General features: G+C 35.3%; 8 protein-coding genes across 9 annotated transcripts; 4 read left to right on the plus strand and 4 right to left on the minus strand.

Moving 5' to 3' along the window:
* The first annotated feature begins 24,676 nt into the window (after positions 1 to 24,676).
* LOC109011780 (serine/threonine-protein kinase D6PKL1-like) lies at positions 24,677 to 31,156 on the plus strand. The gene is made up of 3 exons (XM_018993102.2): positions 24,677 to 25,165; positions 26,246 to 28,162; positions 29,924 to 31,156. Exons 2-3 carry the CDS (start codon positions 26,442 to 26,444, stop codon positions 30,774 to 30,776), a joined length of 2,574 nt encoding a protein of 857 aa, XP_018848647.1. The 5' UTR covers positions 24,677 to 25,165; positions 26,246 to 26,441; the 3' UTR covers positions 30,777 to 31,156.
* Positions 31,157 to 32,218: 1,062 nt separating this feature from the next.
* Positions 32,219 to 37,587, minus strand: LOC109011779 (alkaline/neutral invertase E, chloroplastic-like). The gene is made up of 7 exons (XM_018993098.2): positions 37,460 to 37,587; positions 36,132 to 36,971; positions 35,478 to 35,643; positions 35,178 to 35,389; positions 34,249 to 34,742; positions 34,083 to 34,131; positions 32,219 to 32,808 (listed from the first exon to the last, which is right to left on the minus strand). Exons 2-7 carry the CDS (start codon positions 36,843 to 36,845, stop codon positions 32,488 to 32,490), a joined length of 1,956 nt encoding a protein of 651 aa, XP_018848643.1. The 5' UTR covers positions 36,846 to 36,971; positions 37,460 to 37,587; the 3' UTR covers positions 32,219 to 32,487.
* A 20,585-nt stretch (positions 37,588 to 58,172) lies between these two features.
* Positions 58,173 to 60,188, plus strand: LOC109011778. Its single transcript, XM_018993097.2, has 3 exons — positions 58,173 to 58,294; positions 59,570 to 59,735; positions 59,841 to 60,188. The coding sequence occupies exons 2-3, from the start codon at positions 59,571 to 59,573 to the stop codon at positions 59,886 to 59,888; spliced, it is 213 nt and encodes a 70-aa protein (XP_018848642.1). The 5' UTR covers positions 58,173 to 58,294; position 59,570; the 3' UTR covers positions 59,889 to 60,188.
* Positions 60,189 to 61,007: 819 nt separating this feature from the next.
* Positions 61,008 to 62,698, minus strand: LOC109011777. Its single transcript, XM_018993096.2, has 4 exons — positions 62,323 to 62,698; positions 61,834 to 61,944; positions 61,577 to 61,657; positions 61,008 to 61,332 (listed from the first exon to the last, which is right to left on the minus strand). The coding sequence occupies exons 1-4, from the start codon at positions 62,572 to 62,574 to the stop codon at positions 61,258 to 61,260; spliced, it is 519 nt and encodes a 172-aa protein (XP_018848641.1). The 5' UTR covers positions 62,575 to 62,698; the 3' UTR covers positions 61,008 to 61,257.
* Positions 62,699 to 67,333: 4,635 nt separating this feature from the next.
* LOC109011775 lies at positions 67,334 to 68,814 on the minus strand. Its single transcript, XM_018993095.2, has one exon. It carries the CDS (start codon positions 68,457 to 68,459, stop codon positions 67,557 to 67,559), a length of 903 nt encoding a protein of 300 aa, XP_018848640.1. The 5' UTR covers positions 68,460 to 68,814; the 3' UTR covers positions 67,334 to 67,556.
* Positions 68,815 to 83,926: 15,112 nt separating this feature from the next.
* On the minus strand, positions 83,927 to 85,794 carry LOC109011774. The gene is made up of 3 exons (XM_018993094.2): positions 85,569 to 85,794; positions 85,350 to 85,453; positions 83,927 to 84,297 (listed from the first exon to the last, which is right to left on the minus strand). Exons 1-3 carry the CDS (start codon positions 85,733 to 85,735, stop codon positions 84,266 to 84,268), a joined length of 303 nt encoding a protein of 100 aa, XP_018848639.1. The 5' UTR covers positions 85,736 to 85,794; the 3' UTR covers positions 83,927 to 84,265.
* Positions 85,795 to 99,008: 13,214 nt separating this feature from the next.
* LOC109011773 (nucleobase-ascorbate transporter 12-like) lies at positions 99,009 to 117,059 on the plus strand. Of its 2 annotated transcripts, XM_018993092.2 has the most exons (10): positions 99,009 to 99,763; positions 100,110 to 100,207; positions 100,313 to 100,483; positions 102,147 to 102,247; positions 111,276 to 111,411; positions 111,562 to 111,612; positions 111,770 to 112,057; positions 112,745 to 112,979; positions 115,330 to 115,616; positions 116,363 to 117,059. In XM_018993092.2, exons 1-10 carry the CDS (start codon positions 99,256 to 99,258, stop codon positions 116,582 to 116,584), a joined length of 2,097 nt encoding a protein of 698 aa, XP_018848637.1. In that variant the 5' UTR covers positions 99,009 to 99,255; the 3' UTR covers positions 116,585 to 117,059. The 2 variants fall into 2 exon arrangements, with proteins under 2 accessions (XP_018848637.1, XP_018848638.1); XM_018993093.2 differs by lacking the exon at positions 111,562 to 111,612.
* A 21,618-nt stretch (positions 117,060 to 138,677) lies between these two features.
* On the plus strand, positions 138,678 to 140,730 carry LOC109011772 (arogenate dehydratase/prephenate dehydratase 6, chloroplastic-like). The gene has a single exon (XM_018993091.2). It carries the CDS (start codon positions 139,046 to 139,048, stop codon positions 140,333 to 140,335), a length of 1,290 nt encoding a protein of 429 aa, XP_018848636.1. The 5' UTR covers positions 138,678 to 139,045; the 3' UTR covers positions 140,336 to 140,730.
* Positions 140,731 to 144,179: the final 3,449 nt, after the last annotated feature.

The raw sequence follows: 144,179 nt of genomic DNA on the forward strand, positions 1-144,179 counted from the left end.
ATGGCATATCCTATAATTTTATAAAGAAACCCTTAAATTTTGGTAACTTTATCGGTATTTATAATTAAAAAAATTTTCATCTCATCTCATCTCATTATATCTCATTATATTTCATTTCCTTCCCAAACATCATTTAAATAAAAATATTTTTAAACTAATCATTACAATTTTTTTAAACTAATCATTACAACTTTCCTAAACTTTCAAAAAAAAATAATTCAAGTTTTTCATATGTCAAAACAAAGATTATATTTTAACATTATATTTTAACAGTATTTTAGTTTTAAATTATTTTTATTCAGCTTTTTCTCTATACTTTCCCAAAATCTAATAAATATTTAACTCAAACTATCTCACTACTATTCACAAATAGGGGGTGGGATAAAATTTCGCCCTCCGACCTCAGTCCGAGCTTCGACGAGGCTCTGATTCCAGAGTCGGAGGTTGCGGAATCCGGAGTCAGAGTCAAAGTCGGAGCCCATGTGGGCTCTGAAGTTCGAACTCCAACTCCGACTATTTAAAAAAAAAAACAACATGAACAAAAAGATGTCATTGTTTCTTCAAGGAAGGGGGTCCAAAACGCACGACCCCCTTCTTCCCCCCTCACTTTCGCAAGTTTCAGCTTTCTCACATAGCAACTTTCAGTTTTCGCACGAGAAAGTTTACCTCCAAACGCCGTCTATCGTCACCTTCAGCCACCGTCGGTGACTCTGCCATCACCAGAATAATTGTGAGAATAATTTCTAACTTCCTCCTCCAATAGAATTGTTGTTCAGCCGTGTAATTATAAAATGTAATTTGTGACACCCTTTTGTGAAATGTGTATGATTTATTGTTCATTTCAACTTCTTTGTCTTTTCATTTCAATGATTTCGATTTTTAGGGTATTAAATTTAAGAATTGAGGGATTTAGATTTTGTAAAAATCAAGTTTTTTGTTCTTGGTGAGGTTCGCTCAAGTGGCACTCGAGTGTAGCTCAATCAAATATCACACAAATTGTTTGATCAAGCATTCGCTCGTGTGTGGCTCGAGGGAACATCACACAGATATGTGAGCTCGAGCATTCGTTCAAGTGTGACTCGAGCTGACGTTTATTTTTTTTGTGTTTTATTTATTTTTAAAACCATAAACACGACAAGACACATATGATTTTTCCTTTTCAATGTATTTCAAATTTGTAGATAATTATCATAACATTTAAAATGACGGTTGTTTGTTAATTGTTTTAGATTATGTGCTCGAATTATGGATGCTACACCATTTCATTCTCACCACGAATCTCCACAAGAGGATGACGCACTACCGTTGGCGTCACCAACTGGTACTTCAAGCCGTAGACCCCCATCTAAAGCAACTACCCCCTGTGCAAGTAGTCGAGTCTTAATAGATCTAGAAGACATAGATATGCTTAATGAGGAGGAGGAGGAGTTGATGAATGTTGAGGCTGATCCACCAACACGACCTAGTAAAAAAATATCGTGGACATGGAAACATTTCACTAAAGTTCCTAGTGATCGTGAGAACCCATAGGCTCAATGACACTACTAATGGCATCCATGGATACCTCTTCAATAAGGACGTCGATGGCCTAAAACACATCTCCCATAATGGTTGCTTTTCCTTTAACAGAAGCACTGGTGCTCGGCGGAACCTTCAAAGCCGAGGTCGTAGCATGTTCCTTGTAACCAAAAGGGCTAACATATGCCTCAACTCGCTTTGTCGCACTATCAGTAGTGCTCTGACCACACATTCCCTCTTTCATCTCTATCACCTCCACGAAGTCACTGGAAGCCGCGAATGAAGGGGACGCTGATGTACATCTCTTGAGAGAATGATCCAAGAAGGAGCCAGGGAAGGTGTCGGGGATGGTGTCAAAAAAATTAGTGTCTAGGAGCATATCCAAGTCCTGGGCCCCATGGCTAACCACGCTTGAGAGGCGGTCGACATATAATAGGGGTAAGGGTTACCGGGTCTCCCGACCACTTTCAAAAGCTGGGCTAGCAGATAAGGGCCAAGTTGGCATGCCTCTTTCAAGACTAGCAAGGTCAGCACATTCATGGGGACCACGTTGCCGATCAGCCCCCTCTATGCAAGGCCTCTTCCCCTTCAAGTCTAAAGATGAAGGGGCAACTCTCTTATCTCACGGGCTAACCCATGGCCAATAGGCATAAGGCCAAGCAACCTATGACATGTGACTGGTTCGTCATGACTAGGAAACAGTTGACATTCTTTTTGGTAAGGACGACCTTAGAGCTAATGGTGTTGGGATTCTCTTTAACCCACACGTAGAAAAGGTTGAGATGCGATATCTCATTTTGAGTAGAGGTCACATTGAAATAGCAATCATCTAGGATTGAATGCTAGGAGGCCTTAATCGAAAACTCGCTACGGGCAACCTCGCCAAAAGGGAACTCCCAACCTTCATTAGACACAAAGAAGGATTTTTTGTCTCAATTCTTGACTTGAGAATACTGGGACTCCAAGTGGATAACCCAAAAATTGGTGCAAGAGTAGAATTTGCATTGGTTTTCGTCATGCCTTCTCAAGTCATGGAGGTGGAAGAACTCATGGACGGTCAGTTTCGAATTCTCAAATCCAGCCGCTTCAAAGGCTTGCCTCACGCAGCAAGACAAAAGGATCCTCCAAGCATTAGTAAAAGCTAGGTGGGAGGAATGTCCTAATCATCCAAAATGTCACGGAGGGACAACAAAAGGGAAGCATCAACTAGTCGGGAAAACTCAACCTCACTGAGTTAGGGATGCCAAATAGCTCCCTCACAGAGTTCAGCTCCACCCATCGACGCCCCTAGAAAGCAGCAGGTTGAGAGAACTCGGGTCCACGAGGCTCGTCTAATGCTTGACGCAAACAAAAAGCATTCCAGGGTACCATTTAGTTGTGGAATGAGAAAGCTTGTAGATAGGAAGGGAGATAAATAGGAATGAATAGCTAGATATAGAGATAACTCGGAGCAAGAAAAAAAGGTGAAGGACGAAGAAGAAAAGTGATAGTTATGGGGAGATGAAATGGCAAAAAATGCAGAAGTTAAAGCTAAGAAAAAACTGCCACATGTAGAAACGAAAAGGAGCAACCCGAACAAATCTTGTGTTCTGTGCTGCAAGAAGAGAGGAGCACAATCTCTGCCAGACATGCCATCAAATTTCACACTGCACGACAAGCCAATGAGTGAAGATGTTCATAGAAGCAGATCCTACGCAATATCTTAGGTTTAAAAAGAGTGAAGTTGAAAGAAGGAAAATTCCTACTAGCACAAGTTCGACAAGAATTTACGGGATAATTTTGGGGTCTAAATACACGCTATGGGTGAGGAAATCGCTATGACTAATGAGAAAACTCAAGTGTATAGCTAGCTAGGAAAAGATAATTGGGGGCAAAAGATGTAGCCACTAGGGATCCAAGTAAGGTAAGGCGACTAAAGCCCAAGAATCATACTTGATCTGGAATTGTTGCTGATTGGATCTTTCTAAAATTGATATTCACATAGATAAGTTTGAACAGGATACTTGTGCCCGAAGGGCGCTATTAACGGCATAATCATGCTTTGAAAAGAATGTTACCATATCATGTCTCTAAAATTGAGCTCTTGGAAGGATTATATCGTATTGACCTTCTTAGTCTCTATAAGTGTTCTCACCTGATGGAAAATTGTGGAAGCATTTTGAGGGCTAGCATTGTGGAGAATATGGATGTCATTGCCGAACTCTGTCAAGAGGTAGAGTCACTTGAGCCATCGATGCTCACATAGAGTGTGGGCAAAAATGGGTGGTACAACATTTGAAGGATTTCCCTCTCACTAAGTTCTTCTCCATCATTTTCATGACGAAGACACAAAAGCCCTCGGTGCTAGCCGAGGCAGACATGAGCTTCGTGTGACAGATGAAGTCAATGTCACTAGAACTTAGTTGGAGGGAGAATCAAATGTCCGATAGGCAAAATTGGTGAGTTAGGGACTCGAATCGAATCTGGTGGATGGCAGATAAGCAAGGACTAGAGGAAAGTGAATGGGGCTTCGTGGTGGAGAAGAGTGAACTAGAAAGAGGCTGTGAGGGTTGCATCAAAGCCAAAGTAGGAGGTGCGGTTGATAATAGTCATAGTTGTGATGGAGGTGAAGCTTAGGCTCAAGCTCTGGAGGTCGTCGACTAGTTGGAGGAGCAAGAGAGTCAAAGTATATGAACAAAAACAGGAACGAGATTAGCTTTTGAAGGATGAGAAAGTTAATGGTATCAAGTCGAGAAATGATGATTGGCCCACACGTGGGCCTTCCAATGAGGTTTTGAAGCTTGTGGAATTAAATGGTGTTTGGCCATGTAGGACCTATTGGAGAAAAGATGAATTATATAATATATAGGCATAATTGAATGAAGGTATAGTACATAACATTTAACATCATAAAATATCTACAAGTAAAATGTTTACTTTAAAGTTTGGAGACTCCTTTTTCATAAAACAACTCACAAAAAGAACATACAATAATTTGATATTGCATCAAGGGATGATAAAAATGATAATAACTATAAGGTTTGTGAATATAATATTTTTTAAGTATTTAGAGAAATAAATTACAAAAAGAGATCCCTCATAATTGTTTTATTTAAAAATCAGTCTCCTAATTGTTTTAGCTAATCCTGAGTGATGAAAAATAACATTCCAATCCATTCATTCCTCCTATATTTATTAAAACGTTTGTGTCTATTAGGAGTGATAACATATAACACAACATGTGAACCTAACACGAACACAACAAGAAATTAGTAGGTTTGGGTTTAATATAAATGGGTACAGGTCAAAACAGGTTGACCCAGTAAGACACGGTTAATAAACATGTCAACTCGTTTAATCCGAAATTAACATGCATGGCCCGTTTAAATTTTATTTCAGAATTATAATTATAGACTTTTAACCCTAAAACTAAAAAACCCTAACATTACCACTCATCTCTCAATCTCATACTCTCATGCTGCCCCCACTCCCCAGTTCCCCCACCTCTCTTGGTCTCCCTTAGTCCGATGTCTCTCTCGATCTCCCTCTCTCTCAAGTCTTTGTCTAATACCTCACAGTCGTTGGTCCCTCTCTCTTAAGTCTCTCAAGTCTCACGGTCTCCCTCTTTCTCAAATCTCTCTCTCACAGCCTCGTCATCGTAGGCACATTGTCCTCATGGTCATCAGTCCCTTTATCTCAAATCTCTATCTCATCGCCTTGTCGTCATTGGCACATCGACTTCCTCACGATCGTCAATCCCCCTCTCTCAGGTCTTTATCTCACACCTCACAGTCATTTGTCCCTCTCTCTCTCTCTCAAGGCTCACGACCTCCCTCTCTCTCAAGTCTCTGTCTCATGACCTTGTTGTCACCTGCACAATATACTTATGTTTATTGTTGTTGGATTGTAGTATTGGTATTTCTTAATATTGTTTTAGTTTTTATTGTGGGAATTATAATATTGGACCTATTAGTATTCTTATAATATACTCATATTTGTTATTGTTGAGTTTGTAATGTTAGTTTTATTATAGGTTAAAATCTAAAAAATATTGATATTTTTTGTTAGTAGGTGGTCTTATTATTGTTTTTTTTTAGATATTGTTGTTAGTAATTTATGATTTTAACTTTTATGTGAAATTATATTAATCAGGTCAAATGGTAATTGCAAGTCAATTCAACCCATTTATATAAAATAGGTTGAAATGAGTTGTGTCGTGTTAATCTATTTCTAATTAATTATTAAATGTAATATGCAAGTCTTGTCATATCACCCGATATTTAAATGGAACATGCTAAGATTTGAAGGTCTGACCCTCTTAACTAAATGGGTCGTGTTCGGGTTGATCAATATAGTTGAATGTCCGACATGACACGAATAGGACCCGCGAACACAAATTGTCACCCCTAGTGTCTATGGAGCATGCTGTTTTTTTTTTTAACCCTTTTTGTTTAATGCTCATTATGCACTTTACTTTTGTTTAAATCCATAGATTCCATTAAGTCTTTTTTCTTGTTGTTCACAAAACAGTACTGCAGCAGAATATATGCATGTAGTGTTTTTTAGCATTATATATCCCTGCCATCGCGCGTTTTGATATATAGAATAAAGTAAGATGAGACTTATTATAAGTGAAAGAGTTACGCTATATACAAGCCTCTTTATTAGTACACCAATTATGCTGCTCATTAAAAGCCTACAACATCAACTTACATAGAAAGTGTTGGTAACTTAACTGTTTTTTATGAATGTATTTGACCCGACAATAAATGGTGTTATATACTCGGCTTGGAATTAGTATAACTATTGGTGAAATCCTCGCAGGGTTTATTTTTCAAAAATAAAAGAGTAATGTTACTCTAGATTTTGCATCTTCAATCAGTGTTATCTCATTTTGATTAGTTTTATATATCAACCACTTAAATAAAAATGCACTAAAAGTATGATAGATTAATCAGTTTGATTGAGATTAATAAAATTTGAATGATGACCGAATTTATCAAAATAAAGATGTAATTAAGAAAGAAAACATAGCCAAATGGAACCTAAAATGTGTAACAAACTGCTAGATGATCTGTCTAACTGTAGAGTTTTCTAAGGGTGAAACACAGCCATGCGTCGTCAATACATGATTAACTACGTACGACTACATTTGTGCATGCTTAATAGTATTGTCGTCTCATCAAAGTATGAAACAAATAATTATATGCACCAATTAATGAGTTATACGATCATGTTTGTTTCCTTCATACATCGCAACTCAACATACTCAATGCACAATACATTAACGTACAATTACATTTGTGCTACGTACGGTGGCATGTTGTTGTCTTAAAGTATATATGCAACAATCAAACATTAGCCAATGACTTGGTACCTTTGGTAATAGCATTGTTTTTTGTCCTATACCACACCATCCAATGCATATTTGCAGTTTTATATACAAATACACTAAAATTCTCCAGTAGGAATGAATATTAAGAAACTATATATTATTATGAAGGAAAAAATTCTTTTATTGGAATTTGAGGGCTTCAAGTAAGAGGAGGCTATATGAAGTGGACCCTATAATAAATATTGTTGCATTTAATGCCAAAAAAAGATTTTCTACCATACTCCCTCGGTCTCACTTTCTTTGGATTAAGATTCCTTACTTTTTTTTTTACCTAATCAAGCATGCATTATATTATAATAAAGGAAATTTGAGTACAAGAGAGTTCAAGTTAGATCCTTTTCATTGTCAATAAAAATAAAGCAACTAATAAGATTATCTAGGGGTATGCTTCTGAAGACTAAATTAGTTGCTGCTCAATGCGTTACTGAATGTGCACATCGATTTTGAGATCAATGAATTTTAGCTATTTTCCATGTCTGGTTGTGCCGAAAAATTTGTTGAATGTCCTCAATGATAGGGGAGATTTGCCAATACAGAGTTGAATCTGTATTTCAATGGTGTCAATGACAAATTGAGCATCGCCTTCAATTAATGCTTGGAGTTGTTTTTGGGATGCCATTTTTTAAGCTAGGAGCGCTGCTAATGCTTCGACTATCAAGAGATTTGTGGTATGAATTTTTTCTGTTTTGATCTCCAAGATTTCTCCATTATGATCCCTGCATACCATTGCTACTGTTGAGAATGAGTCTCTAATTGCTGCATCAAAGGAGAAGCTTTTGGGATTTTGTGGCGGTGGTTTCCATAGTTCATCTCATTTTTCCCTTTTTTTTCTCATGCATTCTTGTAATCCTAATAAATCTGGTTCAATCTATTCTTTGCCGTCTCTAAAGATAAGGAGGTGTGGTTATGAACTATTTCATTTCTTTGCCTCCAAATAAAATCTATGATGATAGCCGCAAATAGTTGGAAATAGTGATTTTCCTTCTCCTGTAGTCCCAACTCTTTTTCTGGATACAATATCATTTTGATTCAATCTGAGATTGATTGTATTGGTAGCATTTCTAAATTCAGAGCTTTGTTGCCATAATATTCGATTTACTGGATATTTTATGAATAAATGTAGAGAAGTTTCTTCTGCCTGATTGCACATTGGGCATTTTTTACTTTAACACATTCTATAATTCAGAGAGAAATAAACATAACGTATGGGGTCCATTGCATTTAATGTTGGAGTCCACATTGACCACAAGCCATATTTAATAAAGTAGAGTCCACAACATGTTTATCTCTTTCCAGATTATAGGGAAGGTAAATGATACTTGAGTCAGAAAATTATAGAGAATCTTCAACATTTTTCTCTCACGTTATCTTTTGTCTTTTTATGCAAATATTTATCTTATTGAGGGCCCTTCTAAAACGTAAATGGCAATTTTGGGGCTCAATAGTTGTAATACTTTTAAAACTCATGAGGCGAAACTAATAAGGTGACAATTAGATTTTGTGGGTGCCTAACAAGCATAACTCCTAGGGGCTGGCTTAAGTGTAAAAGTCTTGGTTTTGATGTTATGCTCCCTTCAGGTCCAAGGCTTGAATCTCATTGTATGTAAACAATCTCTATAGGTCATTGAACTGGAAGATTTTCCTTTTGAATTACCTAAAGTGCAGTTACGGAAAACTTATTTTCGAGACTCGAGAGCGTGTAGTCCCTCAAGATTAGTCGGGAAGCTGTTCCCAAGCACCCAATACCAATAAAAAAAGAAAAGAGTGCCTAATAGGCATGCAGAAGATGAATAAAAGTGAATTGGACTGTTAAGCTAAAAAGTGTGAAGAAGACCTTAGAGCATTAGTGTTGGGCTAGACAAAAGGCTTGAGAGAAAAGAATAATTAATCTAATATGAGGTACATTCCAAATGGCTCAGCCCCTTCTATAGCATTTGCCAACAAGTGAACTTGTCTGCTCCATTGGAATTCTAGCACGTTGATGAACTCATAAGTGGTCCAAACAACAGAGGCTGCAAATATGGGTGGTGGGCATTATTGCCTCTCTCTCACTTGAAATTATGGAGTTCTACAAAATTTCCATTGTCTCTATTTGTTGCTACCTTACTCAATGTATCAAAGTCAAGCACATGTTAAATTTAAAGGGATTTTTCATGAATGTTGAGTAAACTCAAGCGAGGTTCTAATTGTTTCGTTAGGCTCCCATGCGACACACGATTGATCAAAGCATATACATAAGAGTTTACTCAACATTCATTCAAATTCCCCTTGAGTGAAACTAGTACATATCATTCAATCAAGATGTGTTTAGAATGGAGTAATATGTGCTTACTCAAACTATACCCAAACCAAATTAATTATAACTTAATTGTACTAAATTTTGTCATTAGAATAGGCCAATAAACTATTTATACATTAACAAAAATCATAAAATTGTTTCGAGCAATCGGGCATATCACCACTCTTATCTCGATCAATATCAAATTGCTGAGCCCGTACTACTAGACTTTAACCAAATTGATGAGCCTGTACTGGTGGACTTTGATCATTTTTTAGCCCAATTATTACCAAAACCTTATATGAATAAAAAAATTATAAAATTAAATAGATAAAATATATAATTAAAATTAAATTCTTAAAACATAAAATTAAATGTTCTTTAATAAAGTTACTAAGTTCTAACTAATAATTCTAAGTTTTTACAAGTACTATAGATCATTATATATTAATATAAAAATATTATAAATTAAACAAGAAAATATTACAAATTTTCAAATAAATTGAATGAATAACAATGTTTTAAGAATTGAAATACATTTTTTAAAAAAATGTAAGCAAAAGTAGCAACATGAATATAGGCTTGTTGCAAGATGAGATGGTTACTCCAAGTGGCTAGTGACATCATAAAACCTGCAAAAAAAAAAAAAAACAAAAAAACAAAACGAGAATATGAATTAATAATATTATATACATATGTAAAAAACTACAAAAAATTTTTAACTAACAAGTTAACAAACTAATGGTGGTGTATCAAAGTCAAATTGTGGCCAATGTAAATTGAGATAGAGCCTCATTTTCCGAAGTTGTCCCTACAACAATTGAATTTGAAATTAAGTTTTTCAAATAAATATAATACAATCTATTATAAGCAAAAGTAAATTAATGAATTAAGAGCGATTACGACTTCCAAGCTAATCAATGTCATCCTAATCGTAGCTCTCCGCAAAGTCTACCACCTCCGAAACATGAATTGACTTCCATTTGATCCAATTCTAAGTGCAAATCAAATCCTCCACAAAACTAGAAGACAATGAACTCCAAAATAGATACAATATGCACCCCTCGATGCTAAATGTGAGAATCTTGCCAGCACGAGGGGGCAGACCACTTTTCATGGGCAAGTGGAAGATAAATAAGAGAGCATTTCCTTGAAAGAATGGAAGACAAGTCAGTGGTGGCTTAAGGTAAGTTGCTTAGTTAGAATTTTGCTCTGGCGATCTTGACGATTTTGGAATCTTACGGTTTTGGGTGTTCCGTTTTTCATGGAGTTTCCAAATTTTGAATTTGCTGCACTAGGGTTCGGCCATGGAGGCTGCCCCTCCCTCTTCGTCAGACTCTTCTACGGTTGGGGCTGTTGTGGTGCAGGGGGCAAAGTCATTTGCTCAAGCAGTTTCCTCTACAACACAATCCACGTTCAGGCTTCTGATGAGATATCTAGTGGAAATAGATGGTGAACAAGGCTTTATTTTTACAGAGGTGGAGATGTCAAAAGCTACGGATGATTTCAAGTTTGCATTGGTTCTCAAGTTTTCTCGTACTAGGCCGTCCATTGAGACTATACGTGCTCATATTGCTAAATCTTGGGGTCTGATAGAGGCCCCCCACTGTCAGTTTTATGGATGCATTGCATGCGCTTGAAGTGAACGTGATTTCTTGCATGGCTGGGCTTGTGAAGGACGTACTATAGGGGATTCCTCTTTTCGTTTATTCCATTGGACCAAGGATTTTGACCTGGCACACGAATCTCCACTTGCACCTCAGTGGATTTTTCTGTCAGGGTTGCCGCTTCATCTGTACCGTCCCGACTGTTTTCAAATCTTGGCAACAAGGTTCGGTCGCTATCTGGGAATGGATAATGCCATGCTTCATAGAACAAGAGCATCCGGGGCTAGGATGTGTGTTGAGGTGGATCTATAGGAGGAACCAGTGCAGAGCTTTCCCATAGTGTTATCGGCTTCGATGAAAATCTAGCAGAACGTAAAGTATGAGTGGCATGGTTATTATTGTTCTAAATGTTTCCGTCAGGGGCACACTTCGGTAGTCTGTAGGGCTGGTGTAAGGAAACCAGAAGGGGAGAAGGTAAATAGGAAGCCTCTATTCAAGCGGGTTTGGCCGGATAAAAAAAAAAAACAGGTGAAGAAGGACTTAAACGAAGGGGCGAATGCTCGAGATGTATCAATGTTTGCCCAGGCAGAGGCGGTGGATGGGCGATTTTAGGTGCTAACTCATTTTCGGGTGCAATAGCAGAGGATGGGTTAAAACGTAATGAGGTGATTGTGTCTGAAGCACAGGCATCTGGGGATGATCTAAAGATTGATGAGATCTGTGAGGAAATTGAATGCGAAGTGGATCCGTCCAAGGCTGTGAGTGAGAGCGTGTTGTTAAAGGACATACCGGCTGAAGTTCTTGCACCCCATGAAAAGATTCATGAGATAGTTGAAAAGACTGTGAGTGGGGCTCAGAAAGTTTGTGGATGTGCAACGTTCACTCCATATGAAATTTACATGGAGATTGTTGACGTTGGATAATCTGTGGACCAAGTTCTTCAAGGCTAAATATGTGAAAATGGGTCATATGGTTCTTGCAAAAAATACACATGCTTGTTCACGATTTTGGAAATCGGTTATGAGAGTTTTGCATGATGTTTGTGATAATATTCGTTGGTGTATTTGAGAAGGCAAGAAGTCATTTTGGTATGATCAATGGCTCGAGTCTGGGCCATTATGTTTACGTTCTACCGCTATTGTAAATCATTTGCTTCAAATTCAGGATTGTTGGGGTAACTCTGGTTGGAATTTTGAGTTGTTGGAGGAATTGGTGGGTAATGAGGTTATGGGGGAGATTATAAGCTCTGTTTCAGCAAAGAGGGAAGGGGTTGATTGTATCATTTGGAAGCCGATGTCGGATGGTGTTTTTTCTTCAGCGAGTGCATGGGAGGTGATCCGTTTAAAACAAGAGAGAATCTCAAGAATGGAGTGGATTTAAGTGCTACAAAAAAAAAAGTCGTTGTGCATGTGGAAGGCTCGCTTCCATTGTCTGTCGGTGGATTCCAGAGTGCAGAACTGTGGAGTGCACTTGGCCTCTAGATGTGATTGCTGTAATATCAGGAATGTGGAGACTCTTGAGCATGTTCTGTGCTCTTGCATATTTGCAATGCAAATTTGGGAGAGAGCGGCCCTGGCGATGGGTTTGCCATTCATGTATGCATGAACTTGGTGGGGAGGTGTTCTCCATTGGTTTTCGTTGGCCAGGAAGTCTTTTTCAAGGGGCATTTTGATTGGTCTGTTACCTACAATCATTACTTGGTATTTATGGCAACGTAGGTGCAAAATACATATGGAAGGTGTTGCTTGCTCGGTGGATGGTCTGTGGCTTTCCATAAAATTTTGGCTTAGGAATTTGTTTATGGAACAAATGAAGAAAGGGCCCGCCTCACCCAGTGATGAACGGTTGCTCACTGATCTTGATATCCCACCAGTTTGGAGCCAATGTCGAATGCCACGTCTGGTTGTGTGGCAAAAGCCAGCTAGTGGACACGTGAAGTTGAATGTGGATGGGAGTTGTAGGAGTAATCCGGGCTCTTGTGGGGGAAGAGGTGTGATCCGAGATGCTATTGGCATTGTTAAAGGTGCTTTTTCAGTTTTTTTTTTTTTGCAGGGGATGAATAATGAGGCCGAACTTCATGCTCTACATGCGGGAGTAGTTTTGTGTAAAGAGTTGGGATTTTTTAATCTGGAAATTGAGTGTGATTCTAAAATAATAGTTGACTGGATTCTTTCAAAAAATTGTACAGTTTGGTATCTTTGGGAGTTTTGGGAGGAGACGATGAAAGAGCTTCAAGGTGTTCACTTAATTATTCGCCATTAATATCGGGAAGCAAATCAGGTGCGGATTTTCTGGCACGGCAAGGTGAAGCAGGTTTGACATGTAGATATGAGGAGCATGGGTTACTCCCCCTATCATGTCAGGGGTATCCTTCGTATTGATAAACTTGGCGTCCCCAGCATTAGAGTTTAAGGTTCCCTAGGTCGTTTCTTTGGTTTGGTTTTGTGTGCTTGTTTTCTTTGTATATAGTTTGAGTTGGCTGGTCTTGTATCCATGGTTTTCCTTCACCATAAGTGAGAATTTTTTAATAAAATTGAGAAAGGGTCACTCATGAACAGGTGGCCTTGACTCTTTAAAAAAAAAAGGTCAGCGGTGGCTTACAAAGTTCAGCTAGTCCAAATAAATAATGAGCGGCACCAGATAGAAATCCTGGTAGACACAACTTGGAAAATGATGTAACATAGGATTTTTCACTCTGTTCCGGGCAAGCAAGTACCCAGGCGAGAATGAGTACCTGAAGAGGTTGGTGGTTCTAGAAAAGGTGCCAACCGTACGAAGGCAAGAAAGGCTAGACGAAGGGCAATAAACGTGCCTAAGGCGAGCAACGGTCAATGACAAGATCCATAAGAATGTAAGGGCTTTTCGGGATAACAAGAAAATGCTCTGAAGGCAGCAGTGTCGTACGGAGAGGCCCATACTCCACCTGAAAGGTCACATTTGGAGTAAGTATGTGGAGGAAAAGTTACGACTCTACAAGTTATATCATCAAAACCTAGAGGTATGATCCAACATCACATGGGAGACCCACATTTGAGGAGGTACTACAGACTGGACTAAAGACAAGCCGCAGGAACGTGCATGCCTTGTCCATCAATCTATCTTCGTCATCCTACAGAGAGATGGCTAAGAATAAATGGCTCATATTCAAGAACATCAATAGTCAGAAGGGCACCTTACGATACCGCCCTATAAAATATTAAGGTAAAAGTCAAAATCTCACTTTCTATATGGTAAGTATTCAAGTTCCTTTGAAGTCAGAGGCTTCAAAGAAAGCAAGTGGCTTCATGGAAAGTATTGTGAACTAGGTTAGCTTCTAAGAAAGTATTGTGAATGTGGGGCAAATCTTGTGGGTATGTTGTGAGGTTTAGTCATGCATATTCTGTAACGTTTCCATTTTCTTTCATGAAAATAACATACATCCTCACTATGTTTATGGATTATCTTTACGCTGTAATTTTGAGATTATGAGTTTGAATGGTTCGAATTGATGGTATTGTGGATTTTTGAGTGCTTGAGTCTTACCAAGTGTCAATCATCATGGAAGGGTTGAGAAGTCCCCTGGCCATTCCTACGACACATTGTCACGAGTTTCTTGTGAAGGAGTAAGGGTCCTCAGGGTGGAATGCTTTCGTATTGGCCTCACTTAATAGATGGGTCGAGAGATTTTCCAAACGTATCATTTGTGGTTTCTTCGAGTTGGTTGGCTGGGTAGAATGTGTCCCTGATTCAACATGTATACTTCGATGTGTGTTGGATGATTTGAAACAAAAGAATCAGCTCGCACGTTGGTCGTGTGAGTGATTCCCAGAGTCGAACGGGGAAGTGATTCCCCTAATCAATTTGGTTTTCTATGTGATGAGATGTTATGAGATGAGATTTTATATGATGAGTTTTGCGTGCTTGAGAATAGGGCTAAAAACCAAATGTATCACTGCAGTCTTGGTCCAAGATCGAAATTGCACTGACAAGGAGAAATGTGCTATTCTCAACCGAAACCGGCCAATAGGGAGAAAGAGAACCGGCCAGAATCAGAGGGTCAATACCAATCGGTTCGACAGTTTGGGGAATTGGTTTTCCATCATTAGACACCAAAAATGGACAAGTTCAGTTTTTCCATCACCAATTAACTAGACACCAACAAATCCCCAAAACAAAGTTACAAAACCATTAACTCAATGCCTAACGGAGGAGATCTACGTTCTGTGAGAGAGAGAGAGGATGAGATAGATGTTGTCGGTTGTTGGAGGGAGAGCTTGCAAGGAGTGAGAGAGGAGAGACTCACAGCAATGACGACTGTGTGAGAGAGGTGAGAGAGAGTCTGAGAACCCTAATGCTAAATGATGCGAGGGAGAAGGAGAATGAGGGGAAGCAGAAGCAAGGGCGGGGGAACACAAAGGTATTAAACCCTAAAGCCAAACGACGTTGTTTCACTTAAGTGAGTGAAACAACGTCATTTTACATATTATATATATATAATATATTATCGACCGGTTCAGCGGTTTGGGTTTGGTTCAAACCGAGACCAAATCGGCCGGCGTCGGTTTCATTAAATTTATACCGCCGGCTAATATGTTCTCTACTGGTTTCGGCCGATTCTGAACTCCGGTGGCCAATACATGTTGGTGACGGTTGATCTCGTCGATTTCTGTACAACTCTACTTAAGAAGATGGTGATTCCTTGCTTTGGCGACATGTGTGTGTGTGTTTGAGATTTGCACAAAGGGAAATTCCGCGGGGGTGATTTCTCGCAATGCTTATATATTTGTGTTTTACTCGAATGGTTATTCCTTGTCTTGACTATGAATGCATGTGTTTTGCGTAGAGGGTGATTCCTCACCATGCAAAAATATATGTATTCACAAATCTTTTACATGAAACTGTGCATTACATTTTTACATGCATTGTCTCTCATTAGAAGTCTTGTCATAGTTGTTTAACCTACCTATGGCTTCGTTTATTGGGACTATAAACTTTGATGCAAAGATAGCCCAAGGAGAGGTACCCGTTGAAGGACCAACCTCGCTTGACTGATAGTAATAGAGGCATTTCTCTTTTAGTAGTCATCTATATTATTTTGGACAAGCAACATTTAGTCATGATACTTAACATTATTGATCTTCCACCAACCTAAGATATCAAGTTACATCGTATATGGCTGTTTGTTGGCCGATAAGTGTCTATCCAAGTCCGATTGGCCCTCTGAATTCTTCTAAAACTTGAGGGTATCGCTAGACCTCTCACCCCACCTACGTTTTTTCAGCCTGTTGATTTCTGGAAGAGACAATACGATAGATGGTGGGACCGTTATATTAACACTCTTGAATGCGGCAAACTCATCATACAATCTACTAAGGGTGTCCTTAAGTTTAACCCTTGCCACAAGTTGATCCACCCATCCCTTCCAATTAGTGAAGTCAAGCGTCATGCTATCAATTTTGTACCGCGGGTGAAAAAAAAAATCCACATATGAGAAAATGTTGATCTTACTCAAATCTCCCCAATACTTCTCATACTTGAGCCTCATGCTCAATGCCATAATTAGCAAAGCAGGATCAATACTCTCGCACATTTCATCTAATTAGCAGACAATATTCATTGGATGTTACATACAAAGACCCAGAAATGGTGCATGTCACCTCATAGAAAAGTCTAAGAAATTCTACAAAAATACGCACAATCTCCCAATCATAATCGGTGGGCCATCCCGACTTCTGTCGCCCTCCTCAAAGTGGCAGACATATTGCATCTCTTCCTCATCAAAACCCTTTCTATCTTGCTTGGCCATTTCCAACATCAAGAAGGTTGAGTTCCATCTTGTAGGAAAATCAAGACACAAAATCTTCTTGCACTATATGACTGCAGAACGAACAAGCACATTGAACTTCTCAAGGCCTAGCCAGGGAAGATCTCACAAACCTCACTGCACTTCTTACTCTTGCAGTTGACTCATGAACATCTCTCAAACCGTTGGTCACAATAAGATTGAAGATATGTGCACAACATCAAACGTGTAAAAACTCACCCCCAAATATTGACAAATTGTCTCTCTAACCTTGTTCTTAAGATACTCAGGTGCAATATCGTTAGACAAGGTATTGTCAAGAGTTATTAACACAACCTGTGCCAAACCCCACTCTTTTATTGTGGACTTCATTACCTACCCAATGGTCTCACCTTTATGATTGGAAATTAAACAAAACTTGATGAGATTGAAATTGCCAATCACTATCTACGAAATTGCCAGTCAAAGACATGTATTTCAAGTTTTAGACCGATGTCCATATACCAGTGGTGATACAAACTCTTTGACCCCAATTGATTTCTTAGTAAATCTTTATGTAGACTGTATAATTTAAAAACACCCTTCACCACAATGTGGTGAGAAGAAATGTTAAACCTAGGTTCCAAGTATTTAGCAAAGGCTTGGAACCCTTCACTCTCCCTCCACAAACCGAAAAGGTAGCTCGTCTATTAAGACCATACGAGCTAAATGACTCTTACACCCCTCCAGACCATACTTGGTAAACTCTTTCAACGTACTTCCCCCACTGCTCCTATTCACTATCTTCTTAAGTCCAATCTCCAGTCTAAACTGACTCTTTTAAACTAAAGAACGTCTTATTGGCACTCTTCTTGTACTGTTCTTTTAAATGGCTTTTTCAACTGGGATGCACCACGTCATTTATAGTGACATCCATAAACCTCACTACGATGATTAAACTTTGTGTGTGGGTCATGGGGTCACCACCCTCTAACTTGATAAAGAAGTCCATATTGGCGAGGCAAACTCTCTGACCCTTCAATTGGTTTCTTAATAAATATTTTTGTACTCATATAATTTAAGAACATCTTTCACTACCGTGTCGCAAGAAATAATGTTAAACCTAGATTCCAATTACTTAGCAAAGACTTTGAACCCTTCAGCCTCCACAAACCAAAATGTTAGCTCATCTATTATAACCATACGAGCTAAATGACTCTTTCACCCTTCCAGACCATACTTGGTAAACTACTTCAATGTACTTCCCTCACTACTCTTATCCGGCATCATCTTAAGTTCAATCTCCAATCTAGACTTACTCATTTCAACTAAAGAACGCCTTATTGGACTCTTCTTGCACTGTTCTTTTAAATGACTTTTCAACTGAGATATACTATGTCATTTTTAGTGACATCCATAAACCTTACCACAATAATTCCACTTTGCTTGTGGGTCATTGAAATCATTACCCTCTAATTTGGTTAAGTGTTCCTACACGATGGAAACGGGTTTTTCTTTGGTGGGCACATGGGTGTAGGGATAGGGGTAGGTGTAGGGGAGCTAGCACTATGCTAGTATTCAGACTTGAACTACTATCCATGGAGTAACAAACTCACAAATACCTAACACGATGTCAAAATTACACAACAATTAAAATTGTACAAATCACACAAACTGTTTTAGGGTTTCACATTGCTGTTTTAGAGTTTCAAAATTTAAACTCCAAAATAAATTAGGTTAGGGGTTTCATAATGAGACCCTAACCTAATTTGGGGTTTTAATCAGAAACCTTAACATAAATTAGGGTTTCCTATTGAAACCCATCATACAAAGTAAGAATTAATTTAGGAGTTCAATCCAACTCCCTATTTTTCAATTTGAAACCCTAACGTAAATTAGGGTTTCGAATTGAATCCCTAATCAATCTCAATCAATTTAAACAAACACAAATACCAATCAATCCCATCTTCCATAGCATTCGAAATAAAATCTCATCCTCTATAGTCCATTGCGAAAAATAAATAAATAAAAAAGGAAAAAGGGGTTTCAAGCGATACTTGCAGAGATGGAGAGATGGGGTTTCCAGCCTCAATTATGGCAATGACAAGTGAGAGAGTTGAGAGAGAGAGGCTAAGAGTAGAGTGAGAGACTGAGAGAGTGCTGAGAAGTAGTGAGGAATCAAGACCTAGGGGGAAGGAAGGGCTTTATTAACCCAGTTTCCAAACGACTCCGTTTTAGGGATATCCAGAACAACGTCATTTCATTATAAATCTAATATATATTTACATACATAAATCACAGGCTGGACGAGAGAAATCCCAAACCCCATCACCCCTAAATAGTTATAAAATAGTTGAATTTCCTATAATATTTTGGCAACATAATGGCTCCACTCACAAGTATATGTGGTGGATTAAGAGTTTTTCACAAGGGGTATGATTAGAACACAAATGATGTCTTTAATAGGATATTCTTGGTAGCATGTTTCATCCAATTAAGCTCACAAAAATGGGAAAAGTAACTCTACCTTATTCCAGTTAATGTTTTTTAGCTTTATTCAAGAGATATAATGTGGCTGAAAAGAAAAATAATTTTCCCAAGAAGCAAGTCTTACCTTAGAGTCTATTGTAAAAGGTTTTATCTATAAAAATTAAAGCCCTATGTAAGATGAGTAAATTTGTCGACCAATTTTTTCTTTTAATATATTTTCATTTTGTATAAAAAAAAGTGGCGTTCTTGATCCCTTGAAAAGCAATTCCTTATTCTATTTTTTCCTGTTCGACTTGAAAAATAAGTCCCAAATCTTCTAATACCACAAGGCCCATACCAATTGTTTAGAGTGAAGATCTTAATTATGCACAATCAAGGTCAAATTCATGGGAAGAAAGGGAGAGAATTTTTATAATGAGAAAAGTGCAGACATCGCTGAAAATTGCATCAACAAAACATATACACCATATATAGTGCTTGAGATAGACATGAGAAAGTAGAGAAAAGAAATCCTCAAGTCTATTTCTTAATGCATCTAATACATTATTGAGTTAGGTCTCATAATGATGAAAAAGTATTGGTATTTTAGTTTTTTTATAATTAGAATGAATTGTTGGGGCAAAGAGGGCGGCAAAAGAAGAAAATAGTGACAAAAAAAAGTTTGTTTCAAATCACGTTACAAAATCGTTTTCCTTAAAATAATATTTGCTCCTAGTAGTAATGGTATGCACACAGTTACAAGCGAATTTGCCTCCAAGATACAATGAAACTCATAACAATTTTTTTTGTCTCATTGTGCTATGCACAAATGAAATTAGACCTGAATACCATCATATTTTACCATTCTACCAAGAGATTAGAAATATATTTCTGCAGTTAAACAGATACTAATAACAATTTTGAAGAAATGAAATACTTTTAGGAGAGATAATTTTGAAATTGACTTATGAGATTATAGATTTGTAGGCCAATAGATCTATTTATAGATAATCAAAAGATGTCAACTAACTTTTCGTTTTGACTAAAATCGATTTCATATATTTATATATATTGCATTTTTTGTCAAATGATACAATTGTTGGACTTGGTTCAACCGTGTGCCTCTGCCAAACTGGTAGGCACTAATTCAAATCCCATCAGGCGAACCCTTTGGTAGGCACTAATTCAAGGTTGTAGGTCTCGCATGTAAAGAGGTGTTGAGTTGAAAAAAATCATAGGTCCCACGTGTAAATAGGCTTTAAGTTGAGATGAATTTAGTAATTTAAGAGTTAAATGTTTAGATGTTAGATTTGGGTTCGTTTGGTTTCTCAACTCCTCTCAACTCATCATTACAACTTTTTCAAATTTCAACACAAAATATAATAAAGAATTTAACTTTTTCAAATCTCAAAATAATAATAATATTAAAAAATAATATTCTAACAATATTTTATCAACTTAACTCAACTCAGTTCAACATCCAAACGCAGCCTTAACTTAAAATTAGACTAAACTGAATTGATCTCAATTGAGTCTAACTTCCAAACAAGGCTCTAGTGTTTGTGTGCCGGAGACAGCCCACCAAACAAGGATACCAATGCCACTAGGTTAGATCCATTTCCTTATAACTCTATCTCTTTTCAAAATAAATCTCAAAATAATAATAATAATAAATATAATATATAATTATTTTAAAAATATTTTCAATAATGTCATTTTAGGTATGTTGTAAAGAGGTGAATAGAAATACTTTAAGCCTTAGTTTCCATTAAATATGTAATTTTTTAATAACTTGATATTTATCTATACTCGAAATGGGAGCAAATTTGACTTGAAAAAAGAATAAGTTAGTCAAATAAAATAAAACGTGCTTAGCATGACACATTTCACTCCTTTTAAATGTTAGTGCAAAGTTTGATATTTACACAATAGAAGTGTTGTAACTACAAATAAATTTTATAAAAATAAACTTATAAATTGATGTGATTTCTTATAATACATTAAATTTACTTTACAATAAAAATAATTTTATAATCTGACCTATCATATTAATGCACGTTAATTTATAAATTTATTTTTATAAAATTTTTTATGACTAAAATATTTTTCTTTACATAAACTAAGATTCAATGTTAGTGGATGATAGATCTAACTTAATTTCAACCAAAAAAATGAGATAAAAGAAAGGTAAAAAGGAAAAGAGAGGAGCAAATGTGTTGGAAGGTTGGCATATATGATCATGTATATATTTATATACAGATATATATATATATATATATATATATTTGATAAATTTTAGAGATTTTTTGGATTAATTTTAGGATAGTGGAAGCCACATGCTTAAAAAGAAGGATTAGACGTGTAATGTGTTGGTCTGTATAGCCTGATAAGTACAGACAAAGCATTTTCTATGTTAAGTACTGGTAATGATTATGATTATGCTCCTTTTTCTTTCTTCATTCCACCTTTTTTGTCAAAAAGCTTAACTTCCATTTTGAATTCAGTCTCACCTCAGGACTTTCCATAAAAATAAAATAAAATAATAAATAATAATATTTGAAAACAGATATTAATTGTGTTCATGAGAATAGCACGCAGAACTCATCTTTTTATCAAGTGGGGAAGGCTATTTTTTGAATATTCACACTATTTGATCCTTACTGCTTACTCATATTTACTACTTTATAAAGTAAGATCATTTTTTTTTTTTTTTTTGGCAAAACTATATACGAAGGACGCTATATTTTGAATACAGCGGGCAGTGTTTTACTTAACTTTGGAATAGAATATAGATACAACATAATATAATAGGATTAAGGTTGAGTTTAATAGGGTTTGGATCCAACCGTGGCAATCGATATGAACTCGAATTAATTTGATTAATACTTATGTCATTTTTTAGGTTAATTTGCATAATTTAGGATTGTTTTGATTGATCCATTTATTTGATACATCATTTCCATAATACACTTTTCTTACAATATCCATTGTACAAATTAGGACTGGGCAACGGAGGTCGTCCATGTGTCCTACCCGACCCAGGTGGGTAGAAAAGTTAAAAAAAAAAAGGGATAGGTTGTGGGTAGGATACTTGCCTGCTTGACCTATATATAAAAAGAATCCTTATTCATCAAATCCACCTATGTTTTTGCCTTTTCCTCATTCTCTTTCCTCCTCAGCTCTCCTCGCATTCCGATTCTTTCTTCTTTTTCCTCTCTTTATCATCTTCTTTTTCTTCTTCTCCAAACCTCCCCTCTTCTTTTCTCTTTCTTCTCCTTGATCCTCTTCTTCTTCTTCTTCTCCGAGACTCTCATCACTTCTTCTTCTCCGACATTGTGGGTCTCATAAAGTAAAACAAATCTTTCCATTGGTCGCAACACGTCATTCTCTTGTTGCAAACTAAACATGCACATCGTCGTTCTTTGGTTCCAAAACAAAGATCAACGTCATGGGTCTCAGAAAGTAAAACAAGTCTTTCTATTGGTTACAACACTATCATTCTCTTGTTGCGAACGAAACATGCACATTGTCTATCTCTGGTTGTGAAATAGAGAACGACGCCATGGGTCTCTGGTTGAGGCATCATTCTCTGGTTGCGAACAAGAGACCAATGGAGTCGTCGTTTTTTGGGCTTGAATCGTTCCTGTTTCATTTTTTGTTTGGTTTTTGTTCAATTTTGGTTGGTTATTTACGAACGGGGGAGTAGTTGGCTCTCGCCCTCCATCTATCCCCCTATATGACGGGGATAGAATTCCTTTTGTAAGGAGGGCATGGGAGTAGGATAACATTCGGCAACTTCACCCAAGCAAGGTTGGGAGGCAAAGAGGGTTGCTGCCGGGTCGTATAGGACGAGAAGCAGGCCTAGTACAAACCTAACAAAAGCTTTTAGTAACACAAACAAATAGTTAATGATATTCTTATCCCTAAATATAAATGAAATGAAAAATACCTACAATAATAGTAGAGTGACTTCAAAAAAACTTAACAAAGCGTTGGAAAGTGAAAATCCACAATCATGAAGAATCTTTAAATTGCAAGTAACCATAAAATAAAATCTCCGACAAATTCTAAACAACCAAAACCAAAATCCTAAGATCAAAAATTAAGAAAATCAAAGAACTATTATTTTGAAGTTTTGTTATCAACTACTACAAAATATATGCCTTTCAGGATGTCTTTCCTTTTCCAATTTCAATACTCATGTAAAGAGGTGATCAAGCAAATGAGAAAATGTTTCGTGAAAAAATGGTAACTATACAATTAAATTATATCCAATAAAAAATATCTAAGCTTAATCATGAGATTTTAAGTGTGTTATATAAGGTTTAGAATAAAGTTATTTATAATATATATATAAAAAAATTGACTCTAAGTAATATGACTTATTTGAATCAAATTAAAATATATAATTATTTGAGTCGTATTAGAATTTACTCATTTTTATCATCTGTATCCGACTAATTTTATTTAAAAAAAAATATTCTAATCATAAAATAATTATATAAAAATAAATTTATTATAAAATAAATTATATAAATTATATAAAATTACATCAATTTATAATATAAAATTACTTTTATATAATCTACCGTGACTCCCTTTATCCTAATGATTCATAAAAAAAATATCATCCCTATTTTTGTTTGCCAAAGTAGACCATTGATGGTGAAGGGGGACACTCACAGGCCCCACTCAAACTCCATATAGCAATAATTTTTATAAAATAAAAAAAAGAAATAAAAAAGCGTTGGGATTAGGTCATAGGTTTTTACTTTGGGAGGTGCATAGGGTGGAATCTTTCAATTCCCCTTCAATGTATAACCAGTTAATTAATTTCATAATTTCTTTTTAAATCAATTTTAGAAAAGTCAAAAGCCTTTACAATGCACTTCTTAAATGGAATTTCTTCTCTCTCTTTTTTTTTTCACATGAATTTGGTCTTATCTGCCAAAGCAACAACCCATTTACAATTTTTATATAATTACTTAATAAAATATCATTTTTTTTAAATTTATTTTCACTCTTGCTTTCATTTCATGTGTTTAATTTTAAAAAAAGATTATTTTGTTAAAGACTTGTGAATGATTGTAGATGAGTTGATGCACTACTTATACTTGAGTTAGTGTCATGTGAAATGTTTTTCATGCGATTTTGTAAAGGGAGGAGAAAATATAACTCCTTACTGAGAGTTTGTGCACTCTCGAGATTAGTTAGAATGTTATTTTTAAATATTCGATATTAATAAAAAAAGAAAGAGGAGAAAATATACAAATTCCCTTATCAATTTTAAAAATTATCTCTTGAATTGTCAAAAAATTTATACTATACTTCCTCCATCAAATTTTTGACATAAATACTCTTAATAACAAAGTTAAAAATTAAAGTAATATTAATTCTGAAGATGATATTACTACAACTTTTTTATAATTATTTTATAATAAAAAATAATTAATATAATCATATTAATTTATTAAAAATAAATATAAATTTTATAAAAATACCTTTCATTTTATACTGAATTATAAAAATAATTGTGTTTAGAAAATTTTAAAATATTGGATTATATATATATATATAAAATATCCTAGGATGGAATAATAATATAATAAATAAAACTGTAATCTGGGACTTCAAAATTGCTGATAATGATGAGTGGGAAGGCTTATGGTATTCGACGTCTCCAAATTGATTACCGAGTCAATGACGGAAAGAAGGAAAGGGAGCGAAAACTGTGCCTTTCTTCTTTCTTTCCGCCACTCGAGAGAGAGAAAGAGAGAGAGAAGGAAAGAGACAGGGGAAAGAAGCAGTAGAGAGGGGCTGGCGAGAAGCTGTAGTTGCAGCAGTCGCAGTTGTGGTAGCAGTGAGTGCGAGTCTGTCTGATATTTCTCGTGATTTTCCTTTCTTTCAACCTTTTCTTTTCCCCTCTCTCTCTCTCTCTCCCCCCTCATTCACTCCCTTCAACCTCTAGCCAAACTAATCTTGTCTCTTCGTGCCCAATTCTGCACCCTTTACCCCAAACCACCAAAAGTAAGCCCAGAAAGCGTCTCCGACGCCGAGTCTCTTTCCGTTCGAAAAAAAGGGGCGTCTTTTCTACTTTCTGTGTGTGGCTGGTTATCGATCAGTCTGTGTTTCTCGGGACCACTCTGATCTTGTTCCAGGTTTGCATTTCTTTTTCTTTCCTTTTTTTCTGTAACATGAAAAGTCTCTGTTTAGCTGCTTTTCTTGTTGTTGCAGTTTCTTTTGTTTTGATATCTGGTACATAAAGGGAGTGAATTTTGAGTTGGCAGTTACATGTTGTATTTCTTTTGTTTTCAGTTCTTATTTTCTTGATCTCTTTTTATTTTTTTCATTTTTAACGTTAATTTTTCAGATTAACTTTACTGTTTTACTTTATCGGCTGGTGGAAACGTTAATTACCTCAAGATTTTTTTTCCAAATATTGTTCGTAATTAATGTCTTTTAGTGTAAGAATATATATATAAATATATATATTTTTTAATCTCAACCAATGTAAAGAAAAAAAGGATTAATTAGATCCATCATCATTTGGCTGTTCCTGACTTATGGTGGTTGGGGGGTGATTGTGGGAATGAGTCAGGAAGAAAGGAGCTAGGTTTGATCACTTGATTGGCTTGCTAGCTAGGCATGCACATTCTTTTCTTTGGGTTGAGAACCTTGAAGGTTTTGTTGGAGAATCTTGGCTATACTTTTATTCATTTATTATTCTTATTATCCGATTAAGAAGTAGAAATGAATGCCTTCAAAACTAAGGTCCTATGATATCAAACCTAATACATTAAAACTACTCAGAGTTTGTGATCTTGCATAGAACTTAGAAAGGAGGAAAACAACCTTATGGTTTTGCTGTTGATCCTTGGATCAAATGGCATTTCCTCCACCCACTTGACCAATGGTTGGAGGATAGGATTGCAGGTTCAATAATAACCATGAGTTGAATTTGCCGATAAAAAAAATTGTTACGAGTCTATGATAGGTCATGGACACAGGTGAACTAATTTGCATGTTCTTTGGGGGAACCAAATAGGTGGACATGGTTGCTGCAAGTTGTGCTGAGGCGTGTTGTTTTTTTTAATTGGGTCAGGTGATGTACTAGCTGTAAATGAAGATAAAAAATCAAGTAATTTTTCGTTCATTGTTGATGGAAAATTACGTAATTTATTGCATTAAGATATAATTTTAAGTCATGTACTTGGTCTAAAATTTGGTAATCATTACAGATTTAAATGTTTCAACTTTGAATTTCTGAAGAAACGTTAAGGAGCAATTTGAATTGCAAATCACTATGATTGAAGGAAGCTTCAGAAAATTTGCGGCGTGTTTTCTACTCTCTATGCTCACCCATATTCGAAATTCTTCTCTAGAATTGGGTTAGAATTACTTTCAAGGCTGTGTCTACCTTTTGTGGAATTTTGGATGAATAAGGAAACAATGGATACCCTACCCAGTACTAGTGAAATCGTTGAATCAACGGAAGACTCTGATTCTCAATTGAAAGTGCACGAGCAAAATGAAAAGCTCCACAGGTCAGACTCAGGAAATAATTATTCTATAGAGGATGATATTAATCGCCTTTTCCAGGCAATTGACATCAGAGCTAAAGCTAGAAGATTGGGTCAGTCACCAGAAATTGGTAGAGACCCTTTGCGAAAGAGTGCTCAGAAAAGGCCGATGAGAATTAGTTCATTCCATTCGTCGGGAATTGGGATCTCAGAGCCTGTGAGTTTGAAGCAAGCCCTGAGAGGACTATGCATCTCACAGGCCTCAGAGATGGCTGCTATGAAGCGATTATCTAAGCCAGGCAGGTTATCAGGGGTCTCGGAAGCAGGGGCTATCAAAAGATTGTATAGGGCAGTGGTGGTTGAGGCAGATGGATCTGGTGTTCCAATAAAAGGAGGTAAGGGGAATTTGATGGAAGTCTCTCTTGTACCAGAAGAAAGCACATCAAAACTTTCTGCTTTGACGCCTGAGTGCGCACAAGTGTTCGAAGAAGAGTTATCAAAAGCAAGGGTTCATCCTTTTACTCCTTCGTCAGATAAAATAATGACAGAGGCAATGATGACCAAATTATCATCACCTGGTCAGATTGTTCAAAAATTGAGAGCTGCTGATTTGTCAATTACTCATGCTAGCCAGAACATTCAGGGGATGGATGCAGCTGCTCCCACCTCAATAGAAGTACCTAGCAAAACTCCAACGCTAGATGGGGCGCATAAAGGTAAGTTGCATTCTCTGGCCTCCATACCTAGCTTCAGCAGTGCTACTAGGATAAACAAATGGACTAGTAATGGTCCACATTTAATGAAGCCAATCTCTGGAAACAAGAACTTTGTTAACAAGAAAGTAGAACAGGATTCAAATTTTGCCTCAAGCAGCTGCAATCCATCTAGTGAAAAGGTTGAGGATGATTTGGTTCCTAGTATAAGTAATTTGGACCACCAGAGACAAACTTGTTCTATGAATCATGATATGAAACGAAATGAGAAAGCTTCTCCAGCATCCAGCAGTATGAATATATGCATTGAAGTCAATTCAGGTACTTTGGATGCAGGCTCAAGTAGACCTGGCTTCGGTTTGAATTGTACTAACAGAAATAAATCTCCAGTGACAAAAGCTGATGAGAGATCAAGGTCTAGAGAAAAGGGGGAGTTCTCCCAAAGCTCAAAAAGTAGTATTGGTGAGTATAGCAGTAGCACAACCTATAGTGAGGACAGCAATGCATGTGGGTCTAGTCGTAGTGGCAAAAGGCCTCACATGTCAAAAGACTTGAGATGGGAAGCCATCCACAGTGTTGAGAAACAGCAAGGAAGCTTGGGTTTGAGGCACTTTAAATTGCTCAGGAAGCTTGGTTGTGGGGATATTGGAACTGTTTATCTCGCTGAGCTAACTGGTACAAACTGCCTATTTGCATTGAAAGTGATGGATAATGAATTCCTGGTTAGCAGGAAAAAAATGCCGAGGGCTCAAACTGAGAGAGAGATACTACAAATGCTGGATCATCCTTTTCTTCCGACACTGTATGCCCATTTTGCAACCGATAAGCTGTCATGCTTGGTTATGGAGTATTGTCCAGGTGGAGACTTACATGTGCTGCGACAGAAGCAACCAAGTAGAAGTTTCTCTGAACTAGCTGCCAGGTACTGTTTCTTGTTGAGGTTCAGTTCTGAAGATTTGATCATGCATTTTTTTCTCCATAATGTTATGAAATGTGACAATGACATGTGAATATATAATAAGGTCCTGTGATATGTCTTATTCAATAGTTTAATTATGAGTGGTATCAATAAAAAAAAAATAGTTTAATTATGAGTGGTGGTCATATTCTCCCAGATACTTCTGATGCATAAATATTATTTGATTAAGATTCTCTCCAAGTTATGGCCTAAAGTAGATGGTCTAATTCAGAGAGAGATAGACATAGCTTGTGGCCCTTACAATATTTAATGTTTCCCATGTCCCCTTTGGGCATTGTGGGGCCAAGGTGGACCCATATACTTTGCTTATCTATCTCTGAATTAGACCATGTGATATGGGCAGAGAGTTGGAGAGGATCTCTATCTTGTATATTATATGCAACGTACATATATATTAGAACAGAGCTCCCCCTAGTTTGAATTACCTAAAAAAAATCATACAACTTTAGTTTTTAACTTTTTATTATGATAATATTGTGGTAGATCCACGGTTGGATTAAATTTCTTTCTATCTTGCTTACATAATGTCAAGGTGATCTGAAATTGAAAACTATCTTACCATTAGAGTGGGTATTATCATAAGGTAAACGTTACTATGATTTGTGGCCTTGTAGCTGCCACTTTCCTTTGGTTGATATGCCTTTGGAAATTAGTGAAGGTATGCTCCTCTAGATACATTGGATGGATGGGCTCAAAGAACATGGACCCAAATAATGGGGAGGATTGGGTAAACAAGGTCTTAAGCTCTCACTTTATAGTCAGAACTACATATCAGGAAAAAAAAAACTTTGGAGTTGGAACTATTTTTTCAACTGATGGATGGATGAAAATAGATCTGAGCACTGGTATTGAATGGTGAAACCTTTGGCACTAGTATAATACTTGACAGGAGAGTGGGTGGCTCACAGAATTGGTTTTCAGTTGATGCTGACCTTGAATTTCTGGGTACGCACAGCCTGTGCTTAACAGGTAAAAGGAAAAATATAAAATCAGGATGCAGTGTGAAGCGGGCTTTTGAAAAATCGAAACATATATATTTTTTGTTTTTTTTAAATTAATCATGGCTGCTGCCACCAAATTCCGGAGGCTGGTGCCAGACTCCAACAGCCGACTGCCAAACTCCGGCCACTAGCCACTGGATTCCAGCTGATGGCTGGAGTAAAGTTGTCTTAAGATTAATTAGTATTTGGGTTTGTCAGAGTTTAGGGTTCACATTTAGGATTTTAGACTTTTCCTTTTAAAAAAATTTAATTTGGTGTGGTTTAATTCATTGTAGAATTATGATGTAATGATGTGTGCTTGGAAGGTATAAAAGCCACTTTTACACCACATCCTGACCAAAGATACACCCTAGGTAAAAATCAGATTCATGTCAATTTACATATGATTCCTGGTACCCGTAAGTAATGAATAGAGATTATATGCATGTCTTATAATTGGGGTGGGTAATGAGTTGTCTGGCAAAGTGGCATGGATCTATAATGTGCCAATTGAATCATACTTATTTATATTTAGGTTGTCAACTTCTATTAGCTAAAACTACGCTGGACTTTCCATGATAATCATAGATTATATGAGGTAGAGAACTTAATTTCCTTGTACTAACAGAAAATGAAGGAATTGCTTTATATCTCAGTCATCCACAATGAAAATGTTCCTCATCCTCTGTCTTCTCTGGAGTAATTCATGCCATCGCATTTGCAGGTTTTATGTTGCTGAAGTCCTTCTTGCACTGGAGTATTTACACATGCTAGGAGTTGTGTATAGGGACTTGAAACCCGAAAATATTCTGGTCAGAGAAGATGGTCACATTATGCTCTCAGATTTTGACTTGTCACTCAGATGTGCTGTCAATCCAATGGTGGTTAAATCATCTTCTCCTGTCATGGAGCCCGCAAAAAAGATGTCAAGTCCATGCACTGAATCCAGCTGCATCGACCCATTTTGCCTCCAACCATCCTGGCAAGTCCCATGCTTCACTCCTAGACTTATATCTGCTGCTGCAAAAGCTCGGAAGATAAAAGCTGATCTAGCTGCCCAGGTCAGTCCGCTGCCTCAACTTGTTGTGGAGCCAACGAGTGCCCGATCGAACTCCTTTGTAGGAACCCATGAGTACCTTGCTCCCGAGATCATCAAAGCTGAGGGTCATGGGAGTGCGGTGGATTGGTGGACGTTTGGAATTTTTCTGTTCGAGATGTTATATGGCAAGACACCCTTCAAGGGTTCAGGAAACGAGGAAACATTGTCTAATGTAGTGTCACGGAGCCTCAAGTTTCCCAATAGCCCTGTTGTTAGCTTTCATGCAAGAGATCTGATCAGAGGCCTATTAATCAAGGACCCTGAAAACAGGTTGGGATCTGTGAAAGGAGCTGCAGAGATCAAGCAGCACGCCTTCTTCGAAGGCCTTAATTGGGCTCTGATACGTTGTGCGGTACCACCAGAGCTGCCGAAGTCATCCGATATGGAATTTGTTGCATCGGCTGCGCGGAAAAAGGAAAGCTCCAAGTGTAATGGGCTCGAGGCTGCTGGAGAGAATGTGGAGTTTGAGCTATTCTAGTTAGAACATGGCTTTTTAGCCTTTTCATACCGGTTTCAACTGATAACATAGCTTATAATGTAAATAATCCATAGAAGTGAGAGCAAATCATAGGTTTTTATACTTCCATACTGAGTCAGTAGCTAAGAGTCCGAACGGGAATGTAGGTGAGCATTTTTATTATTTGTGTGCTCACTCTAGCCTTGTTCATGAGCTTTTCTTTTGACAGAATTAACCTTGTTCATAAATGCGCTACTTACATTTGAATCCCAGGTTTTATATGCCGGTTAAAGCAGTTGTGAAGGCTTAGAAATATTTCATTCATGCACCAGTGCTTTGATCAACCAAGCTAGAGCAGTGTAAACAACTCTGATTGCTTAATATGCAGCCTTTACATCTTTTAACCGCATAGCATTCTCTTCCATTCATTTTCCCTCTCCTTATTGCATTCCTGATGTTCAGTATTCAATGATATTAGCTCCTTTAACCTCCTTTAACATTAATATTCATATCGTCCATTATAGGGCAAAATATCACCACTGATCAAGCCATGGAAACCAGCCTTAGAAATGGGAAAGGAGGATGTAACTGACAAGAATAGGGTTGACAATTTGTGTCAATTCATTTGAGTTCGTGTCGGGTTATCATTCTTTCAAATATTGTTTCTCATTACAGTTTGGAAGATACATGTACCCAATTGCCGACATAGTAAGATTTGATCTGTAAGATATATTAGAGGCAACAATTAGCAAACTGCCGACATAGTAAGATTTGATTTGTAAGATATATTATTAGCATAGAGAATATGCACTTTTATCTCAACAAATTAAGCATTAATAGTCCAATGAAGTGGTTGAAATGATCAGCAACCACTTCCGCAGTTCACTAGAAATGCGTCTAGAAAACGGATGTCCCATTAAATAACCATCAAGAGGTTCTCCACGCACCCAAAAATTCTTGTCAGGATGCATCGTAGGGGGGGTCCAAGGGACTGCTAAAGAAATAAGGTTCACACAAAATCTTCCAGATACAGACTTCTATGAGCAAAAGTTGAGAGAGTGATGCGAGGCAAATTCATTGAATAATTCATTTATTTTATTTGGGTTGCTTCTCTCTATTTCTGCTTCCTTCCCTACTCTTCCAAGTTTCTTCTCAGTCCTGCTTGCCCAACACATAGGGCTTTCACAAAATATTTAAAAACCATCTGATTTTGACATACCACTCAAAGAAGAAGAAGAAGAAAGAAGACAATGGGCTGAGGATGTGCGAAGGGCGGAGTAAATCACTCCAGGTCAATGGGCAACATTAGAGGTGAGCAACCAATTCACGCTCGTTGTACATCAGTTCTCTTTGTTGCCAAAATATGTTAAAAAGGCAATTTCACAGCTCAAGAAGATCCCACTTTCAGATGAACACTCCAGAAAAGGGGTAATTTTTAAGAGAGAGATGCCTGCATTAGAAACTAGTATAGAACATGTCTTTCTAAATCACCAAATACTATCTGTCAGCATGCAAATTATCACAATAAATCAATGTCTTCAAACCAAAACAGCAGGACTACATCATTTTACAGGTTGTTTATTGAGCTTAACACTATACAAAACCTTTCTTTTCCAGAAAGAAACTATTCAACCGTAACTGTATTGGATGAAAATACCAAAAAGTGTTTTGTTTGCCCAATTATAAATAGCTCACTCATCTGAATCCTCCCTCTTGACTTCAAAATTTGAACTCATATTATGAAGCCCTGTCTCTTTAGACCCCGTTTCCTCTTTGGGTTGGCACTGATCATGTAAGAAAAAGCATTGGCAAGCTCTGGATCCTCCTCGTTTACAAGATTCTTTGCTGCATTTGGGTTGGCAAGGAGGAGCTTTGCCACAAGATATCCTGCAATTGACCAGGTTTGATATAGCCGTGCCTGTTTTCCAATAAATCTTGCTCGCTTGGTGTCGTAATATTCAGGCCACTTATCTCCAGAAATGTGTCTCTCAGCAACATTCACAGCCTTCAAGGCGATTTCTGGTCTATTCATCTTTATACATGCTACAGTGAGCTGAGAAACCATAACCCACGCTATGTTAATTACATAAGAGTATACTTTGAGTCAATGTCCTAATCGATTGCAACATACTATACATGTTTTAGTGGTGAAATGCACAGCTATTTCTCCTAACCTACTAGATCAACCGAAACATCCAGTGCCCACAAAAAATACATATGCACACCTAGCTAGAAGCAGCAGTAGATACAAGGAAATCATGAACAATACATGAAAGCAACATGCTGACCCATATGATACAGGCTTCTTATCTTGCCCAAGTAAGGAATATGAAGTTGCATAAAATACCAAACTAGGGTAATGACACGCATCCCATGTGTTTTACTGTGATTCCTAAATATCCCTTGTTTGGTGTTTTAAATTACTTCAAGCTAGCCTGACAAACTACCACCTGCATGGCCCAAAGGAACCATGGACTAACCAAATCCTTTAAAGCAGAGGGTGCTGCTTCACACTTTCAAATTATGCCAAGAGATTGGCATAGGTCAAGCATTACAGACCTATATCCACTTTGATAAAAGTCGCTGGAAAGAACTTGCCAAATATCAATAACAATTATCTAGAGGCATGTACTATGACAACATCGATCATCAAGCCTCTGGGCTGTTGCCTTCTGTCCCTGCTTTTTGAAAACCTTAACATGCCACATCACAATCATTAAGACAATATACACATACAAATTAGACACCTTAGATGCACGAGGCATTACAGTTGTAAGTTTCGATGGGAACAAGGCTGTTGCTATTTAGTTCTATAGAGATGTTTAAGGAAAATATTTGCCTTCAACTAAAAAACAAAGTCTGCAGGTAAAGACCAAGAACAAGTATGGGACAAATAAGTGTTTGTTGACACAGTGGCCTATTGTATTTGGGACAAAGAGTTTTAGGATTTGACCATTTTGAAGTCTTCTTAGATACATGAAGATAAGAAGAGAAGTGTATCTTGACATTATATCCATTTGAACTCAGACTTGCTTATCATAAAAAATACATACACACAAGAATATAAATAATGCAGTGTGACGAGAGGAGGGGGTTTACAAAATTTCTATAGATATCAAGGGTATTCATGTTCATCACAGTGGTACACAGTTCCTAGGAATTTAGCACATTACGTGGTGGCAATACGTTATTAGTGCGTCAACAAGCTTAATATTTAAAAACAGGTATTATTTGGAAAAACATTAACTTAATATTGCACTCTGAAATCAATCTAAATGAAATAGTTTCAACAAAACCTAAAGTACAAAAAAAATAAAGCAAACTTACCTGCCAGAGCAAAGTTGGCCAAGAACCTCCATTGTGATAAGACCAAGGACTGCAACAAGCAACAATGTTTTTTTGTTTTAAAAAAAAGTGGCAACAAGGAACAAACCTAAGGAAAGAAGGTAAAACAGGAACAGGAACTTAATAAAAATCAAAGTAAGGGCATCACGTGTTCTTGGGATCACTGCCGGTGATTATTCTCCATTCCACATCTTCCAGAGCAGGATAACATATTTTGAATGGCATCTCTGCAACTAATACTTCCCATTTTGCTTCTATAAGGTCCAATATGGCATGTGACTGATCCAACGTTGCAAGACTGCTTACGATAGACCATAAATTTCCAAGAGAAAAGAAACGAAAGTCCATGTGAGCAGGCTGCAGATTTCCAATCAAATAGCCTCCTTTACTGGGCATAAATTGCACCAACCAGGATGGAATCTGATCTGGGTATATGTTGAACTTGTTAACAGCATCATAGGAGTATTCCTCTGTCTGATAACGGTAGATCACATTGAGTTTTCTCATATCTATCCAGTAATATGCCCTTATGTGGAATGATAAAGCAACTAGACGATTATTTATTGCCCGTCTTAGGTCGGCTGATCCATCATCAGGGGCAAGCATCTCACGTGCAGAAAGTAATGCTGAATAAAAGAGTGCCTGCAAAAACAAGCAATATCATGCACAAAGTGATATCCATTCAAGCTTTCTCCGAGACAGGAAGAATGCTCATCAACATGAACCAGAAGCTTCGGCTTCTGCAAACAAAAGAACATAATAGCCCTAAATAGTCTAAACTCAAACTTCAGTTCTTCTTAGTTCTTATTGGTTACAATTTTCTTTAATTGTAATAGTGGCATTTTAACTTGAATTTAGCCTTACAAAATAACGAGCAGCCAAAATGCCTTGTTGTTAACATCAGCACTACATGTCAGCTTACAACTTCTAAAGTAACCAGAAAGTTATCTTATAACGTTCACAAGCAACCCGCTATAAATGTATTTTTCTCAATATAGGTATTAAATACCAAAAGGAAAAAAAAAATCCTTGACTGACTGATATGAAAGGTGTATTAATGTGATCAAAAAAGAAAACCTGAATCTCCAAAGGATGGCCATGAATTCCCATGCGACGATCTATCATGCAAGAACCATCAGTCACTAATAATGTAGGAAACATATCAAAACCATCAGCAAGACACAACTTCAAAATCATTTTGATCCCAGTTTGCACATCAATTCTCTCTTGCACGGATAAATCTCCAGAAATTTTTCCATACGCTCGTAACAGTATAATCCACCACAGTCCTGGGAGTAAGATTACATTAACATTAAATAAATATTCACAAAACCACACATTTTGAAAGAAGAAATCATTAGTCACAATAACTTTAACCAGAATCAACTGGTGCAACTCGACCAATCGCTGCTTCACCAAAGTCAGGATCTAATATTTCTTCAGTTGCAGATTCATCACGGTCTAGTGGAACAGTGCGCACCTTGAAGCTGGCTGGCATTAGCCCTTGACCAGGACTATAGCAATCCATGGTTTTCTCCCAGCTCTGTAAAGAGGAGTATTCATCACTCATCTATATTAGGAATTAAAATAATAGAACTCAGAGACAACATCTGGCTCAAGTAAGATTCTAGCTTCAATTGGGGATTACAAAGAGACCTATTAAACGTGAAATTTAAAAATAGTTCACAACTCCCAGATATTTCATAATGCAGTCCCCAAAAAACCGAGACAGTTGGTACATAGCCCTTAAGGCTATTCCCCACATTAAATGTTAAGCTGAAGCACATTCACAATAGTCCAATATGATAACCAATCAACTCTTCCCTATATATTTATATGGAAATAAAATATGGAGAAAGATTTCTTGGTCAAAAGTAACAAAGAAGGAGTGTTAGTAAAACAATTCCCAGGCCTGAATCTAAATATGGGTTAACATTTAAAAACAAAAACTTCATAGCATGAAAGATAGTCTTTCCTTCCGTAAGCATGAGGTGGTTTATTGAATAATTAATCAAAAGAAAATCATATTACCTGCAACTGAAGGGTGTATAGAATGAAATTTCGTACAATCTCATACTCTCCCTTTAAAAGGAAAGCTATCCCGGAAGGTATGAAATCCCGAATAAAGACCTGATCATAGTTCAGAATACTAGTGTTGCCAGGATCCTTAGCAGCAATGGTTCCAATAGGTTTGTTACAATAATAAACAATGGAATCTCTCAATAAGTTCCATGCTTCATCTTCTAGAGTTTCCCCATACTTGTGGTCTTTCACTGTTCCAGCTACAGTTGACATGCCATCTGAAAAAGGACCTCCCTTTTCATGTTTGAATTGTTTACCCACCTCAGATTCTTCAATATCCATTGCACTGCTTATCCCATTGACAGGAACTGATCTTGGTCTAATTGCTTCACCCATGGACCGGGTCTCATTTTGATCCTCTGTCATCCCCCCACAAAAAATTTCAGCCTGTCGGCACTTGCAACCCATAGATTCCAACCTACTAGCATCTTTCTTCCAACGAAAAACATCAAACAGCCGTCGACTTCCATAGGTCCTGCAATTATGTAACATTCTCGAGTAGCCGTTGACTTGCACGTACACTTTACTCCATTTCCTTGTATTACTAACGTTGAGTTTAAGAGCATGCACTGGGCTTGAATTGTTGGTACATGGATCAGAATGATGGAGGCGAGGTAATAAAGACCCGGATAGAGCTTGAATAATAGATTCGGAAGTAGCCATCGGCAAAGAGTATACTAACTTTCAACTCTACACATCTGAGAATCAGCTCTCGAATTAATTATAGAAACTATACTACCTTTTAACTCCACGCATCTTGGAATTACCTCTCGAATTAGTCAAAGAAACCTGTTCAAATCATGTTAGGCCAAAATCATCAGGATCGTGAACGGAACGCATAAACTTAGATATAAACGAATATATCCCGCGAAAACTTTACAACTTATCCAAGTTATGCACAAATTCACAATATTTCCCACAGAGGAACATTGCGTGATAAATTCCAATCCAATGTTATGGTAAGGACAAATCATGGTTAAGTAACAGCAAGATTCTTATTAGTTAATAACGACGGGCTCAACCCGAGGTTGCCATCATCTTTCTAAGAGTTCTATCTGTATTAAGTTTTGGAGGAAACTAGAGTCATGGCAACGCTTCTACGGGAGCTAAAGCATGTGTGCATATTCTTGTATGGCTGACGAGAAAATGTAAAGGAAAAGAACCAAACTTTGCTTACAACGTCACTTGCTAACCAAAACGATAATCGGTACAGTTTTCTCACCAACCAAACACAGAAGGTGACAATTAAAGCTCCAATTTTGAGTTAGTTAGCTTACCTATTTTTTCTCATTCATTGATTTATCGATTAGATTACTGGGTGGCTATGCTAACCCCTTGCCTCGGCCTGATCGTGTTTTTGCTGGGAGAGGGAATTTTGCCAAAGGGGATTTCTCTTCTATTACTGTTTGAGAGATGGGAAAAAGAAATGGACGAGACCAGCTAGGGCTAACCGTTTTCTTTCAGATGCGTCCCTGTGTGACGTGTCGAGTAATTATTCGATCCAACATGTACTATAATATTATTTTTTTTCCCAACCTATAATATTATTATTCATATTCAATAATAACATCAAAATTATTAAATAATTAACTATTTATTATTTAAAATATAAGTTAAAACTCAAAAAAGAAAAATGTTGTTAAAAAATTATTCTCTATAATTCTTAACTTCTTGAAATCTTACAGAAAGTTCAAAACACCCCTCTCTCTATCTAAAAAAATTCTTGAAAAATCCCTTAGCCTAAAAAGTTTCAAAATAACTTCATAATTCTAATTATGAAATAAGAAATGGTATTTACAATCTAGAGTGTATAAGTTTTATATGCTCTTTAAAAAAAATGAATAAATTTGAAACCCACATAAAAATATTATTTTTTAATGATAGACTCTACTTTTTAAAGAGAGTACAGGAGACTTGCATATTTAGAATTGTTTCTAATATTACTTTTTTAACTTATAGGTAAAAAAATTGTTTTTTTTTAATCACCAACAAATTAAGTATGATTAGAAAATAATAATTTAAAATTTATGATCTGTTGCAATCATAATGTGTCTTAAGTATCTTCAGGCTGATGAACATGTTGATTTTTCTTAGAGATTAATACACTCGGCACCTATAAAATATTACACTTTGCACCCTTTATAATGATGTGAGCATCAAGATTGTACCAGGTCACCTTTTTTTTTAATTAGGCATTGTTTGGATTGAGAGAATATCTCATTTCATTATTACAATTTTTTTAAATTCTCACACAAAAAATAATAAACAATTCAACATTTTCAAATCTCAAAATAAAAATAATATTAAAAAAATAATATTCTAACAATATTTTATTCAACTTTCATTTTTTCTCATCTCATCTCAACTTAACTCAATTCAACTTACTATCCAAACCTCCCCCTGAATGGGTATAACTGAATTAGTGTCATTTTTTGTAGTTTGTTATAAAAATTGTAAAACCCTTGATAACTTGAGGATCCAAAATTTGTTTTTTATGTGTTCTTTTTTGTATTGCTATATTTGAAAATATACATTAAATAAAAACAAAAATTATTGTAATAGAATTTTGTTCCCGAATAGGGCTGTAAATGAACCATTTTGTTCGATAACCTGCTCGGTACTTGCTCGGTTAAACTCGAATCGAACTCAACTCGTGAAAAAAAAACTCGCTCGTGAAAGCAAATACCTGCTCGATTAGCAAATAGCACATACACGACAAAATTCCACTCAACTCGGCTAAGACTCGTTAAGACCCGCTCGTTTATGCTTGAGTCGACTCGTTAGCTCGACTCAATTAAAACTCATTTATATATTAATAAATATATACATACACCTATGTATTATTCATATATGTGTGTGTGTATTAGCTAATAATATAAGCAGAACACTTTCATAATTAAATATATAATATGTAACCTAATTACTTATATCTATATATTGAATATACTTCATAGTTATATTTTATAATTTGTACAATAATTAGTTGATAAGATTTAATAATTTCATATACTAGTACGTGAGAACGATATATGAAATAGATATATGTTATCATATTATGTGTATGTATTAATAAATTATGTAGGCATATAATATATTGTTATTATGGAGATATATCAACCAGTTAGATATTAATTATTTATAAATTTTTAAAATCTTATAATTCAATAGAGATTCTACTTGTTAGTTGTACAAATTCAATATTAGATTTTTTTTATTTTTTTCTATATCTAATTTACTAATTATTAAATCTTATTAAAAAATAAATAAATAAACAATTCGAGCCGAGCTCGAGCTCTTTTTGGGATGAACTTGAGCTCGAGTTAGAGTTGAGAATTTAGCTCACTGAGTTGAACTCGAACAAACAATAAATAAAAATATCGAGCCCGAATATTTTGAGTCGAGCTGAAGACCGACTCAGCTCGATTACAGCCCTACTCCCAAAAGACATTATATAAATTCCAGGCTCGCCACTAAACACAACACAACAAAAGTAAAATGAAAATGTTCTATATAGTATAACTTAGAGCCTATATACACATTCATTTGCTCTCATGATAAATATAGCAAGAAAAGATAATATAATGTTTCTATGCGTAGAAAATGAAATAAAATAGAAAGGGATCGAGATGAGGAGAGGAGAAGAACGGATAGATAGACGATGCGGCTGCATTTTTACTATTTTCAATTGTTATATATTCGTATTTATAGGTGAATGAGATCATAGAAAAAATAAATCAACAATACTAATTGATACTAATTAATTTACTCAATAAATTAAATATGATAAAGAATAAATCATATTATCATACATATGCTAAAATATTATTGTTGATGCCATGTTTCGTACACTAGGCAAATAGGGCTTTCTGTTGCTTTGTCCCTGCAAGGTTTGATGAAAGGGGTTTGGTGGGTATGAGATACCTCTAATGCCTAAGTCAGAATTCTTGTTCACAGTGGGAGTGTAATATGAAATTGGGAGAGAGAGAGAGAGATCCCTCTACCTGCATTCTTGGCGCTTATTTATAGTTAGCTGGGGTGGTCCCCATGGCTGCTAGTGGGTTGTGTTGAGTTGTACCATGTGCCGTTTTGGTCACAAAGTCCTTTTTGACATGCCTGTCATCACCCTATTTTGCTACACACAATCTGACTCTTCTCGTTCCTGAACATCCATGTTGGCAGGTGAGGGATGGTGTATCCACTACCCCGATGGAGGGGGTGGGGGTAGTGGTGCTCATTTAATGCGGCGTGCCAGTCCTTGCTTGACGTCTCCTCTATGCATTTAATGCCGCGTGCCCCCTGTCTGACCGTGGAGGTTGCAAGCCATGCTGGGGTGCGACCCTCATTCCTGCTGGGTGGGCCCTCCCTTGGGCTAAACCCAACCTCTCTTTTTCCTTCCATCCTCATTGGGATATTTTCCTAGGCCGACTGAGCCTTGAGTGAGGTGAACCCCACGCGGCCCAGGAGCAGGAATTTGTTCCCTCCTCAATTATAAATATATTCTATCATAAGTATGGTAATATTCTAACACTATGGTATCCAATAGGACCCTAAAAATCTAAAGGATATTAATTAATTTAGCATGGTGTACTCTACTTATCCCCTACCCCACTTCCTTGTGAGTGTTTTGGAGAATATGGATTAATTTGATTTCCAAAATGTTTCAAGATTTTTTTTTAACTTCAATACATATATTTTTAGAATCACTTGCTCCATAAAAAAACAAAACAAAACAATTTTTAGAAAAAATAAAAAAAACAAATCTCTTGCAAAAAAATTATCTAGACAACTTTTCTATTATGTCTATCTATTTTTACAAACTCCAATACAAAACAAATTTAAAATAAATTATGTTCAAGCAACTCCTCATTTTATCTACCAATTTTTCAAGAAAAAAAACGCATCTCAAAAGAAAATTACTTCGTCTAAAGAGGAATCTTATAAAAATAATTTTATACACTGATGTGTACATCAGTTTTTCTATGAATTGAAGTTTTTTAGTTAACTGTTTATTAATCCAAGATTTTATTAAGTTAGCATGTAACTTATCTTTTGTAAAAGAGAAATATTTTGAATAATATAATAAGAAATAAATGATAATTATTAATATATGTTTTGTTAAGAAAAGAAGCTATACGAATTAATTAAAGCATGAATGGTCCTCTCCTTATTGGGTGAGGTTTGTCTCTAGAATAGAGTGAGTCTCTTAGGCTAGCGTGGCTGGTTTGAAGAGGTGATTATGGAGGAAGAGTTAGCAAAGCAGTGGGAGGGGTTATGTCTCACTGAGAGGGAAAAATAGGGAATGGTTCCACTATCTACTTCAATGGCTAGAGCAGTGCAACATGATCAGTTTCGTCTGTTGGCCATGATTGTGGCTGATAAATCTATTAACAAAGAAGCATTCAAGAGTACAATGACAAAGGTTTGGAGGTGTGAGAGTTGGATCCAATTATCTGAAGTTGGAGTCAACAAGGAGAATGACACGCATCGAGTGATCAATGGCAGGCCATGGTCATTTGATCGATGGCTTTTGTGTCTTCAAATTTTTTATGGTAGCATGTTGATCAATGAGGTGCCTTTCAATAAAAAGGAGTTATGGATTCAAGTTTACAATATGTCATTTGTTTGTATGACACAAGAAGTGGGATATCATATTGGAGGAAGTGTAGGATGGGTGCTCAAAGTCCATGTAGATGCTAGAGGGATTGGTTGGGGGAAATTTTTGAGAATAAGGGTGGAAGTTGACATCACAAAAGCTCTCTTACGAGATATGTTCATAACTGTTGAAGGTAAAAAGTCTTGGGTGCAATTTAAATATAAAAGATTGCCTACTTTTTGTTTCAAGTGTGGAGTAATCAAACACTCCCATAAAGCTTGTTCTAATGTCTCGAGTGATAGTGGACAACAACAATATGGTGTATGGCTAAAAGCCCCTGCACTTGAGGAAAGTGAATTTCATCAGAATAGGTATGGTGATGGGGATAGTCAGTCTGCTAAATTTGAATACCAGTCATGGAGGAAGGGTGGGGAGGACAGGGATGAAGCCCAAAAAGGCAACATTGAATCTCGAGAGTGGATTCAGGATCCTGCTATGGAAACTGCAGAAATTAAGGCCAGTGATTCTAAGATGGAAGGTCTACAATTTTTAAGGAATCTAGATAATTCAAAATCAATGCCTGAAAAATAAAGGGAGTCAGAGCTACAAAAAGAAGTTACTACAATTATCAAAGTAGGAGGGGGGGGGGGACGTGTCAAATGCTAGTGGCTGAGGAAACTGGCTCAGTAAGGAAAGATTCTGCTGATGAGCAAAAAATGTATAGTCAAAACAAGTATTACAGCTCAGCATAGGATATTGAGGCTCCTAATGATCTGATGGCTCAGGTTAATTCCCTTGATCAATTCATTACTGACCAAGTTCAGGTTTTGGAGTAGTCCAAGAAGAGGGCCAGCTGGAAAAGAAGGGCCAAGGATAAATGTTTTGAAGTTTTAAATTTGGGCCCAAGGGAGAGTAATACAGGCCTTTTAGCCAAAAATAAAGGAGTCGCAAGTTAGTCAAATGAAGGAACTATCAAGTATACGGTTAAAAGATAAAAAACTGAGGGAAATGAAATTGTGGACTCAAGCATTATAGATATGGTGGTGGTTGTTTCACAGCCCCACCAATAGCAATGAGTTGCCTCAGTTGGAACTGTGGAGGGCTTAGGAACCATAGGATAGTTCATGACTTGCATCCAATGGTGCAAAATAAGCTCTCATCTTTTGTTTTCTTGATGGAAATAAAGTGTAAAAGGAATAAGGTGGAATTAATAAAAAGGAGATTGAAGTTTGAAAACAACTTTGTCATTGATTGTAAAGGGCTTAGTGGAGGGATTGCCTTCCTTTGGAAGGATGATGTTGAGGCTGAGTTTAGTTTCTATGCCCAAATCATATTTCTCTATTGGTTAAGGGGGAAAATGTTGGGGTGAATTGGATTTTAATTGGGTTTTATGACAATCCTATCACTGCAAAGATAAATGAGAGTTGGCAACTGCTCCAAGCAATCAAATCTAAGGACTCCAAAGAGTGGTTATGTGTAGGGGATTTCAATGAGATACTCGATTATGGAGAGAAATGTGGAGGGGCCTTGAGATCTAACAACCAGATAGAGGCCTTTAGAGAGATTGTGGATAAGTGTGGTCTTAGTGATATGTGATTCATTTGCAACAAATATACTTGGTCTAATGGTAGATATGGTGAGGCCTTCACTAAAGAGAGGCTTGATAGATCATTTAGCAACAATATATGGGTTGAGGCCTTCCCTAGATCGAGTGTAGACATTCTTCCAGCACTGAGCTTAGACCATAGTCCTTTGCACATCACTATGGAACAAAATCTTTTTGAATTGAAATGCTAAGCCATTCAGGTTCAAGGCTAGTTGATCTTTTAGGGAGGAGTGCTACAAGATAGTGGAGGAAGCTTGGAGTCAACCTAGGATGGTTGAGAATAAACTGAGTTTTACTAACGAAGACCTTAATAAGTGCAAGATGAAATTGATGTAGTGGAGTAAGATGAACATTGGCAATTCAAAAAAAGAGATTAATGCTAAGTTGGCTCAATTATCAGAATTACAAAGGTCAATAAGGGACATCTGAATGAGAACATTAAGCAGGTGCAAAAAAATGTGGATAGATTGTTTGAAGAAGATCATATCAGATGGAAGCAAAGAGCCAAGCAAAGGTGGTTGAATGAGGGGGACATAAATACAAATTTTTTTCACTAGGGTGCATCTCAAAGGAAGAAGACAAATTTGATAAAGAAGCTGGTTGATGACAATGAACAAGAAGTACATTCTAAAGAGGGCATTTGTAACCTGTTCCAAGAATACTTTAAAGAATTATTTACCTCTTTTGAACCCAGAAACATTGCAGACTCCTTGGATCATTGGAGACTCAAGTAATTGCTATTCATAATGAAATGCTGATCAGACCATACAAGCAGGAGGTTGAAGATGCACTTTTTCAAATGAATGGCCTCAGCTCTCCAGACCTAGATGGATTCCTTGCAGCTTTTTATCGAAAACATTGGGCTATAGTTGGAGCACAAGTGTGTGAAGCAGTTTTATTTGTGTTGAACTCTAATGAAAGCTTAGTAGAAATCAACAGCACCTTCATTACACTAATCCCCAAGAAAAAGGCCCCTACTAAAGTGATTGAGCTCAAACTCATTTCTCTTTATAATGTGATGTATAAGCTTATTTCAAAAGTAGTGGCAAATAGATTAAACAAAATTTTGCCACTCATAATTTCCCCCTTTCCAATCAGCTTTTGTTCCTAATAGACTAATTTCTGACAATGTCATTGTGGCATTTGAGGCTTTGCATACTATAAAATGTAAAAAGATAGGTAAAGAAGGCTACATGGCATTGAAGCTAGACATGCGCAAGGCTTATGACAGAATTGAGTGGAGTTTTCTAAGAGCAGTGCTATACAAAATGGGATTCTGTAGTCAATGGATGGAGCTGGTGATGAAGTGTATTGAAACTGTCTCTTATGCAATTATGGTGAATGGAGATCCTCAAGAAGTTTTCCGTCCAACTAGGTATAAGACAAGGTGATCATCTTTCACCCTATCTTTTTGTCTTGTGTGTTGAGACTCTGAGTAATCTGATTGGAAAGGCTGAGGAGAATGGTTTGATTCATGGTGTTCCAGTTGCAAGAGGTCAACTTAGCATCTCTCATCTTTTATTTTTGGATGATAGCCTTTTATTTTGTAAGGCTAATTCTATTGAATGGGGAAGGTTGTTCAATCTTTTGAGAGTGTATGAGACAACTTCAGGACAAAGATTAAATCTTGAGAAGACCTCTATTATTTTTAGTAGAAATACAATCAAGGTTACTCAAAATTACATCCTATCTATTGCTGGGATGAGGACTGTCATGTCATATGAAAAATATCTTGGGTTTCCATCTGTAGTGGGAAGGAATCGAAGCAAATCCTTCAAATGAATCTTGGATAATATCAGAATGAGGATTAGTAATCAAAGAGTTAAGATGTTATCTCAATCAAGGAAGGAAATATATATAAAACCTGTGGTTCAAGCTCTACCCACCTACACTATGAGTGTTTTTAAGCTACCTAACTACTTGTTGAAATCTATTAATAGTGTAAACTGGAATTTTTGGTGGGGCAATAAGAAAAAGAGCATAAAACTCACTGGGTACCATGGAAATTGATGGGGCAGGCAAAATCTGTTGGAGGCATAGGTTTTAGGGACGTCAAGTGCTTTAACAAAGCAATGCTTGCTAAGCAGTGTTGGAGGTTGATCCAAGAACCTGATTCTCTTGTAGCTAAGGTGATGAAAGCCAAATACTACCAAGGCTCCACATTTCAGAAGGCAAAACTGGGCTCTAAACAATCATATGTGTGGAGAAGCTTTCTTGCAACTAGGCATATAGTGGAAGCAGGTTCTTTTTGGAGGATTGCTACTAGGAGTAACATCCATATCTGGCAAGATAAATGGCTAGATCATTCTAATCCTAGTAAAGTGCTAAGCCTTGTCAAGGTGCTGGACAGCAAAGCCATAGTGGCAAATTTGATTGAGCCTAATTCTAAGCAATGGAAGTCTGATTTGGTGCAGGAGATTTTTTAGCAAGGGGAAGCTAATATTATTTTGAAAACTCCAATTAGTATTCTGAACAGTAGGGATTGAATTATTTGGTAAGGCTCAAAAGATGGTTGCTTCTCTGTCAGGAGTACGTACCACAAGGAGAAATCAAGGGAATGGCAGAAAAGGGACAGGCTTCAAGTAGTAACCATTTTAAAGAGGTATGGACGCAAATCTGGCAACTCAATGTGCAACTTGGAGACAAGGTTTTCTTGTGGAGGGCCTGTCCAAAGGCTCTTCCTACCCAGTCCAATTTATTCAAAAAGAAAGTAGTTGATCATCCATTATGTCCTATATGTTGTATGGAATAAGAGAATGTGATACATGCTATATGGATATGTGAGTCTACTAAGGATATCTGGAGTCAATGTTCTAAAAGATTGCAGAAATGCTACATGCCTCAATCCTCTTTGTTGTAGCTCTTTGAAGCACTAACAGGTTTTATGAACAGTCAGATTCTTCAAAAGTTTGTAGTGGTGGCAAGGAAGATTTGGTGGACAAGGAACTGCTTCATTTTTAACAATGATTTTTCACATCCTAACTCTATTGTGAAGGAGGATAGAGTCATTCTTGACATGTTAGCCAAGGAGGACCTTAAGAATAGTAACAGAGTTAGACAATTATGCACATCAGCTGAAGAATGGAAGACCCCTCCTTCCAATTGGTTCAAGTTGAACTGGGATGGATCTGTTGATAAAATTCATGGTATGATTGGAGTTGGTGTGGCTGTGAGGGACAGTGAAGGACAGATAGTTGCTACCATGAGGATAAGAAAACAATTATTTCCAGATCCTCTGCTGGCTGAGACATTTGGAGCTCTTCAAGCTATTAAGTTTGGTTTGGATCTAGGCCTCAGACAGGTTATTATTGAGGAGGACTCGTTGCCAATTATCAATGCATTACAGGGTGATAAGGAAGGTTGGAGCAGTGCTAGTATGCTTGGGTGTGAAGCAAAATAGTGGATCAAAAAATTTGTTAAGTGAGAGGTTTATCATGTTAGGAGAAATGACAACTTTATGGCTCACTTATTGGCAAAATACACTATTTCCATTTCAGATATGATTGTAATTTTGGAGGATGATCCTCCTTGTATCTCATATTTGTTATAACGGAATGATATAAGAGTTTTTCCTTCAAAAAAAGAAAAAGAAAAGAAACTATACATGATGGGCACCAAGATGAACATGATCTTAAAGATCTTTTGCAAGTTCTAAACGGGTCAATTACAAGGTTAAGAGCTAAGAAGATCAATGAGGCAATACAATAATTGGTGCAATCCACTTGGGACGAGTCTAACAAGAGCCCAACATTCAAGATGGGTTTGAAGGATGAAGATCCAGTTTTAATTCATTTGATACAAACTATGGAAGAAGGCAACAACATGACTTAAAAGCTTTGGGCACTTGAAGGCTTTCAATTTGTTTAAATCATTTAAAAGATTTATTTTATTAGTTATAGAAATTAGTCTAGAATAATCGGGTTTGAAAATATTTGGCCTACATATGTTTTATTTTGTTGAACTAGGGTTTCAAGAAGTTACTGTAGCTGCGACACTATTCATTCCGGGGTATTTTTGGAAGATGGGATTTTTTTTTGCTAGGGTTTTAATTAGGTTTTGGTTTAAATACTCTTTATAGCCTCATTTTTATTAGTTTTTATGAAATTTGATAATTTTATTCATTGTGAGTTGAGGTTATCTCATTTTGTTCTTGAATGAACTTTTAAATTTATCATAGGTAAATCACAACTTTTTTGACGTTCTTCCTTATAATTTAGGTTTTTGAGACAGGTTCTTTCAACAGGTCTAGATTTTCATATAATCTAGGTTCTTGAAACGAGTTCCTCAATGGGTTTAAATTTTTCATTGGCTTGATTTTGGCTTTCTTGTGTGAGTTTTCAAATTGATTGTGGGTTCATATCATTTGGTATTCAGAGCAAGGTTTCCAATCAGATCTGATTCTATCCTTTAATTATTGCATCTTTAAATTTAATTATAGGGCTTCATTATTCTAGGGTTGTCAAATAAAAAAGGAAACAAAAAGTAGGCTATCGAAATTCTTAGGATTTTTGGTTTGGCTAAAATTTGCATCACCTAGGGTTTCAAAACTCTAGGATTTCTTGCATCTCTAAATTTGTCAATTGCTTGGAGTGTCGTACCATTGATTATCTTCTACTTTATTGTCAATTCTTGTGTGTTTGAATTCAAGTGCTTGATTTTTACAATTGAATATTATTGTTTGTGATTGAATTAAAGAAAAGAAAAGAAAATGTAGTATATTCAAATGTTGCTATATAGTTACAATAAAGAGAAAGAAAGACATTTGTTGATTGAGTTTTATTATCAAATGGACTGAATACATTTTTCTAGTTTATCTTGTTTTATAATTACCATTTCTCTCGTATAAATTCTTTGAGTCTCATGTCATTTTATTCCTTACTTGGTTTTTGTTCTTGCTTTTTGAACCTATTACTGATAGGGATAATACAAGGTTGTATTGTCTTTATTTAGTTCAACTAGTTCTTAAAGAACTTGAGCGGGAAAACTATTGAGGTAAAAGGCAAGAGAGTGTGAGACTATTATCGGGAAAAAGTCAATTAAGAATGAAACACAAGTGGAGTGTCATTATTTGAGTATAAAAACATAAATGAGTGTGTGAGATTTTCCACTAATATTCTTTTTATGCAACACATTACGATGTCTCATAGAAGTGACTCATCACCAAAGGGGATGGTAGATAACTCATCCTTTGTGTTGCAAACCATACAACAACAGTTTGAGCGGTTGAACTTGTTGTTCGGTGAAGTGAGAGATAAGATGGATCATCAATAAGTGGTAATTAGAAATCTACAAAGCAGAAGAGATAGGAGGATGCATAAACTTAGTATTGAACATGAGTATAAGAATGAATAGTATAGTGAGTCTCTTGTTGCTAGGCGTGCTCTTAACATACAAATTAAGATGGATGATACAGAATAGCAGAGCGAGAACTAGAGCCGATCCATATTTTAGAGGATCGAAAACATTCGGTCTAGTCCACGGTCCATGGTTTTTTCGGACCGGACCGGATCGAATGAAAAATTTTAAAAAAAAATTTATATATATTTTATATATAATAATTGTACAATTAATAATATAAATTTTTAAATATATGATTAATACTTGTTAATATTCTATAAATTAACAATATTTTATATATATCTTCATCTAATCTATCACTATTAACAATATAAAATTTTAAATATGCTATTAACACTTGTTAATATTCTATGAATTAATAAATATATGATATCAATTAGTTAATTATATAGTAATTATATAAATTAATAATATAATTTTCATCTAATTTATTATCATTGACTATATAAAATATTTTATTGAGTTTGTTACATAATCCATATTAATAAGTCACTTAATTTAATTTAGTATTTTAAATAAAATTTTTATTAATTATTTAAAAAATTAAAAAAAAAGGCCAGACCGAAAGGACCAGACCAGACCGGACCGGACCGATAGCTATCGGTCCGGTCCGGTCCCTTTGGGTGTTCAATTCGGAAAAATGATGGAATTTTCAGTCCATCGCCGGACCGGACCGAACCGAACCAGACCGGACCGTTTGCAGCCCTAGCGAGAACATTTTTTATACTAGATGTCACATCAATAACAATGTATGTAGTATGATCTTTGATGGGAGGAGTTGCATTAATTTGACTAGCACGACTTTCATTAAGAAATTGAATTTACCTACCTTGAAACACCCTAAACTATACAAGTTGCAGTAGTTGAGTGATTGTGGGGAAGTTAGGGTAAATAAGCAAGTATTAGTTTCTTTTTCAATTGAAAAATACCAGGATGTGGTGCTTTGTGATGTAGTATCTATGCATGTTGGTCATATTTTGTTGGGGAAGCCGTGCAATATGTTAGGAAGGTGATCTATGATGGGTTAATGAACATGTACAGTTTGAAAAGGATGAAAAAATAATCAAACTTTCTCCTTTAACTCCAACATAAGTCCATGGGAACCAACTAAAACTGAAAAGTGAGTTTGCTAAAAAAAAAAAGAGTGAAAATGAGAGTGATAAAAAAAAAAAAAAGTGAAAAAGAGATTGAGCTAAAAAGCAAGAGTGAAAGTGAGATTGAGCTGAAAAGTTGGAGGGAATGTGAGATTGAGAAAAAAAAATAGTGAGGCCGAAAATGAGAGAGAGAGAAAAAAAAGATAAGGCTGAGACTGAAACTTCAAGAAAAAGAGATAATGAGTTGAAAAATAATTGTGAGGCCGAGGGTTCAAAAAAATAGGACAATTAAAAAAAAAGAGTGAAAAAGAAAAATAGAGTGAGAGGAAAAAAGAGAATGAGGTCGAAATATCAAGAGAAAGAGAGAGTGAAAAAAAATAAAGAGGTGGATGATAGTAAAAAAAAAAGAGTAGAGCCACGAGAGGAAAAAGAAAAAAGAGATTGCAGAGAAACAGAAAAACAAAAGAGAGTTTTTATATTAAAGCAAGCTTTTATACTAACGAATTTGACGACTCTTTACCAAGTATTGTTATTTCTTTGTTGCAAGGATATGGGGTCATGATTCCTAGCGGTGTGTTTAGTGGATTGCCACCTATTAGAGAGATAGAGCATTACATTGATGCACTTGAAGGGACAATGTAAGTTGAATAGAATGCATGTCAAGTGGGTGCAATTCATTGAGACATTTCCTCATGTAATCAAGTACACACAAGGTAAAGAAAATTTTGTGGTTGATGCTTTAGCAAGAAGGTATGTCATTGTCATCATTTTAGATGCAAAGTTATTGAGACTTGAATATAATAAGAAATTGTATGTTAATAATGATGGCTTGGCAATGTGTATGGAGTACATGAGAAAGCATCGTCTGGTCAGTTCTATAGACTATATTGGTATTTGTTTAAAGAGAATAGACTTTGTGAGCCTACTAGTCTTATGCATGAGTTGGTTGTGCATGAATTTGGTTTGATGGATCATTTTAGTGTAAAGAAGATTGTAGACGTATTACATGAACATTTGTGAGAGTATCATTTGCCATTCATTGACTTGTTACATAAACGTTTGTGGGAATATCATTTGTCTTTCATTGAGCTTGCATATAATTGGAGTGATCATTTTTATGTCAAGAAGATTTTAGACGTGTTGTATGAACATTTGTGGAAGTATCATTTGTCATTCATTGACTTGTTGCATGAACGTTTACGGGAGTATCATTTGCCTTTCATTGAATTTGCATATAATTAGAGTGGTCATTTTGGTATAAGGAAGAGTTTAGATGTGTTTCATGAACATTTGCAAGAGTATTGTTTGTCATTCATTGAGTTTACATATAATTAGAGTGTTCATGCTACTACTAAATTTTCACATTTTGAAATTGTTTATAAACTTAATCTATTTACTTCTTTAGATTTAATGTCTTTACCTATTGATGATAGGAGTAGCTTGGATGGACTTTTCCAAATTCTTAAACAAATTAATGATAGTGCATATCAAGTGGATCTTCCAGGTAAGTATCATGTTTCTGTTATTTTCAATGTTACTAACATTTTTCCCTATGATGCAGATGGAGATTCGAGGTCGAATCCTTTTGAAGAGAGGGAGAATGATGGGCACCAAGATGAACCTAATCTTAAAGATCCTTTACAAATTCCAGATGAACCAATTACAAGGTCAAGAGCCAAGAAGATCAAGGAGACAATGCAAGGATTGGTGCAATCTACTTGGGACGAGTCTAGCAAGAGCTCAATATTCAAGATGGGTTTGAAGGATGAAGATCTAGTTTTGATTCATTTGATACAAGTTATAGAAGAGGGCAACAACATAACTTAAAAGCTTTAGGCACTTGAAGGCTTTCAATTTTTTTAAATCATTTAAATGATTTATTTTATTAGTTATAGAAGTTAGTCTAGAATAATCAAGTTTGAGAATGTTTGGCCCACATATGTGTTATTTTGTTGAACTAGGATTTCAAGAAGTTACTGTAGCCGTGACACTATTCATTTAGGGGTATTTTTGGAATATGAGACTTTATTTTAGCTAGGGTTTTAATTATGTTTTGGTTTAAATACTCTTTGTAACCTCATTTTTATTAGTTTTTATGAAATTTGATGAATTTATTCATTATGAGTTGAGTTTATCTCCTCTTGTTCTTGAATGAACTTTTGAATTTATCAAAGGAAAAATCACAACTTTTGTGGCGTTCTTCCTTATAATTTTGGTTCTTGAGACAGGTTTTTCAACGGGTCTAGATTTTCATATAATCTATGTTCTTGAAACAAGTTCCTTAACGGGTCTAAATTTTTCATTGGCTTGATTTTGGCTTTCTTATGTGAGTTTTCAAATTGATTATGCGTTCAAGGGATTACATTCTCATGAGTTTGTATCAATACACAAACATATATATAAACAAAATGATCAGAAGTGATAATGGTTTCTGGCCATATACATTCTTAATACCAGTTAGGGGTGATAAACGGTCCGGTCGGACCGAACAGATCGGACCGAGACTGAAACCGGTCGGTCTCGGTCCACATTTTAGAGGACCGAAAAGTTTCGGTCCAGTCCAGAGTTTTTCCGAACCGGGCCGAATGAAAAATAAAAAAAAATATTTTTTATTTTTTATATAATAATTGTACAATTAATAATATAAAATTTTAAATATGTTATTAACACTTGTTAATATTCTATGAATTAACTAATATATAATATCAATTAGTTAATTATATAGTAATTATATAAATTAATAATATAATTTTCATCTAATTTATTATCATTGACCGTATAAAATATTTTTTTATTGAGTTTGTTACATAATACACATTAATAAGTCACTTAATTTAATTTTGTATTTTAAATAATTTTTTTATTAATTATTTAAAAAAAAAAAGTAGGTCGGACCAAAGCTATCAGTCCTGTCTGGTCCCTTTGGATGTTCGGTTCGGTCCGGTCCAACAAAATGATGGACCGAAAATATTCGGTCCATCGCCGGACCGGAGCATTTGCACCCCTAATTCCAGTAAATACATAAAAGAGTAATATTTCTTTTGAAAAATAGTAGAGTCTACTATTAAAAAATTAATTTTTTTTATGTAAATTTCATATTTATCTATTTTCTTCAATGAGAATACGCGGGATTTGCATACTCTAAGACTATAAATACCATTTTTCAAATGCGTAAATAGTACATCCAACAAGCCTCATTTCTCTTTCACATTTTTTTTCTCTTAATTCTATTAATGAAATTCAACCCTTTTGGTATGAGATTATTAGTTGACAAATCGATATGAGAATAGACTGGTATGGACCTAGTGATATTCGAGGATTTAGGACTTAGTTTTGGAATAGGTTGAAAATAACGTGAGCAAGACAGCCAGTCCGAGAGAGTCGGCCTCCAATAAAGAGTAATTCTTATAATGATAATTTGGTTGCCTTTATTCAAAAGATGGTAGGGCTCTTAAAAAGAGAGATCCTCACGATCCAAGAACAAATACAAGGCATCTGAACTTAGTTTGAGTTTATATGTTTGCTAGGCCATGGGCCATTTTAAGTTCATTAGTATTTCCTTCTATGTTGTTAGTTCTTTTATTAACTTGGGGTAACAGATATTGGGTCTTGCCCGTAACACTTGGATCACTTGCATGTAGTTCTTTATGTCTAGCTAGGCTCAGCCCGTGGGCATCACTATGTAATGAGCATTTTCCATACTCAGATAATCTATCAAAATGCACTAGCTTCCCTTTCTATTGTTCATCTTCTTCGTCTTGCTGGAGGTGCTCCTTTCGAAGCGAGCGATTCTCAGTAAAATTTTAATCTAGCATTTTTTGTGTTTTACAAATTGATTTCAGAGAGACTTCGGACTCTGTGCTATCAAAATTTAAGGAAGAAATTTTTGCATCATTATCAAAATCAAAGAGCTGGTGCAATAAAATTAGCAAGGCTATCAAGTTCTCCAGCAGCATTTGAATGATTTTCAAGAATGAAATGCACAACACCTAGAGGCATGCATCCGTAGAGCTGCATGGCTGGTCGGACTCTGATCTCATGACATTTGAAAACAACTGCAAAAAAGGCATGGATGAAACCAACAAGTGAATACAAACATCCAATAAGTCGAGAGAACAAAAAAAAAGACACCAACAAAAGAAGAACGCACCCATGAAGAAAAGCAACAAACTGCGGGAAAAACACTCATGATTTAGGGTTTATATTTTAGAATTAAGCCTATTATTAAATTTTTATCATAAAATTTTAAAAAATAATCTTATTTTGACTTCTTGCCATAGGCCACATTATTCCCTGTTGTTCCCTGTTATTCTTTTTTTTTTTAATGAAACATACTCATTTCATTAATAAATCGAAGTTACAAATGTGACTTATAAATACAAGAAGTTCCAATACACAGAAAATCCAATTATAAGCTAACTAACGCAACAGTTCTGGGGCTTCCCCACACACAAATATATTTGCGGTGGACATTGTCTTAACTTCTAATCTAACTCTCTCGTAACAGAGAAAGCGCTCTGTAAAAATAGAACTTAAAGGTCCTCTCTATCCTCCCAGGGAAGAAGAGTACGGGACACTGCTATGGACATCAAATCCAATAGCCTATTCCTATTTTATTAGAACTAAACTAACAAACAACTACAAATAACCACATTAACAACTACAAGACCACAAGCTCTGGTGAGACCCCAGACGTCACGCCCACCGCAAGCATCGTCATCTCGAGCTCTGGTGGAACGAGCACCCAGCGTACATACAGACCACAATAGCTCGGCCGTATAACCACCGGCCGTAGCATCGCCCAACACTCTCGAAAGCCTTGCTCCAGATTACGTCCGATCTAAAGGCCCAAACCTCACTCGGGTCAACAAAAGCAACACCAATATCAGAAACAAGACAACTACAAAACACTGAAAAGGACAATAACAAAGAAATGAAACAAAAAACAGTAGAAAAAATACAAAACGGATGAACAGTACACAATGGTCGGCATTGTTTCGTGCAGAACTGTTCACGCTGGGAGGAAAGCCGACGGTCAGACTTGGAAGATCCGGAGTCAGAGGTTCCACAGCAACCGAGCGTGGTGTCGGGAGAGGGCTCCTCGGTGGCGCATGAAGGCCACGCGCCAACGCTATCTGAAATTTCGTCCCGCGCGTGAGGGCTACGCGCCACTGCGATGGACGCCGGATTTGGAGGTCTTGAAGATCGGCGGCTGGGCGTCATACCGGCGGGGCGCATGTAGAGAAGTGGTGGCCGAAAAGACTCGAACGGCAATCCTCCCTTATTCGGCCTAAAAACACAAAATGAAATAAAAACACTACACAGAAGTTAAATAGACAGAGAAAAGGAAGAGGGCATGGAGGAGGGGGCGAGGAGCCGAAGCTCCCACCCCGTTTCAACAGTTCTGGGGGTTTGGATGAGCTAGGGGGGTTTTTCGTTCGGAAGGGAGAGCTCCCACCCCCTGTTATTCAAGTGCAAATTATGGAACAACAGGGAATAATGATAGAGCTGAAGTTCAATGCTTTTGACAGTAGTTTTAGGGCATCTACGGACACTTGGAATATTTCAAAATTTTGTAAAAAATAATGAAATGATTTGAGTGAAAAAATTTTATTAGGTTTTGAGAAATGAGAAAGAAAAAGTTGAATGAAAATATTATAAAGTTAAAAAATTAATTAAATATTATTTTTAATATTATTTTTGTTTTGAAGTTTGTAAAAATTGTATTGATTTTTGTATTTCAATCATAATAGGTAATGATTGGATGAAAAAATAGCAGATTTGAAATTAAAAAGTGTTTTGTATTGATATTTGAAAATGAAATTATAAGAAAATTTGAGAATTCTTATAGTGTCCAAACATGTTAGACTTTATGACTTAAATAAAATATATTTTGTGTATTTCAATTAAATATACTTATATTTAATATATATATATATATATATATATAATACCTTGAGCATTAATGGAGAATGTCAACTCTTTGAAGTATATGAAAAAGGAAATGTAAGTCCCACATTGATCAAATAAAGTGTAGACAAGTAGTTTATATTGAATCCTTCTCATTATAGTATTGTTTTAAAGTGAAAGAGAAGAAAGAGCTACATACGGCGGCAAAGCCACCCGCGTCACGTGACAAGTATGCGTGCGAGTAAGGGCAATGGGTTTTGGGTGCTATGAGGCGCACTTAGCACGTACACATCCTTAGGCCATATAATTGATTTGTTAAAAAGCAAGAATTTTCCTTCTAAAAAAAACTCTATATCTTGTAATTCTTAAAAAATGGTGTTTTGAATTGTTCTATAAAGATACTACTTTAGAACAACGAATTAGAAGGCTTCATTGTATCATATAATCAATTTTGTTAATACTCTATATCACGTTAAAAATGAACAAAATATGTTCTAAAGAAGTCGTTGTTGCGATCGAGTCTTGGAGTCTAAATTTTTATTTTCTGCCTTCTTAATTCCCTTATTTTCTTATAAAACATGCCCTTAGTTTTTCTTCATGTTTGTTTTCCTTTGTTGGATAACTTGATGTAAGAATGGTTTTCCTTACCCAAAAATAGGCAATTCTTCATTATAAAAAAAAAAAAAAAATGTATAAAACCTTGGTTGTCTAATCTGTTTTCCACACATTAGCTAGTGAAAGCTAGAGTAGGTTTTTATCTGCAATGAGTTTGACCCTGATCTGGCATCAATGTTGGTGCTCATGGCTCTTTATTTATTTCAAGTCTGAGGCACCATACAGATCAGTACTGGTGCTCCTTGTCTGCAAAACGAGGCCAATGCAGTATGGACCCATGAGGCAGGCTTATTCCACTTTCTGGTGGTGGTGCACTAGAATATTGGAGTTGTCACTTTTGCAGTCAATCATGTGTTTGTAGAAAGTTCCAAGCCAATTGAGGAGTTTGCTAGCTGCTTCGACAGAAGGAAATGATCATAGTTTCAAGGACCAAATCTGTTTGGAATGATAGCAGATTTCACAGCAGATTACGGTCTCTGGTTCATTGATTGAGTCCTCCATTGTAGGGTTGAGCCATTAACACACCATATATGAGGCAATGAAGCCTATTCAGGTGTCAATATTTTGGGGATCAGCTAATGCTTTATCTCAAGTTCAGTTCCTTTTTCCCATCAATGGCCTTACACAACTTTGTTTGATTCTGACGTTCCCAGCAATCACTTCAGAACACATTTTTTTAACCCTAACTGCTCCTTTTTATACATGCTTTCAGATTTTCTATTTCCCATCTAAAATGAATTTCCTAGAGACCACCGTACAGAAGTCACCATAGAGAATTCATTCCCACAGTACTATTAAGATCGAGCAAAAATCTAAAAATTTAACTCCACTTCAATTTCGCACCGTCAGCGTCGAAGCTCCGATAAAACAGAGTTTAGAGTTTTCTTATTTTAAAGTCAGAGTTGGATTTGTTGTCTGACCAACTCTGACTTTAATAAAGAATTTATTATTTTTATATTGATTTATATATACTAGTATAAAAAGTCTAGAATTTACATAATTAAATTCAAGAATACTATTAATAGATGAATAATCAATTATATGTTTACACGACGCATCATAGTATCACTGTCATACATATTACATATGTTAAGGTAGATGAACTTGACTAACTAATAGTGAGTCATATATCATGTATAATGTAGATATTGTAAGACTATTAATTTATTATCTAAATTCTAATATAGCATATGGGACTAGAAAAAAGATGGTGTGTAATTGTATATATAGAACAAATGTTAGTAGTTATAACTTATAAACTACGCATAACTTAATACATGTAAATTAGTAATTGTTAATTATCAATTTTTAATACTAAAGATTAAATTTAGTGTTTAAAATAACTACAAAAAATATATTTTTTAAATAAAGATTTAGCATTTAAACAAAAATTAAATTTAAGATTTCAATTTAGGATTCAGAGAAAACATGATTTAGAAAATAGGTAATGCCTAGGCTGCTGCCCAGTAATGACCGCTGGGCATGCCGCCTAAGCAAAACTCAGGCTTTTTATATTTTTAATTTTTTCTTTTTGTATTTTTTTAATATATTTAAATATTTTTAAAAATAAAAAAATATATTAATATATTAATAGTTATTTCTTTAATCAATAAGTAAAAAAATTAAAAAAAAAACTAAATACATAAACGGTTGAAATAAGGAGACAAAATGAAATGAAAATAAGCCCAAAACCGAAGTCAGCCGAGCTCAAAAATACCCCCCAGCCCATTTTAACTGAAACAGTGCCAGTGCTCAGCCCATCATTAAGACGGCGTCGTTTTCTTTCCACTCAAACAGCGGTTTTGTTTAATTCGATACCTGTTAATTCATTCAATCCCGAACTCATTGTTCGTCGTCTACAATCTTCTTTCTCCTCTCGCCACTAGGGTTCGCTTCCGAACAGTGAAGTCCTCGCGCACCCAGATCCCAATCTCAGGTAAGCTCACCATTTTCATCTTCTAATTCCTTATACAAGATACGGGTAACACTCTTTATCAATTTTTGATCTAGGGTTAGTTGTAGATGTAATCTTTTCCCCCTTTATTTTAAAGTTTTTTCTGTATGATCTTGTTCTCTGGTTATTGATATTCTAATGGGTTTTTAATATTCTCCATATTTATTGGGCTGATCTGATCTAGCTATGTTATGTCATTTCTTGTCTTCAAGATTTTAGTAGTCGTTTTGCTGAACCTGGTGTGTGGGTTTTTAGCTTTTGTGGCTACTCTCATGCCCTTTCTGGCTGGTTGTGACCCGTTTATGTTCTAGATTAGAGCTAGCTTGTTTATGTGTAGATAACATTAATTGAGTAGATTTAGCTGTAATTGCTGGAGTACATTCTTGAGGGCCTTCTTTTGGGGTGCTTCAGCTTTTAGTAGGCGGGAGCTACACTCTGATCGTTTGTTAGGAGGGTTTTCCCTGCTTTGTGAGCGGCTTCAGTTGTTTTAGTTGGCTTTTGCTCCATAGCTGTTGCAAATTCTGATATTGAAAAAGCTTCAGTCCTGGGTTTTGCATTTGAGGGTGTAGGAAGATATAGAAGAGAGTGACGGATTACTGTGAGAATATCTGGATATTATTCGATTATAAATGGGTTTTTAATCAAGTTGCTATTTATTTCTTTCAGCTGTGGGATTAAATTTCTAGGGTAGCACTTTCTTTCCCTTTTCCAATGTCGTGAGTTTGCTTCATTTTCACTGACGGATTGCTATAAGACTAAATTCTGTACTCTAGCAATTGAAAAGTGGTTACCCAATTTTCTTTGCCTTGTAAAGCAAAACCATAAACACAGTTCCATAGGGTTACCTTTTTCATATATCACCATGGGAGCTGGAACAATGAAGTGTAACAAGGCCAAGTGTAAAAGTTATTGCTATTCATTTTGCACAGTAACAAATTCGAGTGCCGCCTCACACGCAAGATATCTGCATACCCTATATCCTTCTCTGGGTATGTTTTGAACGAATGGCATGTGTCTAACAAAAAGAAAATTGGGTAACCGCTTTTCTTTTGGTTTGTGGTTGAGGGTTATTTTTGTATTTTATGCTGGTTTCTCCATAACATTAAAAAAAAATTCTGCTTTATACAGGGATCGATCTGCTTTTATTTTTTTTCTTGTTGATTTTTGCCTCGTTACATGGAATGGGCATGGCTTAAACCCCCATGCATTATTTAAGTTACGTGATTTCAGCTACAATTTTTTGAACTCGTACTGCAGCATGGCAGAAATCACAGAACCACCATTTCGACCAAGGGAGAAGCTTCTTGAGAAGCAAAAATATTTCCAAAGCATCCACAAGCACACATACCTGAAAGGACGATATGATAAGATAACCTCTGTTGCCATTCCTGGTGCTTTGGCGGCCACTGCACTTTTCCTTATTGTGAGTTCCAACATGCTAGTCTTATGAAGAAGTTCATAAAGAAAATTAGAATTTATCATATATGCATTTCTTGCTCTAATTTGCAACACTCGTGCATTTTACCAGGGACGAGGGATCTATAATATGTCTCACGGGATTGGGAAGAAGGAATGAAGTGGCAATCTCTTTTCAATGGAGATGGCCCCAGTGTTTCACCACTCAAATTTAATAAGTTTTAGACACCTGGATTGCATAGTGATTTTGTATCTTGTTTGCTCACTGTAATAATTGCCTAGTTGCAGGCTTGTTCCCAACGGAAATTGGAACTTTAATCTGCTCTTTACCTTTTTGTTTTGTTTTGATACTGCATTATCGAATCTCAGCTTCAACTTGTTTGGTACCAGTTGCTCTCTGACTTTATATGTGGTTCTCTTGATTTAACGGATATAATATTTGTTCCTTCTGTTAGGGTGCGTTTGGATGTTAAATTGAGTTGAGTTGAGTTGAGATGATAAAATATTGTTAGAATATTATTATTTATTATTATTATTATTTTGGAATTTGAAAAAGTTGAATTGTTTATTATATTTTGTATTGAGATTTGAAAAAATTATAATGATGAGTTAAGATGAATTGAGATGACTTTGATTTCCAAACGGTCTCTACATCTAGCTAATGTCGTTTGGTAATTCGCCAAAAAAATCACAAAAAAAGCTAATATCTTCTAGTTATTTTGTTTTTATTTGTCTTTTTCTTACACATAATCAGTCTGATTATTTGGGTTTGGTTAAATGTTTCTTAATAAGCTACAAGCTGTAATCATACAAACGGTACATGTTTCTTCTCAGCACCAAAAAGTAAAGCTGTGCTTCATTAGTTTCTACTATTCTTAGCAAGATGGGTGTATTCAAATACATACACCTCTTCATCTTGACTCTTGAGGGAGATTATGGCTCGTTCGGATAGTGAGGTGAGCCGAGGTGAATAAAATATTATTATAATATTATTTTTTAATATTAATATCATTTTAAAATTTTAAAAAATTAAATTGTTCATTATATTTTATGTAAGAATTTGAAAAAATTATAATGATTAGATGAAATGAGGTAAGATGATTTTTATATCCAAACGACTCCCTTCAACCACTTTGTACATGCTGCAAATATTTGTATATGAGTTAGATTTTAGCTGTATCTCTTAAAAGAGAATGATAATTTTTTTTTTATATAAGAAAATTGCATTAAACAGAATGATATGTAATTTGGGTTTCTTAAATGCAGTATGCAACTTTAGTGAGAGGGGCGCATGTCGCACATTTCTATTTAAGAACATTGGAAATACTTGATGGTTTCGTTGTTCTGTGACAGACAGAGACACTCTTGGTTGGCATTTCTTCCTAAATCAGAAAACCGTACAAAGACAAACAGTGAAATACAGACAGACAAAAGCAATCACAAATACCAACGTCACGAAAAGCTATTATCTATCTAATTACAACAGTACAAGAACACAGCTCTAGTTTTCTCTTAACAACACATCTATCTTATTTCAGGGTGTCGACATTTTTGCTAAGCTCCTCCAGCTTCTTCAATCTCAGTTTCTCACTTTCACCCACCAGCTGAAGAGGAAAAGAATATGAGAACAAAAAATGTCAGCAATCAAAACATGGGACATATTTAATTTGGGATTTTAATTGGTTCAAAATGCAGATAGATATATGTCGAGTTTTACTATACATCAACCACTATTTACTCCTACACCTCACATTTTACAACTTTTTCTTTATTTTCATAAGGCATGGAGTGTGTGCAGTGAATAGTAGTTGATGAGAATAATTTTTCATATCTAAAACTAGTATTCACCTCCATTAATTTGGTAACCAGTTGAGATTTTTCCCTGTTTTTCTCATTGAAAGCCTCAAGGGCCTCCTTGTATTCTCGCTCCTGTAACAAACAGATAACAAGTTTTAGGGGAACTTTGAAAAGTAAAACAATTTATTTGCTTTCACTTGATTATAATGACCATCTCAACTCCCAGATGATTGATATATTCAACATTTATAAATAGCTTCTTTGAAATAAAAATATTTTTAGAAAACCATAAATAAATTCAATTCCACCTTCTTTTGGCAGCTCTGCCCCAGTGGCTTTAAATCTTTGTTAATTACATCTATCCTCTTGCGAACAAGTGCGACTTCCCTCCTCATTGGATCTGTGAGAGCCTCAAGTTCCTAATAGAATAGATGATTTTAGTGGTTGAAGGAATCCAGCATACATCATCAATACCAAGTCATTCAGAGATAAAAACAGATCATCAGAATAAACCATTTGAAACCACCCACTTCTTCATAGAATATTATTGCAACTCTCAACTCAGCAATGAACTGATCATCAGATCCTAACTTCTACCTTTTTCTAATTAATATATGCAAATCAGAAGGAATACATATTATGTATGAATGGTGAGTTGTTTCTTCAAGTTACATATATTCACATTTGTTTCATCTGCATTGACAGCCCTATCTATGTAAAGGCTATATGATTTATAGTAAATGATGCACCATTTTTTCGTTTTCACAGACATAGATATGATAGTGTGGCATACTTACTTCCCGAATCTCGGCCAGGCGCTTAGTTGCTTCTTCGGCGCGGCCCAACTGAGCGTGAACCTTGTCCCTCACCTCCATCTTCTTCTTCTGAATTTCTTCTTCCTTTGCGCGGAACATAGCCAGCACTGATCTTGACATGTCCTCTTCCTTGTCCTCCTTTGGAGGGCTCCCATGGCTACTGATGATTCCCGAAGTCTTCGCACGCTGCATCTGCGACTGTTGCTGCTCCAACATCTGTTTAGGAGTTGCCATGGCTGTCTCCTCAACACCCTTTCTTCTCTAATGTGTAACGCTCTCTTATTTCTGTCTTCTTTTGCTCTTTTTGACTAGCAATGATGGTTCCTTTCTCCTGTATTAGGTGGTCATCATCACGGCTGGCTTTAAAGGTATGAATTTGAAACCAACTGGCTTTTACTTTACAAAACAAAAAACAAATATATATTACAAAAAGCTATAACAACAAAGCATTTGTCTTTATAATTATGAAGTTACAGTAGATTTCCCCTTTTTAGTTTAACACCATCAAAACTTTTGCTGTAGAAGTTAACCTTGTAGTATGGAGTAGAAATTCTCAATGCTACAGTGTAAATTTCCCCTTGCCTACAGCTGCTTTCCATATAATATATTGGATGTAAACTTGATAAAGGATCAAGATGGGCCGCTTTTGGTAAGATGGCTATTTTCTCAAGGTTGGTATGTTGGCAAATTCAACTAACATCTGCTGTTGATGCTCACTTGGGCACCACATTTTCATAGTTTATATGTTTTATACATACTTTCCACCCCCTTAGTGTTCATATGAAGAAATCAAGGAATACAAAAACTGGGGGAGAATAACATTTCTTTTTCATGGTAAAGTTGTAAATATTTTTGCTTCTAGCTGTTTTGGGGGTAAAATAAAAATAAAAATAAAAATTTCTGAATATTTTCAAAGAATATTGGTAATGGCTTTGTTTTAATTGAGGAGGGGAAGGTGGGGTGCTTGGTGTGAAAGTTTAGTTTGTGTAGTGGACTGTAAGGGCTCACCTACACAAAAAGCACGAATGAGGGAAACGTAGGAGCCAAGACATGGGAGGAGTGACTGGCTAGCTTTGCTGCCTTTATCATGTATGATTATCCTTACAGCTTGGTCTTCCCAGAGAATTTCCTCTTCATCTACTTTTTTTCCCTAATAATATATACGTCTTGGGTTTTTTTTTTTTTTTTCTTTTCTTAAATATTCAGTTGATCATTCTTCCTAATCTGCCCACAAACATGAATTATGATATGTGAGGTGATCTATTTTTCCAAGCATCAGAGATGAAAGGGAGAAAAGAAGTAGAGTGCACAATGATAGTGTGATTTCACACGAATGTTGATAAAATGAAGAGCAAGGCAAAGAGTAATAATACACGTATAATTTGTTTATTTACAACTTTTTATACAACTACAAGAGGTAAAGCTATAACTTGTCTAATGTCAGCAAGCCTTTTACTTCAGCCTGCTTTCTTGGGCCAATAACTCATAAATGTCACGTCGGGCTCAAGAACCGTAGTGGAAGGAAGAATCGCTCAAACCAAACTTACAGCCCAGTAGAACATATTGAATCCAATAAATGAAGTAGCGACCTCACGGCTGAGTAGGGAAACCCAAAGAAAGCTCGGATGCCAAATCAAGAGGCAAAAGAAAACAAGTTCTAAACGCTGTGACTAGATGCAGATCATCAAGCTGCAAACTCTTATGCCAAATCAAGAGTATAAGAAAAACTTTGGTAAACCACGTGTTGGGTTTGTGAAATCTGGTTTTATTGGTATGTCGGCCCGATATAATGACCCGATCCGACAAGGATGCAATATGGTTTTTTTCTTTTTTTTTTTTGGCAGATTTTCAAGTATGTGTTACATTCGCGTGATAGGTAGCTTGAGCAAAACACAAGCGATTCGCTCGACACGTAGCTTGAGCTAGCATTGGATAGAAATCTCCCTAGAGGCGCGCTCGACACTCTGCTTGAGTGAATAAGGTGGAAAATGATAAGTAAGATTTCCGTTGTGTAACACTATAAATATATACTTAATAAACAATTTAGTACGTCCAGAGTGTTCTGAACAATGAGATTTCGCTTCAAAGTGTATTTTGTGATTCTTCAGTATAATAAAATCCTCTATAGTTCCGTGGTCGTAGACACATTGCCAAACCACATTAATTTTGTATCGTGTGATTGATTTGTTTGTATTTACTTTTGCTTGTTTGGCATCGTTGTTGCATTTTCCAACACCATGCATTTAAATGGATCTGATCATCTAGAGTATATATATATGTGTATATATATATATATATATATATATATATAGAAGATGAAATTAAATGATAGCATGCTCTGTTTACAGTTTTCTGAATGTACTTGGTGCTCATCTACTTATCTATGCATCTATTCATTCCCCTTGCTATCTGCCACAAACTTTCACAACCACTTGCTGCATACTTGAAAGCCTTGGGATTATCTTACGACTCTCATATTTTTATTTACGTTGTAGTTCCGTGTGTGGAGTGTTTACCACATGATTCTTCGTTTGCAAGTAGAAGGATTTGTCGTCTAATGTGAGAAGGAAACGTGTGCTTTAGAAAGTAAAGGTGTCATCCAACAGGTTTGTCATTAGGACCACTCTGACCATGCATGCACTGTATGGCCTGGCAGTTGGCACAGTTTGATTAGATCTTAAGAAATAAATATTGGTTGAGACTCGGCTTAATTTTGGATCATCATCCTTTTCAGGCGTTTTTCAATCATTAATGCTCCCTATCCTTACTTGCACACTTAACAAAAAGCTGCTATACCTGCCATTTTCATTGAAGAAATCTCATCCTCTCCAGTCTCCTCTGTTTCGTTGGAAGCCATGAAAGAACAGGAGAGAGAAAATAACAGTAGACTCATAATAATCAAAGGAAAATGATAAAAAGATTACTACTTTTTATAACTATTTTCAAAACAGAGTGATTATCATTATTTTATAAAATTATTTTTTATTAAAAATAAAATTTTAAAATAATATCGTTGCTCATAATCAGACCCAAGCCCAAAGGATTGTCCGGTCCAATCTACCACTGCCATCAGATGGTAATGAACCTTACACAAAGAAAAACAAAAAGAGTTAAAAAATGAAGGCACAGGAGGAAATAGTGCATCCCAAGAATTCCTTTTGTCTAACTAAATTTGGGATTTTGTTCCAACCTCAGAGTCAGTCTGACCTGATTTTAATTCCAAAAGGCAGGACTGTGTAGGAAGAGGAACTGTGTTCATCAGCTTATGAGGCTGTATGTACAAATGCCCAATGCAATAATTATCTATGATGTTGCCTACTGCAATTATATATGAATTGTCTCTTCTATATATATATATATATGAACTGTCTCTTCTATATATATATATATATATATATAGATATGGATGACTCACCCACCACTGGCTGATAGTAATGATTTATGGGTGCTTGCTTTAAAGTCCATTTTCAGATGTGCAGATCATTCTCAAAACAAAGCAATGAGTTTGTTCCATTTATTATGGACTATAAATAATGGCATGCCTCCTGGAACAATGAACTGCCATAAACTGTTGGAGAGGGTCCAAATGCCTGAACCCTCATAAATAGTATTGGTTTTAACATTTAATACTTCAAGTTCTATAGATTGGGTTTTGATCTTTCCATATTGCATGTAAAGAGTATTTAGATAGAAATTTTCTCACCATTGGAGACAGATTTTGAGCAGTAATGCTACTGTGCTGTAAACATAAAGACAAGGGTAAAGGGGCCAAGAAGCAAGGTTCCATTATAGTGGAGGATCAGATGTGGGGTGATACATGTGTTGGGGACAGTAGAGGCAACATCATTGTCTTGCCTCGTGAGCTGGTAATGATTTTAAGACAATGGGGGGACCTTCAAACAACGTACAGCAATGAGCAATGCAGGTTAATTCTATGGAGTATTGACACAAGATCAGTTGACTGCTGAATGTCACACACAGCAGAAGAAATATTAGCGGAAATCTTCATGCTTTATTCTTTTGATTTTCAGAGGAGCTTGACTGATCACCTTAAACCCATGAATCTTCTATTCATTTCTAAAGTGGAGCTTGAAGACGACCTAATCATCAAGTTTATCTCTTTTTTCTTTTCTTTTCTTTTTTTTTTTAATTAAATTAACCCTTTATTTTCCTGTTAGAATCTCTTACTCCTTAAGTGGGACCTGATCATACCTTAAAATCACAAATCAAATCTTCATAGTGACTTTGTGAAAATAATTTATTTCTAATGTTCCCTCCCATTGATTTGCTTTGAACTTATCTTATAATATTAAATAATAGTGAATAGTAATAAAAAGTAGATAAAAAATTCTGATAAAATATTGAATAGTAGTAGAGTAATCTAACTACCCAAACACAACCTAAAACTTAAAACCCATAACTAGTAGAGTGCCCACATGGGTTAAGGATGATGGGAGGAATTATTATTTCATCAATTAATTAACTTTCCTAAAATAAAAAATGATTACCTGCCATTTATATATATATATATATATATATTGGCTTGTCAAGTTAATTATATATCTGCTTGAAACTTAAATTGCTTTGAAGCAAGAAAATAACCTTACAAGATACTCTATTTAAGGCTAAAAGGCAACAAATAATGAGACCCTTATTATCTTTTCTGAATCAAAATCTTATGCTCATTCTCAATATTCTCATTTTTATTTTTCCTTTTAAGGCTAAAAGCAACCTCTCCATTGGCATCTAGCTTTCAAAGTCACTATTTGCCCTTTAAGCAAATCTTCTTTAATATCCTTCAAAATCTTCAAAAGCTAGTCTGCCCATCTCCTTTTTTTTTTTTTTTTTTTTAATTATTATTTTTTATTTATTAGGAAAAAAATAACCCCAATCCACAAACTTTCTAGCAATCCACAAACTTTCTTTTTAATTATCATTTTAGTAAGTTTTGAATACAATCCATGGGTCTATGCAGAGAGGGAGAGAAACAGACTGACATCAAAACAAGCCAGCCAAGAACTCCTCTATCTAAGAAAATTCACATATCTGCAATTACATGTTATTCTGTTCCTCATATGATCAAAAGAATATCTATTCCTAATAGAAAGGCCAAAGAAAAATAAAATGGAAACATAATCAAAGAGCAAAGAATGAACAAAAACAAAAACAAAAGCAAATTAAAACAGAAAAAAACAAGAACAGATATATATATCTTTTTATTGGCTCTTACAGGCATAGATCAACAAGGAGAATTCAACCCTTTCTTGGTCTTTCTGCACCAACTTCTCCTCCAACCACAGCCGGCTATCCATCCCACTTCTCGTCCTGAACATGAACACTGCATATCCAGATGCAGGATTAAAGAACCAGTCATGCACGTCCCACATCAAATCAACCAGCAAATTGTCAACAAAAATCGACTGATTGCCTCTGAAATTCCATCGCAGCCTCTTCACTCGAATCACCGTCTTATTGTCGATACATACAGATAAAACCGGCGACCTTAGTCCTTCACTTTCTGATCCGCCGCACCTGATCAAAATATCGTGCGCAATGCCGGTATCACTGAACTGAGCCTTGGTTGAATATAGGGTATTGCCGGAGCAATGCTCCCGCCGGGAAATGAGAGAGACTTTGGCAACAGAAGTAGCTTTAAATTTCTTCGCAGCAGCTTCTTCCGCCATGTCACCTAGTATTAGACCCATTTCCGAGTCAGCCATTACCAGCACGTAGAAGCTATCAACAGGTTCAGGTCCTGTGTCGTACTTGGCATTAGAGAGATCCCAGAAGACCTCAAAACTTGAATTATCGGATTCCATCAATCTGCTCCCTTTCTTCTTCCTGAAGAACCGTGAATTCGTGTTGAGTCTGAAGGTTGGTGTCGATGAGTCATCTCCAAAGCTTATGCTTAGACCTTGAGCAGAATGGTTCCTGCACCAAGTGACTGTGATCAAGACTTGCTTTTGGGTGGAGAGGATGATCTTGTAAACACAGGCGACCGAGTTTTGGACAGAAGGTGTTAGGCTCGGATTGATACAAGCTGTGTTTGAGTAGCTAGAACATGAAGGATGAGACACACTTACTGCGCTTTCGCTGAAACAAGAAACCATGTCTCTCATTGTAAAGAGAAAGTAAAAAAAAAAAAAAAACAATTCCGTGGGTGAGAAAGAAAGCTAGAGACAGACAGATCTGGATAATTTGGAGAAATGGATCTTTCTCTTCTCTCTGCAGTTTCTTGAGTTTTTTCTACAGTCTGAACTCAGATGGAGATCAACTGGAAGGAAGCAGCTAGGAAGTAAGGAAGGTAAGGCATGGATCCGAAATCCAGGATCCTGACAAGCGCATATATAATAGGTATGATACTTCTTTCACGCCTTGTAACTCTGCAGCTTATGATGACGGATGAGATCAGAATAAAGAAGAGGAGGATTGAAGCACAAATCTTCAAGATTTCCTTCTTTCGTTTTTTTCTTTAATCACTTGTGCCAGTTCATATTTTATATATATATAAATATATATATATATATATATATATATATTTAAAAGTCAAAAGAAAACCTAAAAGAGGAATAAAAGGAAGTTGGACCTGGTCTGATTTCCAGCAGTACTGTTTGTGACATGATCATGTTTGCTTCTCATTTTCCTTTGCTTTCTGTTTATTTATAAAAGTATAACGGATGTAATTAATTTGGAAGAATTTATGAATACTTTTATAATTTTCGTTAATTTTTCATTACTCTTCCAAACAGTGAAACGTAATTTTTTTTTAAAGAAATATATATAAAAAGAAAATATTTTAGATTATTAATTTTTTAAGTAAATGCTTTGTTCCATTTTTCATTATAAATTTAGTTTAAATTTAAAAAAAAATTGTATAAAATTCTAAATTGCTAATATATCAAAGAAAATTGAAAACACTGATGTTTCATTTTAATAGTATAGAACAAAAAAAAATTAAAAAATATTTTTTTTCTTTTCATATGGGATGAAGAAAAAAAAATTATATAACTTGAATATTTAAATTCCATTCTTTTCATTAAATTAAATTTTCTAGATATAAGTGGTGATTCAATATTAAATTTTATAATTTTATCTTATTTTAATTAAAAATGAAAGGGGCATTGAGATTATAATGAAAGTGAGGTTGGCCCCACAACTTTAATTTGTACTGTAGACCCACCAACTCTGAGTCCCCCCAACACAGCTATGATTAAAAAGCTAGGCATAATGTGCGGTACATGCTTTTCCTTTTTTGTCCTTTCTTAGTCCCCCAATTTTATTTTATTTTTTATTTTTTATTTTTTTTAAACTAGTCCCCCGATTTATACTCTATAATAAAAAAAATAGAAATAAAAATAAATATTGCAATTTAATATAGTAGAAAAGGAATGTGACTATTTTAATATGTACTGGTCTAGTTGTTACATAATTTAATGCTAAAATTTATGTGGTGGAGTTGGTGGAAGAAGGAACATTAAAATCAACATGTTTCTGAACCCTTGTTCATAAGTTTTAGGTTCAACAGTCTTCCCTCCCTTTGAGCTTAGAGTCTTTTGGATTTCGTTCTCATATTTCTTATCTTTAGAATATGCGATGAGATTTACATGAAATCTGTATAAAAAAATATAGATACAGCCTTAGATCGTGCAATGTTAAACATTATCAATAAATGGTATCAAGAATACTATTAAATATGGCGAAATCTATGTATTGTATCTATATATATAACCAAATTATAAAAAAAAAAAAAAAAAAAAAGTATTATGGATTAAAAGAACGTAGAGAATCATAATTTGCATAATTTAATATGGACGAGAAGAAAAAAGAGAAAAAAAAAAAAGACAATGCCTTGTTATTAACACATGTAAATGAAGATATAGACCATGTTAGCATTAAATGCTTATGAGACATGTACATTTAATGAGAAATGAAATGGATGAAACAAGATTTCATTGAGATTAGATAGGAGATGGGGAATGTCACAAGAAATAATTCAACAATTCATGCTTAGGAGTGAGTGATGCTTCTTGGTTATGGACCCCAGATGCTCTGGTTGATCTAGGGCATGTTCCCCCTCATTGTCCTTTGTTGATATCACATTATTTATTAATAATTGATTTTTTTTTTTTGAGTTGATATTGAATTATAAATAATATCATTTCAATTATATAATAAGATAAAAATAAGAGGAGAGTGTTGCATATAATATTTTCGAAACCCATATTAATTCATATCTTACTTGTATTAAAATTAAATTTATTTACTTCTGCTAACAAATTTCTCATTCAGACTTTAGCGCCGTTTACTTATGCTATAAGAAAAATAATTATTTATAACGAATTATCTGTAACGAGAATGAACTCATTTCGATAAAAAAAAATATGTTTATTTTCATAGCAACTTTGTCATCTATTTATTTACATTGTAAGCACAGTTAAAAAGCAAATGCATGCTTTATTCTTTAATCAATGTATAACCCAAAATAACTCTTTTTTTTAGTACAACAAAAAATTAAAAACAAGCTTTACATGATCCCTATGTGATCTAGCATTTCTAGCACTCCAACTCCAAGATGTTCATATAAAAAGACTTTGGTAGTCGATGGAGTTGACATCATCTCATCATTAAGCAATGATCAGAAATTAATCAATCACAGATTTTTCCTTGTTGGCAGTTGATCGTTCAGTGCACAACTTTACTCTTCGTTTGGTCGTTGAGAAGACAGATTGGATTCCAAGCTTTTCCTTTATGATAACATAAAAAAAAAAAAAAAATAAAGCTATGGATATATGCACAAAAGTGGATCGGCCCCTTCACTTACCTAAAACACATGAGACGTGCGAGCAACAGCACAAAAGAAAATGGGAATCCCAAAAGGAAATTTAATTCTTCTCTTTTTCTTTTGGTGCTTTACTCAATTCCCAGATTTTCTCACCCACCAAACACAAGCATCTTTCAGAACCTATTGTTGTTTTAATCATTTTCATGTAGGTTTGGTTTTGGGATTTTGAATGTAACCGGCACCCAGTTCACTCTTATATAAGGTATTCATCTGCTATAAATGAGAGTTATCAATAAAATTAAGGTACGATCATCTTATTCTTTCAAAAAGAAAGAGTAAGTACGTGTGAGATGGGAATAATTAAGTAGGCAATGGATGTGTATAGCCTACCAAGAATCGAATGTATATATATTTGTTTAAAACTGGAACTTCCAACTTGGGATGATAAAAAAATGCAAAGTAAACGCTCATGGCCAACTGTTCTATTAAAAAAAAAAACAGAAGCTGCCATAATTCTTAAAAAATGAACTAGTTGAAGAGAATTAAGGACATTCAGGTAGATCATCGAAAACACTAGAATGGAAAACGTATCGAAAGTGCGTCATGTTTGTTTAGATCTTAACCAATTAAGTGCTGATTTCATATACAGAGAGAGAGATTGCTGAGCTGATCATCTAATGAGTCTCAGTCACAAATATAGCATTGAATATATAATATGTTACCTAATTTCGGATCATATATATATATATATATATATATATATATATATATATAGTTCACTTGCATGGTGGACATCAGCAAAATCGACTCTTTTGACCATCCCTTCATTGATTCTGCCAAAGAATAAGGGCTCAGAATTTTAATCTGTTATGTACCGTGTTGATTATGTTGAACTCGATCGTTTTTGTTTGGGATGCCTCATCCCCTTTTGCATTCGTGAGTTTTAATTCAATGCATCGATGATTACAAGGAATAATCTCCTATCATAGTTCCTATGCTAGCTGATTAGGAAGAATGAATTAACAAGTGTGAGTACGTACTTTCAACTCAAACTTAGCAGTACTGCTCAATTGGCTGCACATGATTAGTTTGTTTTCGTATATAAGATGAGATAAAAGTTAAAAATTAAATAAAATATTATTAGAATATATTTTTTTTAATATTATTTTTATTTTGAGATTTGAAAAAGTTGAATTACTTATATTATTTTATGTAAAAACTTGAAAAAGTTGTAATGATTAGATTAGATGAGATGAGATGAGTTGAAAAGTTTTATAAAAACAAACTTAGAAGTACTCGTCAACAAAGCTAAAAAAATTTCCAATACCATCCAAAGGTAAGTTATAAGAGAAATGTTTTAACCACAAAGAGATCTCATAAAAATAATTTAATGTAAAATCATCACTTGTTCTAAAAATTTAAATTGGTGGGAAGAAATAAATTTAATTATTTGTATTAGATTTTTAACATGACTCTGTAGAGTCAGAGTTCAAAATCAAGATATATGTTTTGATACCATATGAAATTATCATTTATCCTTAAAATTTAAACTGATAGAAAGATGTAGATTGAATTATTTGTATTATATTCTTAATACTTGATATGATACGATACGTTAGATTCTAAAACTATTTTTATTGTAAAGTATAAATCTAACGTATTATATAAAACTATATCAGTTTATGAATTTACTCTTATAAGATCTTTTTATATAGCACTTTCTCAATGGCCTTTCTGCTTTCAATTTTGAAGTATCAACAACAAATATTACCTTGTACAATCACAAAGAGGCACATGAAACAAAAAGGCACAGAGAACGAAGGGTAGATAACCGTTAGGAAAGATATATGACAACCCAGCTAATAAGCTATTATAGTAATACCTTGGTGGAGGACTTTAAATAGTGTCAAATCAATGGAAGTGGAAGTTGAACTACCAAATGATCAATATAATAAATTTTTCCAAATTCAAACTTACTTTATGTTAAACTGTCATGCAAGTTCGATAGTGCAACCGATCATATATGGGAAGAAATCTACACTAAAGTACTTCAAATTTATTTGGGTGGTATTTCTCCTTTGCTTTCAAGGATAAACATGAATGAGAAGTATTAACTACTAAAATTATGTGTGAAGGAAAGTACTAAAATTTTCATTTCCTCTTTCTAAAGTGTCTTCGTTAAAGACCCAATAATCACTTACTTTCTAAGGGAAATAATATAGGACCCAACCAGAGACTTCTTTGGATGGCATGATAGATAAAGCCTAGGAGTGTTCCCACAAACTAAGACCATCACTCACTTCCTAAGGGAATTAGCCCTCAATGGGAGCATGCATGGCACCCCGGCAAAGAAGTGCTCGCCATGGCAAAATAAACAAAGCTCTCGATCATCCCGAGTGGACCGAAAAACCTCATAAAGCATTTTAGCTCATCCGGGATAGATCATATACATGCTCCAAGCTTCTTCATGTAGCATAGAGAGTCCTCAAGATAAACTTTGTGCCACCAACAAAACTACTTACAACACAAAAAACTCCAAGGCTAAAGCCTCATGAGGCATCACTCACACCTTTCATTCGTGACAAAGGAGGAGTATATAACTCCAAAGTCACACAAAAAAAAGGGAAAGAAAATTCAAAGTGTGAGAAGTTGTGACCAGTCTAGCCTGGCCAAACCTAACGAGATTTGCACTCTAGGTGTTTTTGGAAAAATCTCACACATTGTGAAGAGTCAGATTGACAGTCATGTAGAGAGCACTGAGGTTGTCACAAAAGAGAAGTGGTGAAACCGGAATATGAACACCAAGATCGCATAGAATGAATGAAATCTATGTAAGTCCAGCAGTTGTATGAGCCGTGGTGCAGTATTCAGCTTCAAAACTTGAGCGAGGCACAATGTGTTGTTTCTTGGCAGACCATGAGACACAGTTGCTTCCTAGGAAAATGAAATATCCAGTTGTGGAGCGTCGTGTTCGAGGACAACCTGCCCAATCTGCATAAAAAAAGGCATAAAGATCAAGTGTAGATTGGGAACTGAAATGGATACCCGGTTCAAGGGCGCCATGTAAGTAGCGAAGAATGTGTTTTATCATTTTATAGTGAGAAAGTGTTGGTGCATGCATAAATTGTGAGACAAAATTGACACTATAGGCTAGGTCGGGCCGTGTAAGTGTGAGATATTGGAGAGTACCAACAATGCTACAGTAGTGCAAATGATCAGGAAAATGAACATCACTAGTGAGTCCTTTCATTTGAGCCATCATAGGTGTACTCATGGGTTTACAGTCATGCATTTGTACACATTCGAGAATGTCAAGAGCATACTTAGTTTGGGAGAGAATGAGCCCATCAGAAGTATGGTGAACCTGTATGCCTAAGAAATAATGCAATGGATCAAGATCTTTCATAGCAAATTGGGTACCAACGATACACGTAAAGTCATGTAAGAGAACAGGGTTAGAACTTGTTAAGAGAATATCATTAACGTATAATAATAAGACAAGCATACCACGAGAGAAATGATATATAAAAAGTGAGGGATCCGTCATACTACACGTAAACCCATAAAAAATGAGAAAAGTACTAAATTTATCGAACCATGCACGATGAGCTTATTTTAAATCATATAAAGCTTTATTCAACTTGCAAACATATGAAGAAAAAGTAGGATCGTTAAAACCTGGAGATTGTTTCATGAAGACAGACTCCTTGAGGTCCCCATGAAGGAACAAATTTTTGATGTCAAATTGGCGAATGTCCCGATGATTAATGAGCGCTAAGTTGATGATGATCCGAATGGTACTAGGTTTGATAACTAGAGCGAAAATCTCGTTGTAATCGACAACATTGATGTGATGAAAACTAAGGGTGTAACCGGTCTGGTCCGATCCGATTTTCGACAAAATTTAGAACCGAATCAGTATACACCAGTTTTGCATTTTCCAAAACCGATTATGCATCAGTTACCCTCCTAAACCGATACCTCCAGTTTTACTGGTATTCGGTATGGTTTTTCAGTTTAAATAATTTTGTAAATTTGTCATAAAAAATCTATTTATTAAAAAAAAGCTTTAAAAATTCCATTTTATTAAAAATCTATTACTATTTACAAAAATCTACTTTATAAAAAAAATCTGCTATGTAAAAAAAATTCTGATATAAAAAATCTGCTTTATAAAAAAATCTTCTATGTAAAAAATTCTACTATAAAAAAACTGCTATAAAACAAAATGTTATACAAAAAATCTGCAATAATAAGAAAATTATTTATGATGTTAATTGCTAATTGTTACTAACTTAGAGTATGTTAATGTACTAATACTATATGTTATACATTGTGGAATATATATTATATATTATATATTATATAATAATAATTAATACATTGATATTAAATTATTACTAATACTATATACTATACTAATAGTGATATTAATACTATATAATAATATATGGTCATAGTGATAATTATATAGTATCTTATATATAATTATAATATATATTATTATATATAATTATAATTTATATTATTATATACATTATATAATATTAAAAAAAATAATTTAAATATATATTATAGTGAACCAGTTTGATCTAGTCCTAAAAATCATAGAACCAAAACCGGAGCAGGCCCGACCGGTCTTTACATTTTAGAAACCAGTTCCACCGGTTCGGGCTGGACCAGTCCGGTTTTTCGGTTAAAATTTACACCCCTAAATTGAAAATCTTTTGAGACAAGTCGAGCTTTCAGGCCGTCAAGAATGTCGTGCACCTTGAGTTTGGTCTTAAAGACCCATTTGCATCCAATAACTTGCATATTTGGGGTCCGACAAGCAAGGGTCCAAGTGTGGTTGGCATGAAAGGTTTGTAATTCTTCATACATTGCCTTAGAACACCTGGCATGATTTAGTGCAGAGCGAACAATTTTTGGCTCTTTGGGTAGGTCAAGAAGAGTGTGGAGATTGGCGTATTTAGGATTAAGTTTGTGAATCCCAACTTTTGCGCGAGTTACCATAGGATGAGAGGTAAGGGCAAATAGGAGGAGAGGTATGTGATGGAGTAAGCAAAGGGGTGGGAGGGGGTTCATTGTGAGGTAAAGGTATAGTGAGGTTAGGGTGGAAGAAGGTCTCATTGTCTGGAGCCAATGAGGGAATGGGAATGGAACCAATAGTTGTGGATATTAAGGGGACTAGTAGAGGCAGTACCTACAAAGAAGTTGCACTAGGTATATCCACATCGTTAGTAATAGGTGAGCGTCATTCAATGAAAGTTGATAAAACTTGACTTCAGAATAGAGTAGATGGAGGTTACCAGGTTGTTTGAAAGGAAAACTAGTTTCATAAAAAAACAACGTGCCAAGAATTAAATGTCTTGCATGAGGGTGGATGATAGCACCTATACCCTTGGTGTTTATCATTGTAGCCTAGGAAAATGCATGGTAGTGTTTTAGGGTCAAATTTATTATGATTGGTGTGCCAAGTGTAGGGATAACATTTTGAGCCAAAAACTCTTAGGCAGGTATAATCAGAATAGTTGTCATAAAGTAAATAAAATGGGGATTGAAGTTTGATGGATGTGGAAGGTAGCCAATTAATTAAGAAAACGGTAGTGGAAAAAGCTTCAACCCAAAAACATTTTGGTACGCCACTATGAAAGAGCATAATCATACCTAGCTCATGGATGGTGCGATGACACCGGTGGACTTGTTCGAGTGTATGCAGACAAGAGTATTGATGAAGAATAACTTGCCATTGAAGATGCAAATTAAATTCATTGCTGGTGAATTCACCGCCACCATCAAATTGAAAGACTTTGATTTTCTTATTTAACTGACGATCAACAAATTTTTCAAAATTAAGAATGCATTAAAAAAAAATAGATTTTGTTCTCAAGGGAATAAACCACGTATATTTGAAAAATGCATCAACAATACAATCATAAAACTGAAATTTGCCAATAGATTAAATGGGTGCAGGACCCCATAAATCACAATAAAGTTTATCAAAAATACCAAGAGTTGAGCTATTAGAAGGTAAAAATGGGAGTTTGCTCATTTTCTTAAATGTGTAAAACATGAAGTGTAGAGGCTTGCGGATGCCCCAACCATTGATGCCACACTTTTTCATTGACCGATCGAAAATGGGTGGAGAAGTGTGCTTCGGTGGGTGGGGTCAAAATTTAGAGATTACCCTTTCAATGTCCGGTCAGCAGCGTGCAGTTGGTCACCCATTCCTTAATATAGAAACCAACACCATAAAATTCACAAGCATAAGGATAATCAGACGTTAATTGACTAATGGACAAAAGATTTTTCGCTAAATCCAGAACAAGTAAGATGTCTTTAAGCATAATACAAGAAGTACCAACACCAATAAAAGTGTCACCTATATGTGTAATTTCATGAAGACAACCATCACCAATAATTACTGAATCATTGCCAAGGTAGCAACGAAGGTTATTAAGCATACATGAGTTATTTGTCACATGAGCAGAGGCATCGGTGTCAGCTGTCCATCCGGCATCGTGAGATAGATTATGGAGAGCCATGGTGGCTAAGGCCTGCGAGATATCATCAAGTTGGAGATTGTGAATCTGTGATTGAACCGATGCCAACATTTTAAAGCGATGTGTCCTTTTTTATGCAAATTTGACACGTCTTGGGATAAAATGGGTCACGAGCAGCCGTCTGGTTTTGATTTGGAGGACCTCCAGTAGGAACTTTAGGAGTAACGTTGGGCCGTGGGGCGTGGCTAGCTTGTGAGAAGCCACGTCCCTTAGATGAAAAAGCCTTATGGTGCATACGGTTTTGTTGGCCCTTGGAAAAAGCATGAAAGCCCTTCTGTCCATAGAACACCACAGGCTAGGGAGAGATTGACTCGTGCAACTGAGAGCACATCTCGAAGCCTTGGAGCAGAGGCACCAATTCTCCATACGTCGGCATGAGGGGTTTCAGCATGGTTGTGGTGAAATTTTCATACTTCAAACCGAGGTTGTTGAGAAAAGAAAAAACTCGCATCTTATCACTCATCGACCGGCCAAAAGCAACAAGGTTGTCGCACACTACCTTGAAATTTTGAAGGTGTTCCGCCAAGGATGTTGATGCATCTTTCCCATGTAGGAGAGCTGTTGAGTCAGCTGGAACTCCCTCTCTTGAAGACCTCTTGAAGGGCTTGCCATACCTGGTGTGTCATGTCTAGGCCGACGACTAAGTTGAGGGATTCTTCTAAAAGGGTGCCGATAATCCAACCACGGAGGAGACGATCACATTTGCTCCATTGGAGGTATGTTTCACTCTGCTCTGTAGTGGTATTGTTAGTAAGATCATCAGTATGTGTTTGGGGGGGGGGGGGGTCAATAAGGTCTTAATGGCATTCAGCCAAGGCCACGATTTGCTCCCTCCACAAGAGGTAATTCCCCTGTGTCAATCGCAGTGTTACAAAGTTGCTCACAGAAAGTGAGATGGAAGCCATGGGTGGAGTGAGACTTTCTTGCTCTTACTAGGCTTTTGATACCATAACAAAATTTGCACTCTAGGTGTTTGTGGAAAAATCTTACACACTATGAGAGACCATTGATAGTCTTTCAATATATACATGTGGTGGGAAAAATTACGGAGAAATGTAATGTTACAAAAAAGAGATTTTCTCATACAAATATACAATGAGAGTAAAAGAATTTCCTAATTTGTTGCACTAGTAGCCATTGGGCAGTGGCCATTTGTTCTGGTGGTTTAGTTTCCATATAGGAATTTTGTTAGCTGTTAGAGAGGTTTCCTTGTGTAGCTTCAATAAAACCTACTCCATAAAAGAATAATCAGTTGCAATTGCAAATTTGCGATATTAATAATAATCGTCGAGTACAATAAATAAATGATCTACCTAGTCAAATGCTTTATTATATATACAAAAAATAAATAGAAAAATGAAAGAGTGTTGGATCTTGTTTCTTGGAAATTAGCATGCAATTGATTTTCTTTGTTTACAGAAAACTCAAATGAATTGATGAAAACGACACTTGAAATTCCAGTGTCATGTGTGAATGAGCGTGCTTACTCCGATACATATCTTTTCTCGGTGAGGATATTACGTAGACAATCTACAATTTTTAAATTTTTAATCTTTCGGTTCTGTCATCCCCATGGAGTAAAGATTATATAGTTTAATCTTTCGGTTCTGTCATCCATGTGATTTACAAATTTATAAATTTACAAATTTATACAATTTATAAATTTTTAATCTTTCAGTTCTGTCGTATTTTTCTATTTTGATTTAGAAGTGCAGCAAATGAATTCAGTTCCACTTTCCACAATTAATTATTAAATAGACAAACACAAACCAAATTATAAATATTTAGCCTATCTAGAGTTATTACAAAAAAAAATTACAAACTAACGTGATTTGATATAATATGTTAGATTGTAGATTTTGTTATAAAACAAATATAACGTATCATTTTAAGCAACATTAACATCTATGCAAAACTCGACAAGTAATGGTTTCTCACTCTGCATATTACCAGCACCCCACCTCAAGGTGGAGGAGCTTAGTAAATACATTTCATGTTTATATTTTTCAAAAAATTTTGTAGTATTTTCGCTTTGTCTTCTAAGGGAAGTTGATGAGCATGTTTGTATATAGAGAAATACTTCATCTTTTATAAGATCTTACATAAACAACTTACAAATTAGCATACATTGATATGATATGTCACATTATAAAATAATTTTTATTATAAAGTAGACCTAACGTAATACATTAAACTATATAACTTTGTAAATCTGTTGTTATAAGATCATTGTGTAGATCAAACACTTCTCTACACAAATATACTCTAGGATGGGTTTAAACGTGCAACAATCCACCACAAGATTTCTCTATAAAATCGTCACAAAGGTGGTGATTACCTCTTAGCTTGTCAAGAATATGGGACTGAACCCTACTTGTTAGACAGACAAATCCAAAACTTCTCTCCTCTGAGAGGGCTTAATGGGGTTGAGACGTATAGTACATAATCTAATCTTGAATCCAAAAATAAAAGAGTAAGGGTATAATATCTTACATTTTTCGGGAAAAATCAAAACATAAGCAAAATCAAAATCAAAGTTCGAATTAAAGAGAACATCAACAATAAATACATGTACAAGCCATTAATCAAATCTAAAATTTCGAGAAATACAAATATAAAATCAACTCACATCATCTGAGGTTTATAAGAATCAATCAAAATAAAACAATTCAATAGACCAAAATTTAAATGAGAATTTTAAGGGACCCAAATAGAGAAAACCATTCCATACAATAGGCTAAGTACAATTATTTTTGCATATAGTTTATAAAAGTATAGAAAAATTATTCTCATCAGCCACTATTTACTACCTCACAACCTATTAAAAAAAAAAAGCTTTAGATTTAAAATGTGAGAGTGAATAGTAGTTGATAAGTAGAATTCTTCAAAAGTATATAGGTTGTAAATTAAATGGATAGGGTTTTTGAGCAAATCACCATCTACAACAAATAAAAGCCAAACCTAGTTTTTCCCCTAATCATTTTCTTGCCGTGTAATAATTGAATCAACAATGGTTGTCGGATTCTCCTCCTTTGTAACTTTTAATAGGATCAAATATCAAGATCATATCATCTTTTGCTGACAGAAAAAGGTCTTTCCGTAAACAAAGAATCTCCTTTCACTTTCATTCAAAAGATATGGCTACGTTAATATCAGAAGAAACCGCCAATGAAAACCAATAAACCAAAGGAAATTTATATAGGTTCTCTGTCTCTCTTGTTTTTCATTCTTTGTTTTAATGCAATAGTATTTTCCCTTTCCCCTTGTGTAGTGGACCTTTTCCACATCCCGTAAGTGTAGAAAAAGAATAAAGAAGGAAACTATTTTTGACTTTTTGTCATTATTTTTATTAAAAGATGAATTTATATATTTTATTGTTTTACACCTATTAATTTGTATGGTATTGTTTCTTAACAAACAAGTCTTTAGAACATCCATGAGGTGAAGGATTTGAAACTCCATCGCCACATAAATACAAAAAAAAGTGCTACAACCGTAAAAGTAAACCTACAAACTGACATGATTTCATATAATACATTAGATTTATTTTACAAGAAAAATAACTTTATAATCTAACGTACCATATCAAGTCAAGTCAATTTATAAATTTATAATCTAACATACCACTTAAAGCATTTCTCAACACAAAATGCATCTATATCTTTTGCAAACCAAAAAACAAAGACTCAAGACAAAAAAAAAAAAAAAAAAAAGCCCTAGCTAGCAATTTCTTTCCTACCGTTTATGTAACTAGAGGCATTCATCTTACTAAGTTGCTTTTATCACATCGAAGGTAGGAACTCAATGGTTCTTGAGTTACTCCATGAGGTTTGACATATATTAAATCATGGATTTGATTCGAATATTGATTCGCCTTAGATTATTAGTATTAGTCGCCTAAGGATCAATTGAATTCTTTAATGATGTTAGGGTTTAGACTATAGCTCAAACCCGACTTAAGGGAGCGCATGCATCTTCTCACCTTGTCGAGTTTGCAATGGAGCACATGCAACTTCTCATAATTTAAACCCCTCTGTCTAGTTTGTAACGAGTAAAATGCTATTGTGGTCACGTCCAGGTAAGTAGACCACCTCCAATTGCCCCCACCTACCCTTTTCCCTGGTTTAAAAAACGTTTCTATCATAGAGGTAACATCCCCATATGAGAAGTGCATATCTTCGACAATATTCATTGGGTTTTCAAAGGCTTAAAATCAAGAGAAACCATAATAATTTGTAGAAATGCCAACTTTCTTGTGCATATCCTCACTGACAAACTGTAGCTAGCAACATTATCGGATGTATTTGTTCAGATAAATATAAATGATTAAATCTATCTACATATTTCCATCATCGTAAGCTTTTGGAACAATAGTGATTTCACGTGATATCAGAGCTGGGATCTTGAGTTCAAACCCTAACTTATCTACAATCTACCACATTTAATTAAAATCCAAACATGAGGGAGAGTGTTAAGATAAATAGAAATGATTAAATATATTACATCTTCCTATCAATTTAAACTTTTGGGACAAGTGGTGGTTTCATAGTATCTTTATATCAACCTGTTGAAGTGGAGACTGGTTTTGGAGCTGAAAATCGAGAAACAGAGAGTTTGCTCAACGTGCGCTCGAGCGAAACTTAACCAATGAGTTTGCTCGAGGTACACTCGATAGTGGGCTCGAGCGAAACTCAACCCTTGAGTTCAGTCTTGCGCGACAATGAGCTCGAGCAAGACACAAACTCTAGTGTTTGTTCGAATTTCGCTTGACACACCACTCGAGCCAATGTTGATTGGCTGGTTGTTCGCTCATTGCGCGCTCGACACGCCGCTCGAGCGAAGAACGTAATTTTTGCCAGATTATGATTTTCAGCGCTATTTACTATAAATATGTTATATTAGACTTGTTTTATATGACTTTTAACATATTTTAAAAGAGAACAATTGTCAAGTGAATGCATATTGTGTGAGAGAGGAAAAAGTCCTAGAGAGTGTGAGTTGAAATCAGGCCTTGTTTGAATTCAAAACTCACATCAACTCATTTCATTTAATCATTATAATTTTTTCAAATTCTCACACAAAATATAATAAACAATTCAACTTTTTCAAATCCCAAAACAACTTTCTCAAATTCCCACACAAAATATAATAAACAATTCAACTTTTATTCTACTATTCACAAATCATCTCAACTCATCTCTAAATCCAAACCACTCAGTAATTATAACCTCATCTGGTTAATAAGATTTCCGCAGCTCTGTGAACATAGGCAAGTTACCGAACCACGTATAGTATGTGTCGTGTTTCATCATGCTTGCTTTTACTTTAGTTTGTCATCGTTGGTATGTATCTTTTGCACAACACAACCATCCTCTTCCATCTATTCGTCCAACATCTCTCATTCAAACTCCATGATATTTGTAATTTACTTTTATTTCATGGGCAATCTTGCCCATGAAAAAAAGAAAAAAACTAGCATTTTGTACCTTTGCGCAAACCCAAACGATCTCAACCACGATCTCATTGATGCTCCAATCATGGTGAAGGTGCTCTCCTCATTCCCAATACTGTTAGGCTTCATTTCGTTTTAACTTGCGAAGGAGCAAACTGAAGATAATGTCATTGCCAATTTGTTATTTATCCTAATTCTTTTGTATAGAGCATACAACCCGAATTATGAATATTATTTGTAACAAGCAAAAGAAAAGTTTGTAAACACTTTCCTGATAACTAGCCAGCCATTTCAAAAAAGCAATGTCTCAAGCACAAAACCAGAACAACAACCCAGTAAGTCTGATTGAACAATGAATCCGCATACAGTTTGGTGGACACTTAGGTTCAAAAGCAAATTGATACAACAAATAAGTCTTCAAAGAATCATCACTAGAACCCGTCAGAAAAACACAATCATTCTCAAGAGGACATCTAAAATTATCTATTCAACTTGTTTTTCAGTTTTCCTTGTATAGACAGTCATACAGGAACCCCCAATCCGTCTTGACCTGTAACTAGATATTAAGATTCAAGTCTTCCCCAGTTTATATATATATATATATATAAGTATCTTCTACCAGGTTATTTGTCATGATCAAGCAAGTGAGTAACGTTAATAAAACCGAATTTCACATTGAATCAAGTACATTTATATTTCTAGACAAAGTTCAAACAATATTTTTGTGTTAAGAGAAAATATCCTTATTTCAAGGAAAGCAATGTGGATCCAACATCAGCCAATTGTGTAACTATAAACAGCATATTTAGCATATTCCACCTACATCAGTTTTCAAATTAGTTTTTGAAAACCAAAAGAGGACTTGTTTTTATTCCCTTCCAAAAAGTACACCGCAAGATAGACAATTTCTAATGGTTCTATATATTTCAATCATTACCATCATAGACATAGTGCTATAAAAAACTAGGATAATTTCAGGAAATAGTTCGACAGTTGCTATTTACTATAAGAGAGTTAAAAGCATCTTCAGCAATCAAGCCTGGAAGACCTGAGCTCCAACTTCTGAAAGGAAATAATCAGCCAATGATAAATTTTGAACAAACCCTTGATCTTGCCGTCCATTCAGTACTAGATGGGACTGAGATAGCTCACAAATCTACCTGTCATCAGGAGAGGGCAAAAACGACTTACAACTTTGCTTCTAATAGTAGCAATCAACAACCTTTCAATAATCCTAAAAATACAAGAATTTTCAACCTATACAACAAGCTTGATGCTGCATATATAGTTTCCATTTGAATGGGCAGAGAGACTAAGGTGAAATAAAAATCTATTTTTCCTTTTTTAACCTTCAAAGCTTTTTTACGCTGTGAAGTTCCTAGTTTCTACCCTTTTATCTTTGCTCCTGTTCAAAAAATGCTGCATAGCAAAACTTCAAATAAGGAAATTCGCCCTCTGTCTCTCCCTACAAAACATCAATCCTTATAACATAACAATGATGGGTGAAAGAAGGAAAACCATGGATCTAACATTGTTCAAGACAATAAACTTCAATTCAATTGAAGCTCACACAGTAATTCAGATTACTTATGCCTTGCTTTTAATTTATAAAACCGAAAAAACATTTGAAAAGATGCTGCGTTCTCTTTTCTTTCCTTGGAATCCAACGCAACCTTAGAAATGGTTTGCATACAGCTATACTAAGAAGATCCCATAAATTTAGATGGCATGTTCATTGTTTAAATTTATACGGCATACGGTGTCACTCACTGCCATGTTATTTCCTAGTGAAGCAAATTAGATTGTCATGTATGCCTATAATGTGCTAGCTCAAGAAAATTGTCATTTTTGCTGTCCATCTCCTCAAGATGCATCTTACTGAACTCTACAGGTTTAGTTGGGAAAGATGAATTCGTTTATTTTGGTTAATCCCTAACTTCTTTACCAGAAGCAACTCAAATCTTCAATCATGAATGGTTATCAGCATTCAAGGTAAGATCGGGTTGCACAAAAATACCCGCCACCAGAAATTGTACAGAACTCTGCCTGCCCACTCAAAAAAGTCGGACAGCAGCCACATGCTTATTAGTACGAGTTAAAAATGAAATCATATGAGAACCGTGCGTACGTGCGTGATAAGGTTTTCCTAAAATTACCAGCCGAAAAATAAAACGAAAAATTTCTAAGAAGCTCCACACACAGAGGGAGATACCTTCGGTGGAGTTGCTGGCTTCGCTAGGGAGTTTGGACACAAGGCAAGCCGAAGCGATTGCAGAGTGGATGGGCAGCAGAGAGCTCAGTTCTCGTCGGACCAATCTTTTCAAGCCAGTCCATATTAAAATGGAAATTAGCTATGAGCATCAGATTAGAGAATTACAGAGAGAGAGAGAGTAATGATAAGAATAAGAAGATGCAGAAGAGAGAGTAGTACCTTGGAGAAGGATGATGAGGGGAAAATGGAGTCCGACGAGGCACGAAATTGGACGGACTCGGTGGTATCGAAAATCTTCTTGTCGCTGAAGAACAACAAGAAATTTTGGATGCTCTGCACATGGCACGCACTAGAGTAGATCTTCCAACAGCCATGGAAGCTGCCATTTTTGTTGCTTCTCTCACTCGCCAGCGAACCGAAAACCTCCGCAAAACCCACCCGAGCAGATAATGCACGCCTAAACGAAACTGATGGTCTTATTGGATTGGACACAAACTTTGCGGGCCCAAATAATCAGGCCCACTACGTTTTCTAAGAAAAATATTATTTATGCTCTTTTAAATTATAATCGCTCTATCATTTTTCTCTCAATATTTTTTTATGTAATATTAAATAATTAATTAATAATTAAAATATTATTTTTATAAAATTTTCATAAATTAAAAACTCAAATAAAATATTCCAAATTTATTTTTTGTCGTGCAAACAAATATTTAAAAAATGAGATGTATACTGATTTATTAAAGAGTAATGTTAAAAACAAGCCTCAAATAGATAAGTTCAGCATAAGTGCTTTTTAAAAAAATGGATTCCACTAAAAAATAATGTTTTTTTACATTTTCTCAAGGTGGGATCCACTTTTGACAAAAGCTTATACGGAATTTGTCTATTTAGAGCTTGTAAAAAGCATTTCTCTTTACCAAAATAGAAGAAATTGTATTTATTATCTAAAATGTAGAGAAAATTTTTTAAAATAGAATGTGAAGGCTCTAACGTGGTATACTAGACACTAGTTGAGTCATGCATACATGGAACAATGTGTCTATAGATAATTATTTACTCATTCTTTATTGAATGATATGGACGGATTTAATAATCATGTAATTTTTCCTCAAAAACAATAATCATGTAATTTCTATTTTATTTATTGATTCACTCATTCTAAAATTTGTTATAAAAAAATATATATTTTTATACTTTATTTGCCAATGTTTTCACTTGCTTAATTAATTAAATGTTTTAACTATAACTTAATAAGCCCCGAGAAATTAAATAAAATGAATTTAGGAATTTTAAATTTTTTTTTTAAATCATCTAGTAGTCCACAAAAGTGAAAGGGACAATAATTTAACAGATAATTATGTTTTTTATGATAAGTAAATAAAATACAATTATTTTACATATAATTATGTTTACATCATTTTTTCGATGTTTTAATTATTTACTTATCATAAAAAGATTATTTAAGCACCAAAAATACATGATTAACCAATAAGTTAATAACTACTAACTTGTTCTAGTATATAAAATTATCATGTGTCTTTTGACTTTTGAGCATATAAGTTAGGCATAGTTAACAATCAGCTCCGTTTGGGTACTAGAGTGAGAATATTCTACTACTATTTTTTATTTTATCAATAATTTTTATTTACTTTTCACTAATTTTTACTATTATTTACTACTATTTAATATTTTATCAATACTTTTTTCGAATATATAATGTTACAAGATTTATAATTTTGCAATGCACATTTGAAAGAGGATGGTAATTTGGAAGTTTAAAATATACATAGCTCATCTCAGCTCATCTCACTACTATTCATTACTATTCAGCAACTTTAACTCACAAATTTCATTACTATTCACAACTCATCTCATTACTATTCACAATCTATCTCAACTCATCTCAAGTCATCTTCGAATCCAAACGTCTCCTTAACCTAGTTTGAACATACCGATGGAAAAGAAAAATGATAGACATACAATCTTTTAGAAAAGATCTAATTGTAAGCGATTCTGCGCATTAATACGTGCACACATTCAATATGATTTGTCAAAAAGTAAATTTTATTGAAAATAATGCTAATTTAAATTTAGAATATGAATGTAACAATATTAATACACAGATTAATACGCAAACTTACTTGTAAATAGCAAAACTCAACCTTTTATATAACTATATTTTAAATGATTGATATTTTTGTAAAATAATTTAAAAAAGTAACATCACTTTATATAAATACATTCATTTTAAAACATGATTATATAAAAAGTTGTAAAAATAATTATACATGGAAAATGATTTAAAAAATCCCTATCACGTGGAGTATATTCCTTTGAATCTAATTGAGGATAGAGCCCTATTAGATATGGCAACGTTGCTTTTAGACCAAAGTTCCACACACATCGCTTTCATCTTCAAAAACGGCTAGCTGTTGTTTTGGTAAAATATTGTACATACAATAAAAGGTTGCTTTCCCGAGTTGGTGTCTCTCTATCTTTGCATGCACAACTATATCCAGCTTGCAAAAATGACTTCATTTCAGTGAGAAATGAGAGAGACAACTTTTACACTACAAAATTCTACAACTTGCCTACAAAATATTACACTCAAAATAATAACAAACACTCTAATTAATTAATTAATACAAATCAAAATATTCTTAAATAATAATTGTAGATAATTTAATCCATCCTTGCTTGTGGAGTAACCACCCCGATCATGCCATCAAGCCAACTTGGACTTCACTAGGCTCGGTTTGGATGCCCAGACTATCTCATCAGAACTGTACTTCATCTTTCATATGCCTATCCAAAAGGTAGAATATAAGATTTTATCTCATCTCTGATTTTTCAACTATCGCTAAAGTAATGCTAATTACCACATTTTTAATATATATAATTATCTATTAGAATTTTTTTATTTTATTGTAATATATAATTAGAAAAATATATTTCAAAGTTTATAAAATATAGTATAATAAATAGGTCATAATTAGAATAATTTTGTTTAACAAATATATGCGTTCATATTTGAGAATATTGATATAATCACCGCAAACTACAAAAAATATATTTTGGGAAAGTTAAACCATAAATTAATAATAGATATTACTTATTTTTAATATATTCATAATATTTTTCACCCAATAATTAAGAATGCTTTTTAATAATTGGTGGGACCCATCATTTTATCAAATTCTCAAAAAGTTAAAATCTACTATCTCATCTAACTATCCAAACTCACTCATTTACAAAATATGTCATTTTATCTCACTCTCCAAATACACATTTTTTTACAAACCATCTCATCTCATCATACCTAAAAAATAAAGTTACAAAACTAAATTCACAAATTGACATGACTTGATGTGATACATTGGATTATAAAGTTACTTTATTATAAAATAAATTTAACGTATCATATGAAATCGTATCAATTTGTTTGGTTATTTTTGTGAAATCTTTTTGTGACTATAACACTTCTTTTTTTTTATACCTAGGGGTGTAAAATTTTCGGTCCAGACCAGAAAATCCGACCTAACTGAACCGAAAACCTATTTGGTCGGTTTCAATCCTCCATTTGTGCGACTGAATGGGTTTTCGTCCGGTCCCAGGGTAATGTAGGGCCACGAGCAGAAACCACAGCCTTGCTTTTGGAAGAAGAAGAAGCTATGAATGAAGGAGTGAAATCGTGAGAGAAAAAGGGGGAAGATTGCCCAAACGATAAGTAAGAACTCATAAAGTTAAGCAAGAAACGTGAAAGACGAAGAAGTTTAAAAGATGAGAGAAAACAAGACCCCAAGGAGCATTAAATAGGAGTTGAGGTGAGTTGACGGTTGGCGCACAAAAAAAGTGGAGGCGAAACAGCACCTTGACATGCGCCTTGAAAAATGAAACGGCGCACGAATTCAAGTCCCATCATGCCAGGCGTAATGAGACTTCATGGGGTAACTAGAGAGGACATCCTGATCAGTTAGCCCCACATGGGCCTAGGCCTTTGTTTAAGCCTGAAGCTTGTTCCATTACCAAAAAGCCCAATCAATACCGAAAGGACCCAGCCCACTACCAATACTGACTGGGTAACAATCCAGCAGCGGTAGAAGATAAGAACGGTTATCATTTAAATTCACTAAGAGATGAACCTTCATATCCAGATTAAAATTTGAATAATGGATAACCATTATCGCCCAAAGAATGAGGACGAATCATAAAGCTCTATATAAGGGGAGAACCCAAGTACGTGAAAGGGATCAGATTCTTGAGAATTATATTATTACTTTCAGTGACTGACTTAGACATCGGAGAAGTTCCATCGAACCCCCAAGCCGTCTACTCTTTGGTGGCCGGTGACTGTGAGGTGGTGGCGCCGTCTGTGGGATTCAAAGTCTCACAATCAACGTGCTTTTCACATACACATCACCACACAGTCTCAGGTAACTAGAGATCAGGAAGAAACTTCACAGAACATGGAGGAAAGACTTGCGGAAATGGAAGAGATAATAAATAAGCTTACTACAAAGGTTGACTCATTGCGAAAAGAGAATGAGGCTCTCAACTCACGGAATGGGCCGTCAGGAGAGGATGTGACACCTAATTAGGTTGACAGGGTGGAGATAGAAGCAAACAATGCGAGTGCTGGTAAGGGCCACCAGGAGGACGAGGAGATGAAGAAGTTGCACCATAACGTGCACAACCTGATGGATAAATACGGGGAGATGGCCAAAAAGATAGTAACGCCATCTTCAGTCAAACAATTGCTATCTAGCACAAATCTGCCATTCTCTATGGAAATTATGGCAATGCATTTACCTCCAAAATTCAAGGTCCAGTCGGTAGGTCTGTATGACTGCTCCAAAGATCCTATGGAGCATCTTGAAACTTTCAAAACTCATATGACACTTCATAGATTCTCAGAGGAAATTGCATGTAGGGCTTTCTCTTTTACTCTGAAGGGATCAATAAGAGGATAGTTTGGAGCAATACAACCAGGTTCCATAGAAAGTTTCTAGGAACTGAGCCTCCAGTTCTTAACCCAGTTCATGGCAACTAGAAAATGCAGGAGACCAGCCGCATATTTATTAACTGTCAAATAGAAAGAGGATGAAAGTTTGAAAGTGTATTTAACACGCTTTAATAAAGAGAAGATGACAACCGACGATCAAGACGAGAAGATTATGCTAGCAACATTGCTTAGAGGTATTTGGCCAATGAGCCCTTTTATGGCCGAACTAGCCAATAAAACCAATTCCACTTTACGAGAATTCATGGACAGGGCTGACAATTTTGTTATTGCTAAAGACACACTTATCGTCCTAACTGCCTAACCGTAAAGAAGGAGCGAGCAGGAACTGAAAAGAGGTTAGAGAAAAGACCGAGATGGGGTCAAAAGACGAGGAGAGACCAACAGGACTTAAGGTGTGATAGTAAATTAAGAAGACATAAAGGCAATTATGTGCATTACTCCAGTGTACACAATCGGAACAAAGCAAAAGAAGAAGTACAAAACGGCGGCAACGAGCAACAACCGAGAAGTATTGAACTTATCATAAAATGAGGGGGCATAGAATCGAGGATTGCCACAACTTGAAGCGAAAAATAGAAGATTTGAGAGGTAGTGGCGAGTTGGAACACCTGATCGCCCATAACCCTCCCCCCCCCCCCCCAACGTGCAAACAATCGAAAGACCAAGTACAAAAAATGGAGGAGTGAGAGCCCTAGGCGACGAGAACCACCAAGAAGAGAAAGGAGGTCGCATGAACCTTAGGACCGAAGACGGAGAGCAAACGAAAATCGGGAAAATCCACCCTTAGGAAAGATACATATGATTTCCAGCAGATATGCTAGAGGCGGTCCAACCTCCTCAAGAAGAAAAACATATGCAAGATGGGCGAGGTATGAGAAAGTCAATAACGTAGAGAGACATGTCAAGCAACCCTGAGTACAAGTATCTCCCACAATATCTTTTAGCGATGAAGATTTCCAAGGGGTTGTATATCCATACGACGATGCATTGGTAGTAACGATGATGGTGACCAATTTTACTACGAGGAGAATATTGATGATAATAGGAGTTCAACTGATATCCTATTCTGGGATGCCTTCAGCAAAATGGGGATTGAATCGGATCAGTTACGACCAGCACCAACCACGTTAAAAGGGTTCACCGGAGATGCAATACAAGCCTATGGGATCCATTACATTGCCAGTATCTATAGACATGGACCCCTGTGTCACCACCACTATGACTGAGTTCTTAGTGGTAAAAACTCAGTCAGCATTTAATGCAATTATTGGGCGACCTACATTGAATGCATTAAAGGCCATCCCCTCGACATATCATCTAAAAATAAAATTCCCAACAAGGGCTGGAGTAGGTGAAGTGTGCAACGAACAGATCCTAGCCAGAGAGTGTTATGTGCAGGAACTCAGGCAAGGACAAGGAGATGTGAGTATTGTAGAAGACGGAGATGAGGCAGGTGTGATCCTTCCACCATCACCCCAAGTAATGATGACCAAATTGGAGACTAGAGACGAGGATGCTTTGAAGCAAGGGGAAGCAGATGAACCACTAGAGTTGGTCACTCTTGAGTAGGGTTATTCAGAGAGTCATGTGAAGATAGGAACCAAGCTAATAAGAGAGGAAAGGCAACGACTGGCCGACTTCCTCCTAAAACATAAAGACGTGTTCGCATGGAGTCATAAGGATATGCCCAGGATAGGCGAGGAGATCATTGAGCACAAATTGAGCATTGACCCAAAGGTACGCCTAGTAAAACAAAAGAAGAGAAACTTTAACATTGAGAAATACGAAGCAATCGTGGATGAGGTGGATAAGTTATTGGCAACTGAATTAATCAGAGAAGGACAGTATCCGGAATGGCTGTCAAACATGGTATTGGTAAAGAATTCCAACGAGAAGTGGCGAATGTGCATGGATTTCATAGATCTTAATAAGGCTTGCCCGAAAGACAGTTTTCCACTCCTATGAATAGATATGATAGTAGACGCAACAGCAGGACATAAAATGTTAACTTTTATGGATGCTTATTCGGGTTACAACCAAATTAGAATGAATAACTGACCAAGAGAAGACTGCTTTCACAACAGACCGATGACTATATTGTTAAAATGTGATGCCCTTCGGCTTGAAGAATGTTGGGCCAACTTATCAATGGTTAGTAAACAAGATGTTTAAAAATCAAATTTGGAGAAATATAGAAGTGTACATTGATGATCTGCTAGTAAAAAGCATGGAGTTTGCTTGGCATATAGATGACCTTGAGGAAGCCTTCCATGTTTTGCAGCAATATCAGATGAAGCTCCATCAAACCAAATGTGTCTTCGGAGTGCAGTCAGGGAAATTCATCGAGTTTATGGTGTTAGAAAGAGGAATCGAATCAGATCTCGAAAAACTTAGAGCAATAATACAGATGAAGTCACCCAAGAATCTAAATGAGTTGCAGAAACTGGCAAGAATGATAGCAGCCCTTAACAGGTTTGTATATCAATCAACAGATAAATGTCTTCCTTTCTTTTAAGTGCTTAAGAAAGCACAAAATTAGGATGCCAAGTGCGAAGAGGCGTTTATACAGCTGAAGAAATATTTGACTAACCCGTCATTACTCAGTCACACGAAGCAAAGAAAGCCACTGTCGTTGTATCTAGCGGTGACCCCAGATGCAGTATCAACAGCATTGATACAAGAAGAAGGGAAGGAACAAAAGTCGGTATATTATGTAAGTAGGGCCCTAAGAGGAGCTGAAACCAGGTATACAAAGATTGAATTAGTTGCCTTCGCCGTGATAGTAGCAGCAAGGCGATTACGACCTTATTTCTAAGCTCATATGATAAAGTTGATTATCTCATCACCTTTGCAGAAGGTATTACAGAAGCTGGACACCTAGGGACAACTGGTCAAGTGGTCTATCGAGCTAAGCGAGTACGATATCAGTTACGTGCCTAAAAGCACTATAAAAGGGTAGATCATGGCCGACTTTGTGGCAGAGTTTTCAAATTTCTGAGAAGAAATCCCTAAATCCCCCGAGAAGAAGCCATGGCAAGTGTATGTGGATGGGTCATCCTGCTGAGCAGGGGGAGGAGTTGGTGTGTACGTGGTGACGAGTGAAGAGAAAGAGTCGTACCATGCCGTACGATTAGACTTCAAAGTTACAAAAAACAAGGCTGAATATGAAGTGGTGCTCGCTGGCTTGGCAATAGTAAAAGTGTTGGGAGGCGAGGAGATTGAAATGAAAGCCGATTCGCAGGTAGTAGTCGGGCAAATCACCGGGGAATATTTGGCAAGGGGACTCAAGTTAATGAAATATCTCCAACAAGTTCAAGAAGAATGCAAAGGTCTCAAGTATTTTCGAATCGAGAAAATACCTCGAGAAGATAATTTCAAGGTCGATCAGTTAGCACGAGCGGCCTCAACAAAACAAGAAGATGCGTTGCCATGGAAGGTTGATCTCCGAACATTAGGAAGTTCGACTGTAGGTGAGGAAAACTTGCAAATGGGAGAGAGTAAGCTAGGTTGAGCTGATGACATAAGAAAATATTTAGAGATGGGTGATCTTTCCCTCTCTCGGGAGGTGGCGAGGAAGTTAAAAAACAGGTCAACCCAGTTTACTATAATAGACGGGGTACTATATAGACAGGATTTTTCAAACCCATTATTAAGATATGTAGCAAAAGAGGAAATAGAATTTGTGATGATAGAGGTACACTGGGGGATATATGGGAATCATTTTGGAGGACGATCACTCGCCGCGAAGATTGTAAAGGCAGGATATTATTGGCCAAACACGCTCAAAGATGCAAATGAGTTTGTAAAAAAGTGTGTCCAATGCCAGATTCATGCACTAGTGTCGAGCGCACCTCCCGAGGAGTTGCGATCCATAACTTCACCATGGCCTAAACACAACAAGTCATCAAAATTCTCTAGGCGTTGGGCACCAATTGAGTAGGGGCAAGCCCTAGGACGTCTAACACGTCATGGATTGGTCACGCGAAGGGCAATCAAAGCCAATCGAAGCCCTATAGTAAACATATCAAAATAAAGGGCAACAAAAACGACTATACCTTTCACATCAATAACTTTCTAATTTGGAGTGGGTACCTTCAAACCAACATAGTCGAGAATATTGAAGTTGTTTTGAGCATTCTCCAATTCGCAAGAAGAAATAGTTGAAGACCATTGAGAACCCACGAATATAGACGTCGAAGGAGAAATGGCAACTCGAGGAGAGGAGTCGCGGGGTGGTGAAGGGCCACGAGCAGAAACCACAACCTTGCCTTTGGAAGAAGAAAAAGCCATGAATGAATGAGAGAAGTCGCGAGAGAAAAATGGGGAAGATTGACCAAACGGTAAGCAAGAACTCTGAAAGTTAAGCAAGAAACGTGGAAAAGAAAGAAGTTTAAAAGATGAGGGAAAACAAGACCCCAATGAGCATTAAATAGGAGTTAAGGTGAGTTGATGGTTGGCGTACAAAAGAAGTGGAGGCGAAACGGCACCTTGACACACCTAGAAAAATGAAACAACGCACGAATTCAAGTCCTATCGCGCCATGCGTAATGAGACTTCACGTGGTAACTGGAGAGGACCACATGAGCATGAGCCTTTGTTTAAGCCTAAAGCTTACCCCATTACCGAAAAGCCCAATCAATACCGAGCGGGCCCAGCCCACTGCCAATACCGATTAGGTAACCACCCAATGGCAGTAGAAGATAAGAACAGTTATCATTTGAATTCATTAAGGGATGAACCTTCATATCCAAATTTAAATTTGAATAATGGATAACCATTATTGCCCAAAGAAAGAGGACGGTTCATAAAACTCTATATAAGGGGAGAACCCATGTATGTGAAATGGATCGAATTCTTGAGAATTATATTGTTACTTTCAGTGATTGATTTAGGCATTGGAGGCATTCCATCAAACCCTCAAGTCGTCTACTGTTTGGTGGCAGGTGACTGTGAGGTGGTGGCGATGAAACAAGTCCAAAACAAGTGTAAAAACTATTTATTTTATCTTCAAAATGCTATATTTGGATACTAAGAATATCACAAATGATTTGTGGATTGTAATGAAATAGTAATAAATAATAATAAATAATTTATAAATAATAATAAAATAATTTAAAAATATCTAAAAATAATTATTTTTCCAAACAGTTATATATGCTTACCTACGTGATTCTCTCGATCCTCTTTGAAAAGTAAAGAAGTGGTAATTGGTGGATTTATACTCCAGTCAAATCAAACATCTTTTTCACCAAAATCCTTGTTCTTCCTCGTTTCACTCCCATGATTCAAGTGGACCCATTTAACCACGTTAGGTTATAAATTAAGTTTATTTCGATGTGCTCCGTGACATAATCTACGCGTTGCTATTGATGTCTTTATCCATGGAATTCTATCAATTTGTTTCTTTTTCTTTTTTAGCTCTTCTAGATTAATAAAAAGATTTTATAGAAGTAATTTCAATTAGATGTGATATCTTAAATTTATTTTATAATAAAAATAATTTTATAATCTTATATGCCATAATTAATCATATCAAATTGTAAATTTTATATTGTGAAATTTCTTTACAAACCAAATATTGACATCGCTATTAAAAACTATTTTATTGGTGCAGTTATTCTCAAATATTTTCAGAAATTTTTATATATTTTATTTTCAAATATCATTCAAACACAAAATGATTTTCAATTTCAATTTTTTCATCTAATCATCACTTAACTATTATCTAAAAACAAAACCCTATACAATTTTCCAAACTTCTAAAAAAATTGACACAACTTTTTCAAAATTTTAAATAAAAATAATATTTAAACAATTTTTTTAATTTTATAATATTTTTATTTAACTTTTTTTATTTTTTTTTCAAAACTTAATAATATATTTTAACTTAAACTATTTTACTATTATTTACAAAGTATTTAATTATCATTCACAAACTATTATTTTATGATAATATACAGATATTTTGAAATATTATATTCAAACGAGCCATTAGACTAACAAAACTGTTAATGAAATTTGAAAGCATTATATAACTAAAAAATCTCATATTGCCTCCTTAAATAATTCCTTTTTTATTAACCATTTAAAGTATCAAAACTGTTAAATTACACACTTACATTAACCGTTCAAATTATTGAAAAATAGAAAATATAACAATTTTGATTAATAATAATTTTAAGGACCCTGCTACAGGATCAATGGATCGGACGATAGTGTATTTTGTTTTGCTTTTTGTTTTTAATATCGATAAGTATTTTCCTAATTTTAATAGTTTAACGTACGAAATTGCCAATTGAAAAAAAACAATGATGTATGGGAGGAAGGTAGCAAGAAAGACAAGAACTGAGTTATTGAAGTATGAAAATAGCAGGTTTTTTTTTTTGAATTTGAATCGGGAAGGGGGTCGGAAGTGTTATGCCAACATACCTCTATTTTATATAATTTTCTTTCTATGAAAAAATGAATTTTATTATAAAAAAATGTAAAAAATTCATTTTTTAATGAGACTATATTTTTATAAAAAACTTGTATATTTAAAATTTGGATAATAATATTCTTACACTTTCTTTATTACTGTTTTACTATCCAATTATTTTTTTTCCTTTTACTATTTGAATTTGGATTAAAAATCTTCGAGCATGACCTTCTTGCATAATTTAGAAGAAAATAAACTCAATCAACTAACGTAATCATGTAATTTAATTAAAAATAAATTTAATTTTATAAAAATGACTCAAATAGTAAAAGAATGTCAATTTTCATAAAATTGAATTTATCTTTAATTAAATTATATGATTACGTCAATTGATTGAATTTATTTTTTCTAGATTACGTGAGTGTTTGGAAATTCATTTGGAATGGATGAGAATACATACTTTGTAATTTCATACTTGAGGTGGGCAGAGGTACGCGAATCAGGTTTTGACATGATATTTGGTGTGGTAATGTGACCTTGAAAAACACTTTCCCCTCTTTTTATAAGATTGCATTAGATAAGGATGCTTCTGTAACTGATAATATGAGCATTTCCATTGATTCTCTTCATTGGTTTGTGAATTTTTCTAGTGTTGTACAGGATCTGAAGGTGGACGCCATTGCTGACTTTTACAATGTTTTATATGCGCTGAAAGTGCAAGCAAGAATGGAGGACAAACTATTATGAACACGTACAGGGTACAAAATTTTTTTAGTCTGCTCTTACTACAAGGTATTGACGGTTCACCCCTCCAATGTTTTCTCTTGGAAGAGCATTTGGTGGAGCAATGCTCCTTTCAAAGTTGCTTTCTTTGGCTTGTTGGCATCCCATAGAAAGTTATTAACTATCGATAAGCTGAAAAAGCGCAGCCTCTACTTAACAGATTGATGCCTCATGTGTAAATACAACAGTGAATTAGCAAACCACCTGTTTCTCCATTGCGAAGTAGGAAAGCTTTGTGGGATAACATCTTCACTAGGCTTGGTATCGCATGAGTTATGCCTAGGAGAATGATGGATTTATTGTCATGTTGGAGAAGGATTCGAGGGCCACCATCACATTGCAACTGTTTGGAAGATGGTGCATCTATATTTGATGTGGTGTACATGGATCAAAAGAAATGATCGATGTTTTGAAAATAGGGAACGCTCTCCAGATGGTTTCAAGGCTTTTTTTTTTTTTTTCTATCACACATTGCTGCTTTGGGCTTCATCTATAGTATTGAACGGAACGAATTTTAATGATTTTTATGTTACTTTTCATAGAGAGTAATTTGTAACTTGTTTTTTTTCTTGTATACTTCTTGTGTACTCGAGCTTTACCAATTTACATGGATTAATAAAACTTCTTACTTAAATATATAAAAAATCATATTTTGAGATTTTTAATCAAAATTCAAAGAGCAAAAGATACAAAAAAAAACTGAATAGTAAAACAAATGTAAATGAGGTGTAAATATATAATTACCCTTAAAATTTGTACCTAGCATTACTTTTCTTCTCAAAAATCGAAAACAATAGTTTTAAATTATTAATTTAAAGACAACAATTTTACATATTTGTGTGTTTTAGGGCTTGTTTGAAAAAAAATTTAATTGCAAAATTTTCATCTCATTCAATCATTTCAAAACATCATTTAAACATAAATATTTTTAAATTTAATCGTTACAATTTTTTCAAATTAATCATTATAATTTTTCTAAATTTAAAAAAAAATAATTTGACTTTTTTAAATCTTCATACAAAAATAATATTAAAAAACTATATTATAGTAATATTTTAATTTTATAATATTTTTTATTCAATATTTTCTCTTTTCTTTTCCAAAACTCCCATAAAATATAAAAAATTCTATTCATTATCTTCACAAAGCACACATAACACTTTTTATTTTTTATTTTTTTTCTTACTAAATATATAGTATATAAATGATGAATTGAAAAATTCAATAAGTTTAAGTAGAATAAAATCAAAATTTTTTTAAAATAATAAAAAAATATGATATATTATGTAAAAATGATAAGAAGCAAAAACACATAACTTAAACTATTTCACAAAATTCTTATCTTTATCTCTGCCTTATCCTTAATATTACATCATCAGCATCGAATTAGAAAACCCATAAATAAATAAAACTCCGGCGCCATTACCTTTGCTGTCTTCCTTTCGGCTTTTACCTCGGTCTGTGTGTGTGTGTCTCTCTCTCATCCTGTGCACTCACTCTCACACATGAACTCCTCTCTCTAGCTCTTGGTTGGGGAAGATCTTGGAGCTCCCATTCTTGAACTTTGTACACTACTTGAAGGTCTGAACGGAGAGATCAGATCTGTGTGTGTGTGCGCACATAGCCTGAGCTATGCGATACTACTGATTTTTCGTTTCTTGGTTGTTGTTGGTGTGAGGATGTCGAGCTCCAACCCGAAACAGCCGCAGCGTCCGGGTCCGTTGACGCCGACTCCGGAGTCCCCCGCAATGCCGCCTTCTTCCTGGGCCAAGCGGACTGGGTTCAGGCCAAAGTTCTCCGGCGAGACCAATGCCAGCGATTCGGGCCAGGTGATAGTTCCGTCGCTCAAGCCCAGAGAGCCGGACCAGGCTCAGCCGGATCTCGAAGCGGGTCGGGGTAAGGCCGTGAACGGGGAGAGGGAGAACGAGAAGGTTATTCTTCCAACGCCACCGCAGCCGCAGACGGATAAGGATCGGACGGTGAAGAAACGGAGGGACTCTGACAGGCCGCTGAAGAGTACGGTCTCGAACGGGCAGGACCCCGGCGGGCACACGGAGCAGGGGTCAAGGAGGCCCGCGAGGAGCGAGGAAGTGGTGGATGTGTTGCCACGCAGTGTGGACGATGATGATGGGTTTGTGGGTAGGCACATGCATATGAAGTATGAACTCAGAGATGCACCTGGTCTTGGTTAGTTTCCCACTTGTTTACCAGTCTGGTATTATTTTTTTTATCATTTACAGATGAAGATGTTTTTTTTTTTCCTGTTCTCTTTGTCAAATTTTATATATTTGACTATTAACTGGAAACGGTTTATGCTTTTCTTGGGTGATGTTTCTGGGTTCTCGTTGCATAATTGTGAAACTTAGATACTTTGAGAGTTTATTAGAAAGCGATTTTAAATGTTTTGTGAATAATTCAGCACACTTTTTTTTTCGGTTTGTTGGCGATAGTTGCCTGTTGTAGTTTTTTTGTTTCTTTAAAAGATCTTATATTAAAGTTTTTCCTGCTTATGTTTGGTTCTGTAAACTTTCAGTTCCCATTGGTCTTTACGGATTCCAGCATTATATTTCGATGCTGGGTTCCTTAATTCTCATTCCGCTCGTCATTGTTCCCGCAATGGGTGGAACTTATGTGAGTAGTTACGGTTGTTTTGGAATTTTCTACTCAACTTTTTTCTCTAGTATGGATAGAAAAAAATGTTGTCTAGCTTGGTCTGACTGGATTTAGTGGGTTTAGGAGGATACTTCGAATGTGGTATCAACAGTCCTCTTTATGTCGGGAGTGACTACACTTTTACACACGACTTTTGGGTCGAGGTTACCCCTGATACAGGGTCCATCGTTTGTTTTCCTGGCTCCGGCATTGGCAATCATCAACTCCCCAGAGTTTCAAGGACTCAATGAAAATGTAAGCTCTCTTTTCATGCTCTGGTTGTAATTCAATACATGGGTTGGCGACCAGTGACAGACCTTTTGTGTTTGTCTTGGTTTAGTCCCATTAATTGCAGAACACAAAACAGAAAATTGGACCTTAGACTTACAAGTATGTGTAAGATGTACATGCACATTTATATTAATATATACACACACACATTGTGTTTACACATTTACATTATCAATTGACTGATAGATAATAAACTTCATAAACTCATCTAGTTGGATCATAAAGGATATGGAATATCTTAATTATGGCTACAGGTGTAAAGCTACTTATGTTCTTTCACTCACAGAATGTTTACTTGGCTCATTTCTTAATACTTGAGGAGAGTCTGAAAAGAAATTCAGCCACAAACAGATTGTTTTTTTTTTTTTCTATCACCTTAGTAAGTTGTTTAGATCATACTATTTTAGAATCTGATAGTGCAATTTGGATATTTTTAGATCTTTTGGTAGTTCTCAGGGGACTAATGATTGAACAGGGAAGAAGACGTAATATTTTCTATTTTGATCACTTACACAAGCTGCCCTTTTTAACAAGAAAAGGACATAGTGGCTTTAGAGATTTTTTTTTTCTCTCTCAGTGGATCATATCTACCAAATATTTCAGATTAATAGTCCATTCTACATGCTTAAATGCCCCAGGCATGGATGAAGCCAAGGCGGGGCAAGGGCCCCCCCCCAAGGCTCTAAACAAAATTTGCTTTGACACCCCTGTTTTTGCCCATTGAACTTTTGACTATACTATTTTAGTCCAAACAAACTAAAATTTAATAATTCAGCTATATTATATCCCATTTAACTTTATTTAATATAATATTTTGACAGAAAATATCATTTCTTAGAGAGATTTATTAGAAAAATGATATTTACTTTTAAACACATTTGAAAAAAGATAAATAAATTATTTTTATTTGTAGTCATCATTTATAATCTCTAAAAACTTTGTGAATATTTTAAATCATAATTTTAATTTTGATGTTTGCTTAAACTTTATGTATAAACTTTTTTCTTGTTGATTTTTGTGAAATGCCTATTTTCTTTAGATTTTGAATTTATCTTTTTTATTTCCTACTCTTTAATCACTTTTTATTTATTTATTTATTTATTATCATTTTGTGCGTGGGGTTCCTTGAAAAATCCAATCGAACTATTTCTTCCAACCTAAAATTCTTGGCCCCTCCAAAGTTATAATCTTGGCTTTGTCCTTGGCCCCATGTGCAGCCCGAAAAGGTAAAAAAAAAAAAAAAATTTGCAGAAAGTGTTAACTAATGCATTATTTTCAAACTTCAAACTTCTTTATTTAAGACTTATCAGGTGGTGTAAGCTAATCACTTACGCAGAAATTGTTAGAAATGCTATGTTACTGCCTCTATTCAACAATTTAATAAGTATGCCTTGCAATAGATCTTCTGCTCCTAGGTGCAGTGAGAGCTTTTAAGAACTAATTGGCTGTGATATATAAACTTTCAGTTGCAATAGTTTTAGTTGCGTATGAAACTTATAAAAAATTTAGCAGCCACTGAAAAAAATCCCTTATCCATTTATTTAATTCATTTTTTAATTATTCAATATGCTAGTACTTTTAATCTGTTGAATTTTCTAAAGACTTGAGAGAATCACTTAACATGCAGAAATTCAAGCATATTATGAAGGAGCTACAGGGGGCTATAATCATAGCTTCAACCTTTCAAGCAATACTTGGATATAGTGGACTAATGTCTATATTATTAAGGTATGATTCCGGCATCTTTATATCCCAGCAGATTTCAAATTCATTATTAGCCAAATGCTTCCCATTCCATTTACTGAATGAGAATTGGTAATGTTGGAAGCTTGAAGGGGGATTGGGAAAAGCTTCTTTAATTGGTGCATTGATGAGCTGATTCCTTGAAGTTGAGTTATGTGCCATTTCTTTTCCGTTTCTAATTACGTGTTTTTCTTGTATGCATCATGTATACTTGGACTAGACTTTTGCATTATTCAATAAAATTTTCGATTACCTATAAAAAAAAATTCTGATAGTTTCATAAATACCTATAAAGAATATATTCATATAAACAATTATGTCAACTATATTACATGGGGCTTAAATATGAGGGGTTGTTCCCGTTGGGGTATAAATTTATAGGTTTGCCCATTCACTTCGCTTCCCACTCTAGAAAAAGGAAAAGAATGATCGGTCTCCTATTTGCAGCCATGGTGCAATTCCTTGGTTCCCGTTCAATAAACATCAGAATAGTTTACCCTATAGTAGCTTAAGATTGGCTAACTGGTGCAAAGTTGCCCTTTGGATGGTCCCAATAGGGTGCTTGACCTAACTTTTCAATTTTGCTCTCAATAAGTTGCTCGATCTAACTTCAGGAAATTATCTAAATAAAAATAGAAGATTTTTTTTTTTAATTTTTAATTTTTTATAAGTTAAAAGAACATGCTCTACAATGTGTTTGCCTAAAACATTTGTCCATATTAATATAAAAATTAAATTCTTTGCTACTAGGCTGTAATTAGGTATATCTCCCTTGTATACTACTTGTGTACTTGGACTTTTCCTAATTATGAGAATCAATAAATTTTTCTTACTTATCAAAAAAATATATATAAAAATTAAAAAACATTCTTTTTTTTTTATAAGAAGAAGAGAACATGCTATACAATGTGTTTGCTTAAAATATATGTCCATATTAATGTTAAAATTATTCAGTGGCAAAATTTAGTCCATTTGAGTTATAGTTATGTTTGGTAGAGGCTAGGTTGAGATCGGATTAGAAAATATGGAAAAACAGAGATTTCACTAGATGTTCTGTTGAGTGGAATTTGCAATTTTAAACTCGCTAGACACTTCAATTGGCATATCCTAGACACTTGGATTGGTCAAACTGAGATTTTCATAATTTTGCTTTAAAATGAATTCCTAGACCTGTCTGTATTTAGCCCTACCTATATAGGTTTCCTTAATACTTATTTTTCATTGGAATGGGCATTTTTTTAAAAGTTTCTTTGAGCACTTTGAGAGAGAAAACCCTATGTGAGGTCGAGTGCCTTAAAGCCATATGGTTTTCTCTCCTTATACATAGACCGACAGTTTGCTGTTCTTTTGAGTATCCATGTGATTGGATTGCTTAGATTAGTGTTGGTGAGTTCATGAGTGCTGCTGGAGTTCTAGAGAAGCGAATGAGGTTGCTTATGGGATGCTATTGAAGAGACCGAAGTTCAAGAGTTGCCATGTTGCGAGTATCGAGTGGGCCACTCGTGGGAATTACAAGTTAGGTTTACAGTCAACAAAGCTTCTGTGAGTATCCAAAACTGATTCTAAACACTTTACAAGTCAGGTGCTTGAGAAGCATATATGGCTGACAAAGGCTCATTCGAGATCGGTGTTGTTTGCTTGGATGGCCTCTCCAGGGAAAATTCTCTTCATGGATAATTAAAGAAAGAGACACATGGTTGTAATGGACTAGTGCTGTATGTGCATTGAAATAATTAAATTATATATATATTTTATAATGTATATTGTATTATTTGTAATATAAACATATTATAAAAATGATTCGTGACAGAGAAATTATTAATATAAATTTTTTTAATATAAAACCCCTAGGGTTGGCTCAAGTGGTAAAGGCCTTGGGCTTGAGGGTATGCTCCCCCCAAGTCTAAGGTTCAAATCTCCTTGGGTGCAAACAATCTCTAGGGGCTATCGAACTGGAGGATTTTACCCTTGAATTACCCGAGTTGCACTTGCGGGAAACACCTTGCCGAGAGCTTGTGCACTATCGGGATTAGTTGGGATGCTGTTCCTAGACACTCGGTGCCAATAAAAAAAAAAGAAAAAAATTTAATATAAGCATTAGCATTCAAATTTTTTCTTTACTAATAAAATAATAATAAAAAAGATGAGAGTTTTTCCTTATTTAACAAAAACATTATATGATAACTTTAACTACAAAAGTAAAATTCATATTTACCGATAAAAAAAAAAGTTTAATTACAAAAGAAAATTAAAATAAACTTATGAAATAAATCTTACATAGAAAAATACATATAAAAAATAAGGAAAATCTTGAAGAGCATGAAAAATATAGAGATTACATGCTTTGAGTTTTTTAACATTTAATTTTTGACTATATATTAGAAAAATATATTTTTATAATTTTTCTAAAAAATATTTTAAATTGATAATAAGGTAGTTTTTTTAACTTTTTGGAGAAAAGGAAATATTTTGTTTTCGAAAACTTTTGGAGGGGGTGGTGGTCCACCCCCCTAAATCCACCTCTGAGTGGAGAGTCCGTTGATCATCTCTTACTTCATTGCAAGATTGCATACACATTATGGGGTGAATTCTATAGTCAGGTTGGATTGACCTTAGTGATGCCTAAGAGTTGTGGATCTTTATTACTCATGGAAGGGATTGAGTGGAAATCCGCAGATCACAGCAGTATGAAAGATGGGTTTTGCATGCCTCATTTGGTGCCTTTGGAAGGAAAGGAACTACGTAATTTTGACCGTGAATGGATGTTGGAGGAGCTCAATTTTATTTTTATTTTTTAAATCAATACTCTTCTCATGTGGACGGACTGTCCCTTTAGAATTTAATGAGTAGAATTTACATGACTTTCTTGTACCTATTTCTTCCTCTTGACAAGTGTTACACTCATATACTCCTGTGCACTTGGGTTGCGCATTTGTGCTTTTTATTTTTTTTTTGATCAGTAAAAAAGAGAGATATTATATATATGAATGAAAAAACATAATCCTTGTACACAGGACGTATACATTTGTGCTTTTTATTATTTCTAGTAAAATTCCTACTTGTCAAAAAGAAAAAAAAAAGAAGTTGCTTTGGTGACGATTACACATTTAGGCTATTTGAAAACCAACAATAAACTAGTCCAACTCAAAGGTATATTTTGAGTTTAAATGGCTCTCCTTTGTGAAGGATAGAAAATTTTGGGAGAGGAATAGGCCTTGGAAGACTATAGAAATGAAAGTAGAGATCCTATCCTCGAGGAATGTTTCGATTAGCCTTATAGCAATTGCTTTTAATTTTACGTAGTTTAAAGTATTTTACTTTGAATGAATATATTAAGAGTTAATATCTCAATGGAGTTGTTATATGATTGCTTTAGAATAGCATTGGTTAGATATAAGTCCTAGAGGTGTTATGGATTCGGTTTCTTATCTTATAAATGTAAAAGGCACACTCACTCATATCAATAAAATTTATCTCTTACTTGTATAAAAAAACAAAATGTAAAATGCACAGATAATTATGGAATGTTCATTTAGAAAATTACAGTGAGTTTTGTCAAGGAGGAAAGACTCAATAGTAAAGCGGCGGTTAAGATGGCAGTTGCTAGAGAGTTAGTGGTAGAGTCTAAGTTGATAGTGCTTGTGAAGGAGGGAGGTAATTTGTGTATTTCAGAACAGGGTTGGAAGGCGAAACATGAGGTGCTGGTAGGACTCAATACAACTAAGTGGTTTGTGAAAGTGTTGGAGGAGTGCCTGAGAGGGGGAAAGAAGGAGGTGTACTCGGTGATAAGGGAAAGCTATCAAAGCTTTGTTGATCAACGTTGTGGGAATAGCCGTGGGCGTTACTTGTCAATCGCAGAGTACGATCAGGCAGGAAGAAAAGTCTTGCTTTGTTTCCCTGAAGGTGAACTTTTTTGAACAGACCTTTAAGGAGGTGGTACTCAAGGCGGTGGGACCAAGGCACGCGTAGAGGAGGGGTGAAGGAGGTGCAAGCCATTCTAATGGGGTGGAGCGTCGAGCCCCGCATCATGTACGGGGTGCAAAGGATGGCAGGACGTATGCTGTGCAGGAAGTGTGGGAGACCAGAAGGTGTTTGATGGATTTGCAGGGATAGTTGAGGAAGTTGCAGAGGGAGATGAAGTACGTTGGCACGTCGGGTTGACAAAGGAAAGAATTGGGAAACAGGATAAAGGAAGGGGAAGTAAAGGTTGGGCTTAGGGTATTCAAATGAGTCTCATGGTCCAAGATGGTGTATGAAGGCTGGGCCTCAACCTCAGCCCAATCCGAATCCCGTTGGAGGGCTGGTTAAGGCAGCCATGGTCAGGGCCCAGCCCACGGTTGGAAGGTCTTTCTCTATCGATGGGAGGACAGATGTGCCGATAAGCTCAGAAGACATGGTTTTGGGTCAGAGGGAAGTCTCTGTTCGACCAGATCTTGATTTTGAGGAGGTTGAAGAGGGGGAGGGATCTGAGGATCTAATGCACTTGGTGGATGGTGATCTGGTGTTCCTTGATGTCTATTGACAATTGGGGTTGGATGATATTTCTTTGGACGGCGAAACTCATGGATTTTAGTGTAGTAAGATGGAGGACCCTGTCCCGTTGAATTTATGCTTCCCGGCTCAACCGAATGTTTCAGATTGGGTCTTTCATAAATTGAAAGAGATCCAAAAATTTGTGGGGATTGAGTGTGTTGGCTATGAGGATCAATTTATGGCTTTGTTCACAACAATTGAAGCGGGACATGAACAAAAAACTAAAGGTGAATCGAAGATGCATAGGGAACTCAAAAAATTGACTTGGCCGATGAATACGGAGGGCAGTTCTAGCAGGGGCAGGGGGAAAGGGAAGGGGCTGGCTGTTCCTCAATGAAGTCCAAGATAGTGTCGTGGAATGTCCGTGGACTAAATGAGATCAATAAACGTCTACGAATTAGGAACTTGCTTCGGGAGTGGAAGGCTGATATTGTATGCTTGCAAGAGACAAAATTGAAAATGATTAAAAGGAGAATTATACGGAGTTTATGGAGTGGAATTCTTGTGGATTGGGTGTTCTTGACCTCTAATGGGGCGGCGGGAGGGGTTGTGGTGATGTGGGATCGGCGGGTGGTGGAGAAGGTGGAGGATTTTATTGGGTAGTACACAGTAGCTTGCTCGTTTAAGTGGTCTCCGATAACTTTTTGTGGGCTTTTGCAGGTGTTTATGGTCCTAACCTAGATATAGATCAAAGATTGCTATGGGAAGAGCTAGCTGGGGTCCATAACTAGTGGGAACTCCCGTCGTGTATAGGGGGTGACTTTAATGTTGTAAGATTCCCAAGCGAAGTTTCTGGAAGTAGAAGATTGTGGCCAGCTATGGAGGAGTTCTTGGAGTGTATTTTTGACTTGAACTTAATGGATTTGCCACTAGCCGGGGGTACTGCTACTTGGTCTAATAACCAGTCATGGTCTCAACTGGATCGGTTCTTACTTTCACCAGAATGGGAAAGCCATTTCCTGGATGTATGGCAAAAGCGTATGCCCCATATTGGATCGGATCATTGGCCTATTTTGCTTGATTGTGGAGGAGTTCGTATGGTCGTCTCCCTTTTAAATTTGAGAATATGTGGTTAAAATTGGAAGGGTTTGTAGATAGGGTCAAACAGTGGTGGTATTCCTATTAGTTCCAAGGTATTCCTAGTTTCATTTTTGCGGGTAAATTGAAAGCACTTAAAAGAGACCTTAAAGTATGGAACTTGGAGTCTTTTGGCAATATAGGGGAAAACAAAAAAATAAAGTTGCTGGAAATTCAGGAGATTGAGAGGCTTCAAGAGGTTCAACCACTTACCCAGGAAGAACAAGATTGGAAGTATGTGCTGGTTGCATATGTGGAGAGGATGGTATTACTAGAAGAGATGTCTTGGCGCCAAAAGTCCAGGGCATTGTGGTTACGGGAAGGAGACCGAAGCACGAATTTCTTTCACATAATTGCAAACTCGCATAGGAGAAATAACAACATTGAGATGCTGAAAAGCGATGGGGTGAAGTGTAGAGATGAGCAGGTAATCCACAATCATGTTGTTGACTTCTACGAGAACCTACTAACAGAGCAAGTGGGATGGCGGCCTCCACTGAAAGGGATGATCTTTGATACCATCGGGTTGAGCGATGTGATACGGAAAGGGAGTTTGAGGAGATATAGAGGTCTATGAAGTAGTGAGGAAAATGGCTAGGGACAAGGCTCCAGGACCAAATGGTTTCTCTATGGGGTTCTTCCAAGATTGTTGGGAAGTGCTAAAGGAGGACCTCATGCAGGTGTTTAAGGAGTTTTTCTTGGCTGGAAAATTAGAAAAAAGTCTTAACACTACTTTCCTTGCATTAATACCTAAGAAAGTGGGGGCTACGGAGATCAAGGAGTTTCGGCCTATTAGTCTAGTGAATGGGGTGTATAAGATAATCTCTAAAGTACTTGTGAATAGACTGAGTGAGGTGATGGGTAAGATTGTTACGAAACCTCAAAACGCCTTTGTAAAAGGTAGATAGATCCTAGATGCGGTGCTAATAGCCAATGAATGCCTTGATAGTAGTTTGAAAGCCGAGAACACTGGGATCATGTGCAAACTCGATATGGAAAAGGTATATGACCATGTCAACTGAGATTTCCTGCTTCATTTGCTCAGGAGGTGTGGTTTTGGGGAGTGATGGAGGGCGTGGATCCATTTGTGCATAGCTATGGCAAAGTTCTCTGTGTTGGTTAATGGATATTCAGTGGGTTTTTTTCATAGCTCACTCCGTTTGAGACAAGGGGATCCGTTGTCATCCTTGTTGTTTGTCATAGTTATGGAGGCCCTAAGTAAGATGCTCAAGGCTATGGTTGCAAATGGCTTTCTAGACGGAGTCCCGATCAGAACCCCGAATAGGGGTACTATTAATATTTCTCATTTACTGTTTGCAGATGACACACTTATTATGTGTGAAGTAAAGAAAAACCAGATGCAAGTTCTGAAGGCCTTACTCTTTTGCTTTGAGGCAGTTTCTGGTTTGAAGGTGAACAGAGAGAAATCAGAATTGGTGCCAATGAGGGAAGTCTCTAACATACGCCAGTTGGCTCAAACATTGGGGTACAAGATAACCTCCTTTCTTATAACTTATCTGGGACTTCCGTTTTGGGGAGTGCATCAAGGGCACCTTTGGTCTGGGATATAGTGATCGAGAAAATAGAGCGGAGATTGGCGGGGTAGAAGATAATGTACTTGTCGAAAGGTGGAAGGATTACCTTGATAAAGAGTACACTTTCAAACCTACCTACTTATTTTTTATCTCTTTTCCCAATAGCAGCTAGGGTGGCGAACTGTATTGAGAAGCTCCAGTGTGATTTCTTGTGGGGGGGTATGGGGGAGGAGTTCAAGTTTCACTTGGTAAAGTGGGAGCAGGTTTGTCGTCCTATCTCTAGTGGAGGTTTGAGAGTTAGAAATCTAAGGGTATTCAATCGAGCGTTATTAGGCAAGTGGTTGTGGAGATTTGCTAGGGAGCTAGACAATCTATGGAAATTGGTGATTGAGAAGAAATATGGTGGTTTATTGGGGGATTGGTGTACTAGAGAAGGGGGGCATATGGAGTTGGTTTGTGGAAATACATAAGAAGAGGATGGGGGGTGTTTAGCCATTATGTTAAGCTTCAGTTGGGTGTGGGCTCGAGGATCAAATTCTGGAGAGACGCTTGGTGTGGCAATAGGGCTATACAAGATTTGTATCCTTCTCTTTTCCATATTGCAAGTGCTAAGGATGCTTCAATGGCAGAAGTTATGGAGATATCGAGGGGATAGATCCATTGGAACATTAATTTTAGTAGGGTGGCAAAGGATTGGGAAATAAGCACCTTTGAAGATTTCTATGGCCTCATATATTCTATGAGACAAAACAGGCGGCAAGAGGATGTTATGTGGTGGACTCTAGCAAGCAAAGGTTCTTTTTCCGTTTGTTCTTTTTATAAGGCCCTTACTCAAGAGTCTAATACTCAATTTCCTTGGAGAAAGATTTGGAGACACAAGGCACCTCCTAAAGCTTCTTTCTTTGTATGGACTGCTTCTTTGGGTAAAATACTCACCATTGATAACTTGAGGAAAAAGAGAATTATTATTGCAGATTGGTGTTGCACGTGTAGAGGAGGGGGAGAGTCGGTAGAGCATCTCCTCTTGCATTGTGATACAACAAGGATTCTCTGGAATGAGATATTTGCTCGACTGGATATGGCTTGGGTTATGCCAAAGACCGTGGAGGCAGCTATGGCTAGTTGGTCAAACATAAGAGGCAGACAACCAATTAAAGCAATTTGGAAGATGATCCCTCTTTGCATTATGTGGTGCTTGTGGCAAGAGCGCAATGAGCGGACTTTCGAAGACCAGGAAAGATCGGTGGAGGAGCTTAAAGTTTTATTTTTTAGAACTCTTTGTAGTTGGGCTATTGCTGTGGATTTTAATGGCATGACCCTTCATGATTTTCTTGCCTCTAATGTGCCTACCTAGTTAGGGCATCAGAGTTGTGTACTGGCTTTGCCTTTCTTTGATCAATATAATTTATTTATTTATCAAAAAAAAAAAAAAAGAGGAGGAAAGACTCCCATGGGGAAACAAGACTATGACAGGAGGAAAGACTCCCTCAGGGAAACAAGACTAATATTTTCATTCTACTTCTCTTGCCTTGATTCATTGTGAGAGTCTAGGAACAATTTCTGGGTTCATATAACTGTGGTATTATTTTCTGAATTTCCTTGTGACAAACAGGCGCTAGATATGTGTAGCTTTAGTGATTCGAAGTTGTTCAGGAAGGAACATAAATTTTCACTGCATGAGTCATTAACATGCATGTAGCATTTATATACTGTTATACTCGAGCAAATGGCATGAGTGTTGGTTTTTCACTAGTGTAGCTTCTTTCTGTTTTGTGTTAAAAAATATAACGTTCTTTTGAATCGGTGTCATGCCTTTTGTACACTACACCCAATGACTCCACCTCAGTTCATCTGCCCTCCCTTTTCAGGTTGATCAATCCAGTTGTTGTGTCCCCAACTATTGCTGCTGTTGGACTTTCTTTTTATGGCTATGGTTTCCCCCTAGTCGGTACGTGTCTTGAGGTTGGATTGGTGCAGATATTGCTGGTCATTATTTTTTCTCTTGTAAGTATGGTAAAACTACTATAGATTTATGTTAAATTTTAGTCGTTTATTGCTTTTGTTATTTCATCGTAATTTATTTTCATCTCTGCTGAAAATGTCATAATTTCTGGCATTTCTTTGTGATTGGATTTGTTTCCATATTTTCTGCAGTATCTTCGTAAGATCTCTGTTTTTGGTCATCGTATATTCTTAATATATGCGGTAAGTTAAGAATTACAAGTTTATATTTTTAATACTCTTCGTAGTTTTTTTTTTTTTTTTTTATAAGTAATTCCTCTTCTTATTTATTGATACTTCTTTATATGTAAAAACAATATTTCACATTTATCTTGTACTATAATTTGGTTCTTATTGTTAGGTTCCATTGGGCCTGGCAATCACATGGGCAGCTGCTTTCTTGCTTACTGAAGCTGGATCCTATAGTTACAAAGGTTGTGATGTAAATGTGCCTGCTTCAAATATAATCTCTGAGCACTGCAGAAAACATCTCTCAAGGATGAAATATTGTCGAGTTGATACTTCACATGCATTAAGATCGTCTCCATGGTTCAGATTTCCTTATCCATTACAATGGGGTACTCCTGTCTTCCACTGGAAAATGGCTCTTGTTATGTGTGTGGTGTCCATTATCTCATCAGTAGATTCGGTTAGTTTCCTGTCATTTATTGACTTATGTTCCCCTTGGAGATTTTTCCATTTGATCATTTCTTCGTAAGTAGCTCACAGTGAAATATCTTGTGGGGATTCATAATTTATATAGACTACTAACAGTAATTATCAAAATGAGAGATTCTAGACTTTCCATATCGTATGATATGTCTATTTACGGTAAATAGACAAGGTGTACTTAAAAAGATTTGGCTAATGGCCTACAGAAAAGGGAGCAGGGGGGGCTTTTTCTAAATGCATGAATAGATGTCTGGAGCTTGCTTGAGAAAGTAATGGCTCAATTATTGTTCGTCTGCACTTTGACAAGTTCGCTTGTATGAATTTAGTTGCTGGATAAAAAATTACGTGCAAAACTGTTCAAAAATTTCACAGGTTGGACATTACAATTGGTTCTACTTGTTCTGCAAAATTCTGGGGAGTTTTTATAGTTGTACAGATTCATTTTTATTTTTCCTATCATAAAATCACCTGGACAACCCATTGATGACTGAATCAAAAATTTCATATTAGTTTTGTACACAAATTTGTATATAATTTCAATATTTATTTTTAACCAATTTTATTGCATTTTCTTGTACAAATATACTCATTGATGTGTCTTGCAGAATTATATGGTTTGCCTGATTCTGATTGTGAATATTGTTTTTTGTTTTAAACTGATTAGGTGGGATCATACCATGCATCTTCGTTGTTGGTGGCATCAAGACCTCCAACCCCGGGTGTTCTTAGCCGAGGGATTGGTCTGGAAGGTCTTTCCAGCATCTTGGCTGGTCTTTGGGGTACAGGAACAGGGTCCACCACCCTAACTGAAAATTTACACACCATTGCTGTGACCAAAATGGGAAGCCGTAGAGCAGTTGAATTAGGTGCATGCATTTTGATAGTCTTATCCCTTGTAGGTGAGTATCTGTTTTCTGTTTGCAATTTCTATTGACAACAAAGTAGAAATGAAATTTGTATCTTCTTCCATTGCTAGTCAACGATTCAACTAATTAGATGCGTGCATCATAGCAAATAAACTGTTAGCTGTATATGCACAGGTGGTAACTGCTGTGAAGTTTTCTTTTTGGTGCATTTTTGGGTACATACCCTCTGAATTTTCTCTGCAAGTTTTTTATAATCGTTATAATATGTGCACAGTTCTTTGATATGTATTTGTCTTTCTAATGATGTATCAGTTTGTCTTCTTTCTGCTGTAATCGAATTCCAATTCAAGTTGGTTTAATGGATAACTAGTGAGACTGACATATCTTAGCTAGCTTCTAAACTTGTGTCTCTAGGTTTAGAAGTTCATGAAATTACAAGATTGACCCTAAATAACACCTAGAGGGAGGTGAATAGGTGTATCTCATAATCCTTTGACCAATTTTAATCCATGTCAAATATTGGCAATATTTATTAAATATCGAATCGGCCAACATACATCAACTCACAATGTTGAATATATGTATAAATATGAATGATAAAGCAAAACAAGCCAACCAAAAGGCAAATAGTTTTGGTGACGAAGGGAAGCCTTTTAAAGAACTATTTAGCATAAAACCACTTCGGGGTAGCCTACCCTGAACAAACAATTCCACTATTTGGAGGTTAATACAAGTAGGTTTCTTACAAACCCTTTATAATATGAATCCCTTATTTGCCATGACAAAACAACATATTTTGTCTCTACTGCAGTAGAAGCCAGAACCTCTGACAATTGTCAAACTTGGATTCTTCTCCTAGAACTTCTGATGGTTGAACTCACCTCAAATCACACTATCATTATCCTTGTATTTTACGTGATTTCCAAAAACTCCAAGAGCTGTAATTCTTGTAAAAGTCCCAAAACTCTCTCTCTTGGCAAACTTGGATGCAATATCAAAACCTGTTTGGGTAACTTTATAGGCCAGTTTCGTGCTCCTAGAAGGGTACTTGAATTGATCAAACTCTTTTTAAATTTCAAAATTGCATTCTTGAAAATCTGCAGATGGCCTGGCGTGACAGGTTCCTACTGAAACACTAAGGGTCCATTTGGCAACACAACTGTTCTCAAGTATTTTTAGATATTTCCTTCCCAAACATCACTCAAACACAAACACTTTTCAATTTCAATTTTTCAACTTATTCATCTAATCATTACCTAATCATTACAACTTTCTTAAACTCCCAAACAGAACACTAAAAACAATACTACTTTTTCAAATTTCGAAACAAAAATTATATTCAAACAATTTTTTAACTTTATAATATTTTTATTCAACTTTCTCTCTCTTTTCCAAAACCCAATAAAACATCTTTACTCAAGCTATTTCACTACTATTCACATATAAATTGAGATATTCTAAGTATCCAAACAGGCCCTAACTCTTCTTTAAAATTCCAGATAACATGGTCTTCATTTAAGTTTCGGATTTTGAGATTTTCAAACCTCCATCTTCATCCAATACTCAAATTTTTCTCATCAAATAGAGCATTTTTAGCTAAATTTGATTTCTTATCAACCCTTACCCATTATCTTTATAGATAAATCTTATCTATCAACTCAAACCAAATAACAACCTTACCCATTGTTTTGAAACCAAATAGCCAATACTAAAAATACTGAATGGGCCTGAGGCAGGTTTGCTTCCACAAATGTCTGGTTGGACAGATGTGAGAGACAGGGTTCTTTGTGCAAATTCTGATTAATGTGTTATATTATGTTCAAGGACTGATGAGTGAATGATGGGGAGCTGAAGTTTTTTTTATGACCCCAACTACAACTGAGATTGTTATGTGTTGGATGATACAAGCAACTTTAATAATTAGTATTTTTAGCTAATGACACAAACAAGTGCTAGTTTGAGGTTAATGTCAACACTAGGAAAGCAGTGGAGCTGAAATTGCATCATGTAGGGATACCACAAAGTAAAATGACTTGCGAAGATAGCACACGCTGCCACATGTGTATGAAATATCTTGCTAAATTTGCATGTCAGGTTTTCAATTCGGCTATATATACCAAATTGGTATATATCATCATCGTGCTTGTCTACCATTTTTACATTAAAAGTTTGTCTGTCTAGGGAGGGATTAAAATTGCGTATCACTGTGACACTGAGATTCCATGACCACTTGAACAATCTGGAAAAACAGGTTGTGTAGGGATACCACTTTTTGGTCTTACTGTGACAAATTGTTGGTTGTAGTTTGCAACAATACACACCATAAAGCTTCTTGTTTCTCATATTCGTCACTAATCTTTGCTCTTATGTCTGTGGTACACAGGTAAAGTTGGAGGCTTTATAGCATCAATTCCTGAAGTCATGGTTGCTGCATTATTGTGCTTCATGTGGGCAATGCTTACAGCTTTGGGCTTGTCAAATCTACGTTATAGTGAGGCTGGAAGCTCTCGGAATATTATAATTGTTGGATTATCTTTATTTTTCTCTCTTTCAATTCCGGCCTACTTTCAGCAGTATGGTGTGTCTCCAAATAGCAACTTCTCTGTCCCAAGATATTTGGAGCCTTACATTGTGGCTTCCCATGGGCCTTTCCGCAGCAAATATGGAGGGGTATGCTTCTTTGTGACCTTTTTGTAAGAAGGAAACGTCTTTTACTTGGTCAGAGTCATCTATTTCTTATGGCATGTTAAACAATAATATCTATCGAATGCTAGCAAAATTCTGTGCTTAATACATGTTCTATCTCCTTCCATCCACCAACATTACTATCATGTGTGTCTAGATGGGGGACAATCGCTATATCTCTTCCTGCCTTGTTCTACTTCTTTTCCACAGAAAATCCCAGCATGGGAAGAAAGTAAAAAATAAGCTCTTTTACTTTGGAAGCTGCCTGGATATACTTTGAATTATTAATCATCGGTTCCATCAGTTTAACTGCTCACTGTGCAATCTTTTCTGGATGGAATCTTGAGGATTCCATCTGGTGGTTGTTGCCCCTTTTTTTCCTCAAATTTATATGGGTATATATATGTAAAGAGAAACCTGCACACTTGTATACATACATTTATGCGTATACACACTATATATGTGTGTCTGTGTGTGTGTATATTAAAAGCAGAGCGAGCTGCACGGTACCATTATGCAGTTGATGGTTCCAGGTTCCAATAAGTTGAGCTACATTTTTATCTTAGCATGCCAGCCCTGCTGAAATTGCAAATGAGTGGGTCCCCAATCCGTTTCCACCACTACTAGTCTATTTACTCGTGAATCTTCTAAATGCAAACTCATTCTTGTGTTCCGGTATAAAAGAGATTACTTACATCTGGCAAACTTTTGTTTATATGGTTTTTGTGCAGTTGAACTATGTCCTGAACACAATACTGTCATTACACATGGTAGTTGCATTCCTGGTGGCTGTTATTCTGGACAACACTGTACCTGGTAGTCGGCAGGAACGCGGGGTTTATGCTTGGTCTGAACCTGATGCTGTAAGGAGGGAACCTGCAGTTGCCAAAGACTATGAGTTGCCTTTCAGGGTTGGTCGGGTTTTTAGATGGGTGAAATGGGTTGGGCTTTGAGAAAGAAGGTTTTTGAAGCTGGTGTCGGTCGCCATCAAATTGTCAAGCTTTTGTAGTTCATTATCGGAGAATGGCTGTGGCTGTGTGATTTGAAACCTGACTCCCTCAGCCTCAGGCTCCTATAGTAAAATATCAGTCTGATATCCGATTTTCCTACAGAATGAGACTTAGAGAGACTATAGGTCTTATAGAGATATTTTTGTACATTTCAGGATCCAGGGGGGGATCTCTGTGTTGTAATTTTAGATCATAAACATTGTATCTAGTTTTGAGTCATTGAGAATGTCCAGTTGGACATTTTTCTTTTCTTCGCATTGGAGCAAGCTATGAGAACTGATCTTTGTTCATATATATGGTTGTTTTTTTCACCCTATGTCTTAAGCCAGCTTCAGGACTGTTGGGTTCTTAATGGAAATGAGGTGGGTTTATTGTGAAAAAAGAAGTGAATGGAGCAAGGATGCATTTTCGTGTACAATTTACGAATATGGTATTTATAAGTTTCATTCAAAAGTAACCTCGACAGGAGGAAAAAGAGTAATGTGCTCAAGACAGCAGCATGCCAAAGCCATGTCAGTGTGAGTGGTACAAGACCTTTGTTTTCCCCTGATGGTGTTTTTATAACAGAGTTGGTGTTCTATTTAGGCAAGATCGATCTATCATTGCATAAAAAGAGAGCTTTAATGGATCAAATCCCGGATGAGACCAAAACCGCAGTTGAGGGATATCCGGGTCAAGTGGAATGCCTCCAAACGATCTGATATCATGAATGTGCTAGAGAAAAAACATTTCAATCTTCTATATATCTGAGAGGAGACTCCAATTTGTGATGAGCTTTGTGCTGTATTGCAGTTGTTACCAACATGAAGTCTCCTTACGTTCTAGTGCTAGTAACAGATTGGTTTTTCAATCTCCATATTATTATCGTCCTTGATCCAAAGCAGAGGACTTTTAGGAGGGTTGTTGTGAGGAAAGAGAGGTTGAGGGAGAAGGTGATGGGTTAGAGTATTGGAGCAGCATGCATCACCAACTTCCACTACCCTGGAGCTGTAGGATCAGAATAATCCCCTCACTCGTGGTAACAACACTGCACCAGATTTGCTGCAGCATGCACACATTCAGCACCAACAAGTGAAGATTCCTTTGTAAATAAATTACTAGAAAGTCCCTCAAATGGATGAGGTGTCATATACTTTTCTGTATTTACAAGATTAGTCAGTAAATTGTACGAATATTCTTATTCCTAGTCTATTAGATTACTTGCTATATATAGATAGCAGTACCTTGTAAAGAATATACGGCATGAATGAAAGATAGTAGCATTTTTCATCAACTTTTCACTCTTGGCAATCCTTCCTTCTCTTCTTCTTTTTGCTTTCCTTTTTTATTCTTACATGGTACCAGAACCATAAGAGTGAATTTTTTTTTTCATGGCTGAAGACTCAAACACCTTATTTACAGACTTCACCAACATCATCAACCCTTATAGATTTGACCATGGGGACAACCCCTCTATTCCTCTAGTTCCTGACCACCTCACCACAGAAAACTACACCACCTGGTCCAGAGCTATATGCAGAGCTCTTCGAGCCAAAAATAAACTTGGTTTTATCAACGACACTTTGTTAAAACCACAAGATCTCACTGACCCTCTACATGATGCATGGGAGCGTTGTAATGCCTTTGCTGTTTCTTGGCTTCAAAATTCAATTAGCTCCTCTCTGAAATCTAGCATTGCACTTGTTGATGATGCTAGACAGATTTGGGTTGAGCTCAATGATAGATTTACTTAACAAAATGGCCATCGTATTTTTCAATTGAAAAAGGCCTTGACAGGTTTGAACCAAGAAAATGACTGTGAGTATTTATTTTGGCAAACTTAAGACATTATGGGATGAACTCCACATATATGATCCTTTGCCTAATTGCACTTGTGGAAAGCTCATTGTTCTCCTTGATAGATATCAAAGGGATTGTGTCATACAATTCCTCATGGGTCTTAATGAGTCTTTTCATGCCACTCGTGACCAAATAATGTTGTTAGACCCTTTGCTTCCCATCAACAAAATTTTCTCCATGATTCAGCAACAAGAAATGCATAATCACATGCTTCCTGTTATGCCTTCCCCTGACTCTATGACACTTGCTGTTAGGCAGCTATACATCCCCTTCCAAAACACCTTTCAAACCACCCAACTCATACAAACGTGATAGACCATTTTGTACACATTGCAACATACAAGGCCATATTCTTGAAAACTGTTTCAAAGCAGGCAATGCACAACCTCCTCTTTGCACTTATTGTCACTTAACAGGTCACATGGCAGATAAATGCTATAAACTTCATGGGTATCCACATGGGCATAAATTGCATGCTAAGAATAACTCTACCAATTTTTACATTTGCTCATTTCACCTCAGTTGAACCAGTAGCATCTGTAGATGAGAAACTGACATTTACAAAGGACCAATATCATCAACTATTGTCTTTATTGCAGTCAAAGGAGGCCTCCATTGCCAACCACTCAGTTAGCACTGTCCAAACAGATTGTTCTTCTCCTTCTCTCATGAATGGTATTCATTTTTGCCTCACTTCATCTACTCAAGCACACAACAAAGCACATCAAACACCATGGATAATTGACACTGGTACAGACCGGTCTGTAGCACATCTTTTCTCTCAGCCATTACTTCCAATGTTTCTTTTGTGGTTAGACTTTCCAATAGTAACACAACACTTGTTTCTCACATAGGCATTGTCAAACTCACCAACACCTTGGTATTGCACAATGTGCTATGTGTTCTATCTTTCAATTTTAACTTGATTTCAGCAAACAATTGACTAATTCCCTCTCTTGTTGCTTCCTATTTTTCTCACAATTTTTGCTTTATTCAGGACCTTTTATCATGGACCACGATTAGCATGGGTGAGATAAAGAATGATCTATACCATTTGGTTACTGCTGCAGTTCCACCAACAGCTCTCCTTCATCATTTTTTTGTTCCTTTATCTTCAAGTTTTTCTGTTTCCACTACTTTCAACAATGTTGATTCCATTTAAGATATTTGGCATTGTAGAATGGGCCACACACCCATTTCAAAATTACATGTAATTTTGGATTCCTCTATCAAAAATCACTTATCTTCTATTTCTAGTGATAAACCTTGTCTTATATGTCAAATTGCTAAGCATCATAGACTTCCTTTTCCCATTAGCACTCATAAATGCAAAAAAATATTTGAGCTCATACACTGTGACATCTGGGGACCCAACTCAATTACAACTTATGATGGTTCCAAGTATTTCCTAACCATTGTAGATGATTTTTCTTGAAGTACTTGGATCTATTTACTAAAAACCAAGTCACATACTAGGCCTTGTATAGAAGCTTTCTGCAACTTAGTAGAAACTCAGTTTTTTACCAAAGTTCAAATTCTAAGAAGTGATAATGGACTTGAATTTCAGATGACATATTTTTTCAATAAAAAAGGAATTATACACCATAAAACTTGTGTGGAGACTCCACAGCAAAATGACATTCCAGAGATTAAGCACCAACATCTCTTAAATATTGCTCAAGCCATCAAAATACAGTCCAATCTCCCACAAAAATATTGGAGTGACTGCATTCTTATTGCAGCCTACATTATTAATATGGTTCCTAGTCCACTGCTGTCCAATAAGACACCATTCGAGCTCTTGTTCAATTCTCCTCCCACTTATTCACACATGAGAATTTTTTGTTATTTATGTTTTGCCTCAACCCTATCTCAAAACAGAAAAAAGTTTGATCTTCGAGACAGGAAATGCATTTTCCTTGGCTATCATTTTGGAGTCAAAGGATATAAACTCCTTGATCTTGACACCAATGCAATTTTTCTTTCTAGAGATGTCACCTTTTATGAGAATATCTTTCCTTTTCATCATCAAAATTTTTTCTCACCAACTTCCCAGTTGTCAGTTTTTAATGATCCTTCTTTTTCTCCTTCATATTCTTCTAATCCTATCCCTTTATCTTCTCTGACTTCTCCTCAAACAACCATCAATTCTATGCCATCACTCTCTCCATCTTCTCCATTATCACCTCCATCCCCTGCCCCTAACTTTTCCTCTCCACCTGCTCTCAGAAGATCAACAAGAACTAGAAGAGCTCCTCAATATCTTCAAGATTTTCACTGTCAGCAGATTTCTTCTATCTCACCTATTCAATCATTGGTTTCATCACCTCCTTCCTCAGGTATTTCATTCCCTTTATCTGCATCTCTCTCTTATGATAAATTATCACCTACTTTTTCATTCTTCACACACTGATCCCACCACTTATAAACAAGCTGTTAAAGACTCTGACTGGTGTAAGGCAATGGAGACTGAGATTGAGGCTCTAGAATTAAACAAAACATGGGTCCTCATTGATTTACCCCTATAAAAATTCCCATTGACTGTAAATATGTTTACAAAACTAAATACCACTCAAATGGTACTGTTGATAGAAAAAAAGCTAGGTTAGTTGTTAGAGGTTTCACTCAACAAGAAGGTATAGACTACCATGAGACATTTTCACCAGTTGTGAAAATGGTTACTGTCAAAACCCTTCTTGCCTTAGCAGTAATCAAAGGATGGCACCTTCAACAGTTTTGATGTAAACAATGCTTTCCTCCATGGTGACCTCCAAGAAGAAATCTATATGAAAAGACCCCCTGGCTATCACAAAGGCTCTCCAAATCAAGTATGCAAACTGCTCAAAAGCCTTTATGGCCTCAAACAACCTTCACGCCAATGGTATGACAAGTTTTCTCACTCCCTCATTCAATTTGGCTTCATTCAATCTAAGGTAGATTATAGCCTTTTTACTTATAGTAAGGGTGACATTTTCACAGCCCTTCTAGTCTATGTGGATGACATAGTCGTGGTTAGTAATTCCCTTCATTCTATTTTTGTTCTCAAAGATTTTCTCAATCACCATTTTTAAATCAAAGACCTTGGGCCCTTAAGATATTTTCTTGGCATTGAGGTTGCAAGATCACCATCTGGTATCCATCTTTGTCAAAGAAAATATACATTAGACATCCTTGCATATTCTGGTCATTTAGCCTCCAAACCTTTAAAAATCCCAATAGATCAAAATCACAAACTTAGCAAGTCCTCTGGTCTTCCTATACCTGATCCCACTATTTATAGGCGCCTCATAGGCAGATTGCTATACCTAACATTAACTAGACCAGATATCTGTTATCTCACTCATGTTCTTAGTCAGCTTTTAGATCATCCCACTTCCACTCACCTTGCAGCAGTCTACAAAATTCTCAGATATATTAAAAATGCCCCTGGCCAAGGCATTTTTTTATCTTCAACATCTTCAATCCACCTTAAAGGATATTGTGACTCAGACTGGGCATCTTGCCCTGACATAAGAAAATCTATCACTGGTTATTGCATCTTCTTAGGCCACTCCCTCATCTTTGGGAAATAAAAAAAACAAACTGTTGTATCTAGATCTTCTGCTGAGGCAGAATATTGTGCCATGGCCTCCATCTCCACAGAATTTACTTGGCTTAGACAACTTTTTTCTGACCTCTCTATACTTCATCCACAAGCTACTGACCTATATTGTGACAACCAAGCTGCAATTCATATAGCAGCCAATCCTGTTTTCCATGAGAGAATCAAACATATCGAAGTAGACTGCCACCTTATCAGAGACAAAATTCTTGAAGGCAGCATCAAGACTGCTCATGTTTCAACAAATTCTCAACTTGCTGATATATTCACAAAATCTTTACCCTCTTATCTTCTGTACTTACACCTTTCCAAGATAAGAATAGTAAATTTATATTTTCCATCTTCGGGGGGGGTATTGGAGCAGCATGCATCACCAACTTCCACTACCCTGGAGCTGCAGGATCAGAATAATCCCCTCACTCGTGGTAACAACACTGCACCAGATTTGTTGCAGCATGCATCACATTCAGCACCAACAAGTGAAGATTACTTTGTAAATAAATTACTAGAAAGTCCCTCAAATGGATGAGGTATCATGTACTTTTATGTATTTACAAGATTAGTCAGTAAATTGTACAAATATTCTTATTTCTAGTCTGTTAGATTACTTGCTATATATAGATAGCAGTACCTTGTAAAGAATATACAGCATGAATGAAAGATAGTAGCATTTTTCATCAACTTTTCACTCTTGACAATCCTTCCTTCTCTTCGTCTTTTTGCTTTCCTTTTTTATTCTTACGTGGAGAGGAGGAGAGAATCTCTATGGAAACAACCTAAAATCAGATATGAAGCCAGAATGACAAAAATATCATCCCATCCTCTTACCATTGACTCCAAAAAGTCCAGAGAATTTGAGTCAAAGCCCTTAATTTTGGAACTTTTTATTCCAAACCAAACGGCCAGAATGAGACAATGAAACCTGCAACAACTATCATTAATTGTCTCATCTTACCCATCAGCATCTACTTCAAAAAAGACATTGTTTTAAACAATAGTCTAAGACTAGATGAAAGTACAGATGCAGGAGGCTAGCTAGCCGTAGTATTTTTCGTTTTGTTCTTATGTGATCCTTCTTGATTCTCTGCTAACAAAGACACCTAAAAGTTACATAAAGCTGAGAGACAATGCTTAAAATATACATGCAGGAGATCCAAAGGAGATATAAAAAAAAAAAAAAAACATTTAGATCCAAAGGAGATGCACCCAATAATGCATCCATCATGCAGTGCAGCTCAAGATTAATACTGATTCGAATCTTCTCTTTTTCTGCTCCCCGGATTCATGATTCGGTGATTAAAAAACATTAATCAAGCCATGTAAATAAATAAATCAAGCCATGATTTCCTACTGATCATGATTGAGATGGATGGGTGCCAGAGCTTATCATGTAGACCTTGGCATTCATTCTGGATGGTTCATTAATCTTTTATTATCAGTTTCTATCACGAGTCCTTGTTTAATTTCTCCATGGGAATCTTCTTCCTTAAATAATATGTTTGACTTACATATTATAGGTAATTTCCTTGATGTCAAGCACAACAACCTCCTGCATTGTCTGTTGTCCATTGCCAATAAGACAACTGATGAACAAGCTTCTTAATTAATTATCTAAACATCTTTGTCCCATTCATTATTTGTAGTTGAGTTTCATAATGTTTTTTCTTCTTGTTTCAAAAACTCCTGTTATCCTGTGGTTGTTCTGATCACCCACCCATATTTAAAAAAAAAAAAAGAAAAAAAAAAACAAGAAAATAAAAGAAAAAACTCCAAAGTAAATTCACTCAATCTTGGATCATATGCTAGCCAGCTGTTGCAGCCATCATTATTCTCTTCGACATAGCCCAGAACTTTTGCTTAGAAAACTAGTTTGGATATTAAGAATATTCTCAGAATATCTCACTATTCTTCATCATTTTGTTATTATTATCTACTACTATTTAATATTTTATTATTATTTTTTCATTACTATTTACAGAATACCTGATAATACCTCACTACTAAAATGCAACCTTGATTCTCCCATGTCCATACAGTTCTCACTTATTTTCCTTTATCAAGCTTTCATTTTCAACATCTCTCTCTCTCTACTAAAATCTTGAAAGAATGCATGCACGCCCTAGCTAGTCCTCTCAGTCCTTCACGTATTACAAAAAATTATTTATTTGTGAATAATTATTTTTTATTAAAATTATTATTTCTTGTCAAAATGAATATATATATATATTCACGTCACAAATCGTCATACTCGTCGAAAATAACTCATCATAAATTATCATTTTTCTTGTAAATTTGAAACTAATTACTTCATTAGGGTAAGAATTAATTAATTTTCTGCATGCGCCGAAATTAATTAGGACTTATTATAAATTATCTTGATGATTGTATCTTAATTAACAATTAATTATCTTCTATTAATAATTTGTTTGAGATAGATAGATTATAAGCTTTTGATCACTGACTACTTGGTCATGTTGTACATTAAAACAAAAATTAATTTAAATTTTGATAAAATTTCAAACCGATGATTTTCAATAGAGTCCCTCTTCTAACCGGACGCGGTGCGCGCAAACATCGTGTTTACACCAACTAATGAGATAATGACACGTCAGTTTACCTTTTATTTATTTTCAAATAATTTCTTTCCATAATTTCCAACAACAATTAACGTTCATAATTTAATATCATTTTCTCTTAGCTATAATTAATATTACACACAAGCCTTTTTTTGAAAGAATTAATTAATTTTTCTTCTCTTTAAGTTCTTTTTAATTGCTTGATGGAAAACGTGATGATCACTTATATATAAAACTGCTAATTAGAGGATAAGCTTTTCTTAAAAAAAAAAAAAAAAAAAAAAACCTCCTCTCTTAACTTTCACGCATACACACACATATAAAATATTATATATATATATATAGCCAGAGGTGGCAGCATGACATGCATGCGTTTTGTTTGAAAGAAATTAAATAATTAAAGATGTTTTCTTCTTCCTTAAATTAATTTTCTTTCCTCTTGATCATGGAAAACGTGACTTGAGAAATTGCTAAGAGGCTAAGCTTTTTTTTTTTTTTTTTTCCTTAAGAAAGAGAGAAAAAGAAAAAGCCTCCACCAGGTCCTGCATACGTGCATGATATATAATTAGAGAAATATTTTATTTATAAAAAGATTCTATAAAAATAAATTTATAAATCGATATGATTTAAAATAATATCTTAATTAAATTTTAAAATTAAATTTTTATATAATAAATTTAACGTCTTCATATAATATAATATCATGTAAATTATGAATTTATTTTTATAACATTATATGTAATTGTAGCACTTATCACCGGAACGATTATTATTATACGAATGGATTCTGTTTTGGCTTTATACATGTTTAATTTTTTTTTTATAATTCACTCCGATCGAGAATATAAACACTACTGATCAATATCAACAATACGATTGAAAATGATAAAATTTACGTCTCGTATGTTTTAATTTTAATCTCAAACTCATATTATTTTTATAATATATCAAATGACATCAGATGAATTGTTTATTTTAATATTATTAAAATATTATTTTTATTTTAGAATTTAAAAAAATTAAATTATTTATTTTATTTTATAAAAATTTAAAAAAATTGTAATGATTAAATTCGATGTGATGTGATGAAATAAAATAAATTGAGAGAAGTTACAAAAATAAACGAGGCCTTGTAGAGATTTCCTACATTTAGCATCCTAAAAATGTACAAGCTGCCTGATCGAGTTTGCATATATACATACATATCATACATATACATATGCATTCATTACAAGAAAAATAGGTTTTTGTAGTCATTTAATTGCAGCGAAAAGATTATTTGTGATCAAAACAGACTTATTTTAGTTGTAAATAGTTATTTTGCTGGAATTAAATAGTTACAAATAAACAGTTTTCTTGTAGTGATTTATGTATGTATGACCATTAATTAAGTAATGGGATGAAGAGCAATTAGAAGATATATAGGTACGTAGGGCCGTGCATGGTTGACATGCAAGTATGATCAGTACATGATATATCTAATTGATATCATCTAACAAATTTCGTTGACCAACTGCAAGTCTTTCTCATCACATTCTAAACGTACAGATGGATATATGTTCAGTCATGCATGTGCAGCCATGCATGCAGCTAACTAGATAGCACATGCTGCCACCTTCTATTTTTTTTTTTATTAATGTTAATGATACATATATACATACATATATGTATATATGAACTCTCAAGAATAAAAATATAACAGCATTTTTAATTTTTTTATGTTCATCAAAACAATACCGAACAGATCATCATGCATTAATCTCTAAAGGGAATTTACGAGTATAGCAATGATAATATCAGATGATCATATATAACATTAATGTTGATGGAAGCTTTATTACTACTTCCATATATACATACACATCTATACACACACATATGCGCGTCTGCGGACACACACAATATAGAGAAGTTTTATATAAGTCTTTGTAAAAAAGTAAATTTCACTTTAAAAAGTTATAAAAAAAAATAATTTTTTATTAGTGTAATCTATTTTTTTATAAAAGATTTATATGAGACTTATCTATTTGAAACTTGTACTTAGCATTACTTTTGATATATATAGTCACTTTTTTAGTGGCTGTTTATTTAAGTGATGGTTCTATGAAGTCACATCAACTGATGGATTAAAAATGATAAAAATTAATAATAAATAAATAAATAAATAATAATATTACTCATTATAACATACTACACATGAAATTATAAAGTGAAATTGATGATTACGTCATAGCGTAGATCGAAGACGGGAAAAAAAATGTCTCAAGTCGCCAATATTACAAAATTCAACTACGAGGGGCGACAGAACTACCAAAAGCATGACATGACCAAGCGCGCCGGCACCTCCATGATCTAATTCATCTTCGGGAGACCGCTATTGCCAATGGCCCAAATCCAATATGGCTAGCTAGCCCCCCACCATCCATGATTTTTTATAATTTTTATATGTAAAATAATATTTATAATAGTAGAATATATAAATATTGTTACGTAATATTTTTAAAAAATATGAATAAATAAATACAAGATTTACTTTTAATATGATTGAACAATGAAGTTTATTATTAATTAATTTTTTAATAATAAATTTTATTATTTTTTAAAAATTATACGATATTTATACATTTTATAATTATATATAATATTACTGTTGTTGTATATAATTGTTTGACCAAGGAACCAAACTTTCTTCCTTGACGCGGCATGCATGGAAGAGATCAGTTCATGTGATGGAAATGGTGGGCGCACGTGTAGTGAAAGTGGGGTTTGGAAAATCAACTACAAACATGTAAAACGTGTAATTATGGTAGTTCTATTTCGTAGGTGGGAGATGAGATGAAGACCAGATGATGTAAAATTAATATTCCTTTCTTATTTGTAATGTACTAAAAGGATCAAATATCGATGATGATGCAGAGAGAGAGAGAGAGAGCGAGGGAGGGAGCTTGCTAATTGGTAGTTGGCAAGAAATTTCTGCCTTGGTTCTCACCTACTTCCAACCTCTAATATTGTCGTGTAATTTAAAAGCTAAAATCACCTACCTTCACCTATATACAATTAATCTCATGTTTTTAATAATTACTTGAAAAATATGACTTTTAACATATATATATATATATTAAGAATAATGTTAATATATCTTTTCATTTTATTTTTTTATTTTGATCGTTCATATATTTAATTATTTTTTTCTTAATAGTTAAAGAAGTCACTATTAGTGTATTGATATTTTTTTTAATTTTTAAAAATATTTAAAAATATTTGAAATAAAAAACAAAAAAAAAAAGATACATTTTGCATTGGGCGGCATACTGAGTGGGCACATAGAGGTGGCAGAACAACACTACTCATATATTAATTAAATTTATATTCTTATTTGTTAATTTGTTTTCGAATTGTTTTCCCTTAATCATTAAAATTAATTAAGGACAGGTGAAAGTACACTTCTAGATTCCAAATATCCTTCCAGATTCGTTTATGCCTACTTACATTAGAGGTTTCACCCTCTCCTCTAGTTGCACACATTCCTTTAAAAAGCCTATAATCACTTCTCACATTAAAATTTCCATTTCTCTCCATAGCCCAAATCAGTTTATCAACATGATCTTCTGGACTTATAAGTGCTTCATCTGCAACTACGGGTGAAAGTACACTTCTGACCTTCAAAACATCTCACCATCGACTGTTAGGATTATTAAGTGCCTCCACTTTGGCCCCATTCTCTCTAATCTGCCATTCTTCCATAACCTATTTGAGGCCTCTAATGCCAGGGATCCAACTGTCATTCTATATATCAATATCTCTTCCATTCCCTACTCTCCATCGACGACCTTAGTCAGTTTATCCTTTACAGACCAGCTACCCTTCCAAACATATGAAGGGTTGTATCACAACTTGGAGTCCATAAACCTTGTGAATTAAGCTATCCTCATTCTGCATAAGCCTCCACCCTTGCTTTGTTAGGAGAGCATCATTGAAAGTTCTAAGATCCTTAAACCCCATACCACTTTCACTTTTAGGAGCACACATTCTCTTTTAGCTCACATAATGAATTTTCTTTTCTTCTTGTCAGAAGTTTCTAACCCACCAAAATATTGCCATTATCTGTTCAAGTTTAGTTGATTGGGAACCATGCACTTTCAAGTAGCTCATAGCATGTGCAGGGATAGACAGGGCCACAACCTTAATGAGAATTTCTTTTCCACCTTGTCAGAGAAGCTTATCCTTCCAATTTTGCAACTTTTGCCAAACTCTATGTTTTATATTAGAGAAAGTTCTATGTTTTGCTTTCCCAATCATGAGAGATAGGCCTAAGTACTTTTCATAGTTCTGGTACTCCTGGATGCCCCAATAGTAAAGAAGCTCCTTTTTTCTCTCTGCTGGCACATTTTTAATGAAAACCATTGATGTTTTTTCTTTATTAATCTTTTGACCTGAGGCCCTGTCATATGTTTCTAGAAGCCTTTTCACAACAACATTCTTTTGGAGAGATGCTTTACAAAAACAACACACTATCATCTGCAAATAGAAGATGATTCACCACAGGGGCTCCTCGACAGACCTTAATGCCACTAATTTGCTTGCGTAGTTCAGCTTGATTTAGCAATGTGATCAGACCTTCAGTTCCAAGCAAAAACAGAAAGGGAGATAAAGGGTCTCCTTGTCTTAAACCTTGAGAAGGATAGATAGGACCCATTGGTTCACCATTGATGAGGATGAAAAATGAGACAGACTTGACACATAACATAATCAGCTTAATCCATTTATTGACAAAACCCATCTGTTGCATAATTGCTTCCACGTAGTTCCATTCTAGCCTATCATAGGCTTTGCTCATGTCCAATTTAAGAGACATAAAATCCTATTTTCCTAATCTTTTATTTCTCAAAAAATGCACCATCTCATAAGGAACTAGAATATTATCAGATATGATTCTACCTGTAATAAAAGTAATTTAGGAATTAGAAATTACATCAGGTAGAATCAACTTTAACCTATTAGACAAAACTTGAGAAATCAATTTGTAAATGAAATTACAAAGACTAATAGGTTTATATTCAGTCACTTTTTCAAGTCTCTTTGTCTTTGGAATCAGAGTAATATAAGTATGGTTGATAGAGGAAGGGAACTGACCTTCATTAAGAGCCTGCAAGATATCATTTTTTTACAGATCTCGACAATGTGCCAGTACTTTTGGAAGAAAATAGGCACCCTTCCATTAGGACCAGGAGCCTTGGTAGGATTCATCTGATGTAGAGTAGCTTCCACTTCTGCCTCTGTGAATGGCTTTGTGAGCTCCTTATTTATAGCATTTGTGATCCTTCCGTTGAGAGTTGTTAAGAACTCCATATCCCTTCTTTGAGAACTTGAAGTGAACAACTCCTCAAAGTATTGCATTATCAGCTAATCTCTCTCATCTCCTTCTTTCTAAATGCCTAACCCATTCTTCAGCCTGACTATTTGATTCTTCTTTTTCCTTTGTGTAGCTTTATTATGAAAGAATTTTGTATTTTGATTCCCTGCCTTTAACCATAGAGCCTTAGACCTTTGTCTCCATAATATTTCATCCCTTTAAAGCCAGCATTGCAACTCATCTCTTGCTTGCTGATGTTCATCCTTACTCAGGGAATAGGTATTGCCTGCTTGGATTTTTTTCAAACGATCTCTAGCTTGTTGGATCTTTTTATGCACATTTCCAAAACTCTGTTTATTTCATTTTGTGAGGCTCTCACTATACCCAGAGATTTTTTGTATAACATCTCCCATGGCACCTTGTCCAGTTTTGAGATTCCAAGATTGTTGAATAACCTTTTCACATTCATCAGCTTCAACCCACATAGCTTCAAACCTGAAGGTCTTAGAACCTTCTTCTTGAAAAATTACCTTTTGTCTGCAGAATAATGGGCAAATGATTTGAATGTGTTGTTGAGCCATGAACCATGTATGACTTCTAAAATCTGTCCAACCTTTCACATACGTTGTTCTCCATCTCTCTATTATTCTACCAAGTTAACTTTGGTCCTTCATAACCCATGTCAAGCAATACACAGTCATTCACAATTTGCCTAAACCCTTCCATCTGTCTCTCAGGATTGTCTTTACCACCACATTTCTCATTTCTGCTCAGGATCTCGTTGAAGTCAGCAGATACAAGCCATCCACTATGATCACCACTATTTATTAGTCTAAGCAACTCCCAAGTCTCATTTCTTTTCTCGGGCTGCCCATAAATTCCTGTTAATTGCCATTCCTTTCTATCTCTGCCCTCCTCAGTAACCATAGCATCAATGTGGTGTTTTGAAAAACTACGGATAGTTAAGATCACCTCATGTCTCGACATCAAACAAAGTCCTACTATGCCCCTCATTGTCTATTGCCATACAATTTTGAATTTCAAGTTGAGACTTTAGCTTCTCCATTTTTCTCCCTAACAATTTTGTCTCCTGTAAAAATAGTACATCGGGACCTTCCTTCTTGACCAAATCGCGAAAGGCTCGAATTCCTTGTGGGTTCTCAAGCCCAGGATATTCCAACTTATTATTTTCATTGCTCTCGGTGGGGCTGAATTTCAGCCTCTGCCAATATCTCAGTTTTGTTATTAGCCTCAGTAACCACCACCCTTTGTTGTTTAAGTTTTATAGCTTGTTCCTCACCACATAAATCTTCATCCTCCATCTCCTTTCTCTTTTGTGAAATGTTCAAATTTTGTTTTGGGGTAACCTTCATATTGTTTTTCCTAAGTCATTGCCCCTTTTTTCCAGTTGCCACTTTATGGTTCTCAACAAGCTGGGCAATTAATTCACTTTCTTGGGCCTCTTTCCCTTGTTGTTGGGCCTTCAAGGGCTCAACCCTTATTGCTTCGATGGGCCCATTTGATTGCCTATCCGTTATGCCCTCAATTTGGTCATTTCATGATCTATTTTCTTGAGTACTTTTCTTTCCTTTCTTAAGTTGATGTGCCATTACCTCTTTACTTTTGTTAGGCATATGATCTTCCTTCTTTAGTAGTAGCCATAAACTCCTCCATTGATCTTGCATTTATTTCCTGATAGCCAGCTTTCTTCCTCTATATAATTCTTTCCTTAACAGCTCCCATAACGTCTCCTTTATTATTGATGTTAATATCGAAATTTATGCTACCACCTTTACTCCTGATTGATCTCATCTTTGTCTCAACCAATTTTTCAGCCATATCTCTTGCTCTTTCCTCAGCATGATTGGAGGGTTGCATTTTCGGAGGGCTTTGATTGAACTCCGCCTGCTGATCAAGCTGGTGACGACCCTTGCCTGAGGAAACTCCGGTTCTCAGCCATTGACCATAGGGAAGACAGTCCTTCGTATGTAAACCTTGGTTTGTTTGCCAACTTCTGCAATCTTTATGGTTATGTCCTAACCTGCCACACACATAACAAAAGTTGGAAGCCTTTTGTAGATGAATCTAATCCAACATGCATCCCGAGATCCCAAGTTGATACGCTTGCCTCTCATCAATGGTTTTGTAATATCCAGTCTAACTCGTACCTGGATGAATTCTCCCCATGCTACCTCACCATGCTCCACATCAATATCTTCCACTCTTCCTATGCTATTTCCAATCATTCGCGCAACCTGTTCATTCATAGCATGTAATGGGAGATCATATAGACAAATCCAAAATGTTGCCTTAGTAATGCTGATTTTGTTAACCTAGAGCTCCCCTTCAAATTGTTGCATCATAACTAAGTTCTTATCAAAAGACCATGGCCCCTTGCGATGCACACGATCCTTTTCTACTTGATCTTCAAACTCTACAAGCATCAGTCTAGAACCCTGATCTTTAGACCATATTTTCTTCACAGGGTACCAAACCTTTTTCATTGTCTATTTAAATGCCTCTTGATTATAATTCTTATCAGTAAGCAAAGAAACAAACAAACACATTTCTCCTCTTATTTTCAAATTTCCGAGCAGAGTATCATTCACCAAAAGCTCCTACTTTTCTTGCTCCAACAGTGAGAGCCGCTAACAAAGTTCTTCTAGATTGTCCTCTATCGAGAAAGGAAAATCAAGACATTAGGAACTCAAACCTGCATCAAGACAAGGAAGGAGAACCTAACCTCCAGAAAGGAGTGTAAAATGGATACTATGTTAAGGAAAATATTATTCTTATCGATACATCCCACCAAGAGTGGTTTTTTTTTTTTAAAAAAAAATATTTAAGGAGATTAAAAAAATATATGGAAAAAAAAAAAACTTTTGGCCGCGTCGCGAGAATTCCTCAGTAAGGAATTAGCTCGGTGGTTGTAGTGCTGCCCCTATATTAATATATATATATATATATATATATATATATATAGAAATATTAGATTTGATTGGATTTTCTTAAAGAGAAGATGATCTTCTAGAGTGATTAGGATAATCTATCAGGCTGGGAATTTTGTTAAATATCAACAATTGCTCTCAACTTTAATATATATAGAAATATTAGATTTGATTGGATTTTCTTAAAGAGAAGATGATCTTCCAGAATGATTAGGATAATCTGTCAGGCCAGGGATTTCGTTAAATCTCAACAATTGCTCTCAACTTTAATGGTATAGATTTGATCAAATCTTTATTGGTGGATTAAAGCCTAACTACTTATCAAAATTTTATTATTTACCATATACAAGAACTTGAGTTTCAGATCATAATATTGCATAATACATGCCATTCATGAGTTTGAAAGAAAGCATTGAGACTTATGGAAACCCACCTCTCTAGAGGATATGTAACGCTCCGCTTCTCACAGTTAATAATAAAGTCACTTTTAAAATTCTTGGGAGTCGGAGTGCTACTACTGAACCTTGACTTAAAAAATTTTCTTTTATTCTAGAGGAAGCGCCAAGTATAAATATTCTATAAATAAAATAATTCTTTATTAAAATACTGAGATCATAAAAGAGAGTGTGCGGAAGTATTTATTAAAATTTTTCAAAATTTGTGCCATTAAAATCATAACTTAAAATCCATGTACACGATCTAGGCCCCTATCATGCCTCCATGAACTAAGTCTTGTCCTGTAGTTTTACCTTCATAAATATTCTAACTTGAGATGGTTTAAAAACATAAAAATAAACTAAAACGAGTCAATAATTCAGTAAGAAACTGATTATAATGTAAACATACTTAACATAAGGTTTTCATAAAATATCTCATGCTGAGATTTAAAATCATGACTGATCATACTGATACTTATGTTATACATGACTGATTTATCTGACTAAACTAACTGATCTGATTTATCTGACATATCTAACTGGCCAACACACTTAACTCTGTCTGTAAGTCGTGTACTAACTTCCTTTGTTGTTGCAAAGGAAGCCAACTGTGCAGTACTATGGTACCACGTTTGAGTCTATGGCTTGCACACCTACATTGAAATTGAATTGGTACCATGCATGTGAATGACTATCTGATTAACTGTTATGAGCTTATCTTACACTTGATCTTATGAAAGCTTACGTGTCTGATGCAACGTGAAATGCATAATACATACATAACTATAATATGTGGAATGAAACATGATGAATGAATGCTTGCAAATATTATGACATGCATGGTATGTAAACACTGGCTTCGAAAGAGCTGACTTTAATAATAATATATATAACTACGTAAGCTAATCCTAATTTATGATCAAACTACTTATCTTGTAGTATTACTTCCTAAAATCTGCGACATAAAATCTATCACGGTGCTGAACTGAGAGGTTTATGGTTTTTTTTCAAATAACACGTGGAAGAGAGATATTTATAGAGAGATTTGGGAGAGAGTGACGACCAGTTTGAGTTGAACTTGATTAATACATGTAGTGACACTAATATGTTGAACACTCAGTTGTAATCTTCTAAGAAGAGAGTTTAAATTTAAAAACATGATTTGGTAGTTCATTTAATATAGGATTGACAGTGATTGAGGCTACGTAGGGGACTTCAATAAGTGATGATTTTAAATTAAAATAAATTTCTAATGACCGATTTTTTAATTCTAAAAGGAGTCTAACTCATTCAATAAATAATAAATGGGATATAACCTAGTTATTAAGCCTAATTAAAACTTCAAATCAACCTCAATAATTTATTGCTTGTGGGCTTATCTAATATGGCTCATTAAATATAATTTAGATTCAATAAAAATTATTAACATCTCGACCTTAAAATTATTGGGCCGGGTCGTTAAAGGATATTAATCCCTTCTAAAGTGACTCGTAAATAAAGAAACGATTAGTATTATTTGTTATGATTCAAAGGACTAAGGGTTTTTATCAAATTATCATTCAACATCTCTAATATTTTGGAAATGACAACAATTAGGCTTCTAACTTGCACCGGATCAAATCCCGGCCCACAACATAAATCATCCAAGTTGTCACCCAAAATTGATGAGAAATAATATTTACATTTTTAGAATGTATTAGTATGGAAAATACTATTCTTACCGCTTTATTCTACTGCTGTGATTTTTTAATTTTTTTTTTACTTAGTGATTAAGGAAGTATTTTTTAATAATATTGTGATTTTTTTATTTTTTTAAAAAATATTTAAAAGTGTTAAAAAATACATGTAAAAAAAATTTAAAAAAAAAAATTTAGCCTAACGGTAGCTCCCAGCGGGAGCTGGGAGCGGTAGGCGTAGCATCACTCTATTAGTATTGTGCATTTTTTTTGAAAAAATGGGTAAATCTGGACCCACATGAAAAATAATTTTTTTAATGGTAGATCCCACTTTTTTCAAAGGATGTGGCACGAGGCTAGCACATCCTAAAACTGTATCTAGGATTATTAAAATTATAAGATAAAATAAATTTTTTTGATATTATACATGGTTTGTAGGTGAATAAAACCATTAAAAAATAAATCGGGTTGTTTCGGGTCAATCTTGATTGAGTGGATCACCATACATATTTATCATTATAAGAAAATCGCTTATTTGATATCAGTTATTTCTTATGAAAATAATTATTTCTTGTTAAAATAAATCTAATCTCGCCACAACCAGTCATTTTCGTCGCAAATAACACGTTATAAATGTTCATTTTTCTTGTAATAATATATGTATAGATGTCGAGTACATTCGGATAATATAAGAAAATGTTACTATCTTAAAAGTAGGTGTAAGCAAATTCATATGAAAGAGTGTTAAGACGTACATGACCTATAAAGCTCGTAAGTTAATTCTATAGGACTTTATAAGCTTAATTTCCACATTTATTTTGGAAAGTTTATGCGTCACTTTTGCGTATGGAACTGGCTTTAATTTGCAGGCACCCTGGCAAGCTTGCGTGAAGTAGTACTATTAGCATGCCTTATAGGAGCCTTCGATCAGATTTTCAGGAGTAATAAAAAAAACAAGCACAAACCAATTAATTATGTACGTACGTAATTAAACATGATATATATGATCCCACAATCATCATGTGTTGTTTTAGATTTGTGGTATCAAATGTTGATTTGTTTCCAAAAAAATTATGTGGTCTCTTATAATTATTTAACGTAAGGAATTTAATTTAAAGTATTTATATTAATATATCCATAAATTAAGCTCATGATCATCTAAGCATGAAAGCTCCGAACAAATAATGGAAATAATTGTGGTCATGTGTTTTACCATGTTGTCACTGCAAGATATAGTATATAACAAAGCAACAAGTAATGTTACTTAATTCATCCTATATATATATATATATATATATATTGCTTGAATTTTCACAGCATGGAACTAATTTAACTATCTTGCACAGCAATCCAATCTCTTTTTTCGATTTAATTACCTACGTACCTCACTTTCTTGAGTCGGCGAAGTTGGTAACTACTTCCTTATATTTCAAGGTAACTCAATATACATATACATATATATATATATATAAATACTTTATTTACGTAGAAATTTTATAAAAATATACTTACATATTAATGTGATTTGATTAAATATGTCAGATATATTATATTATAATATAAATAGATCTGACATATATTATTTTACAATATTAATCTTGACATAAATAGAATGAGAGAAAGAATTAACCAACCTATCTTATATTTTATTTATTATTGGTTATATACATGTAGCTAATAATAATTTTTTTAAAAAAATGGATCGATGCATGGAAATATGGTGATCTAAATTGTAGTAGTCTTTTTGTTTTTTAATATAGAAAGGAAATTAAACAAAGTAAGTCTCAAGGTTTAGCCATTTAAGCTAGCTTTAATTAAGTAGGATGTGTTGGAGCTGATGATGCCACGTTCATAACATATATAGTTATACGATAAACAAAAGTAGTACTACAGATGAAAATGAATTACATAAAAATAAATTCACAAACTGATATGATTTTATATGATTCATTAGATCTATTTTATAATAAAAGTAACTTTGTAATGTGACGTACCACATTAAATTACATCACTTTATAAGTTTATTTATATATAATTTCTTTATAATTAAAGTATTTCTCATGATACACAAGCTCCTTTAGAAATTCACTTGCGGTTTTGAGATCCTGTTGTTAAGATTATGCCATGTCACTCATTTTCCTCAGTTGTTTTTGTCAAATCTTTACAAGAGGTTAACTCGTTATTCAAATTGAGTATCAACATTGATGATTAATGAGTTAGAGATTCAAGAAACTTGAGCAAATTATATATATATATATATATATATATATATATATTGGAATTGTAAATAGGCATGTTGAACAAAAAAGGACATTTGCTATTGTTATTATTCCTTTTCAAAACAAATTGGAAGAATAACAAATAAAGTATGACATAATGGAAATGGAAATAGGAGGAAGACAAGGATATCTCTATCCATCCTTACATGCACGATATTAAAAACACAACATGCACATTGCTAACGTTAAATTTGAATTAAAGGTTCTGAAGAAGAATACCATGTGATTTCCAAACTTATTCAATAAAAACAAAATAATTTTGTTTTTGTCCGATCTATGAGTTTCACGCTCATCTCATCACATCCTTGTCTTTCATCATCCTCCCAGGTAGGTTGTGCAACCAATGCCGATCCTACTTAGTAAGATAGTTATTAAGTAAGTTTGCCGAGTAATAATACGATATTATCTTGATAATTACTTCGATATTTTATTATCCAAATATCTTGATAATAAAATCATCTAAAAAACATATTTTTTTTCTTCCACCAAACCTTTATTTTTTCCCTTAAAATGTGACAAATTAAATGCACTAAATAAGGTACTAGAGCTCCAAACCTCTTGAACTTGGTGCTTTCAAACTCCCCTTCCCCCATCAAATATAGCACCTAATGGTTCAACCCAAAAATAAGAAAAAATAAAAGGGCATATTGAATATCTCAAAGACTAATAATAGCATATCCTCCATCCCCCACCTCCCCCTCTCACGACGGGAATGGGAGCTCCACCATGCACTCATTATGTGGTGGGGTCTTATAGTTGAAGACACGTGTCGTGTTTTTATGGAGCTAACTTAACACTTGTTTAGGTCTCTTTAAGAATGCATAAATGAAGAGACGTTTCTTTTCAATGATGTAATACAATTTAGAAATTTGGAAAGTTTGCCCCTTCTATTCCTTTTCGAAAAGGTTGTAAAATTTAGATGAAAAACCGTAAATGTGTTTTAGTTGGAGTTTTACGTCTTTCGAGTCTATTATACGAATGTTATTAAAAAAAATAAAGAGACGCGATAGTTGCAAAATGTTATATAAAAATAATTTTATAAATTGACAGAATTTTATTCGATTCGTCATATTAATTTTATAATCTGACGTATCATATCAAGATATATTAATTTGTGTAATTACTTTGATGTAATCTAGTTATAGCTAGAATATTTCTCTAAAAAAATAATAATGTATTTGATAAATATTGTAAAATTTTCATTTTACACACACATACATATATATATATATATATATGTCTTTTTGGCATAACTTTTTTAAAAAGAATTAAAATCGATAAATTTTGTCAATTGAGTCAACAAAAGTAACAAGATGTTGTAAAAAAATATATAGCATGAATATATATTTTATATAAATAAAAAACAAACGAGAAAAAACAGAAAAGCAAAGAAAGAGAAGAGGGGGTAGGTGTGAGATTGACCGAACCACCAACGCACACGTCCAGCCTCCCTTTCTCTCTCTACTCCTCCTCACCACCTTCTTCTTCTCATATATATAGAGCCACACAAACCCCTGTATTTTCTCAGCTTGACGTTTCTCAGTTCAGAGAACAACAAGCTTTCCTCTACCTTACATTACCTTAGCTTTAGCTTTAGCTTTTACTTTCTCTCTCACCCACCATTACACCATTTTTCTTCTTTTTGGTTTTCTCTTCATCTTCTCTGTTTTTGTGCATACAAAATTCACACACACTATGCAGGCTATAGTTCCATCCCCACCTCATAATCTCAAGTGCTTTACCGGCACTACTCCTCTGCCGCTCGCCCGTGTGGGACGTCTCGTTGTCCAGAGCGTTTACCGCTCCGATTCCGTGCACTTTTCCAACGGTGTTGGCTCGAGTCGAGCAGACTGGCAGAGCTCCTGTGCCATTCTCGCCAGCAAGGTCGTTTCCCTGCAGCAGCCCAATGAGAAGCCTGGCGCTGGTGCCGCCGGATCCGGCGGTGCAGACCATGTTGCTGCAGTAAACGGCCACAAGACTACCATTGACCTCAGTCTCGTCCCCATCGATACCGCCGAAAAAGAGAACAACAAACCGCAGCCTAAGCCGCTCACCATAACCGATCTTTCCCCAGCACCCATGCACGGATCCCAGCTCCGCGTGGCTTATCAAGGCGTTCCCGGTGCTTACTCCGAAGCTGCTGCCGGAAAAGCGTACCCGAACTGTGAGGCCATCCCTTGCGACCAGTTCGAAGTAGCTTTTCAAGCCGTCGAGCTGTGGATCGCTGATCGCGCCGTTCTCCCCGTCGAGAACTCCCTCGGCGGCTCGATCCACCGCAACTACGACCTCCTACTCCGCCACAGGCTACACATAGTCGGCGAGGTCCAGTTACCGGTCCACCACTGCCTCTTGGCCCTGCCGGGGGTTCGGAAAGAGTACTTGACCCGAGTGATTTCCCACCCGCAGGCCCTCGCCCAGTGCGAGTTGACTCTCACCAAACTCGGCCTCAACGTGGCGCGCGAGGCAGTGGACGACACAGCAGGGGCAGCCGAGTTCGTCGCCGCAAACAACCTGCGCGATACGGCTGCGATCGCTAGCGCACGCGCCGCCGATTTGTACGGCATGAACATTCTGGCAGACGGGATCCAGGACGACTCGAGCAACGTGACCCGTTTCGTGATGCTGGCCCGAGAGCCGATTATACCCAGGACGGACCGGCCATTTAAGACGAGCATTGTGTTCGCGCACGACAAGGGGACGTCGGTTCTGTTTAAGGTGCTGTCGGCGTTTGCTTTCAGGAACATAAGCCTGACGAAGATCGAGTCGAGGCCGCACAGGAACCGCCCGATCCGGTTGGTGGACGACGAGAACGAGGGGACAGCGAAGCATTTCGAGTACATGTTCTATGTGGACTTCGAGGCTTCAATGGCGGAAGTCAGAGCACAGAACGCTCTGGCGGAGGTGCAGGAATTCACCTCCTTCTTGAGGGTGCTGGGCAGCTATCCCATGGACATGACGCCTTGGTGCCCCTCCCGGGGAGATTAGCAAAATCCATCCCAAACAAATAATAATTAAAAAAAAAAACAACATATATTCTAATCATTTTACTTCTTTATTTTTTTATTATCATTTTTATTTCCTATTTTCTCGAGAAAAAAAATCTTAAATTGTATTGATGGATGGAGAAGAAAGGCAAGCAAGAAATGAAGGAACTGTTTGGTGGGTTAGAAAAAGAAATCAATGTATGTATGAAAGAATGAATGTATGTAGGCCATGATGATGATGATGATGATGAAGAGAATATGCCACTAAATTTTGTGGTGGTTATGTGTAAGTGTCAATACCATCCACCCAATCATTTATTTGTATGTTAAATTAAATGTTTGGGGAATTTCCAAAAAGAAATGAATTTCAAAAATAGAAAAATGAACGATATTTTATATTTACAATCTCATTTTTTTCTTCTTTAAATTGTGTACTGAATTTCAAGCTCACAAGCCAGTCTCACGTGGCGACTGAAAAGCTTATTTATTTATTTATTTATTTATTTATTTATTTTTAAGACAGAGTGTAATTGTTATTTGTTAATGCAAAAATCAATATACTCTGATTTGATGCCCCATTAGAATATATGCTTCTGATTTTCCTCCCCCACTTGGCAACTTGTCTTTTGTCATGTCTTTGAACTAACTTCTCTCTCTCTTTTTTTATTGTTTTTTTTTTTTTTTACCTAAATAGCACAATGATACCAACATTAATGTCAGTGGCTCAAAATCAAATTAACACTTCAATCTTAGTCAGAAAAACCAACATTAAGTACATTATGGTAGGGTAGATGTGATGTGTCAAAATCATAGAGGTATATATGATAATTGTGGTTTAGATTCATTTCTTTGTTGTAAGGTTACCTGTCATTCATGAAAATTATAACTGTCCTGTCTCACTGTTAAAAACCAAGATGTTAGATCCGAATAAAATTGTTTTTTTTTTTGAAGGGAATTCTTTATAAATATTGGTTTGATGTCAACTAGGGTTGCTAATAAACAATTCGAGTCGAGGGCATGACTCGTGTAATTTCGATGCGAATTCAGTTCGTTTATTGAATTATTTAAGTCTGAACAAAAACATGCCAAACTTATGTAAACTAGGTATTTATTTATTATTTTGTAAATATTACTTTCTTATTTTAAAACGAAGACATCTTAAATATTTAAAAATGTAAGGGAAGGAAAATCATGTTTATGATGTGATAGCTGCGGTTTAAATCCCTATGAATACAAGTCTTAAGTAGAGATTTGGATGAATGTATGTATAAAACTAAACAAAATATCTATATAATACCAAAATTGGTGTGATAAATTCGAATTTGACTAGTAATATTCAAAAGAAAATATAATGGCACTCGACTCGACCCGACTCGAATCGATTACAACGTACTCATCTGCAGAGATCGTTATACCTAAACTTATATAGCCATGCCTCTTTAATCAAACAGAGTTGCTCCAGCCTTGTATTGTTAAATATAGCAATTAATTTCCGAGGAAGGCATTCACAAATGCTTGATGTGCCATGCAATAACTAGCAATTATTCCTTGATATAGAAATTGCTTCCATTTCTTGGCTAGACAATAAAGAGGATGAGGTTTTTGTCTTATTGGTGAAAAATAAAATGGGATATTGTTTCCAATTAATTTGTAACATATAAATAGCGATAAAAGATTGTATAAATAATATATAATTTATACAGTTTTAGAATGTGCAAATTTGATATATATATATATATATATTTTTAACAAGGTAAATCTGATATCTATATGAAAAATTTAATTTTTAATAATAAATCTCATATTTTTTTAAAAAAATACGTGAGGCATGCACACTTCAAACTATATCCAACATTACTTTAAATAATAATACATGCTAGATACTAATTTTTATAAATCTTAGCTAAGGTAATAAATAATAAAAGGGCAACCTAGCTACCCCTACTCTTTAGGGATTAAGGTGTTGGATTTACTAGTAGTAGGGACGGAATCATAATTTTTTTTACCAGGAAGGGCCGAAGCATGAATAACAAAATATATTTAAATTTTATCCAAAATTTCAATATTGGAAATAAAATTAAGTTAAAAAAAGAAAAAAAGAAAAAAGAAAAAAAGGAAAAACACGCTAAGATTCCAATATAGTCAAGCAGAAATAATTCAAAATTATCTCTCCATAGTTTTTGTTACAAATATTTAAACGGATTGTGGGTTATAGCAGTAAATAAACTTTACTGAGTTGTTACTGCTTAAGTTCAACTCAGTTTGGTTGTTAAATTTATCTGAATTCAACTCAATTCAGTCTAATTTCAAGTTAAGTCTAACATTCAAATATCATACTCTCAAAATATGAAATTTATATCAACTCAAAACTTTTTTACACATGAAACATACAAATTTTTTCAACTTTTCATAAATACATCTTAACATTTAAACGCATTTAAACTCATTTTAAATAGATTTCACAAAATTCATTCCACTATCTCAATTCATTATTATTCATAAAGAACTCAACTCCGCCTACCATTCAAATATAATCCTTTTTTTGGGGGAACCGGGCCTAATAATTATATTCGTAGGGGTTAAGCTTAATTTTTAGACAAATATATATTTATATTAAATAAAATAATATTTAAAAAACACAGATAAAATGTATATTAAATAAAAAATCATATTAAAGCATATGTGAATTATATGATCTTTATATTATTTTTTCAATTTTTTTTTTTAAAAATGAAAAACAAAAACCGTCCTAATTGCATATTTGGAAAAATATTTTAATCACAAATAGATTACACTAAAATAAATTCATAAATTAATGTGACTTGATATAGTATATGATCAGATTATAAAAATATTTTTATTATAAAATAAATTTAATATATTACATAAAATTACATAAAAAAAAAAAATAATCATTATTATAAGAGGAGAAAATGTAGGTAGATTGTGTGAGTTTTTATTTTGTTGACTTTTCGAAGATTGCAGGACACCCAGCTAAAACGAAGAAACGAGTCAATCCGCGCATGCACATAAATTGCAAGCTAGGAAGCTGCAAAAAGTTTTGCTCACCAACCAAGGAGAGCAAATTCTAGTTTCAAACTTGATTGCTGCATCAAACAAGTCAAGGTTGGTTTCTTTTATATCTTTTATACTTTAATCGAGATGACGCAGAACAGGTCAAGGTTCAGACCAAGACTGGCCTTTATTTATTGATTCATTTATTATCATTATTATATATATAATTAATTTTTTTACTTTTACACCAACCAACAAAAAATTCCCAAAAACCTAACTACAGTCAGCATTTAATTTTGTTGATAAATAAAAAGAACAATATTACTTTATTTTCTTATTTTGATTTTTTATTTTGATCACTTATGTATTTAATTTTTTTTATTAATTAAGAAAATAAATATTAATATATTGATATTTTTTTTATTTTTTAAAAATATTTAAAGATCTTAAAAATATATAAATAAAATAAAATAAAATATATGAATTTTGCTTAGCGGCATGCCCAATAATCACTGCTGGACGGCAGCCTAACATTACTCAAAAAAAAAAAAAAAAAAAAGTCTTTAAGATGAAGTCATTTTGGCTTATTTCAATGAACTTAATTCTGCTGTTCTAAGAACCACAAATTAATCCATTATATTCCCTAAATGTCAAATCTATTCTTTAATCTGTCATTTTCACTACCAAACTTTTTTAATTTCTTTATGCAAAACAAACAACGAAAACAACAACATTCATACATACGTATGAACCCTTATCTATTCCTTGCATAACACCAAATTGGTACTCCAAAACATAAAAAATTTCTGATAAAAAAATACTATAGACAC

This window comes from Juglans regia, chromosome 5 (assembly GCF_001411555.2).
Source record: "Juglans regia cultivar Chandler chromosome 5, Walnut 2.0, whole genome shotgun sequence".
Classification (NCBI taxonomy): domain Eukaryota; kingdom Viridiplantae; phylum Streptophyta; class Magnoliopsida; order Fagales; family Juglandaceae; genus Juglans; species Juglans regia.

Excerpts from the sequence above, each read along its gene's own strand:
- LOC109011774 (XM_018993094.2), bottom strand. The coding sequence starts at position 85,735 with ATGGCAGCTTCCATGGCTGTTGGAAGATCTACTCTAGTGCGTGCCATG. Across the intron at positions 85,454-85,568 it reads CCTCATCATCCTTCTCCAAG|ATTGGTCCGACGAGAACTGA; the intron begins GTACTACTCTCT and ends TGGCTTGAAAAG. Across the intron at positions 84,298-85,349 it reads AGCCAGCAACTCCACCGAAG|GTAGATTTGTGAGCTATCTC; the intron begins GTATCTCCCTCT and ends TCCTGATGACAG.
- LOC109011777 (XM_018993096.2), bottom strand. The coding sequence starts at position 62,574 with ATGGCAACTCCTAAACAGATGTTGGAGCAGCAACAGTCGCAGATGCAG. Across the intron at positions 61,945-62,322 it reads GCCTGGCCGAGATTCGGGAA|GAACTTGAGGCTCTCACAGA; the intron begins GTAAGTATGCCA and ends CTATTCTATTAG. Across the intron at positions 61,658-61,833 it reads GGCAGAGCTGCCAAAAGAAG|GAGCGAGAATACAAGGAGGC; the intron begins GTGGAATTGAAT and ends TGTTTGTTACAG.
- LOC109011779 (XM_018993098.2), bottom strand. The coding sequence starts at position 36,845 with ATGGCTACTTCCGAATCTATTATTCAAGCTCTATCCGGGTCTTTATTA. Across the intron at positions 35,644-36,131 it reads TATACACCCTTCAGTTGCAG|AGCTGGGAGAAAACCATGGA; the intron begins GTAATATGATTT and ends TCCTCTTTACAG. Across the intron at positions 34,743-35,177 it reads GCCATCCTTTGGAGATTCAG|GCACTCTTTTATTCAGCATT; the intron begins GTTTTCTTTTTT and ends TTGTTTTTGCAG.
- LOC109011778 (XM_018993097.2), top strand. The coding sequence starts at position 59,571 with ATGGCAGAAATCACAGAACCACCATTTCGACCAAGGGAGAAGCTTCTT. Across the intron at positions 59,736-59,840 it reads CCACTGCACTTTTCCTTATT|GGACGAGGGATCTATAATAT; the intron begins GTGAGTTCCAAC and ends GCATTTTACCAG.
- LOC109011775 (XM_018993095.2), bottom strand. The coding sequence starts at position 68,459 with ATGAGAGACATGGTTTCTTGTTTCAGCGAAAGCGCAGTAAGTGTGTCT.
- LOC109011773 (XM_018993092.2), top strand. The coding sequence starts at position 99,256 with ATGTCGAGCTCCAACCCGAAACAGCCGCAGCGTCCGGGTCCGTTGACG. Across the intron at positions 111,412-111,561 it reads TGGTCATTATTTTTTCTCTT|TATCTTCGTAAGATCTCTGT; the intron begins GTAAGTATGGTA and ends TATTTTCTGCAG. Across the intron at positions 115,617-116,362 it reads TCCGCAGCAAATATGGAGGG|TTGAACTATGTCCTGAACAC; the intron begins GTATGCTTCTTT and ends GTTTTTGTGCAG.
- LOC109011780 (XM_018993102.2), top strand. The coding sequence starts at position 26,442 with ATGAATAAGGAAACAATGGATACCCTACCCAGTACTAGTGAAATCGTT. Across the intron at positions 28,163-29,923 it reads TTCTCTGAACTAGCTGCCAG|GTTTTATGTTGCTGAAGTCC; the intron begins GTACTGTTTCTT and ends TCGCATTTGCAG.
- LOC109011772 (XM_018993091.2), top strand. The coding sequence starts at position 139,046 with ATGCAGGCTATAGTTCCATCCCCACCTCATAATCTCAAGTGCTTTACC.